The sequence below is a fragment of the Phoca vitulina genome, unplaced genomic scaffold, assembly GCF_004348235.1.
Source record: "Phoca vitulina isolate PV1807 unplaced genomic scaffold, GSC_HSeal_1.0 scaffold20, whole genome shotgun sequence".
NCBI lineage: Eukaryota > Metazoa > Chordata > Mammalia > Carnivora > Phocidae > Phoca > Phoca vitulina.
In genome coordinates this window covers 13,328,410-13,472,588 of record NW_022589723.1, presented here as the reverse complement: position 1 = coordinate 13,472,588, position 144,179 = coordinate 13,328,410, and the positions used below count along the sequence as shown (strand labels likewise).

The 144,179-nt window shown below is 43.1% G+C and overlaps 2 protein-coding genes and 2 pseudogenes across 2 annotated transcripts; 1 reads left to right on the top strand and 3 right to left on the bottom strand.

The window, feature by feature from the left end:
- Positions 1–35,655: 35,655 nt before the first annotated feature.
- Positions 35,656–85,570, bottom strand: SQOR (sulfide quinone oxidoreductase). Its single transcript, XM_032417951.1, has 10 exons — positions 85,487–85,570; positions 64,655–64,905; positions 61,756–61,926; positions 53,217–53,270; positions 50,749–50,943; positions 47,845–48,054; positions 42,527–42,710; positions 37,735–37,802; positions 37,263–37,441; positions 35,656–35,983 (listed from the first exon to the last, which is right to left on the bottom strand). Exons 2-10 carry the CDS (start codon positions 64,886–64,888, stop codon positions 35,926–35,928), a joined length of 1,353 nt encoding a protein of 450 aa, XP_032273842.1. The 5' UTR covers positions 64,889–64,905; positions 85,487–85,570; the 3' UTR covers positions 35,656–35,925.
- A 14,265-nt stretch (positions 85,571–99,835) lies between these two features.
- On the bottom strand, positions 99,836–117,559 carry BLOC1S6 (biogenesis of lysosomal organelles complex 1 subunit 6). The gene is made up of 5 exons (XM_032417656.1): positions 117,372–117,559; positions 112,415–112,556; positions 105,160–105,247; positions 103,252–103,338; positions 99,836–102,837 (listed from the first exon to the last, which is right to left on the bottom strand). The coding sequence occupies exons 1-5, from the start codon at positions 117,451–117,453 to the stop codon at positions 102,718–102,720; spliced, it is 519 nt and encodes a 172-aa protein (XP_032273547.1). The 5' UTR covers positions 117,454–117,559; the 3' UTR covers positions 99,836–102,717.
- Positions 117,560–119,959: 2,400 nt separating this feature from the next.
- LOC116640815 lies at positions 119,960–120,391 on the bottom strand (annotated as a pseudogene).
- A 17,160-nt stretch (positions 120,392–137,551) lies between these two features.
- On the top strand, positions 137,552–138,623 carry LOC116640514 (annotated as a pseudogene).
- The last annotated feature ends 5,556 nt before the right edge of the window (positions 138,624–144,179 follow it).

Here is a 144,179-nt window from a genome sequence, read left to right as displayed (position 1 = left end):
GTAGCCTTCCCCCCTTCCTTCAAACAAACACCCTCATGCACTGTGTGAGCATGACCTGCTTTATCTCCACAACATCAAGGTAAGTGCTGTTGCTCTGAAAGTTCCATCTGACTGCTACCTCTCCCCTAGGAGCCCGGTTCCCTCTCTCACTGAGCCTGCTCTTTGCCCTTATGCAAGCATTTCAGTCGAATCATCCACTCAACCAGCACCCCCTGGACTAGCCAGTCCCCAAGCTCAACCACTTCACTCTGGTTCTACTGATACCCCAGGATTTGACTGCTCTTGACCTTCCACCCACCTGCCTATTCACACACCTGGGGGACCCGCCATTGTAAGAGAATCAGTATGAAAGCGTGATGTTACCAGGCTGTTAACATTATGCAAAGTCAGACAGTTCAACCATACTGGGCACTGACGGGGTGAAGTGTTGAGTGGTTGGACTATTCCCCACCCCTCAGCTGCATCCAATTGTTTTCAACCTACTCATTCTTGGTCCCACCCTCTCATGCTCAGAAGATGATCTCAATTCCTATTTCACTGAATAGAGCTACTTTTTAAAAAATTGTTTCCAGGGGTGCCTGGGTGGCTCAATCAGTTAAGCATCTGCCTTCAGCTCAGGTCATGATCCCAGGGTCCTGGAATCGAGCCCCACATTAGGCTCCCTGCCCAGCGGGGAGTCTGCTTCTCCCTCTGCCCCCACCCTGCTCATTCTCTCTCTCACTTTCTCTGTCTCTCAAATAAATAAATAAAATCTTAAAAAAAAAAAGGTCTTTTTAAAAAATTAAAATAAAAAATTGTTTCCAATGAGATATAATTGACAGTTAACATTGTATTAGTTTTAGGTTCATGACATGATGATTTGATATGTGCCTATATTGCAAAAGGATCACCACATTAAGTTTAGTAAATATCCATCAACTCATATAGTTACAAATTTTTTTCGTGTGATTGGAAATTTTAAGATCTACTCTTAGCAACTTCCAAACGTACAATACAATGTTATTAACTATAGTGACCATGCTGTACATTACATCTCCAGAATATATTTATCTCATAACTGGAAGTTTGCACTCTTTGACCACCTTCACCCATTTCACCCACCAATCTGTTCCCTGTTTCTCTGAGTTTGGTACTTTATATTTGACATAAAAGTGAGCTCATGCAGTATTTGTCTTTCTCTATCTGACTTGTTTCACTTAGCCTAATGCCCTTAAGGTCCATCCATGTTGTCCCAAATGGCAAGATTTCATTCTTTTTTATGGTATGAAAGAATTCATCCTTTTTTATGTTGTGTGTATATATATATATATATATATATATACATATCTTCAGATATATATATATATCTTCTTTATCCATTAATCCATCAATGGACACTCAGGTTGTTTCCATATCTTAGAAAATGTGAATAATACTACAATAAATATTGGGGTGCATATATCCTTTCAAGATAGTAATTTCTTTTCCTTCAGATATATACTCAGAAGTAGAATTGATGGATAATATGGTATAACTATTTTTAATTATTTGAGGAACATCCAAACTATTTTCTTGGCTGCACCAATTCCCACCAACAGTACACAAAAGTTCCCTTCTCTCCACATCTTCAACAACACTTGTTGTTTCTTGTCTTTTTAATAATAGCTGTTCTAACAGGTGTGAGGTGGTATCTCATTGTGGTTTTGATTTGCATTTCCCTGATGATTAGTGATGTTGAGCACCTTTTGATGCACCTGTTGACCATCTAAGTAGAGCTAATTTAACTCCTCCTCCCACCCACCCTCATCTCTCTCCACCCCTACCACCTGTGGAATTACTTTCCCATATGGTTTTGGCCCAAGATGTTTGCATAGTTTGGACTGTTGCTTATGCCCTACCACAACCCCAGATGGTTGAGTTACAGAGCAACTGCCGTATCATTACTGCAAAAGAAAGTGTTAAAGGCAGGAAGTGCAACATGCTAGGCAAAAAGTCAAGGGCATCTCATACCTATCCTGCCTTTTTCATCTTGCCAAAAATGTCCCTGCTACTACAACAGGAGATACTCCAGCACAGGGACCCAGGCCTACCACAGGAATTTGTAATAGATAGATATTATTTTTGTGGTTGTTAGATATTTGTCTATCAGGCAAACATTCTGAGTCTATTACAAAGCTTTTTAGCTTTTTTCTTTGTTACTATTGCTAAGAATTTTGTTGTTGTCTTGATTTGTGCTAATTTAAATTTTCCTTTCCTTTACTCTTACTTTATTATCTAGGCCTTTCAGTTCAAGCTTCTTTTATTTTCTTTTCAAAATATTTTCTCTTGGGGGCCTGGGTGGTTCAGTCGGTTAAGCATCTGTTTTTGGCTCAGGTCATGATCCCAGGTCCTAGGATGGAGCCCCACATCGGGCTCCCTGCTCAGTGGGGAGTCTGCTTCTCCCTCTCCCTCTGCCCCTCCCCCGCGTTCTCGCTATATCTCAAATAAGTAAAACCTTTAAAAAAAAATATTTTCTCTTAATCCTCTCTGTTAAAGTATTAATACTCAAAAGAGCATTCTTAATTCCTTATCTTGTACTTAAGCTCCAAACCCATCGACTTTTATGTTTTTAACATTTTTATAGCATGTTTTCCCATTTTTAGTCTGTTATTCTCTCAATATTTTATCTTTTACTTTGATGTATTTACCCTTTCACCTTGACCTTGTTGATTTATGTTATTGTATCTTTTATCCTAAATCTTATTTATCTTATCATTATTTTTTAATTCTTAGTTTTTATTTTTTAAATATTATTCATAGCTTGCTAATTTTATTTTTTAACTTCAATCTAATTTTGGCTTTTTTTTTTGCTTCTCTCACTTTCTTTCAATGATTCTGTCTGTTCTTTTATTTCCTTTATCTTAAAACTTATTTAATTTATCTCTCATGACTATTTTAAATCTTAAGCTTTTATCCGTATTTGGCTTTTATTCTCTTCAAATATTTATTCTACTCTTTTTCTTTCAACTGTATCTTACCAAGCCTCAATGTTTTTATTTTCATATTCTCTTAGCCTTCTATTCTGCTTTTATTATTTCACTTAAATTTTCTCTCTTTTCTTTCTTTCTTCTCCTACATTTTTATTTATTTTATGACTTGGTTTAAAATCACCAGCAGGAGTAGTAGTGAGAGAAAAGCCCTACTTCCCTCAGGCAGGAATTGGAAAGCTTCTCCCCCAGGGAGTTCTCCCTGCCGCTGCCCCCAGACCCCGTATCTCATGGATCCCCCAGCCATTTTAAGGAGACTTGAGAAACCCTCCCTATAACTCTCTCCAAGGCTAACAGTCTCTGAATGGTTGGGGGTGGGGCAGTGGGCATGATGAGTTTACTCAAGGGCATTGCTTCCTGACATCGAATGTTCTCCCGCATATATATATTTTTTGAATCCGTGTTGAGCCTGCCTCAGCCTGTGACGAGGCATTTTGAAAGAAACAGCCCTATGAAAACAGACAATGGTGGTTGCTGAGTTGAGGGCCCATAAGAGGATCATTTTCCTGAGCTTGGCATCAAGAATAGGAATAGTGATACCAGTTCGCCTCTCTTGTATGAACTGCTCACCTTTCCCTCATTGTGTTGGCTACTAGAAGTTTTAATGCCAAATGTGTGGCCTACGCCAGGCAAGTTCCCAGAACCTGAGGGCGGGCCCTGTGCACACTAACCTCCCACCCATTTCATCCTCCCTTTCTCTCAGCTACAATTTTCTAACCTACTTATTTTACTCTATTTTGTGGCATTATATGTATTTTAAAACATCATACATAAATCCTTTCTAAAACCAAGCCAGTTTGAGTTACTACCTGAGTGACCTTAGGCAAGATGACTGTTCTTTCTGTACTTCATCTTCCTTCTGTGAAATGGAAATAACTCACAGCTGATTGTGAGAATTAAATGGAGATTATGCATAGGAGTACTGAGCACAGTGCCCAGCATACACTAAGTGTTTAACAAAATTGTAGCTAAAATCGAGAAAGCGGCCTGAGAAAGAACTGGAATAACAAGCTGAATAGAGGGCTATATGAATGAGTTACAACAGATCGTATTTTCTAAAATTGGCGACATTTTCCATTTTCCACTCCACCTGCTCTTCTGCAGTGTGAACTTGCTACTCCCCCATCACGAGGTGAGGCCTGTGAAGCCTGTGTCCCCAACACCTTGAATGTGGGCTGGCCCTGTGGCCACCATTAAAAAGTGCTACTACCCTCAGATCAACATACTCTGAGAATCCCAAGACATGTGGAAAAGCCCTGTAGGATGAAGCCATATAGAGAAAGAGAGGCCAAGGAACCCCCAAGACCCCAGATATGAGATGAAGAGTCCAGCTTGGGAATAGATCCTCTCAGCCCCCAGCCACCCAGCTGACACTCAGCTGAGTCCTTCTGGAATTCCTGACCCAAAAAATTGTGAGCAAAATGGAACAGTTGCTTTAAGTCACTAAGTTTTAGGGTGATTTGTTATATGGCAATAGATAACTGAAATGGAAATGGAAGTTCTTTGTGACATATATATAACCTCTTTGGATCCTCAAATCAACTCTTTACAGGTGAGCAGAATCAAATTAAGCATATTGTTGTAGTCATGCTAAAAGTCAACTTCCCAGTGGACAAAGGCAGTGTGTGACACTTCCATAGAAGGCCTCGATAATTCCTAAATTCTGAGTTGGGCATTTTGGTATAAAGGCCACATATCCAGTATGCAGGATATTTATCCATTCATTCAACAGATACATGTTGAGTACTTACTATGTGTCCAGCACCGTTCCAGATGTTGGAGATATGGTAATGAACATGTCAGATCAAGTCCCTGCTCTCATGGAGCTGGTGCAGATACTTCCCCAAGCTGATTACTCTTCATCCACCCGCCAGATCCATTCTCCTTCCTTCTCTGTACACTGGAGGCTGACCTCTATGGTCTGCATCACTTGAGCTCCTCAACCTCTGGCTTTCTCATTAAACTGCAGAGAATTTACTGACAGGTCTGTTCAGTAAATAGGGCTCAGACACTAGCAGGCACTGAAAGGTCAACGGGCAGAAGGAGAGAAGGGTGAGGATGTTTGCTCCTCCAGCTGCCTCTCTGCTCCATCTGCCCCAGTTGTGTCCCTCAGCCTAAGGCCCAGTTCCTATAGAAGGTCCCTCTTCCAGGTCTCCCTTTCTTCCCAGGATCCTCAAACACCGTTCCTTCTATTTGCATCAAGCCAGAAGACAAGAATTTATTTTCACTTGTACTAGTACCTGGATGCTTCACCATTCCTCTTAGTGTTCCTTGATCCTGCCCTGAACCCTGTCATAGCCCCGTCAGTAAATTCTCTACAGTTCACCACTTTGGGTGTGCTGTTTGTTACCAGCCAGGATCCTGACCCATTCTCATTTCAAATACTCAAACTCAACAGGACCTTTACAGAGAACACATTTCAAATTCAAATTTAAGTCAGCATGGCCATTGTGGGCTTCCAGACGTACCGACCACCAAGGTACTTTACTTTACTTTACTACAACTTTACTACAACTCTAAAACCCAGCATTCAAAGACACAGATAATGAATCCCAATCATTATCGACTACGCATAAAGATGATAAAAGAGGTCTCATTTCATGTGCGAACACAATTAGTTGGAAGAGGCTGCCTAGACCACTGTGTTGAGAACTGCAGGACCATATCTGGGCTCCGTAGCAATTAGTTCTGTGATCAATTATCAATGTCTGCTGTCAGTACAGGATGGGGAGGGACAGCATGTGAAACCCAGAATTCAGGCCTTGGTGCTAGTATCACTACTGCACCACTACATGCCATCGGTGTCTTCCATAAATATCTTTTTAAACATAAAATAATACATGAAGACCCTCATAAGTTCAACTTGGACCTTGCCTTTTGAAAACAAAAAGCTAAGCATCTGACCTTTTAGATCTACTTTGCACAAATCTATTTTGCACAATAAGTAAATCTACTTTGCACAAATCTATTTCCACGAGTCAGAGATTTTTTTTTTTTGTCACCTAGAGGATCAAGAAAGTGAGCAGAAATGAGCCCCATGACCTTGAACCCATCCATACAGTGCTCTTCCTGAATCAGACAGAACTTCAAGCTACAAAGGCTGTATATGCTCATGAAACCTGTATTTACTTGACTGTTTTCAACTATGACAGTGATTTTTTTTTTAATTTCTTTAGCAATAGAATCTTCATTTAAATGAAGTCTCACACAGAACCCTGAACAGATAAAAGTAGAGTTGCTCTCATTAAAGAGAGAAAAGCCAGAGGCTCACCTTGTCTGTAACACCCACCAGAAGCATCTTAGCAAAGTTCTGAGACCTGGAGGGCACAGCTTGAACATTAAGAGGAACCCTCTTAGGTCCGTTGAGAGCCTATGTAATTGTTGCAGTAGAATATTTTGATGTATTAACCAATTCTTTTCACCTCCAATTCCCAGTTACCCTGTGAGTCAGCCCCATTCATGCATTCAGACATGAAGCATCCCTTGCCTCAAGGAGGATTCCTCCCATGGAACCATAGATCTAAAAGGTCAGATGCTTAGCTTTTTGTTTTCAAAAGGCAAGGTCCAGGTTGAATCAGTCTACCTGATTCATATCAAGCTATCCTACAGCAAAAACCAAAGCAGAAACATCAGTGGCTTTAGCACAAGAAAACTTATTTGAATTGGGCCTTCCTCCTCAATCTTTAGCAACATCATCTAGAACACATGAAGGTCATCAGTACAGCAAAAGAAGAGAAAGAATGGGGAGCTCAATTTAAAATTTAAAATTCAGGGCACTTGGGTGGCTCAGTCAGTTGGGTGGCTGCCTTCGGCTCAGTTCATGATCCTGGAGTCCCGGGAGAGAGTCCCTAGTCAGGCTCCCTGCTCTGCCCGAAGTCTGCTTCTCCCTCTGTCCCTCCCCCCCTCATACGCTCCCTCTCTCTATCTCTCTCATTCTCTCTCTCTCTCAAATAAATAAATTTTTTAAAAATCTAAAAATAAGTAAATAAAATTTTAAATTCAATTTAAAATTCTTCAGCCTATGTATTAGTCTGCTCCAGCTGCCATAACAAAATACCACAGACTGGGTGGCTCAAACAATAGAAATTTATTTTTCACAGTTCTGGAGGCTAGAAATCCAAAATCAAGCTGTCAGCAGTTTGGCTTCTCCTGAGGCCTCTCTCTTTGGCTTGCAAATGGCCACCTTCTTGTTGTGTCCTCCTTGTGGTCTTTCCTCTCTACATGCACATCCCTGGTATCTCTTCCTCTTCTTAGAGGAAGCAGTCACTGGATTAGGCGCCTCCCCTCCATGATCTCATTTGACCATAATTATCTTTTTATTTTTTTTATTATTATGTTATGTTAATCACCTTACATTACATCATTAGTTTTTGATGTAGTGTTCCATGATTCATTGTTTGCGTATAACACCCAGTGCTCCATTCAGTACGTGCCCTCTTTAATACCCATCACCAGGATAACCCATCCCCCTACCCCCCTCCCCTCTAGAACCCTCAGTTCGTTTTTCAGAGTCCATAGTCTGTCATGGTTCGTCTCCCCCTCTGATTTCCCCCCCTTCATTCTTCCCCTCCTGCTATCTTCTTCTTTTTTTTTTTTTAACATATAATGTATTATTTGTTTCAGAGGTACAGGTCTGTGATTCAACAGTCTTACACAATTCACAGCGCTCACCATAGCACATACCCCCCCCAATGTCTATCACCCAGCCACCCCATCCCTCCCACTCCCCACCACTCCAGCAACCCTCAGTTTGTTGACCATAATTATCTTTTTAAAGGCCCCATCTCCAAATACAGTCACATTCTAAGGTATTGAGTGTTAAGGCTTCAACATATGAATAGGGGTGGGGGTAAGGGGGTGGGTACAGAGTTCAGTCCATACTGCCTTGAACCAGTTAAGTACCATTTCCATTCATATTTTGTTGGCTAGAACAAGTCACATGGCCCCACCTGACTATAAGAGCAGCTGGAAAGCTTCATCTTCACATGTGCCCAAGAAGGAAAGAAGAGCCAGATGTGAGTGAGCACTAGCAATCTCTACCTCACAAGAAGACAAAAAGATTAAGAAAAATGTGTGATTGGGCACAAACACCCCTAGGGTACATCTTCCCCACCCCTAGAGTGAGTGATGGGGAAGGAAGAGGGAAGGGTGAATAAGGGAAGTGATGTGGGGAATTGACAAAGGGCCTTCGTTTGGAGAGACAGGTGGACAGAAACATAGGCAACATCCAGAGATATGTCCCCACATACCCCTGCATTCAAGCAACGACCACCAGCACCAGAAAAGCAAATGGAAGCTGAGTTCATGCTCACAAATGACCCAGACTCCATTCTATTCAAGTAGGCACTCTATACCCCAGGTCAGAGCAGCTGTGCTAGTCATCCTTCCCTCTGCCATCTGGGGATGATCTGTTATTGACAGTAGCCAGCACACTGTCCCCTCACCATCCAGAAGGCCTGCTGCCCACATGCCCCGGACTTCGTATCCGACTGCTCCATCCTCTCATTACTGCATGGGACGACCCCTCTCCACACACACTCACTCACACACAACCTGAGGCCCTCAAAAATCCAGGCACAGGGGGCAGAGATGCTGATGGGGGCAAGGGGCAGGGGACCCTTCATCCACCATTCTCCTCACCTGGGGGACTGAATGACACAGCCCAAGATTTCCCCACTGGCCAGGGCAGAAGTGAATTAACCTCATGTATTTAGTAGCACCAAACAAACGTGTGTCAACTCAAGGAACGCCATAGAGCCATCTACTGGTCACAAGTAAGAAGAGACGTCCTCCGAAAACAATAAACAGGAAAAAATAAAAATAATCAGATTCAACTTTAATAACTTCATTACAGAAATGTGACGGGAGGTGTCGTCTCATTCCCTTCGATGCAAGAAAATATAAGAGACACTCCAAGTTAGACATGCCTTTAGTAGATGTGCCGAGGGAATTTGAATTATGGTATACTAGAAGGTCATCTAGCACACCATTCTGAGGGGCTTTCCAATTCTCCCAGTTCCACATGTTCATATTCTATAAAAATAAGACGTGGATTCATTTTCTGAAACCTGAAACCTGCAAGTTTAAATTAAGGAATTTGAGATCCCGCAGCCTGGCTGACAAATGACCCACCCGGCACCCCGCTATTAGGTGCGAGGCGGTACACAATCACAGAGCTCACACCACGTCCGAGCCGGAGTTTCCTGAATGGTCACGAAGGTTTTTAGCAACGACAACAAAAAGCTCCAAGACTTGGGAGCAGGGTAGGGGCAACAAAGACCTCATTCGAGTAGGTGCCCACTTTCAGGGGCAATACTGGATTCAGAAACTGAGCTACGCCTCCTCAAACACCAAGCAACCTTGCTGCTTAAAAGGAAGCTGATGAGTTGTGTTCAACCCAAGTCCTCCATCCTCATGGGATTAGAATGTGACTCTAATGTAGTCTCTGCTTCCCCGTACAAAGCCCAGAAAAGGCTGTGCTCCGAAGAAACACCTCAGGGTCATTTTCATAGCCTACGGGTGTAATTCCAAAGCCCAGTGTGGGACATGATCCAACCTGGGGTGAACGCTGCATTTGAGCACATAACAGCTGACCTTCCCTTTAGGGTCAGAAATCGGCTAATCTGTTTCTCAGACTTGCTCCACAGAAGCTGAGCAGATAGATCAAGTTTAACTAAAAAGTTGCCAGACGCCATCTCCAAAAAGAACCTCTTGGAGACACGAGGACCACCATGCATCGAGTACACAGCGCCACCTACAGCACTATCGGGGCAATTCATCGTAGCCCTCTTGAAAAGCAGCGTTGGAAAAGCAGAAACAATCTGGGAAATACTTCAGGGATTCAGAGCAGAAAATACCTAGCCGAAACTAAATTTGGCAGATACTATGTTTATTTAAGGGTAGAAAAAAATAGAAAACTCCAATAACGTGGAGGAGTTTGGGCTAATTGATTATAGGCTTGTCTGTTTGCTTTCTTGCTTGCTTTAGGCTAACACCAATGAATTCTGACATTGTGATTTTCCCCGCCTAAGGTCTGTTGCAAGAATTACCAGGAAGTAAAATCAATCAGAAATAACCATCAAGAGCAGCTGACATTGAAATCCGATGTGAAACATTCAGTCAATCATCTGCCATCTCTGAAATTTAGGAAATAAAACCCTAGTAGAAGAGACTGCGAGTCTTCAAATCTACAGAAGCTAGAACTGGATGCGATCACAGCTCAGCATTCTGGAAAGCACTGCTCCAGTAACCACCCCACTAACTCCTGAAAGTCTCACCATCCTTCCCCTCTTTTGAGTCCAACTTCACTGATTCTTTTATTTATATTTTAATTTAAACTGATGTACAGGGAGAGAGAAGATAGAAGAGGGAAAAACAAATATAAAGATGAGATTAGCTCTTAACCTCAAAAACTTGTGCCATTTATACTGCCGAGCCTAATTTTATCACTTTAATATAATGTGCTCTAATATACAGATCCATGTTTTCTACCAAGTTTTATTTGCTCAGAAAAGGAAAGGTCACCGTGTTTGGGAAATCAAGGAAAACTTCATGCAGAGGGAAAAAAATCTCTCCTTCAAATTCAAGCTCAAATGTCAACAGGAGACAGCATGTGAAACAGAGGAATGACACAAGCAAAGTCATGGAGATACGATGAACCCTACATAAAATAGCCCTCACGACTGCACACATACAGACAGAGAGACAGATACACCTTCACTCACACAAAATCCACTCTATAGCATTATCCTGCTTTGTTCTCTCACACAACATTTATTATCATCTGATTTACACATATTCCTGTGATTACTTTCGGTCTCCATGACAAGCTACACAACCGCAGGAACTTTGTTTCATTCACTTCTGTATTCTCAGGACCACATCTGGCACATTGTAGCTTCTGGATAAATATGGAAGGAAGGAAGGGAGGGAGGGAGGAAAGAAGGAAGGAAGGAACGGAGGAAAGGAGGAGGGAGAAGGAGGGAAAAATAGGAGGAGGGGAGGTGCTTAGGACACCACTAGAAGCAAATGAGGAAGATGATGGGAAATTAGATACCAGGATGATGACAGAGTATGGGGTGTCTTGAATGCCAGGTGAGAAACTTGGGTTTTTTCCTGCTTCTTCAAAGTTGCCAGTTTGTTCAAAACATAATGACAGTACACTAAGCTAAGATTTTAGAAGATTGATCTGGTGAAAATACAGGATGAATTTGAGGGGAGACAGATTAGAGGGGAAAGGAGCAGTTACTGTGAAATAAATAATGGTAGTGATGGGTTACAACCATTGAATAAAATGGGAATCTATAAGACCTTAAAGACATAAATAAATAAATGAGTACAAGTCCAAGATGAATCTGGAATATTTTGTTGTGTCAGAAAGTAAGGAAGTGCTCAGAGGTTAATGAAGATATGTCAAAAGGACTAAGGAGACAGCTTGAAGGGGGTCGCACTAGCCAAACTTGGACATTTTACACTTTAAAATAAATGATAGTGATGGTTTACAGCCCATTGAATAAAATGAGAGTCCATGAGAGCTTAAAGATAAAAATGGATAAATAAATAAATGGGGAAGAAGGGAAAGCTCTTTCTTATGGTAGAATGCCAACTAATAAATGTAGATGGAATGATGGAAATAGAAAATCACCATTTGGCAACCATCATGGGGAAAGTTATTAGTAATCGCTAAGGCAGGTGAGTAGAGATTTAATGAGGAATAGGATATTGGTGTAATTTCAGACTATCTTCCCACAAAATATTTACTAATCACAATGGGGGGAAATGGGCTTTATTGGTGGAGAAATCTGGCAGAAACCAACTTGACAAGGTGGCCAGGATTAATCCTACCAGATATTAACGGGAAGAGTTACCATCAGTCACCTGTTGGTCTGATGCACCAAGAGCACAGCATCCTGTCCATGCAATTCCTGCCAAGAACGTATGGTGCGAGTCTGCTCATGAGAACACAGCAGCCAGACCCAGACTGAAGGTCAGCCTCCGGAATGGAAAGGTCACTACTCTGTAAATCTTTCTAGGTCATGCTAGACAGGGAAATACTGAGCCACCATTCCGGACTGAAGGAGACTAAAGAGACACGACAACTAAATACAGTGTGAGCCTGGGCTGGATCCTAGACCAGAAAGGGAAAAAAAAAAAATAACATTGTTGGGACAGTTGGGAAAACTTGGATGGAAATGTATTAATGTTGATTTTTTTTTCACTTGGAGGATGGTAGGGTGGTTACTAAGGAAAGTACTATTTGGGGGAAAGATCCACTGTAGTATTTAGAGGTGTTGAGGTTTCATATCTGCAGCTTGCTCTTAAATACTTCAGGGAAAAAAAAGAGTAATAACAATGATTCTATATAATAACAAGGTTTTATTTTTAATTACAATAAGATGGTACATAGAAAGCACCTGGCACATGGTAGATTCTCATTACAAGTTAGTTGTGTTCCCCAAGAAAGAGGGAGAAAATGTTAAGTCTGTGTCTACAAACTCTGTCCAAAATAAAGATATCACATAAACTCTCTCTTCAACTTACGAGGGGGAGGCCCACCCAAAGACAGCAATGCTAATAACAGGTATTGAGCAGCACACAGTATAATGATAGTTCTTCTCGGATTACAAAACATTTTTTAGTTCATTATCTCATTTTTATCTTCACAGTACCCCAGGGAGACAGGCAATTATCATTATTGTTGCTGATTTTTTATACTATTATTACAGTTATTATTATGAAGAAATGGCAGTTCAGAGACCTCAGAGTCGGGCTAAATAAATAATAATTAAAATGATGGTTTACCCTTGCAGGGAGAGAAGCAAGATTATACTCATAACTTGCATGCACTCATATATACAATCACAACCTAATATTCTGTGGACCACAGAAGCGTCTCTCAAGATCCAAAGGAAAATGCTATGACTGTGTACTCACTCCGGAGCTGGTCCAGCCTGACCTTAACATGCCTGCAAATGGGCTCTACAACCCTCAATATATGGTTTCTACCTCTGCACCAGTTAGAAGATGAATAAGTTCTGGGGATCTACTGTGCAGCATAGTGATTATAGTTAATAATATTTTATCATATACTTGAAAGTGGCTAAGAGAGTAGATCTTAAATGTTCCTGCCACAAAAAAAGAAATGGTGATTATGGGACAGGAATGCAGGTGTTAGTTAACGCTAGGGTGGTCATCATTTTGCAGTCTATAAGTGTATCAGATCAACACTTTGTACATCGAAGACTTACACCACGTTACATGTCAATTATATCTCAATAAAGCTGGGGGGCAAAATGTCGATGTTATAAAAGATAAACAAAGGCTAGGGAAATGTTCCAGATTAAAGAAAGCTAAAGGGACATGACAACTACATGTAATCCCTGCCACGACACTGGATCCTATACTAGAGGGGAACGTGCTCTAGAGGGCATCATTACATCAGCTAATAAAATTGGAATATGAGCAGTAGATTAGGTAAAACATTGTATCAGTGAAACTTTGTGAGGTTGATAACTGCACTGTGAGGTAAGAGACTACCCCTATTGCAGGATTTAGTAGACCTAGTATTGTAGTATTGAGTATAATGCAGTATTTAGGGCTAAAGGCCATGATGCATGTAACTTACCATAAATTATTCAGAAAAAAAATGCACATACACATACATATATAATATGTATAAATATATGTATATGTATACATATTTAAATGTATGTACATATATATAAGTGTGTCCATACAAATATTCCACATATTTACAGAGAGAAGAAAGATCAAGAACACAAATGATAAACAGGAGCAAAATGTCCTGATAGGTGAATCTAAGTGAAGTGTTTATAGGTGTTACTTGCACTATTTTATGTTGGCAACATTTTGTAAGTTTGAAATTATTTCCAAATAAAAATTAGGGGGAAGAGAAAGAAAGTAAGGGCAGCCCTGGCCCCCACTGCTGGATTCTGGAAGAGCTAATAGGGAAAATTCAGTTCTGTCTTTGGCCCTCTTCAGTCCCTCTTCTGTGCACATTAAAATAGCTGGTGCTTTTTTTTTTTAAGATTTTATTTATTTATTTGAGAGAGAGAGAGAACAGAGGGAGAGTGAGAGGGAGAAGCAGACTCCCCTCTGAGCAGGGAGCCCGATGCGGGGCTCAATCCCACACCCTGAGATCATGACCCGAGCCGAAGGCAGACACTTAACCAACTGAGCCACCCAGGGGCCCCAATAGCTGATGCTTTAACAGCACTCTGGTGCTTCTCAGACACCGCTTTACGTGCCTTGTGTATACGAACTCACTTAATAATGGTTCACACACTGTTATCCCACTTGATATCAAAAGCCCAATTTTACAAATGAGAAAAGATTATATATGAGTAAGCCAGTACCTCTTTCTGAAGGGAGGTGACCTTGGGCAAGTGGTGAAGCCAGGACTCACATCTGCCTCTTTCTGCTCCACGTTCAATCCTCTTTCCACCTTTACGTGGTTCCCAAGCCTGGGCAAGCACCCAACTCACCTCAATAGGTTTTTAAAGTACACACTCCCACGTCCTCCCTCAGATTCATTGGTCAGAACCACCAGAGAGGGGATGTAGAGACCTATTTCTGGGTTTTATTTGGTTGTCTGCCACCCTCTTCTGCCCCCGTTAAGCTCTTCCATTGCCCCTGCTCCTAGATATCTGGTGCCCCACTGAACACACCCTCCCAGACCTGTGCTCCTACTCATCTGGCCTCTAGCCTATGGCCTCCTCTATGGAAACATAAGTGTCCAGAGTCCCTGGGTGCCTTAGAGGCCCTACCTCAATGTCAGAGCAGACATCTGTGGCCAGCTGATTCCAGCTGAGGGCTGAAAGGCACCAGAGGCCATTCCAGCCTTTTATTTGGCTCCTATGCAATATGGTATATGGCAGGCCCAGATGATTCTGTGCTCAAATGCTGATTATCACACCCCCTTCACTGTAAAAAGAGGCCTCTGGTATGAAAAGCTGTTACATGGGATGCGTTGTCAGAAGCAGACACCCGGTGAACCCTTGATGATACCAGCAGAGGCACAGATAGGAAAACAGATATCTGAGGGGATCAGTTCCATAAAGGATGGATCACTGTTCCCTGTAGGGTGATAAAGGTCTCATGGTGTCACTTGCCAGCAAATCTAGCTAGATTCCTTAAGAAGTGGTGCCATACTGAGAGCTCATTTTTGGCCTCAGCCCCCGATATACTGGATATTCAGCAGTGACAGTAACTGGACCAGCTTCGGTCAGAGGCAATCCCTGCAGAGCCTCTATCCCTGCTATTATAGCTCCACCACCCACGGACCCATCGTGTGAGCACTGGGGTGACCAAGGGCAGAAGCTGACAGACATCTACCAGATGAGTCATCTCGTCTACCTGGTTGTGGAGTGAGTCTTCTGCTGGCTATTGATGGTCAACATAAAGATCTACATGCTTTGTGCCCACTCCTGTGGTCCAATCATATGCTTCTCCAGAATCCTGGTCTTGGATCTTCCACACCCATTCCTTCCAGACTCCTAACCAAATTATTCGCTGCTGCCTAGGAGTCCGTGTAAACTACTTCAGGCCACCTATCCTTTCATACAGAAGGGACAAACAGGGTACTGCTCACAGATCTGCCCATTGGAAGGATTTCCCTCACCACAGTCCTTAAAGCCACCCCTGAGTGGAGCAGTAGTGTGATGGTAGTCCACTTTCAACCCCTACCAACAGACTCACGCTCTTCTCCCAGGGTCAGAGAGAAGTCCCCACCCCACACCACCTCATGAAGCCATGATCTGAGCGGGGGAGGCATCACTGCAGCAGGGGTGGATACCACAGGGATGGGGGCCACCTCTTCACGCAACACAGATTGCCAGGCTTGTGCTCCAAACTGATCTAAGCATAATCCCCAAGAAAAGGCTTTTAAAGAGAAAAAGTTGATTGTGAGGTACCACCAGGTTTGGGAACCACAGACATGCAGGTACCTAGCATCAAGACCCAACACAGCTACATGGCAAGGCTTCAATGCATAAAGTAGATAGGGTCTTTGCCCTCCAGAAGCCTAAAGTCTGGGGGTGGGGGGGGTGGGAAATCAGTGGCTACAAACTTCTTTAATGAAGGTTTTAAAACTATCACTTTAAATCATTTGATAATTAGAAACTAGATCATAGTACTTATCATCAGAAATGGCCTGTTGAAATGAGGCAATCAGAAATGGCCTCTCCCAATACCAATATTCCCCTCTGTAAAGAATAAGTAGAATTTCACAAAAATAAACTCAAAATGGACTAAAGACCTAAGTGTGAGACCTGAAACCATAAAACTCCTAGAAAAAACATAGGTAGTAATTTCTTTGACATCAGCCTCCACAACATTTTTTTAGATAAGTCTCCTCAGTCAAGAAAAACAAAAACAAAAATAAACTATTGGGGCAATATCAAAATAAAAAGCTCTTGCACAGCAAAGGAAACCATTGACAAAATGAAAAGGCAACCTACTGGATGAGAGAAGATATTTACAAATCACATATATGATGAAGGAATTAATATCCAAAATACATACATAACTTAGACAACTCAATACCAAAAAACCAAATAATCCAATTTAAAAATGGATAGAAGATGTAAATAGCCATTTTTCCAAAGATATATAGATTGTGGCCAACAAACACCTGAAAAGATGCTCAACATCACTAGTCATCAGGAAAATGCAAATCAAAACCACAATGAGATATCACCTCATACTTGTCAGAATGGCTAGTATCAAAAAGACAAGAAATAACAAGTGTTGGTGAGGATGTGGAGAAAAAGGAATCTTTGTGCACTGTTGGTGGGGATGTAAATTGGTGCGGGCATTATGGAAAATAGTATGGAGGAGCCTCAAAAAATAAAAAATGGAAATATCACATAATTTAGTAATTCTTCTACTGGGTATTTACCCCCAAAAAACAAAAACACCAATTCAAAAAATATGCTCCCTTATGTTTTTGCAACATTATTTACAGTAGCCAAGATATGGAAGCAACCCAAGTGTCCATCAGTAGATGAACGAATAAAGAAGATGTGGTGTATATATACCATGGAATATTACTCAGCCATAAAAAAGCATGAGAGCGTGCCATTTGCAAAAACATGGATGGACTTAGAGGGTATTATGCTAAGTGAAATAAGTCCAACAGAGAAAGAAAAATACCATGATTCCACTTATATGTGGAATCTAAAAAACAAAACAAATAAACAAATAAAGCAGAAATAGACCCATAAGTTCAGAAAACAAACAGGTAGTTGCCAGAGAAGAGAGTGCTGGGGGGATGGGCAAAGTGGGTGAAGGGCGGGTGCAAGGTACAGGTTTCCAGTTATGTAATGTCTAAATCACAGGGATAAAAGGTACAGCATAAAGAATATAGTCAGTGGTATTTTGATAATGTTTAATAATAATTTTAATAATGGAAATTTGATGAAACAGATGGTAGCTACACTTGCATAAGTGTATAGAGTTGTCAAATCACTCTGCTGTACACCTAAAACTAATGTAACACTGTCTCAAATATACCTCAATAAAAAAACTAAGAAATATTTTTAAGGGCAAATTGTATAGGTCTATATATTCCTTCGTGTTATTGATAAAAGCAGGGGGTATGCAAAATAAATATTTACATATTCAAAAAATTTTTTAAGAAAGGGTAAGTACAACTTAGACCTGCAGAACCCTCAGTCAGACCAAGACTTGAGAGCAAGGGGAAATTGCGTGGGGCGGGGGGGAGGGGGGGCAGAGTAAGACTGGAGGGGGGGCAGAGTAAGTCTGGTGCCTTTAGATTACCTTAGGCAGAGGAAAGCAGCTGCTCCAGACTTTAACCCTTAATGTTACCAATGCAAGGGAGAACCCAGGACTAACCTGACAGGAAGATCTAGAAAAGTGTGCAAGCTTGCATGCATACACACATGATGTGGCCTGCCAGCCATAACTCACAAAGGCCTCCAGTAACTTTACAGTTTCGCCCCGTATGGTACTGATGACCAACTTCCCAAATCGTACACGACGCCTAATTCAAAAATTCGGCCTCCTGTCACAACAGATGTAGCATAATTTCCAATTCCAGAAATGTGCTCATAGTACCTGCAGCCCGGTTCCCAATGCTGCCCAGTCCCTCCATACATATATACATACTGTGTTTACATACATACATACATACGTACCTACATACATACATACGTACCTACATACATACATACATACGTACGGTGTTTATGTGGGTTTTTATAGGAGTCAAAATACAATGTAGGTTTTCCCCAGGAAAAGCGAGACCCGTAGAACACAGAAAAATGAGGAGCGCCCTCTGGTGGCCCTGGCCTGACATTGTCGCTTCCTAACCACGAGAGCTGGGCCAGTTGCTTCTCTGTAAGCCTCAGTGGTCAGTTTAAAACACGGGTAAAACGCTCTCCCGTACGGTGATTGTGAAGATTAAACAAGAAACTGGATGCAAAGCGCCTAGCCGGGTGTCTACCTCAAAGTACTCAAAACTGTAGCAGTCGGTATTATTTCGATGAGGACTGGGACTATGGTTGCGGCCGAGCACACTCACCCGAGCAGGAAATGGTGAGGCGAGGGAGCGCGGCGCCGACCCTGCGCCGTGTGGGGTGGTGGGCCAGGTGGCTGGAGAGACGCGCAGCGCCTTCCCGCGACGCGGGGTTCGGGCTCCTTCGCTCGGCGCTTACGGAGCGGCCAGTTAATCAGGCGCAGGTGGTAAACAGACACTGCTTGCCATCGCTTCACGCCAAGTGTTCCTAGGCCCGGCTTGTTAAAAGATCGGGAGGGAAAGACGCGGGCGGAGACGCGCAGGTGTGCGCGGCGCGCAGGTGCTCCAGTCCTCCCGCAGGGGGCGCCACAGCCCGGGCCGAAGGAGACAGCGAGGCGCGCTCTCCCCTTTCCCGCTCGCTCTCCCCCGGCTGTTATGACTTCGTGGTTCTGTACAGAACCCACTGAGGAGCCCCGTGAAGCTGAAAGGGCCATTGTTGGCAGGTGCGGGCAGGAACCCCTGCAGTCAGCGACTTCCTGCAGGAGCTGCCATTCCCCCTTCCTAATCAGGAGGATGCTTTGCAAGTGACCGAGGGGACCCTTCCTGAGAACTCACGCTCCCTTAGACTCAAGCTCCTCCAAGGCCGGAACCCACCTCACTCACCTGAGGAGACCGGCGGCTGGCCGGGCCTTGTACATATGTATTAGCCGAATGAATGAGTAAACAGATTAATAATGATGATGGAATAGAAAACAGGATGTATCCACCTTGTTATCCTTGTAATAAAGCTAGGTTTTTAACCCTAGCATCTCATGGGAGAATCACTCCCCTTCCACACTCATTCTCAGTCCATGAGGCTCACATAGAGCTGACACAATCCTCTTCCCCAAGAGTGGACCCATGATTGGTTCAAGAAAATTCACAAACCCAGCTTGGACCATCAAATCCCTTCCCAGATTTTTCCCATTTCCACAGTCAGAGAAGAGGGACTGTTGCTTTAAGGACCAGGTAAGCCTGCACCTGCCTGGGGCCACTTTGTCCGCAGATGAGGTTGTGTACCTGAGAAAGTAACCAGCACAAAGAAAAGCAAACAAGAACAAGAGAGGAGGACTTTGAGCCTCTGGATCTGACCATGCCTGATCTCCTTCTCAGACTTCTAGATAGATAAGCCAAAAAATTGCTTTTTTGCTACTTGGAAAAGGAGAGGATTTGTACTAATGCTTTTCTCCTTTTTCTTTTACTCCTGAGCAGAAATATAAGGCTGAACCATAAGAAGCCTTCCAGTGTAATCCTGATACCAACAATTTTTCCAAGACACTGGAAACAGACTGAGGTTCAGATCCCTGTTCTGCTTCTCATTTGTTATGTGATCTTGAAAATCTTTCAGGCCTTTGGACAATGAACACATAGTTCCTAGTCACAGATGACAGCCCATTTCTAGATTTAAAAATTGGATTCACAACTTTCATCTTAACCATAACCATTCAAATTACTATGTTTTTACAATTATTGATGTTTAAGCAGTAAACCTATAGTATTGTATTTACACACAAAAACCATTAGAAGGCATTCCTCATTTAGAAGACAGCCACTAATTAGTCAGACCTAAGGTGAATTAGTAGGATGTAAGGATGTATTTACAAGCTGGACTGCTACCAATTTGGAGAAAGTAAGCTAATAAAATCAGCTTTGCTGGAGCGAAATGGCACACCATGAGGTCCCTGAGTCTAGTTGCTTCCATTTGCTCAGATAAGGAAGGAGTAGGGTAAGGAGAGTTTTCTACCACAATCTTGTTAAATTTCAGAGTATGGCCCCCAGTCAACAATAGGGCTTCACCTCTGGGAGGAAGGGCCCTGGGTGACCACTGAGATCATAAACAAGGTGGGGACAGAGGTGTAAGGCTGGTCAGCAGTTGTCCCAACACCCTCTCCTCACATCCTCCCATCATACCATGTGGGGACTGATGACTTCACCTTTTTAATGAGACCCATGCCCAGGTGTACCACTCTCTCTCCTCTACATCCTTGGCCTCACGACCTCTTCATCCAGTCTGCTCTTCTCACATCTTTGCTTTGCTTCAGGCCTCCCTCTGCCATTGGCAAGTACTCTGCAGGCCAACAGGGCCCTTGGGCCAAAGAGATCGCCAACATTTTCCAAGTCCTAGAAGGTCTCCCATAAATCTACTAAAAGTTAGAAGATTTATAACTGCTTTAGCCTTAAAAGCTGGATATTCATCAGCTGTGGAAAGATCCGTTAATCCCAGGCTTGGAATACCAATCTTTTTATGTCAAAAGTACTTTATGGTTTTATTCCATGAAAATCACTGAGTGAAGCGGTCTGAGTAAAATCCCACTAGGGCAGATGGCTGCAACTCCACAGTTGGCAGGGGTTTGGGAATCTAACCTCCTGGCAGTGTCTCCCTTCTGTCCAGAATCTTCTCTTCAGCTCTTCTCCCTCTCCATGATTGACATTACCACCCATTACAGTCACCCAAACCTGGGAGTCATCCCAGCCTCCATATCCCTCACCCCTTGATAGTCTTCCCAAAGCCGTGGGCTTGTGTGCCCTCTCCCTTTTATACTCACCCCTGTATTAAGGAAGAAACCTGGGAAAAGACAACTAGTTTCATTTAGAGTCTGCCAGTGAGGGAAGGGCACTTGCACCAGATTGAAAAGCAGATAGTGGGTCTCTATGTCTGCATAGATCTGCAAGCAACCACCTACTTCCATGCGCCAGACAGCTGAGAGCCATGGGGCCAGTATTTCCTGCCATTTCTCAGCCTCCTGATCTCCTGAAAGCCAGCAGCAGTTTTCCCTGACGTGTGTTTCCCAGTGTTCCAGGAGTCAGCAAACTTTCTGTAAAGAGCCAAATAGTAAATATTTTAGGTTTTGAGGGCCACATGCAGTCTCTGTCACAACTGCTCAGCTCTGCCATCGTAGTGCGAAAGCAGCCCTAAGCAATACATAAACAGAGGAACGTGACTGTGTTCCAATAAAACTTTATTTATAAAAACAAGCAGTGGACTGGATTTGGCTCACAGATCCTAGTTTGCCGACCTCGGCAGCCTTCAGTTTCTTTCTGCCTGAACTATTTATACAGTGGCTTCTGTTTGCCTGATACAATTTCCTAAATATCCATAAATTTTCTACTACCCTCCTTCCTTAGTGCCTTAATTCAAGCCATCATCATCTCTTACTAAAGCTAGTTGGCCCTGGCTTTGGTCACTCCATCTGGAGCCTTCTCAATCCACACATCACTCATGCTGCTACAATTCCCTGTCATTCCCGTGTAAACTTCAATGTCTCTGCCTCCCTTTTAGTTACCTTATGTCAGGGGCTCAGTCAGTTAAATGTCTGCCTTCGGCTCAGGTCATGATCCCAGGGTCCTGGGAGGCTCAGGTCATGGGATTGAGCCCCGTGTCCAGCTCCCTGCTCAAAACAGAGTCTGCTTCTCCCTCTCCCTCTGTCCCTTTCCCCACTCATGCTCTCTCGCTCTCTCTCAAATAAGTAAAATCTTAAAAAAAAAAAAAGTTACCTTGTGTTAGTCAGGGTCCTAATAGGGAGGAGATGACAAGGTCAAGTTAGGATCATTCAAGATAGGCTTATTTACACAGATGGCCTGGATTAGGGCAGCCACAGACACAGTACGGTCATTTGGGGTTTGTATCGTGGGGCTGTTTCCACCTTTAGGCCCATAAGGATCATGCAGGAATGGTCAGAACCCAAAAAGAATCATGCAGAAAGACCAGGTTTGGAGTTTTTGTTTTCATGTGTTTGATTTTTTTTTTTTAATCTAACTCTTCTCAGACTAGTACTTTTATAAAATACAGTCAAAATTTATTAGAAGAAAAAAATGATATTTGAAAACATAAAATACAAGCTCAATTTTTTATTATTAGATTCAACAGATATAAAATATATCTGTCAAATTGCTATAAAAGTTTATAAACTCTTACTCTCAATTGCTGTTATTACCTCATTGTGGGGCCAAGACATCCCTGCAGAGAGGGAGCCAGCCCCACCTGGAGCTCTCGTCCCTCTCTCATCCCTACCAACAACCTCCACTGGCCAAACCCAACCAAACACTAGACAGCAGGAGGCGCTCTCCACGCCACCCAGCCGGGCAGGCTGAGAAGGTAAGGGTGGAACTGGAGGGACAGAAAGCAACATAAATCCCAGCCCTTTCACAGCACTAGAACAAACAATCCTAAAATTTGTATGGAAACACAAAAAACACCCTGAATAACCAAAGCAATCTTGAGAAAAAAGAACAAAGATGGAGGCATCATGCTCACTGATTTCAAGCTGTATTACAAAAAAGCTATGGTAATCCAAACAGGATGCCATTGGCATAAAATGAGACACAGTGGAACAAAATAGCCCAGAGATAAACCCATACATATATGGCCAGTTAAATTACAACAAAGGAGCCAAGAATATACCATGGGGAAAGGACAGTCTCTTCAATAAATGGTGTTGGGAAAACTATACAGCCATATGCAAAAGAATGAAACTAGACCACTATCATGCACCACATACAAAAATGAACTCAAAACGGATGAAAGACTTCAGTGTTCAGACCTGAAACCATAAAACTAGAAGAAAACATGGGCAGTAAGCTCCTTGACATCAGTCTTGGTGGTGATTTTTTGGATTTGACACTAAAAGCAAAGGCAACAAAAGCAAAAATAACAAGTGGGACATCAAACTAAAAAGTTTCTGCACAGCAAAGGAAACCATGCACAAAATGAAAAGGCATCCTACTGAATGGGAGAAGATATTTGCAAATCATATATATGATAAGGAGTTAATATCCAAGATACATAAAGAACTCATACAACTCAAGAGCAACAAAAAGAGAAAAAAATCCAGTTTAAAAAATGGGGGCGGGGGGGTGGGGTTGGCAGTGCACCTCGCTGGCTCAGTCAGGGGAGCGTGCGCTCTTGATCTCGGGGTTGTGAGTTTTAGTCCCACATGGGGTGTAGAGATTAAATAAATAAAAGACTTAAATAAACAAATAATTAAATAAAAATGGACAGAGGGTCTGAATAAACATTCTTCTAAAGAAGACATACAAATATCCAACAGACACATGAAAAGATGCTCAACCTAGCTAATCATCAGGGAAATGCAAATTAAAACCACAATGTGGTATTACCTCACACTAGCCAGAATGTCTAGTATCAAAAGACAGTAACAGGGGCACCTGGGTGGCTCAGTCTGTTAAGCGTCTGCCTTCGGCTCAGATCATGATCTTGGGGTTCTGAGATTGAGCCCCACATCGGGCTCCCTGCTCAGTTGGGAGCCTGCTTCTCTCTCTCTGCCCCTCTCCCCTGCTCATGTTCTCTCTCTCTCTCTGTCTGAAATAAATAATTAAAAAAAAACAAAAACAAAAGACAATAACAAGTGTCAGCACGGATGTGGAGCAAAGGGAAGGCTTGTGCACTGTTGGTAGGAATGCAAGCTGGTGCAGCCACTGTGGAAAACGGTATGGAGGTTCCTCAAAAAATTGAAAATAGAGATGACAGGAGGGGAGGAAAGATGGCGGAGGAGTAGGGGACCCTATTCCAACCGGTCCCCGGAATTGAGCTGGATATCTACCAGACCACTCTGAGCGCCCACGAAACCAGCCTGAGATGTAAGAAGATCTGGATCTCTACAAACAGAATATCGCAGGCAGTTGGTTTTGAGGTACGAAGTGGGGAGCCTTGATTCCACGGGCAGATAGTGGAGGATAAACGGCAGCGGGACGGTGCCTGGACGTGGGGATCCTGCACCGCCGGTGAGTGACAGCCTCGCGCGCTGTGGACGGGCACAGACTCGCAGACCAGTAGCGTCGGGAAAGGACTTTAGGGCAGCCCCCGGGGCGGAAAACCAGACCAGCGGGGTCGCGCCTGCGAACTGCAGCCCCCGGGGTGGAAACCCGGAACGGCGGGGTCGCGCAGGTGAACTGCAGCCCCTGGACGGAAACCCAGAGTGGCAGGGTCACGCCTGCGAACTGCAGCCCCCGGGGTGGAAACCCAGAGTGGCAGGGTCACGCCTGTGAACTGCAGTCCCCGGACGGAAACCCGGAGCGGCAGGGTCGCGCCGGTGAACTGTAGCCCCCGGGGTGGAAACCAGGAGCGGCGGAGTCGTGCACGCGCGAACTGGGAGCGGCTGGTGGTTTTAGAAGCACAAAGGGCAGAGACGTGCCCCCACCTGGAGGCAGGACTGGGAGCGCTGCGGAGGGGCGCACAACCCAGGCCGCTGCAGTTTATAGCAGCACGGACAGAAACGGAGACGGTGTGGCCTGGAGAGCTCCCTGAAGAACAGACTGAGGTCTCTCTGCTCTGAGGCAGAGGGTTGGAAACGGTCTCTTCTGCTCTGACTCGCGGAAGAGACGCGGAAAGCCACCAGGGAAAGGCGCCAGAGAACAAAAGCCCCAAAAACTGATTCCTGCCGAGCCCATCCCCCGTCACAGGGGGGCAGGGCAACTCCGCCCAAACAGGGTTGCCTGAGTAACAGCGCGGCAGGCCCCTCCCGCAGAAGACAGGCTGGGAAAACAAGAGGCCAGCAACCCTAAGGTCCCAAGAAAACAGGTGCATCTTGCTTGGGTTCTGGTCAATAATATGGACTCTATACATTCCCTCAAACACCCATCAACAGAATGACTAGGAGGAGGAGCCCCCAAAACAGAAAAGACTCAGAGATTATGACTTTTGCTGCAGATTTACAAATGGATGCAGATATAACCAAGATGTCAGAGATGGAATTCAGGCTAGCAATTGTGAAGACAATGGCTAGAATGGAGAAATCACTTAATGGCAACATAGAGTCTCTAAGGGCAGAAATGAAAGCTGAATTGGCAGAACTTAAAAATGCTATCAGTGAGATCCAATCCAATCTAGATAACCTAACAGCTAGGGTAACTGAGGCAGAAGAGTGAATAAGCAACCTGGAAGACAATATAATAGATAAAAAGGGAAAAGAGGAGGCCAGAGAAAAACAACTCAGAATCCATGAAAATAGAATCAGAGAAATAAGTGACACCATGAAGCGTTCCAATGTCAGAATACTTGGAATCCCAGAGGGAGTGGAGAGAGAGAGAGGACTAAAAGATGTATTTGAGCAAATTGTAGCTGAGAACTTCCCTAATCTGGGGAATGAAACAAACATTCACGTCCTAGAGGCAGAGAGGACCCCTCCCAAGATCAAGGAAAACAGGCCAATAGCCCAGCATGTAATAGTAAAACTTGCAAATCTTAGAACCAAGGAAACCATCTTAAGGGCAGTTAGGGGGAAGAGATTCCTTACGTACAGAGGGAGGAACATCAGAATAACGTCAGACCTATCCACAGAGACCTGGCAACCCAGAAAGGCCTGGCAAGACATATTCAGGGTACTAAATGAGAAGAACATGCAGCCAAGAATACTTTAACCGGCAAGGCTTTCATTTAGAATGGATGGAGAGATGCAGAGCTTCCACGACCGGCAGAAGTTGAAAGAATATGTGACCACTAAGCTGGCCCTGCAAGAAATATTAAGGGGGGTTCTATAAAAGGAGAAAGACCCCAAGAGTGATCTACAACAGAAATTTACAGGGACAATCTATAAAAACAACGTCTTCACAGGCAACATGATGACAATTAATTCATATCTTTCAATAATCACTCTCAACGTGAATGGCCTAAATGCTCCCATAAAACGGCACTGGGTTGCAGATTGGTTAAAAAGACAGGACCCATCCATATGCTGTCTACAAGAGACTCATTTTGAACCTAAAGATACATCCAGACTGAAAGTGAAGGGATGGAGATCCATCTTCCATGCCAGCGGACCTCAAAAAAAAGCTGGGGTAGCAATTCTTATATCAGACAAATTAGATTTTAAACTAAAGTCTGTAATTAGAGACACAGAAGGACACTATATCATTCTTAAAGGGTCTATCCAACAAGAAGATCTAACAATTGTAAATATCTATGCCCCCAACATGGGAGCAGCCATCTACATAAGCCAACTGTTAACCAAAATAAAGAGTCATATTGATAACAATACGTTAATTGTAGGAGACCTCAATACTCCACTCTCAGCAATGGACAGATCATCTAAAGCAGAAAATCAACAAGGAAACAAGAGCTTTGAATGATACATTGGACTAGATGGACCTCATAGATATTTACAGAACATTCCACCCTAAAACAACAGAATACTCATTCTTCTCGAGCACACATGGAACGTTCTCCAGAATAGACCACATACTGGGTCACAAATCAGGTCTCCACTGATACCAAAAGACTGAGATTATTCCCTGCATATTCTCAGACCACAATGCTCTAAAACTGGAACTCAATCACAAGAAAAAATTTGGCAGAAATTCAAACACTTGGAAGCTAAAGACCACTCTGCTCAAGAATGTTTGGGTCAACCAAGAAATCAAAGAAGAACTTAAACAATTCATGGAAATCAATGAGAACGAAAACACATCGTTCCAAAACCTATGGGATACTGCAAAGGCGGTCCTAAGGGGGAAATACATAGCCATCCAAGCCTCACTCAAAAAAATAGAAAAATCCCGAATTCACCAACTAACTCTACACCTTAAAGAACTAGAGAAAAAGCAACAAACGATGCCTAAGCCACGCATTAGAAGAGAAATAATTAAAATTAGAGCAGAAATCAATGAATTAGAAAACAGAAACACAGTAGATCAGATCAACGAAACTAGAAGTTGGTTCTTTGAAAGAATTAGTAAGATCGATAAACCACTGGCCAGAATTATCCAAAAGAAAAGAGAAAGGACCCAAATTAATAAAATTATGAATGAAAGGGGAAAGATCACGACTAACACCAAGGAAATAGAAACAATTATTAGAAATTATTATCAACAACTATATGCCAATAAACTGAGCAATCTGGATGAAATGGAGGCCTTCCTGGAAACCTATAAGCTGCCAAGACTGAAACAGGAAGAAATGGACAACCTGAATAGGCCAATAACCAGTAATGAGATTGAAGCAGTGATCAAAAACCTCCCAAAAAACAAGAGTCCAGGGCCTGATGGATTCCCTGGGGAATTCTACCAAACATTCAAAGAAGAAATAATACCTATTCTACTGAAGCTGTTTCAAAAAATAGAAACAGAAAGAAAACTTCCAAACTCATTCTATGAGGCCAGCATTACCTTAATCCCCAAACCAGGCAAAGACCCCATCAAAAAGGAGAATTTCAGACCAATATCCCTGATGAATATGGATTCCCAAATCCTCAACAAAATCCTAGCTAATAGGATCCAACAATACATTAAAAGGATCATCTGCCACGACCAAGTGGGATTTATCCCCGGGATGCAAGGGTGGTTCAACATTTGCAAATCAATCAATGTGATAGAACACATTAATAAGAGGAGGGAGAAGAACCATATGGTCCTCTCAATTGATGCAGAAAAAGCATTTGACAAAATACAACATCCTTTCCTGATTAAAACTCTTCAGAGTATAGGGATAGAGGGAACATTCCTCAGGTTCATAAAATCCATCTATGAAAAACCCACAGCGAATACCATCCTCAATGGGGAAAAGCTAGAGCCTTTCCCTTAAGATCAGGAAAACATCAAACATGCCCACTCTCACTATTGTTCAACATAGTACTAGAAGTCCTAGCAACAGCAATCAGACAACAAAAAGAAATAAAAGGTATTCAAATTGGCAAAGAAGAAGTCAAACTCTCTCTTTTCGCAGATGACATGATACTTTATGTGGAAAACCCAAAAGACCCCACCCCCAAATTACTAGAACTCATACAGCAATTCAGTAATGTGGCAGGATACAAAATCAATGCACAGAAATCAGTTGCTTTCTTATACACTAACAACGCAACTGTAGAAAAAGAAATTAGAGAAACGATTCCATTTACAATAGCACCAAAAACCATAAGATACCTCGGAATAAACCTAACCAAAGAGGTAAAGGATCTATACTCTAGGAACTACAAAACACTCATGAAAGAAATTGAAGAAGACACAAAAAGATGGAAAAATATCCCATGCTCATGGATCGGAAGAATAAACATTGTTAAAATGTCTATGCTACCCAGAGCAATCTATACCTTCAATGCCATCCCAATCAAAATTCCAATGACATTTTTCAAAGTGCTGGAACAAACAATCTTAAAATTTTATGGAATCAGAAAAGACCCCGAATCGCCAAGGAAATGTTGAAAAAGAAAAACAAAGCTGGGGGCATCACGTTGCCCGATTTCAAGCTATATTACAAAGCAGTGATCACCAAAACAGCATGGTACTGGCACAAAAACAGACATACAGACCAATGGAACAGAATAGAGAACCCAGATATGGACCCTCAACTCTGTGGTCAAATAATCTTTGACAAAGCAGGAAAAAACATGCAATGGAAAAAAGACAGTCTCTTCAATAAATGGTGCTGGGAAAATTGGACAGCCACATGCAGAAGAATGAAACTCGACCATTCTCTAACACCATTCACAAAGATAAACTCAAAGTGGATGAAAGACCTCAATGTGAGACAAGAGTCTATCAAAATCCTAGAGAAGAACATAGGCAGTAACCTCTTTGACATCGCCCACAGCAACTTCTTGCAAGATACATCTCCAAAAGCTAGTGAAACAAAAGCAAAAATGAACTTTTGGGACTTCATCAAGATAAAAAGCTTCTGCACAGCAAAGGAAACAGTCAACAAAACAAAGAGGCAACCCACAGAATGGGAGAAGATATTTGCAAATGACACTACAGATAAAGGGCTGGTATCCAAGAGCTATAAAGAACTTCTCAAACTCAACACCCAAAAAGCAAATAATCAAGTCAAAAAGTGGGCAGAAGATATGAAAAGACACGTCTCTGAAGAAGACATACAAATGGCTAACAGACACATGAAAAAATGTTCATCATCATTAGCCATCAGGGAAATTCAAATCAAAACCACACTGAGATACCACCTTACACCAGTTAGAATGGCAAAAATGGACAGGGAAAGAAACAACAAATGTTGGAGAGGTTGTGGAGAAAGAGGAACCCTCTTACACTGTTGGTGGGAATGCAAGTTGGCATAGCCACTTTGGAAAACAGTGTGGAGATTCCTCAAAAATTTAAAAATAGAGCTACCCTATGACCCAGCAATTGCACTACTGGGTATTTACGCCAAAGACACAGATGTAGTGAAAAGAAGGGCCATATGCACCCCAATGTTCATAGCAGCAATGTCCGCAATAGCCAAACTGTGGAAAGAGCCGAGATGCCCTTCAACAGATGAATGGATAAAGAAGATGTGGTCCATATATACAATGGAATATTACTCAGCCATCAGAAAGGATGAATACCCAACTTTTACATCAACATGGATGGGACTGGAAGAGATTATGCTAAGTGAAATAAGTCAAGCAGAGAAAGTCAATTATCATATGGTTTCACTTATTTGTGGAACATAAGGAATAGCATGAAGGACACTAGGAAAAGGAAGGGAAAAATGGGGGGGGGGGAATTGGAGGGAGAGATGAACCATGAGAGACTACAGACTCTGAGAAACAAACAGGGTTTGCAGGGGGGGATTGGTTAGCCTGGTGATGGGTATTAAGGAGGGCACGTACTGCATGGAGCACTGAGTGTTATACGAAAACAATGGATCGTGGATCACCACATCAAAAACTAATGATGTATTGTATGGTGACTAACATAACATAATAAAATTTAAAAAATAAAAAAAATTTTTTAAAAATTGAAAATAGAAATACCACATGATCCATCAATTCTACTACGGAGTATCTGCCCCCAAGAAAACAAAAACACTAATTCCAAAAATATATATGCACACTTATGTTTATTGCAGCATTATTTACAATCGCCAAGATATGGAAGCCCCCTAATTGTCCACTGATAGATGAGTAGATAAAGATCACACACGCGCACGCACACACGATGGAATATTATTCAGCCACAAAAAAGAATAAAATCTTGCCATTTGCAACAACACAGATAGACTTTGAGGGCATTATGCTAGGTGAGAACAGACAGAGAAAGACAAATACCATATGATCTCACTTATATGTGGAATCTAAAATGAAAACAAAACAAAAAACAAAAAAGCTCATAGATACAAGGAACAGATTGATGGTCACCAGAGGTAGAGGGTGGCAAGTGGGTAAAATGGGTAAAGGGGGTCAAAAGGTACAAACTTCCAGTTATCAAATAAATAGGTCATGGGGATGTAATGTACAGCATGGTGACTGTAGTTAATAATACTGTGTTGTATATTTGAAAGTAAATCTTTAAAGTTCTCATCACAAGCAAAAAATTCTGTAACTATGCTTGTTGACAAGATACTAACTAGATCTATTGTGGTGATCATTTTGCAATATATACAAATATCAAATCATTACATTATACACCTGAACTAATATGATGTTATATGTCAATTATATCTCAATTTCAAAAAATAGCCCAAAAAAAGGAAAAAGAAAAAGAAAAAAAAGATCCCAGCCCAAGCTCCTCCATTAGCCCATTTTTTACCCTGTCTTCCTGTGGTCCAATATTCTGTCCATACCCAATTATCTATAGTTCCCTCATCCTCCCACCTCCATCCCTTTATACATATTGTTCCCTATGCCTGGGAAACTTCCACTCTTTTTCTCCTGGGAAAGTCTTGCCCATGTTTCAGGGCCATAGAGGTATTAATGGTTTGGGAGTGCTCAGAATATTTTTCTACCAATTTCCTTTTGGTAACAAACCCCACTCCTCTAGATGTGGAGTGAGCACACAGCCAAAATTCAGCTGGTTAGTTCGGTTACTTAGCAAATATTTACTAAGAACTTACTTTGTGCTGTTCTAGAACATACTCTTCTAAGTACTGTTAATATGGCACTGAACAGAAGAAGACAAATCCCTGCAGCCATTCAGATAGGGGAAACACATTTGTTTATTAGATGATAATCGTAATTTCCCCAGAACTGGCTAATGGACATTTAAAAAGCAAAGTTCCTCTTTTTCCTCTAGGGAAGCCAAGCTGGGAGTACATGCATTACAGTTCTCTTTCCTAGCCACACTGAGAAAGCTTGTCTGCCGTTGAAGATTGACTCAGAGGGAAAAAGAATTGGGAGATGGAAAGAGAGAGTTGCCTTGACTATATTATTTGACTCCTAGATCTAGCCAAGCCTGAAGTCTACCCATGGATTTCCTAGTTACATGAGCCATTAAGTTCCCTTTTTTTTTCTTAGACCTATTTGGGTTAGATTCCTGTCACTTGCAACCAAAGGAGTCTTAACTAATACAGGGACTCTGCCCAAACTTTACCTTCTTCTGGACATTTTCCCTGAATGACTAGTATAAGTCAGTGGCATGTTCTGAATTCTATGAGCACATACAAATGGGACATCTATCTTGGCACTTGACATAAGTAATTAAACAAAGCTCACTTAGGACAAAGATTTTCATCTCTGAGACCCCAGGGCCTTGTATATATTAGATACTTCCTAAATGTTTGTGGGAGTAATTAATAATGAGTTCTTGCAGTTACTAAATCCCTGGACAGAGAGATTGATTGAGATCAAGAGAGATTGAATACAACGGGCCTTCTATGATCTAAACTAACTGGAATCAACACATTACAACTTAGGTCAGACCAGCTGCCCACAGGACCCCTCCAGTGAAGGAACCCATCTGTTTCTATGGGATATCTCATTACAAATCACTAGGAAGCAGCCAGTCCACTTTTTTATTGACTTGAGGCAATTAACAACTTATACCCAGAGCAGTGCTTGCTATTTGGTGAGCACTACATAAGAGTCCTCACAATAACCCAGGAAGGTAAATACTATTACAATCCCCATTTTATAGGCAAGAAAACAGGGCCCAGTTTCCCCTAGATCACATAGCCAGTGAGACACTGGCTGGATCTAGATCTGTGCTCTTAGCTACTACTGCGCATTGGCTTATCTCTAACACTGGGAATCTTCCAACTCTGAAAGTCTGTTGAAATGAGGCAGAGAGATGTAGTATCGAGTAACAGAATCCACCGGGCTTCCGGTTAGGACAAGGATGTTGAGGACCCCTGTCGTGACCCCATTTCTCCCAGGCAGGCAGGAATTCCTAGTCGAAGGGGACGTTGTATTTCTGAGTGCTTGATTCAACTACCAGAGTTAACAACAACATAATCTTCAGTCTCTGTGCCAAACTGCTGAAAGCTACACCTTGATTCATTTAGTGCTCACATCAATTCTATGAAGTAGGTGTTACCACCCGCTCTTCCGGTGACAGGATGGTGTGGTGGTTAAAAACCTGGAGTTGAATGCTGAGACCCTAGTGAGTGGGAGAGCCAGGACCCGAATCCAGGTCTGTGGCTCCAAGTCCTGTGTTCCATCGGGCTGTCCTTCAGGAAGATCAGAAGCCAGCGGGTACAAGTGTAACAACCAGAGTTCCTGCCTTTCTGCAGCTTCTACCCCTCTGCTGGCCTCGATGGAGCCCCAGAGTGTACCTGAGGGATGACATCGCAGTTCTACTGCATGCAAATATGGGAAGCTATCACTTAATTTGGGTTTTCGAAGTGTGCTCTACTCCACGGAAGTTAATTTTAAAAATTCATATTGAGGGAGAAAACTGTCCAGTATTTCACCATCCATCTTTCTCAACTGTCTCTTGTGATCTTTCTACCTATCTGTTGCAAAGTATGAACCTTGACAAGCATTCTCCTTAGCTACTTGGCAGTTAACCTAACTAGAGAGACCTGGTTTTCATTAATCCATTCAAAAAGCTTCAGCTTGGGGCGCCTGGGTGGCTCAGTCCATTTAGCGTCTGCCTTAGGCTCAGGTCATGATCTTGGGGTCCTGGAATCGAGTCCCACATCGGGCTCCCTGCTCAGCAGGGAGTCTGCTTCTCCCTCTGCCCCCCTCCCCCCACTGCTGGCTCTCTCTCAAATAAATAAAATCTTTAAATAAATAAATAATTCCCCGATCCTTGGAGCTTTATTCAGAATGCATGATCATAAACATACCTAGGAGGCTCCGGTTCACCCTGCAAGGGATTTCAAAATGACTTGACCTGGAGCCTCTGCAGCCATTCCCAGAATCCCAGCCCATCCCTAAAAATGCAGAAACCGGCTTCACCAGCACTTTCGTCCACATCCAGAGAGAAAGTAATGGCTGGCTATTCCGAGGACCTCTTGGATCTTGCAGAGGAAGGTCATGTGAGGTGAATAGCACCTAGCTCTCCCTGATTTCGCACACCTGCCGGAATGGGCAGCCCACCAGGAGCCGGGCTGCAGCCACCTCAGGGAGGGACTCAGAGTACAGGGCAGAATAATACCACCCCTGCCTGCTTCACAAGCACCATGTGAATGCACATGAGGTGATGGGCTCCTTTTGTGGCTCTGCTCTCCCATTCTAGGACTGGGGTGGGGGGTGGGAGGTGGTGAGTGCACCCACAAGAGTGGTCAATATATTGTCCAAACAGGACATTTTGGAATGAAAGGGGGCACTATCAATAGCTATGCCAGGATAACAGAGGTTAAACAGGAATATTGCAGACAAGCCAGATATATGGTTACCACAGAAAACATCTTCCTTCTGCTCCTATTGCCAGGGGTCCGCTGCCGGAGCAGTGCCCTGTTCTCTCCCGGAACATGTGCCACCGAAGAAATTCTACTTCCCAAACCAACCAAGGCCTCATCCAGCAAGCCCCCTGCATCCCAGCAAAAGATGAGGAAACTATCACGTGAACCACAAAACTATGGGCAGAGCACTCTCTGTCTGGGTCACCACTGCATCTCCCGGCCCAAAATCATGCTTGGCAGGTAGTATGTGCTCAGTAAATATTTGTTGAATTAATGAATGAGTGCCTGATCAGTTTCTCAAGTCATCAGAACTCCAGGAAATCAGAAAGACTTGGCGGTAACATTATTACCTAAACTAGGTAACTGTTCAGGTTTGAACTCCGAACCGTTGTAAAAATCTAAGGCATTCATCAGAAAGGATGAATACCCAACTTTTGCCTCAACATGGATGGGACTGGAGGAGATTATGCTCAGTGAAATAAGTCACGCAGAAAAAGACAATTATTATATGGTTTCATTCATACGTGGAACACAAGGAATAGCATGGAGGACATTAGGAGAAGGAAGGGAAAAATGAAGGAGGAGAAATCAGAGGGGGAGACAAACCATGAGAGACTATGGACTCAGAAACAAACTGAGGGTTTTTTGGGGGGGATGGGTTAGCCAGGTGATGGGTATTAAGGAGGACACGGTGACATAATAAAATAAAATAAAATAAAGAAAAAAAAATCTAAGGCATTGCCTAGACTGCTATGCATTTCCCTTTGGTGGGGTTCAGTATATATGAAATGTACAAAGCTTTAAAATACCAGATGGAACTGAAACTGTAAGTTTCTACAAATAAACAGATTGGGAACAAATGATTTTGAAGCCACTGCTGAACTTCAAATAAATGAACGATTTCCTGCAATATTCCTAATGTGAACTCATTCAAAATATCACTGGCCAAAATCGGGACTGAATCAAACAGATGCTCACCACACACATCAGACTTCCTCTAACCTCATCCTCCGTGTGCCTAGGTGCCCTGAAAAGCGTGTGCCATGAGAGAGTAAGACTTGCAAGAGATTCAGCGGGGGGAATGTCTGCAAAGTCTAAAGGAGAAGGAACGGGACGAGCAGGAAGGGCTTTCAGACCACGATGCAGCTGGGACGCCTGGGACAGGAAGAGGGGAAGGTAGGAGGGTCCGGGAAAGAGAACCTCTGAGGACACAGTTCTAAGGCTGGTTCGGCCAGGTTGACGGGGCATCCTGGGGCCAGCTGCCCCGTGGAGTCCCACATCCTACAGCGATGGGCCAGCACCCCATCAGTCAGTAGCCAGGAGGAGGTGTGGCCTCAGCACAAACATGGTGGCGGAGCTAAGGGGGCTGCAGCCACCACGTCCCCACAGAGGACTTGTAAGCATCACGTGTTCGGGGCTGTCTCACACACACCGCCTGAAATAATATTTTCCCTGGAGTGACCTTCTGTGCATCCAAACAGGCTCTGGTGAAATCATGCCGGCTATCAGTGGAACGCTTACAGGAGGCAACAGGTAAGCTCCCGCCACCAACCCCTGCTCCCAAATGCTGTAACTTTTCATTCCACCGGTCAAGACAAAATTGTGTCACAGAATCTCAATCAATGGCAAGCTTTTATTTAAAAAATAGGAATCTATTCTTTCATTTGAATACTTCCAAAGAATCAAACTCATCCTGGGCAGACCACACAGTGGCTATCCAGAGGCACTGAAAAGGGATGCATTTGGTCACCATGATCCAGCAGTAAACTCTTTGCACAGGGTTAGGTTTTAAGTTCTTCGTGAGGCTCTTGGTCAATCAGCGACTGTGATTTGGGTTCAGAAGCCATCCAAGGAGAGCAAGGGTTGAGCCCTCCTTAACTCATACCCAGATGGAACACCTTCCTCAGAAAAGCTGGTCCTCCCCAATAACCCCTGGAAGAAATGACCAGAGAAGATTATTTGCATCAGAAAAGATGAGGGTGACTTCAGCAGCCGGAAGCTCAAAGGGAGGCCAGGTTGCTCACAGAGCATGCTTCTCGGCACATAAAACAACATTTGTCTAGTGAAGTAGAAAGATCCCATGACCGGGAGGGGACAACCTACTTTGGCTCCTGGCTTTGACACAGACTTGCTATGTGAGCCTGGACACGCAGACTCAAGTCAGCAAACAGGTAGGAAGCTTCTACTACATGCAAACTGCAATCCTCTCCACTCTCATTTGCTCATAAATTAAGTATAGGTCAGGGTTTCTCAACCTTGGCCCTACTGACATTTTGGACCAGGTATTTCTTTGCTGTGGGACTGTCTTGTGCATTTCAGGATGTTTAGCAACATCTCTGGCCTCTGCTCACTAGATGCTCCCAAACATCCCTTCCAGTTGTGACAATCAAATATGTCTCCCGATATTGCCAAATGTCCCCTAGGGGGCAAAATCCCCCCTGGCTGAAAACCACTGGTGTACATATCCTGACTTAACTATCTCTTAAGGGTTTGAACAAGTGAAATGAGATTGTCATTTTTTGGACAAAGAACTATTAATTTTAATTACTCTATTTACTTATTGAATTCCTACTATGTAGCTGTCTTTCTATGTGTCATCTCATCAATCCTCATCCTGTGAGGTAGGCAATGTTCATTTCATTTTGCAGATAAGAAACTTAAACATAAAGTGTTTAAGCAACTTGCCTTGTCAGCATTCTCATTCACAGCTAGTGAATGACAGAAGCAGGACTCAGACGCAAGTCTGACTCCAAAGCTCATGCTCTTCATCACTAGGTTTTATTTTTCTTGGAACACAATAAAAACAAAAGGTGGCAGACGAAAAGGTGGCTACTTGACACGTGAAAGTGATTTACTATTATTGTTGTTGTTGTTGTTGTTGTTGTTAATCCAGCAGCAAGAGAGAGCCAGGGCATGGAAGACAGAAGACTTGGTCACTGCCAATAATGAAGAGAAGAGGCTGCCTCCCCCTGTGGCGGGCAGATGTGGGATGGCTCCCTTCCTCACCCAGAGCAGCCTCTTCCCCAAGTATGGCTGAGGTCGCAGATCCTAGGCTGCCATCACTCAGCCATGAGAAAAGGCACAACAAAGCAGATCCCATCTGCCTGTTCCGCTTTGGGTCCTGATCTCTCCTATAGCTTGAAGCCCTCCTTGAAACAACCAGCCTGCACAAGTCAGTGAGGCGGGTCTCTACCCTAGACGAAGGCCTTACCTCAGCATCATATTCCAGTACAGGAAAGGCATCAGGTCGGCCTTCATGATGTACATGCTAAGTCGCTCTCTGCTCTGGTCAAAGGGGAAGGTTTCCAGTGGTTGACCGTCGTAGTCGAACTCCGCAAGAATCACACGGTTGTAGCCAGTCACCAGCGGACACGAGGTGTAGCCATCATACTAAATTTGCATGTGAGACCGAGTTGGAAAGTGGCTTTTTTCATGGTATTACAGAAATACTTTAGAATTTATTATTTACCATAAATAGTGCCAATTTTCTTTCTTTTTTGTATATTTTCATTTTTTGTACCGTGAAAAATGGAAATTATCTAACAAAAATATATGCTAAAGGCAAAAATTAAAGTGCCCATGTGAAAGAAACCAATTAAGAAAGTGGCAGAATTGTGGGAAAACACTGCTTTCACGCAGAGTAGATGATAATTGAGACAGGGCTTCTTACATGGCATACAAACCTTTTTCATTGGTTTTTGATTCTTCATAATTAGAGAAATTGTTCTGTCAAGTATTCCTGACTGGGCAGCTGGAAGAGAAATGGAAAAGTCCGAAAAATATAAGCATCTAGGTTTTCCAAGAAAACTAATTTGCAATTAAATGCAAACAAGTTAAGAAGCCTCTATTCCCTCTCCCTCTAGATTTTAACTAGAACATGACTCACCTTGCCACTCAAAGTTCTGGCTACCAGAAAGGGTTCTTTAACTCATCAAAGGCCCACACAGATGCCTCTGTAAGTTTGAAACTCTCCAAACAAGAGAAATGCAAGGATGGTCCTACCCCAAACCCACTCCCCCTACTCTTAGGGGTCAATGGTTGTCAACTTGGTCTGTGTGTCCAGAATCCCCTAGCCTATTCAGATGTCCCTTTGTCCTTGTCCAGACAGCCTCAGATATATTCAATTAGGCCAAACAGTGAGCTTTCCTTTGCACTAGAACGCCCTGGCTGAGGCTGACCAGATATAGACAGTCAGACAGGTAGACGGATGTTTTTGGTTTTTGATGGCAAGAGTGGGAGACTGTTATGAAAATATTCAAACTCTATCATTCTTGTTTCATCTATCCCATCATAGATGCCACTTTTTTTCTGGCGTATTTTCAGAGCAAACGTCACAACAATTCACCCATAAATATTTCTGTGTCTATCTCTGAAAAATAAGGAACTTTTTAAGTACAAACCCAATAGCATTTTTACACCTGAAATTCTAGCAATAATTCCGTAATATCACCTAATCCCAGGCTGTGTAAATTTTGAATAATCAAACTGCCCTTTTAAAAATACAGGCAGTTTGTGTCTCAAGAGGTGGAAAACTAGATTTACTTTTGAGGGGGGATGGGTTATGTTTATACTGTAAAATGCTCATTAAAGCAGTTGTTTTGTGATCCCCAAAGTCAGGAGTCAACAGACTTTTTCTGTAAAGGAAAATTTTACAGGGGCGCCTGGGTGGCTCAGTCAGTTGAGTGTCCAACTCTTGATTTTGACTCAGGTCATGATCTCAGGTTAGTGAGATGGAGCCCCCCCCCCCCCCGCCATCGGGCTCCGCGCTGGGCATGGAGCCTGCTTAGGATTCTCCCTCTCCCTCTCCCTCTGTCCCCTACTCCTTCTCTAAAAAAATAAATAAATAAATAAATAAATAAATAATAAATAAAAATTCTACACCTTGTGGGCACAGAGGCAAATATCAAAGACATTACATAACAAGAGAGAAAAAAAACTTATTAACAAAATCCAAAACATAAAAATAATTTTTTGTAATAGTGAGAAGAATGAAATTCTTTTCCTTACCACAGTGTTCCCTATCATCAAATTGATTATAAATGTTAACTGGTAAAAATCATTCCTACAAAAACAAGCTGTACAAAAACAGGCAGCAGGTTGCATTTGGCCAGCAGAGTATAGTTTGCTGATGCCCAAATCAAAAGAGCAATAAATGTTTTTCCAAAATGAGGAAGTTCAAACAAATGAGGAATAAATAATTCTGCTTAAAAATATAAACTGGCTGGGGTGCCTGGGTGGCTCAGTCAGTTAAACATCCAACTCTTGATTTCGGCAGGGGTCATGATCTCAGGGTCGTGAGATCGAGCCCCGTGTCGCGCTCTGTGCTCAGCGAGGAGTTTGCTTGACATTCTCTCTCCCCCTGCTTGCTCTCTCTTTCTCTCTCTCTCTTTCTCTCTCTCTCTCTCTAAAATAAGTGAATAAGTCTTTTAAATATATATAATTATTATATTATATAATATATATATATATATTTTGTATATAAAGTGGCTGTCCTCATTGTTTTAACATCTCTAAAGATCATATTTCCATTTTGGAAAACTTTGTTCCCCTTTCGGGCCACAGAGAGTTTGGAATCTTTACTGAGAAGACCCAAGGAGGCCTCTGCCGCAGGGCATCAAGGCCAACAGATGAGGAGAAACAATGGCCAGCAGGTGCCACCTGCCGAGAGGTTGGGACCCAGGAAGCAGTCACACTGTCCAGGTTTAAGGTGTGTGTGTGTGTGGGTGTGTGTGTGTGTATGAAAGTATATGTGAGCTGTGGATTTTCCCTGTATTATAATCCCCTTCTGTTATGCCCAAACCTTCGGTTAACTTTTGTTAAATGTCACATCCTGGTCTTGATGTGGTGTGGGTAATGAAGGGAGAACCTTGGGGCAGAGAAAGAGGCATGAGCCACGGGAACACTAGATTCAATGCGGCAAGATGGGGTCTCACTCACAGTAGCACAGTGGTCTGGAATGAGGTAAGACACCTGGTTGGGTGGCAAGTAAGCCAAGAAAACCTTGCTAGGGATATTCAGAACACCTGGAGAAGGGAATCTAGTGAGAAATGTAGATCCACTTGGGGAACACTGGCACTACTGTTATTTCATAGCTAAAATGTGAAATGACATACATATATGCATTTAACATGAATGCAATAAAAGCATTCATACTGTTTGAAATACAAATGGAATGGAAACAACATAAATATAAATTAAGAGTAGACCTATTAAATAAATTCTGGAGCAACCATATAATAGAATATAGACCGGGAAAAAAACAGATGTAAAAAACAATGGGGATACTCTCTACGTGCTCAGGGGGAACACAGAAGCAGCAAATGCAAGGCAGGGCTGGGGACAAGATTTTTCACTTATAACTTTTTGTGTAATCATATTTATCTCTTCAGAACAGTGAATGAAATGTGTTTGATGTAGGCCACACACTGGGTAATCTGGGCCCCACATGCATCCACAGGCATTTTCCACACATAAATTCAGCAGGTTACATTAAGAGAAATGTAAATTTAAAGCATCATCACGCAGTCTGCCTATAGATCACAAAGAGAAAAGATACCTTTACAGTGGAGAGAACCAGCGGGCACCCCTTCACTCAGCGATGAAATCTAACTTCACCAAGGACAAGACAAGCTAACATGGCAGGCTCCTAAGGTGAGGCAGCGGGAGGAACACAGCCTCACGTGTGGAGGGTCTTGCCAAAATGGATCACCTGAATCTAATTTTAAGAAAACCACCAGACAATTCTAAATTATGGGATGTTCTACAAGACAACCAACCTGGACTCTTCAAAAATGCCAGGGTCATGAAATTGAAAAAAAACAAATGTCAGAAGGCCTCTTCTAGATTAAAGGAAACCAAAGAGACATGACATCCAATGCAGTGTATAGCCCTTAACTGGCTCATGGATTTAAGGGGGGGTGGGGTAATAAAGGCCATTTTTATGAAAACTGGAGAAGCCTGAACTGGCTTGTATATGAGATAATTATATATGAGATAATACAGTGTTCAATTTCTTGGACATGATCATGGTCTTGTGGATATAGAGGAGAAAGTCCTTTTTTGTAAGAGATGCAGGTCGACGTACTTGAGGGTGAGGTATTACTATGTCAAAACTCACTTTCAAATGACTCGGCAAAAAATGTACATGGAGTAATAAAGCCAATGCTACAAAAGATGATAACTGGTTAATATCTGGAGGCTATCTGGATATTCATTGTACTTTGAATTTTTCACAGGTTTGAGATTTTTGAAATCAAGAGTTGGGGGGAAATGATTATTAATAATGAAAAAGACAATGGGGCGCCTGGGTGGCTCAGTCGGTTAAGCGGCTGCCTTCAGCTCAGGTCATGATCCTGGAGTCCCGGGATCGAGTCCCGCATCGGGCTCCCTGCTCAGTGGGGAGTCTGCTTCTCCCTCTGACCCTCCCCTCTCTCATGCTCTCTGTCTCATTCTCTCTCTCAAATAAATAAATAAAATCTTTAAAAAAAAAAAAAAGAAAAAAAGAAAAAGACATTGAGTGGGTTTCCTAGAAAGCCCTTCGTGGGTTGCAGCAGTGAAAGTAACACAATCTGTTCCACAGGTGTGCAATTCACACAAAACGTTCTCATCCCAGCAGCGGGAAGGTCTGTGTTTTACAGAATCTGGAGAAGACAGTTCTTGTCGAGAGAGGACAGCATCTAAAAGACAATTCTCCTCATCACTGCTAGTGCAGAACATGGAGGTAACGAATTTACTTTTCCAGGCTGAGGCCTTAATCGTATACCCATCAGGGCACGCTCCACTGTATTTGTCCTAACAGAACAATTTGATGGTCTGCAAGCTTTCATTGACTTGGATGCATTTTCTGTGGAAACAAACAGCTTCCCCAGCTTTATGGTGTTTCAAGCAGAAGAAAAATAGCCAACCTGCCTAGTGTCATGGGCAAAAAAGGCCAAGGAGAGGAGCATGGCAGTATGAGAAGTAACAGAATTCCAGAGAGCTGGAAAGGTGGTACCCTCTCCCTAATGTCCCCTCCCCTGCAAACAACTCCCCGGACCTAAACAAAGGCAAATGAGGTCAGGCTACTCTTTCTTCTTCTTTTTTTTTTTTTAAAGATTTTTTTATTTATTTACTTGACAGAGAGAGACACAGTGAGAGAGGGAACACAAGCAGGGGGAGTGGGAGAGGGAGAAGCAGGCTTCGCACTGAGCAGGGAGCCCGATGCGGGGCTCGATCCCAGGACCCCAGGATCATGACCCGAGCCGAAGGCAGACGCTTAACAACTGAGCCACCCAGGCGCCCCTACTCTTTCTTCTTTACACGATACTAAGTTCATGGACAACTTGCTTCTGTGTCAGGGAGGCTGAAGTCATTTTTAGGCCACAAAGGTTTCACTATTAATGGAATGCCGTTTGTGCCAAGCTTTGGTTTTTGTTATGATGGTGCTTCAGGGTGACATCATTCTGAGAGAGTAAGAAACCTAGCTCATTCTCTTACCTACTGCGGCAGCGGTCTTCGACGTGGGAAGGTTGGTGCAGTCCCCAATGCCGAAGACATTTGGGTATTTCTTGTGTTGAAGAGTTTCTTTATCTACATCCACCCAACCGGCAGCATCAGCCACAGGACTCGTCTTGAGGACATCTGGTGAGCTCATTGGTGGGGTCACATGAAGCATTTCATACTACAAAGAAGGAAAGCATCCAAATTTGTGGTTTTTTCCAGTATTTCTCCAGCCTCACAAGCTGTCCCCTGACCTCCCTTACCCGTACACTGCATGGTGCACCATCTGCTTCATGGTTGCACTACTCCACACCCTCTCCAAGATCTTACACACTCCCATGCAGCCTCATGGTAAAACAACTAACCATTCTCTTGCCTGCTGTGGTCTCCCTGCATAGACTCAACATGATCCTTCTGGTCAGGAGGCATGGGGGAATCACAAACACCAGAATGAACCTCACTAATGTTCTGAAAGAACCCCCTGATGTTTCTATTATTCCTAAAACAAAGGAGGAGGTGTTTCTCAGTTGCTCTCCCCTGATCCTCAGCTGTCTACTTGTAAAGTCTGGTACTTGGGTTTTATTCTGCAAAAAGGTGCTCAGAGTCCCTGAAAACTATAAAGTCTGTGTTCAGAGCTGGTAAGTGAGCACCATTCCCAAATACGGGTGGACTCTCAAAATCCATAAAGGAAACCATCAGAATGCCAATTTAAGGTGAAATAAAAGGTGGTGAGAATATTAGCTAGCATTTTGGAGGAGAGAGGGATCTGATTCAGGAAAGGGTTTACTGAACAGTGTAGGGGACAGGGTGGATTTTCTTTTTCCCAAAAAAAAACTGCAGCACTGCACTAACCCACTGTGATCAATTTGGAGAGCTCACTTAATTTTTTTATTTATTTATGTAATACTTTCATATTTGTTTATGTAATATTTTATAGTTTATCCTTTTTCGTCTTTTTATTATTATTTATAAACTCCATCTAGCAATTTCAAACTGATTTAAGGGTCGCAAAACATTTCACCTTAAGGTGAAAACCTTAGCATCTTAAGACAATCCCAACCTTGTGATGCTCAATAGCTCCCAGCTTCCACAAGGAGGTCCGCACCCTCGTCAGTGCTTGGTAATCATGGATGGTGGAAGGAGTTAAAGAGGTGGCTTGTCTTTATTCCCACTCTCAAACCATTATAAGTTTCATTAGCCGTAAGGTAGAACGGTGCTGTAAATGACCAGAGCTCTTCAGCAAGGGGATCTTGGGTGGTTCCTTACATGCACAGGTCCCTGAGCATGGCTCTGTTAATGACCATGGAAAAGGAACACCTGTCTGCAGGATAATGCAGAAAATGGCCAACAACCATCATCCACCAAATTACTAAGGCTAGGTCTATTTTTTAATAGTTAACCAGAACTACTTTTTTTTAGCTGAGGGAAAAATCTTACCAGAGACATCTATATTCATTGGCGTTAATGTGCTTAAATTTCACAAGTACACATGAATTCCATCCATCTCTGCTAGAAGGAAAGTTAGCTATTTCCATATAATCATCATAAAGGCATGAAGTTTTACTTGAGCTAACATCCTACAAAAGAGATGCTAAGGTCTGCTTTATAGATTTACTGAAAATTAACATTGGCATTTCGCTGTAGCTTGTCCTTTATATGTTATTTCCACAAACCGTGTATGATAAATAACTTGGTTTTCCTTCATTAACATAATCTCTTCAGAATAGCCCTTTTGAAACTTTCATGTTTAGAAGCAGCATTTAGGGAAATGCAGGTTCCTGGGCCCCACCACCCCGAGATCCCAATCCAGCGAGTCTGGGTGAGGCCCAGGACTCTGTACTTGAACAAAATCTCCTAGAGATTCTGACATGTGAAACCTGTAGTTGACAGTCTTGGAAGCTCTGGCTTGAAGGGACAGGTTCGTTTACCATGAAAAACAGAATGTCATTATATGGACAAGTCATTTCACCTTCCATTTGCTTATCTATAAAGAAATACATTACCGTTGGCCATTGAACAATGCAGGGGTTAGGCTATAGGCTTTCTTTTTCTTTTCTTTTTTTTTTTTTAATTCTTTACAGTGGTGGTCCTCAATCCTGCTTGTACATGAGAATTATCAGAGGAACTTTCGAAACTCCCAATCATCAGTCCACCCCCCAAACTAATTAATCAAAATCTGTGAGGGTTAGACTCAGACATCAGAACATTTAAAATCTCCCCAGGTGATTCCAGTGTGCGGTCAGGGCTGAGAGTCACTACTTCAACACCTTTTGGTAGATTTTTTGGAATTCCAATTTAAGAGTGGGGTTGGGTTTGGAAAGAAAATCTGACCTGAAATCCTATCACTCAAAGGGGATACAAATATCTTTCTTCTTTATAAACCCTTTAGAAGAATAATAACCATTTATTTATCCAAGTCCCCATCCACAACTTCAACTATGCAGAGCACAGCTGAGAACCAAAGTAAAAAAGACCAAATAACAAAATTAAGTTAATGCACTCAAGCGCATACACTTTGTTCAGAAAAGTATGCTGTGGGCCCTCATTGTAGCTCATTCACTTTTACTTAACATAGAATTGAACACATTCTCATTTTCCAGTCAATAAAGAATTAGCAGCAGCAGCTTAAAAGAGCTGAAGCTGGGGGGACCTTCTAGAGTCACTTACAACTGCCTGACAGCCAGGAAAGAAGAAAACTGGAAAGCTACAAAAGGGACACACACAAAATCAAATACAGAGTAGTCTGAGACCCTTTTATAAGGTGATAACTAGCCCTAGTAGGCCCTAGGAGCATAACTATATAAAAGCTATTCAAAATTATGACCCTGAGCTGCGGCAAGCAGATATTAGATGAGACTGGGACATCCTATGATACCAGAAAGCAGGAAAGTGCTCAAAAATATGATGGCGACAAGTCACAAGGGCATCGCCATCTTGAAAGGGCTCCTACTGACCAAATCTGGGACAATGTGAGCACCAAAATAATTATAGACAGTAATGAATTATAAACCATTGGGGGTAAAAACAAAATTCATGAGTTCATACCAATAACTAATGAATTAAGAGAGAAGGGAGGGCTCTTGCAGACTGAATGCTAACAGCCTACTATTAAAGGTAGAGAGAATGCTTGATTGGAAAAATCATCATTTTGCAACCGCCATAGTAAAGACTGGATTAGGCAAAAATCATCAGTGGATGGTAAAACCAGTGGGAAACTTAATGAGGAGGGAGTATGGTGTCTGCTTGGTCTTTTTTTTTTTGACGGGAATTTTAATTTTTATTGATGAACCAGGATTTCCTACTGAATTTTTTTTTTTTTTTTGACGGGAAGTGTCTGCTTGGTCTTAAAGCGTCTTCTCACAGACTTCTTATTAGTAGCAAGGGGGGAAAAGAATAATAATTAAACAGTGGAGAAATTGGGCCATCTCTTGACTGGTGATCCAAATAAACATCATCAATGAGGGGCAGGTGACCATTCTGTGCTCTCAAATGTGATACACTAGAAAGTCACGACATCGCTTATGCAATACTTCAGTCTAAAATGCACAGCCTGATACTGATCACAAGAAAACATAAACCCCAAATGAGGAATATTCTATTAAAAAATAAAGCAGCGGGAGGCGGGCTGTATTATTCCAAAATATCAACCAAGAAAGGCTGTGGAGGGCGCCTGGGTGGCTCAGTCGTTAAGCGTCTGCCTTCAGCTCAGGTCCTGATCCCAGGGTCCTGGGATCGAGCCCCGCATCGGGTTCCCTGCTCCGCGGGAAGCCTGCTTCTCCCTCTCCCACTCCCCCTGCTTGTGTTCCCTCTCTCGCTGTGTCTCTCTCTGTCAAATAAATAAATAAAACCTTTAAAAAAAAAAAAAAAGAAAGGCTGTGGAAATGTGTCAGATCAAAGGATGCTCAAGAGACATCACAATTAACAGGCAAGACCTGCCTGTTGACTGGGTTCTTGCCCTGGAGGGAGAAAAGCACTATAAATGCGATTGGGTCAATCAACAAAACCGGAATACAAACCGTGGATTAAAATATTGTGCCCATGCTAAATTTCCTGAATTGATAACTGTACTGTGGTTATGTAAAAGAATAGGGATCTCTTAAAGGATTTACACTAAAGTATTTAGGTAAAGGGCCATGATATATGAAGTATATAACTCACCTTTAGAGGCTTTGAGAATATATATTATATTACATTATTATATTATATTATATTATATTATATTAATTATATTATATCATATTAATTATATGTGGAGAGACAGAGAGACAGAGAGAGGTCAAATGATAAAGCCAATAGGGTAAAACTCTATAATAAATGAATCTAAATAAAGGCTACACAGCATATAGTTTTCTTTGTACTGGTTTTATGTTTGCAGCTTCTCTAAGTTTGAGATTATTCACAAATAAAAGTTTAAAATTATGAACTTGAGTCATCAGTAACATCTTAAATGAGAGTTAATACACACCACTTAAGAAAGGAAAGATGTGTGCAATACATTTTAGAAAAAAGCCTGCACTAAAAAGCTTAAAATGTGAAGTTTTGATGTTTAGAAGATTTGTCGTTGGCTCATTTCAAAATTCCTTTTTTTATGGAACCCTTCATTCCTCTAAAACCACGGAATGAATAAAATGTCACTGTGATCCGTTTTCTCGTTGCTAACAGCTCTTGCCAGAGTGCTATAAACAAATGATTCTCCCATGGATGCTTCTCCAGATGCCTTTACGTTTTGTTCTTAATCCTCATACACCTCTACAGAAGGACTATTCCCGCTACACAGAAGGAACACACACGCAGAATACAAGCCCACATACAGAGGCTCAATCTTTCCGAGTTAGGGTACGGCTCGCAAGAGCTTTCAAGGATTCTGAAGTGCCTCCTTTTGTGCACAGGTGGAAGATATTTAAAGACACCCCCCATCCCTCGTGAACAACCCACAGGCAGCGGTGTTTCTCCATAAATCAAGACAATCACCAAATCCTCCACTGACGGAAGCCCTTCCTGAACTCTAGGCAAGACCCGAAGTCATCAAATATTTTTGGCTACTTCAAGTGACTCGGGAAGAAAAATGGAGATACAAAATAGGATCAAAATTCACTTGATACCCGTAGATAAACACTCCTCAGCTCCCAGGGACACCGCCTCTTACCTCTTTCTCTTCCCCATCCATTTCGATCCACCTTCTCCCCTACTGCTGCCCTGGTATGCTCATTATAACCAGCCTCCCCCAGCACGATGATGGCAACTGGGAGGTGGGGGCCACAGTGTCACCAGCATCTACAGCCGTGTGTACCTGACAACTGAACCTCACCACTCACCGAAATCACTTGGGTCTCTCCAGGTTTGTCCAGATTCTCAAAAACAGCCTCTTGTCTATCAGCTCGGACTTCGATGAGGTTTTGCTTGTAGTTAACGGTGAGGTTCCTCTCCTGGATGATCTCCTGCAGGGCAGCTGCATACTTCTTAACCCCAAAAATGGTTCCAAGGGAAGTGTTGAAAATGATATTGGCCTTGGATCGCTTCCCTGTCTGGGAAAAACGGAAAGAACAGAAACAACCAACGTCAAAGCATTACTTCAGCCACCTTTTTTTTTTTTTTTTTTAACCTAGATGAGAATTAAAACCCTCAGAAGAGAGCTCACCAGCTTTCTCCATCACTATACACTGATGGGGCGAGGTGTGAACCAATTCACTCTCTCCTTATTTTCTCTCAGTGACACAGCAACTAAGTGCACTTTTGAGTCAGGGGTTAAAGAGGGCACCAATCATGTGAAGGCCAGAGATGGAGGTCAAGTCCAGAGAAAGACGAGCTGAATTGTTTATTCATATACTGATTTGTTCATCCACTCAGTCAGTATTTAATGAGGTCCTAGAGTTGGCCGGTACTGTTCTAGGTGCTGCGGGAACAGCAGTGAACAAAGTTCCCGTCCCATTGGCTCATACACAGTCGTATTGTTCATATGTTTCAGAGGCTGGTATTTTCCCTGATGCCTAAGATCTCATAGGGCCTGAAAGAGAAACTTCCTCTCGGCCATCTAAGACTTGGTAGAAAAGAGTTTTGCAAAGAGAATTCCAGATGGGAAGAAACAGCTAGTCTCCCTTTTCCTTTGTTCAGCTCCTTTCAGGATTTGCTCACCTGGATCACACTGTTTGTTTGTTTTGAGAGAGAGAGAGAGAGGTTGGGAGAGGCGCAGGGGAGACGGAGAGAGAGAGAGAGAATCTCAACCAGACTCCATGCCAAACACGGAGTCTGACGTGGAGCTCGGCATTGGGCTTGATCTCACGACCCTGAGATCATGACCTGAGCCAAAATCAAGAGTCAGACGCGGGCGCCTGGGTGGCTCGGATGGTTAAGCATCTGCCTTCAGCTCAGGTCATGATCCCAGAGTCCTGGGATCGAGCCCCACATCGGGCTCCTGGCTCAGCGAGGAGCCTGCTTCTCCCTCTCCCTCTGCCTCTCTCCCTGCTCATGCTTTCTCTCTCTGTCTCTCTGTATCTCTGTGTCTCAAATGAATGAATAAAATCTTTAAAAAAAAAAAAGAGTCAGACGCTTAATGGACTAAGCCACCCAGTGCCCCTGGATCACACTATTGGAAAGAAGTTAGGTGGGTAAAAACCTCAAAAGGCTGTGCCATCCGGTAATTCTCATAACCCAGAATGACATTTCTTAGAAACAGAAACGATGACTCAAACTGTTCCTTCATTCCCCAGGGTGGTTGGCACAGGTCTGCACAATTCAGGTGAAGGCTTCCCGGGGTGGGTTCCAAGCACACATTCAGGTGGCTCTTCAGTCCCACCTGCCCCTCCCCTTCTCTCACTTGTCCCTTTACAGAACCACAGGCTGCTTTGAATCCCGCCACTGCCTCAGGTCAAACCACACTATGATAAACTAAATGTGACATCCCCCACGAGGGCAGGAGGGCGGGAGCAGCTTCCCCGCAGCCTCACGCCGGGTGTACTCGAGCTGCAGACACCGGCTCTGACATGCAGGAGGAATGCGGAGCGTCCCCACCCAAATAGCTCTTTCCACCAAGGTCTAAAGTTCTATGTCAACATTTATTTTTGCCTTTAGAATTGGCATTTTGCCTACTGTATTTTCGTTTATCAAGAGCCAGAAAATATTCATAACCTTGAACTAGAGTGGGAGCAATTGAGGATATTGTTATGTTTAAGAACAAACAATGTGGGGCGCCCGGGTGGCTCAGTCGTTAGGCGTCTGCCTTCAGCTCAGGTCATGATCCCAGGGTCCTGGGATCGAGCCCCACACTGGGCTCCCCCTGCTTCTCCCTCTCCCACTCCCCCTGCTTGTGTTCCCTCTCTCGCACTGTGTCTCTCTCTGTCAAATAAATAAATAAAATCTTAAAAAAAAAAACAAAACAATGTACAACCGATTGTCCAACTATATGGAAATACTTAAACAATCTCTAACACATCTTCCCACTAGATTTCTATGTACACATTAAAAGTATTTTACAAGGACTATTTAATAAAAAGTAGTACATCTAGGGGCGCCTGGGTGGCTCAGTCGTTAAGCGTCTGCCTTCGGCTCAGGTCGTGATCCCAGAGCCCTGGGATCGAGCCCTGCATCGGGCTCCCTGCTCGGCGGGAAGCCTGCTTCTCCCTCTCCCACTCCCCCTGCTCGTGTTCCCCTCTCTCGCTGTGTCTCTCTCTGTCAAATAAATAAATAAAATCTATAAAAAAAAAAAAAAAAAGTAGTACATCTAAATTCGTATGGTATGATTGTAACCATTAAAAAAAAAAACAAAAACAGGGGCACCTGGGTGGCTTGGTTGGTTAAGCATCCAACTCTTGATTTCGACTCAGGTCACGATCTCAGGGTCGTGAGATCAAGCCCGGCAGCGGGCTCCACTCTGGGTGTGGAGCCTGCTTAAGACTCTCTCTCTTTCCTTCTCCACCTGCCCCTCCCCACCACATACTCTAAAACAAAACAAAACAAAACAAACAAACAAATAAAAAACACATGTATAGGAAACAAAATAGAAGGACATGTCAAATTGATAACAGCAGCTATATTAAAGTAAATGGAATATAGCGACTTCATTTTTTTTCTATTTTATAAACTTCCAATTATATAATTTTGTACATATGTAATAAAAATTTATAAATAAAAAAGGTATTTTGACATGGATAAAATGGATTTCTGGCATCACTGGATTAGCACCGTCTGCTCTCCTTGTCTCTATCCCTGGGAAGGAAGCATACCTTCCTGAAGTAGGCTTCTGACAAATACATGATCTTCTGGGGTGCTCCGGCACACTTTACAGGGGTATTTGGGAAGGTAAAGATGGCATTGCCCTCCTTAAAGTCCTGCAGAGCTTTCCATGTCTTCTCCACCGTTTTCACTGAATAATTGGACCCTATTTTGGGATGGTCAAAACCTTCAGGTAAGCCTTTAATCTGCAAGAAAGCACACAAGGAAATTATTCTTTAACAAAAGTGCAAATTCACGAGTGTAAATTTTCTAAGAAAAGTGCAAAAACTCTTGTCGTGAGCCTTCATTCTCTGCCATTTCGATAGCCTCTCAAGTATTTCAGTCTAGTCATTAGCCCGCAGGACTCACACCCATTGGAGCAGGCAGGAAGGTGAGGGATCTGCTAAGATCAGGACTGTGGTGCCTGGAGTCAAATGCCGAACTGCAGAATGGACTCGGCCCATGGGAACACCTTTGCCTCCCTGGCCTTGAGACCATGATTTGAACATATCTCTTCCCACCATCAAGGTGAGGACAAGAAGCCAGCCATGCTTCCTTTTTGGAGAATCAGTTGCCTTACTGGGGAGAAGGACAGGCAGAACCAAGAGCCATATTGTCAATAATCACAAACTTAAACAACCCTTTATCAGGTTGCACCAAATCAAACTCTTGGTAAAGGCAGGTAATTAAAAACATGGACTTGGGAACCCCACAGATCTGGCTCGAGTCCCAGCTTTTCCACTTATAAGGGTTATGACCCTGGGTAAATTACCGAATATCCCTAAGCCAGTGGGTCTCAAATGCAGTTCCTGGGAACTTGCTAGAAATGCAAATTATCAGGCCCCACCCAGACCTACTGATTCAGAAACTCAGGGGCAAGCCCAGAAATCTGTCTGGCTCTCTAGGTGGTTCTAATGTACACCGAGTTTATGTTCATCATCTGTAAAATGAATATAAAAGTAACTGTTTCAGAAGGTCGTTGGTGGGAGGAGATGAGACCACACACATAAAGTGCTTAGAAAAATGGCACCCACACGGTGAGTGCCCCACAAAGTCTGTGTAGTCCTGCCAGGAAGATTAACTGGACACTTGTCTTCGGTGTTAGAAGGTTCATAGACTGCAGTGAAGATGGCATAGATTGAGTTGAGACTCAAGCACCAGTTCTTCCAGCAAGAGCAGAGAACCATCAAAAACCAGTCATGAAGATGGGCTGGTCCTTCGGAACCTCCCAGGCTGTTCTCCAGACTGTAGGGCAACCTCGCGACACCCACCCCTCAGCTGTCAAGGAAACAGAGTGCTAGGATATCCTCCACAATGCTCAGAGTAAAAAGCAACTGTTCCTCTGATTACTGACCATTATCTCCTGCTACAGTTTAAGTAGTTGTAATATCAGCAGTTTCAACAGCAATAATTATCATTATTATTATTTTTATAAAATCTCCTTGTATTTTAATGTTTCTGAAGTCTCAGCCCATGCTAACAGTGGATAATTCGTGGCACGACTCTGAGGTAGGTGAGGAACTAGTCCTGGCTCCCAGACACAGATGAGGGAACTGAAGGAGAGCGAGGCTGAGAGACCCACCTAGAATCTTACAGAACCGGATGCTGAGACTCCTGACCACTGCCTCGGGTTCTCCTCACACGACCTCCCTGCTCCTGGTTCCTAAAGCAAAACTCACTATCCAAGAGATAAACAAACAGCTGATCTCTTATCTCTTTCATTACTAGTCTCTAGTTTGAAGAGGTTCTTGTTAAGGAAAAAGGTGCCATAAAGTGGTAACCAAGTTCCTTTTAGGAAGACTGGTCACAAAGGGCAGGTTATGACCCCCCCATCCAATTCGAGTTGCTTCCCTAGGAACTCTGGAGAGGCAGGGAGAGTCAGAGAAAGAGAGATCTGATTCCCCCTTTGGCTGACCAGGCCAGGGAGCAGGACATCACCATGCAGACACCCCGTGGAACTGAGGGGAGAAAGAGGCAACTCAGTCCTACATAACAAAGTAGTTTTCTCGTGACTCTGGAAGAGCCTGCTCTTTTGCAAGAATTGCCATTAGGGCATGGATATGCTAAACTCGGATTAAAGCTTAAAGCTAAAACATATCATCATCGTTGACATCGTTGACAAAATCTTAAAGATTTTTTAAAAACCATATAAAAAGACCGCTAAGAAAAGAAAAACTAAAAGAGGATCCCTTAGAACTCTTTCATGCCAAAATGAATACAAAGCAACTAAATGCAGCATTTGATCTTAGCATAAACAGGCCAGTGTCACACAGAAGTAGTTTAAAATAGGGGCACCTGGGTGGCTCAAATGGTTAAGTGTCTGCCTTTCGCTCAGGTCATGATCTCAGGGTTCTGGGATCGAGTCCCGCATCGGGTTCCCTGCTCAGTGCAGAGCCCGCTTCTCCCTCTCCCTCTGCCACTCCCTCTGCTTGTGCTCTTAAAAAAAAAAAAAAAAAAAAGAAGTAGTTTAAAATAGTACCTTCTCATAGTCCAGCTGGATTCCGAGAGCAATAATAAGATATTTGTAGGAGATCTGCAACACAAAACAATGGTATTTTAGACCAGGATCCCAGAAATGGCAGCCCAAGGGCTAACTCAGCTCTAGCCCCATGTGGCCACCCCCATGCCTCCATTTTCTACTGTGGATGCCTTGAGGCTGTGGGTGGCAGGCAGGGGACAGGGAGGGAGCCACACTCCTGTCTGCCATCACGTCAGCCACTCTCTGTTTCTCATGCCTCAGTGCTTCACAAGTATTGAATAACCTGCCTGGCTCCCGAGGGTTTGAGACTCCCGTGTTTTCACACAGTGAAGAAGGATACAAAGAAGCCACAACTATTTGTGTGGTGCTTCTGTTAACACTTCCTCATGCTGAGGGGTGGGAGAAGCACTTCCTAATCTTAAAAGACAACAATAGCCAAACTTTGGAAAGAACCAAGGTGTCCATCAACCGATGAATAGATAAAGAAGAGGTGGTATACACACACACACACACACACACACACACACACACACACACACACTGGCATATTATGCAGCCATCAAAAGGAATGAAATCTTGCCATTTGCAATGACGTGGATAGAACTGGAGGGTATTATGCTGAGCGAAATAAGTCAATCAGAGAAAGACAAGTATCATATGACCTCACTGATATGAGGAATTCTTAATCTCAGGAAACAAACTGAGGGTTGCTGGAGTGGTGGGGGGTGGGAGGGATGGGGTGGCTGGGTGACAGACACTGGGGAGGGTATGTGCTATGGTGAGTGCTGTGAATTGTGTAAGACTGTTGAATCACAGACCTGTACCTCTGGAACAAATAATACATTATATGTTAAAAAAAAAAAAAAAAAAAAAAAAGATAGTAGGAAGGGAAAAATGAAGGGGGCGAAATTGGAGGGGGAGATGAACCATGAGAGACTATGGACTGAGAAACAAACTGAGGGTTTTAGAGGGGTGGGGGGTGGGGGGAGGGGTTAGCCCAGTGATGGGTATTAAGGAGGGCACGTATTGAATGATGCATTGGGTGTTATTCTCATTGGGAGTTATTCGCAAACAATGAATCATGGAACACTACATCAAAAACTAATGATGTACTGTATGGTGACTAACATAACATAATAAAATAAAATTAAAAAAAAATAAAAAATAAATAAAAAATAATAAAAAAAGAGACCATTAACTTTAAAATGTATAGAGTCATGTGTGAATCCCAGACAAATCTGATCTGCCATATGGATTGGATCAATATTATAAGTTAGAAACTGCCTTTTTGAGGGTCATGGAAAAGGATGTGATATAATCTATATGATCTTACTTATGGTCTATTTAAAACTTAGAAGTCCCCTCTTTAAATATGTATATTGTGGGGCATCTAGGTGGCTCAGTCAGTTAAGCCTCTGCCTTCAGCTCAGGTCATGATCCCAGGGTCCTGGGATCGAGTCCCATGTCGGGCTCCCTGCTCGGTGGGGAGTCTGCTTCTCCCTCTCCTTCCCTCGGAGCAGGGAGCCCCATGCAGGGCTCGATCCCAGGACCCTGGGATCATGACCCGAGCCAAAGGCAGACGCTTAACGACTGAGCCACCCAGGCACCCCAGAAATGTGGGTTTAAGATGAGAAGGAAGAAAGCTGAGGCCAGAAAGTGTAAGCCAGAGGGATATAAAGAAACAGGACTTGCCTAGAAAACTGGAGGTGGAGAATGATCATAATGAAAGTCAGGAGCCCAGCAAAGGAGTAATGGGTTGTAATGAATTATCACAATCTTGTACTAAAAGGAGAAGCAGAGCAGCAAAATGAGTAGGTCACAGCTGAAGAGAGAGGACTCCAAGACCAGAGAGTGCTTGGTCCAGGTTGAGGAGCCAAGGGCAGTAAGTCTCTGCAGAGGTCCTGCCCTGGTATCCAGGAGGCTCAGCTCCAAGGTCACCTCCACAGTGAGGCCTTCCGATGATTCAAATCCCCTCCGCACTGGCCCCTTCTGGGAGCTTCCTCAGCACAGTGTACATGACGCGTTATAGCACTGGTTGCGTTATTTAGGAATAATATCTTCCCTTACTACATCGAATACTCCAGAGGCTAAAGGTTATGTTTCATTCTTTATATTCCTGGAATCTAGCATAGTCACGAAATTAAAGTGAGGAACTCAGTAATGTTTGTTGGATGGATGGATGATTTCAGTTGTTTGTGAAATACATAATTTATCAAAGTGGACAGATAATATACACATCTTCCTCTGTATGATTTGCCTATCCACAGAGAGCTGTGCCCTGAAATTCCTTGTTCCTTAGGAAAGTGTACCAGGCCCATTAACTACCTGACTGAGCTATGTTGAGTCTTCAAGGTAAATGAGGTCAGATGGGACATGGGGTCTGGGGGTGATGATCTACAGGCAAAACATGAACACAGTCAACAAGAAAAACCTTTGGTTTGTGTGTGCCCAGATTGTTTAATTAGAGTATAATATTGATTATTTTTAAGGACTAGTAACAGACAAGCTTAATATCATGAAAAAAAAAAATCATTGAGGGAGAATAAACCCTAAGAGAACAAAGAACAAAAAGAAAGCCTCAAGCCTTCTGAATAAATTCAAGTTTCCAGGCCAGATGATCTAAATTCTAAGGAATTGCAAAAACTTGTAGACAAGACTTTTGAGCAATTACAGGGAACAGGGCAGACAGACATTGCCGGAAGGCTAAATATGGGCACGTATTCTAATTTTCTACAGGGAAGTGGGGGCGGTAAACTCTGATACTAACAACCTAGTAAATAGGATGTTCCTCCATTGTAAAATTCCAGACTCATCTACTAAATAAATGTCTCTTGGTGATTTAGGAAAAGAGCACCAACATATGTTCACAGATTGCAAACTGCTTTCAGTTAGTCAAGGGTCAGGAAATATGCTGACACACAGCGGATACTTAATAAGTATTTCTTTTTCCCTTTTTTCATGTGTCCTTTTAAAAGTAGTAACAGTAACATCTCTTGGGCATTCACTCTGCAGGATACTGTTCTAAGTCTTTCACATGTTTTAATTCATTTAATCTTCAAAACAACCCAATGAGGTAGGTGGTATTATTATCTTTTTTTTTTTTTTTTTAGATTTTATTTATTCATTTTAGTGGGAGAGAGCAGGAGGAAGAGCAGAGGGAGAGGGACAAGCAGACTCTGCACTCAGCGCAAAGCCCAAAGGATCTCACAACCCTGAGATTATGATCTGAGCTAAAATCAAAAGTCAGATGCTTAACCACTGAGGCACCCAAGCACTCCTTATTAGTCCCATTTTATACAGATAAAGAAACTGAGACACAATTTGCTCACAAATATTTACTGAGCACCTCCTATGTGACATACTGTGCTAGGTCCTGGACATACAACATCGAACAAGAAAGATACTGTTCCCACCCCTCCAAGAACTCAGTCTAGTGGGTGAGAAAGGTATTATCAGATAATCACACAAATAATTACTAAATCATAGACTGCTATGATAGCATGTCAAGGGGGAACCTGACCTAGCTTAGTAGGTCAGGGAAGGCTTTCCTGAAAGGGTATATCTAAAGTAAAGATGAATCGGAGTTAGCTAGGAAAAGAGGTAAGCTCAGCATGTGCAAATGTCTCAGGGAAGAAGGAGGCCAAGGCATTTGAGGAAATGAGAGGAAAATGTGCTGGAGCAGAAACAACAAGAGAGAGAGAATGGAACCAGAACCAGGTTAAGTCTGGAGAAGGATAAGGGCCAGTCCACACAGAGCCTATGGGACACATTCCAGACAAACAGACCCCTGCATCAGGGAAGAGTCAGAGACACACTGAGTCTGGATTTCAGGAAAAGCCTTCAACTCAGTCTTGAAGAAATACTAATGTATAAACCATGAATGGAATGATTTTGGTAAATTTTTAGCATAAAATATTTGCTAAACAATGTTCATTAATTTATGCAAGGTAGAAAAAGCTCCCTAGGGACATGTTATCAAATTAAAACCTTGAACTTAAATGAAGCCATCATGGATAATGGCTAGGAAAAAAAAAAATGCTAACTGGATGACAGAATCATAAATCCACAAGATCCAGGCAAGTTGGTAAGATGAACTAAAGCCAACAAGATGACATCTCCCATGAGTTGGTATAAGCAGATTTCTGAGATCTGGCTATAGCAGACTTTTGCTTAATAAAATCTTGGAAGAAAGTCCTGCCAGTTTACACCAACTTCTTCCCCAGCCCTAAAACAAGACACTGCAACTTTCCTAAGAGTCTGAGCCCTAGACGTCTAAGCAAGCTCAGGAGTGAGAACACCTACTAGTGCCTCTCATTCTCAAGAGATGAGACAAGTTACGATTCTTGAGATGCACACGGACCCAACCGCAGAGGGCTCTAAACTATACGTATAATATGAAGGGGTCTAATCAGGAGGCAGGCACTGCTATACCAAAGAGGTGATATATATTGTCAGAGACAGGTGTCCTGGCCCCAGGAACAGTGGACTGGCAAGGGAAATGAGCCCCAGAGCTCAATCTTCCATTCAATACTGTCTGCTCTCTTGGAGATGCTGGAGAAAATAAGTTCATCAACAGGGATAAATAATTTTTAAGTATTTTATATATATATATCCTAATTTATTATATATATTCTAATCCATTACATATGTCCATATATTAGATATGGATGGAGAAAGCCTGACTTGACACTGGGTCATGTGAAAAAAGACCCAGAAATTTGAACTGACCTCAAGCCCAGCATGTATCAGCATTGTGCTAATGGTTGCTAAAAAAAGGCAAATGCTAACTTAGGCTATATCCAGTTGTGGGAGAGAATAGCATCACTCTATTCTGGGCCATTCTGTAAAATTGCCTACTCTCCTGGGCAACCTCTTTCATGGGGGCACCAACAGGGCAGATGATGTCCACAGCAGGGCAGAGAGAATGGCGAGGGCACTGGAGACCATGCTGGAGAACAGGAGAAAGCGCTGAGGAAAGTGAAGACAGGGCACAAGTCTACCTGAAGACTAGATTTACACAGACTATAAGAGCCATCTTCAAATAGCTGAAGGGTTCCTCCACAGAAACGAAAAGATACTCTTGGCCATGCTACAGGACAAAACAAGGAACAAAAAAGGCATTAAGGCCAAAAACACCCTGGGGGCCCAAGAAAGAATGAAAGGGGCTACAGAAAAGTGGATTCTGACTCAGCAGAGGCAGAACTTTCATATGACCCATCTGTCTAAAACCTGGAGTGCGATTGCTTGCTGTCAGAGAACTCCTTGACCCTGGGACCATCCCATTTTAAATTCAATCCCTGTCCCCACATGGCCCAATTCCAATTACTCTGCTCTATTTATTTTCATTAATACTCATCACCTTCTGGGGTGCCTGGGTGGCTCAGCTGTTAAGCATCTGCCTTTGGCTCAGGTCATGATCCCAGGGTCTTGGCCCGGCATCGGGCTCCCTGCTCCGCGGGAAGCCTGCTTCTCCCTCTCCCACTCCCCCTGCTTGTGTTCCCTCTCTCGCTGTGTCTCTCTCTGTCAAATAAATAAAATCTTTAAAAATAAATAAATAAATAAAATTAAAAAAAAAAACTCATCGCCTTCTAACACACTATATAATTTACTTATTATGTCTATTAGTTATTGTATGCCCTCCCCTGCTTGAAATAAAAATCCAGAAAAGTAAGGATTTTTGTTTCTTTTTGTTCACTCATATATTCCTAAAACTGTATCTAGTTTATAGAAGACACTTAATAGGGGCACCAGGCTGCCTCAGTCAGTAGAGCATGCAACTCTTGATCTCTGGGTCATGAGTTTGACCCACGTGGGCATAGAGCTTACTTTAAATTTTCTTTTTTTTCTTGAGAGAGAGAGAGAGAGAGAGAGAGCATGTGTTGGGGGGGGCAGCAGAGGGAGAGGGAGAGAGAATCTCAAGCAGGCTCCACACTCAGCTCAGAGCCCGACCTGGAGCTCTGAAATCAAGACTGGGAGGCTCAACCAACTGAGCCACCCAGGCGCCCCTAGAGCTTACTTTAAAAAAGAAAAAAGGAGGGGCATCTGGGTGGCTCAGTCGGTTCAGCATCTGCCTTTGGCTCAGGTCATGATCTCAGGGTCCTCAGATGGAGCCCCACATCAGGTTCCCTGCTCAGCTGGGAGCCTCCTTCTCCCTCTGCTGTTCCCCCTGCTTGTTGTGCACGCACTCTCTCTCTCTTTCAAATAAAAATATTTTATTTATGTATTTAAGAGAGAGAGACAGAAGAGAGCATGAGCAGAGAGGAGAGGGAGAGGCAGGCTCCCGCTGAGCAGGGAGCCCGACATGGGGTTCAATTCCAGGATCCTGGGATCATGACCTGAACCAAAGGCAGATGCTTAACCAACTGAGCCACCCAGGTGCCCCAATAAATAAAATCTTTAAAAAAAAAAAAAAAAAGGAAAGAAAGAAGGAGGGGTGCCTGAGTGGCTCAGTTGGTTGAGCGTCTGCCTTCAGCTTGGGTCATGATCCTGGGGTCCTGGGATCAAGCCCCGCATCAGGCTCCCTGCTCATCAGGGGAGCCTGCTTCTTCCTCTCCCTCTGCCCCTGCTCGTGTGCTCTCTCTCTCGCTCACTCTATCTCTCAAATAAAAAAAAAAAAATCTTTAAAATAAATAAATAAATAAAAAGGGAAGGAAGGAAAGAAGGGAGGGAGGGAAGGAAAGAAGAAGAAAGGGAGAAAGAGAAAGGAAGGGAGGGAGGATGGATGGAAGGAAGAAAGGAAGAAGAAAGAAGGAAAGAAAGGAAAGAGGATGCTTAATAAATATTTGTGAGGAGAAGAAGAAAGGCAGGCAGACAGGCAAGCCAGCTAGAGAGCCAAGGATCATGAATGCTGTAAGGCAGGTACTCCTGATCAAGGTTTAGAAAAAGGCTACAAAGAACCCCTAAATTTGGGTGCCTGGGTGGCTCAGCGTGTTAAGCATCTGCCTTCCGCTCAGGTTATGATCTCAGGGTCTGGGATTGAGCCCCAGGTGGGGCTCTCTGCTCAGCAGAAGGTCTGCTTCTCCCTCTCTTTGCCCCTCCCCACCGACTGTACTCTCTCTCTCTCAAATAAATAGAACCTTTTTTTAAAAAAAAGAAGCTCTAAACTCAATGAAATTAAATGCAAAATGTAATCATCTCAGGGTCCTGAGATGGAGCCCCAAATGGGCTCCGTGCTCAGCAGGGAGTCTGCTTGGGACTCTCTCCTTCTTCCTCTGCCCCTCCCCCTGTGTGTGTGCACATGCTCTCTCTCTCTAAAATAAATAAAATATTTTATTTTAAAAAAATGCTGTGTATATGCATTTTCTAGATAAGGCTTTTATCAGGTGCTCAGAAAGATCCACGACCCAAGGAAGAGTTACAAATGCTTGTAGCCAATGAGTCCCTGTTTAGAGGAAGGGGTTGGACTTGAAAACCTTTCAGATCCCCCACCAACTCCCAGATTCTACAGTTCTGTGAAAATGCCTGCCACATGCGGCGCCTGGGTGGCTCAGTCATTAAGCGTCTGCCTTCGGCTCAGGTCATGATCCCAGAGTCCTGGGATCAAGCCCCGCATCGGGCTCCCTGCTCAGCGGGAAGCCTGCTTCTCCCTCTCCCACTCCCCCTGCTTGTGTTCCCTCTCTTGCTGTGTCTCTCTCTGTCAAATAAATAAATAAAGTCTTTAAAAAAAAAAAAAAAGAAAAAAGAAAATGCCTGCCACAGTGCTGGGCTCAGCGGCAGACAAGAGGACATGACACTGCAGATGGCTTCTGAGCCTGTCATCTCCCCCTCCTGCTCTCATCCCTACAGGGGCTTTGATCTCTGGGTGATAGGAGCAGACTTCTAAATGGTACTGAGCACTTGAGAGTCTCAAGCTCCAGGAACAGAAATTCTCCTTAGCCCTCGTACAATGGGGACTCACACTGTCCCTTACAACTCTGGCATATTGCCCCCTGGCATAACTGGAATGGATATTTTCCAATGTCTTCCTCTGGGAGGTCAACTGTCCGGGAGAGAAGCCAGCTGTTTCAAAGGTAAAAGGAGGGAAGTGCTGCTATTTTAACATATAGTGGTAGTGCTTGTTGAATAAACCATTCAGATGCAAGATACCATACCAAGCGATTGAGCAACAGTTCAATAAATACATGTCTTCGTTGTTCATTTATTCATCACTCACTCCTTCCATCTATCCCATCCTCCATCCACCACACACTTTCTTTTTTTTTTTTTTTTAAAGATTTTATTTATTTATTCATGAGAGACAGAGAGAGAGAGAGGCAGAGGCAGAGGGAGAAGCAGGCTCCCCACAGAGCAGGGAGCCCGATGCGGGACTCGATCCCAGGACCCTGGGATCATGACCCGAGCCGAAGGCAGACGCTTAACCGACTGAGCCACCCAGGCGTCCCCACCACACACTTTCTACCTCATGCAATATCAACACACACACACCCATGCACACACATGCATATATGTTGCTCTCTCTCCGTGCAGCTATCCAGTTTGATAATGGCTGTGCATTAACACGAGCCCTGACTAACTAAGGCCGAAGGACCCCGATGCTTACCTCCTTGCCATTGTCTGTGTGGATGCAGTTCTTGTCTGGGTTCAGCTCAACCACTCTAGCTTTGATCCATTCTACACCAGATGGTACCACACTCGCCGTGGGACGGCCAGATGAGGATAACTGCTTGGCACCAGCACCCACCAGCGTCCAGATTGGCTGGTAGAAATGTCTCTGAGAAACAAAGTATTTGGAGATCCATTTCAATTTGAGACAGATCAAAAGAGTCATAGTTAAAGGTACAGGAGCTAGACTCTCAGTTATCCCGCCCAACCCTTGAAGCATCATGTAGAAAAGCCTTAGAAGGTTAGTCTCCCCCTCACCCACACCTATTGGTGTCTCCCATTATGTTAAGCTCTGAAGGGCAGTCACCTAACACAAGAATTCTGCCAAGATCACCCCAAAAAAGCCATCAACTACCTTTCGTGAGCATTATATTATTTGTTCCTCAAAGTTGATTTGATGCTTAACATGTACATGTTATGTGTGTGTGTGTGTATATATATATATATATATACACACACACACACATTATGGATATATTTATGTGCACAGACATAAAGAAAAATTAAGCCTGGCAGCCTAAATATGGTTCCTTAGAACCATCTGGAGACTACGGTAAGTCTGGAAAGTTTACAACCACTTTTGAAGAGTCTCAAAACTTCTTGAATTTCCAACGGTGCTTCCCAAACCCACGGAGGACTGCAGACATTCCCTATTGGCCCTAGTACCCTCTCCTTTCCTTTCTCAGAGGTTTTATACCTGAAGCCTGTAGGCACCAGATCCTACCCCATGATGCCAAATATCCACTATTTTCTAGAATTATCTTGCTTCAGATGGTCCTCACTTGAACTAAGTTAGTTTTGAAAGTTCTAGACTCATGGGCAAAGGGCAGATTGATCTAACAGCCTCCGAGAATCCCAATACACTCATGGAATGGCCTGGGGGATCAAGAATTTCTCAACACTGCCAAAATGCCTCAAACTGGCTGGACAGAATTGCCAGCCACAGAGATGTTAAAGAGGATACGAAAAATGGCTTTACAATGTCTGTAAAGCCAATAATGGAGGTGATCAAAGAGAAGGAAGGCAGAGGTCTCCAGTGGTGAGAACTCATTGATTTCAAATCCATCTTGAACAGAAAAAGGAATAAAAATACAACCTCAGATTCTCTTTTAGACTACAAACAAGCATCAGCTCCACCAATCACTAAACCAGACACAGTACCAAATACCTGAGCCCCTAGCAGCACCTTTGAAAGACTTCCATCCTGCACTTCCTCACGGGGGAGGACAGCCATAACTCTGGCCTCCCAAATTGTGCCCAGTGCCTCAGAAGAGCCCTTCTCATTACCAAGACTACCCCAGTGGGAGACCTGCCCATGGGTTAGCTACAACACACCATAGGCCCCTGATGGAGCTCTCAGACCAGTGTCATTTAAAACACTGAGGCACCTGGGTGGCTCAGTGAGTTAAGCGTCTGCCTTGGGCCTGGGTCATGATCCCGGGGTCCTGGGATGGAGCCCCATGTCTGGCTCCCTGCTCTGACTCCCTGCTCAACAGGGAGCCTGCTTCTCCCTCTCCCTCAATCCCTCCCCACTGCTGGTGCTCTCTCTCTCTCTCTCTCTTTCCCTCTCTCTCTCTCAAATAAATAAATAAAATCTTTTTAAAAAAATTAAAAATTAAAAAAAATAAAATGCTGACCCTGAATTAGTCACTTTAAAAAGGAAAATGATCGAGAACATACCGTCTCAGATCATAGCATATCAGTCTGAGACTGCAGCTAAGCCCCGGGCAACCTCATGGGGGGCTGGGTAGACTTCTTGAAAAGGAATGTGCTTTTCTTGACCTGCCCTCCCCACCAAACAGGCACTGGATCCATTTTGCTTCCCTCCCAAGGACACAGTTTCCAACTGGTACACACCTAGTTAGTTCCTCAGGAAACATCAGTCAAACCACCAAAAATCTGGAATATTTTTTCTGAAGCTACTGGATCATCTTAAAATGTTTGCATGAAATAGTGTCTTACACACACTTCCCAGCTTCCTCCCTGGTGTCTCTACCTTTTTCTGCTTTATAATCTGTTTACAATCCCTTGTACTTCAATTTCTCAATCCCACTAACACCTTTCCCAGAGGCCTCCCTGCCCCTCAACTCATCACCCATTCTCCAGACTAGAAGAGAGAAAGGAAAATATAATGGCCATTGATCTTCCTGTGGACACTAGGTTGGAATTGGGAGGTCTTTTGGGGCTGAACTGTCTCTCCCCAAAAGATATGCTGAAGTTTTCACCCCAGTACCTGTGAATATGATCTTATTTGGAAATAGGGTCTTCACAGATGTAATCAAGTTAAGATGAAGTCATGCTGGATTAGAGTGGGCCCTAAATCCAATGACTGGTGTCCTTATAAGGAGGTCATATGAAACCACTAGAGACACACAGAAAGAAGGCCATGTGAAGACAGAGGCAGAGATTGGACTGATGCCAGCTGTAAGCCTAGGAACACCGAAGATTGTCCACAACCACCAAAGCTAGGAGAGAGGCATGGGACAGATTCCTTCTCCTCTCCACAGCCTTCAGAGGGAGCATGACCCTGCTAACACCTTGGCTTTGGACTTCTAGCCTCCACAACTGTGAAAGAATAAACCTACTGTTTTAAGCCACACAGTTGGTGATAATTTGTTATGGCAGCCCTAAGAAACTAACACAGAGAACATAAAAGCCTGAGATCTGTCCTCTCCCCCTCTCTCTCTCCCTACCTTCTCCCAATCCTTTTTGTGCCCAGGAGAAGCACTAACCTGGAAACACGACAGCAACAGGGCCTGACAGCCATCCACACTCTACCCCCTAACACACATGCGCACCTGCACACAGACGCAAGCACTCAAAAGGGGGAGACTTACCTCACTGGGCTCAACAACGGCCACATTTTCCGCACCCACTCTCCTCTTCATGCGGGCGGCCATGGTGATCCCACCGCTGCCCCCACCCAGCACCAGCACTTCATAGTGGTGTTTGGCTGCAAGGCTGGCCCCCGTGTGCAGCTGAAGGGGGCTAGCCTGCTGAGTGCCCAGTCTGAGGAAGCAGGCAAAGAGCCGGGCTCGAGGGCCAGACACCACAGTGGCCAGTGGGGTCATCTTCAGGCTGGATCAGGCTAGAAAGGAACAGACAAGGCTATGAGTAAGTAGGGATCACTGTGGGGCCAAAGAATTTTCTTTCAGGGAGGAAGGGGAGGCTGCTATCTGACCAGCTCTAGTTGGTTCCCACCATCTGCTCTCAAGACCATCTTCCCATCTGGCTGTGGTCAAAAGTCTCCTGGGAACACCACTGATAGCTAAAATGGCCTAAGCTTTCCATTTCTCTCATCCTCCCTCTTTCAGGACGCATCAGACTCTGTTTGAACTAGGTAGGCCTCACCTTTTAAGTTCTAATTATTTGCCCATACTTATCCTTGTCCATCCATAAATCTAGGGCATCCTGTGCTTTATCCAGCTGCCATCCATTCTCCCCTCAGGCACAATCTCTGTTTCTTTGACTTTTTAGTCCATCAAAGATGTAGGAGTGCACAGAGACACCCGTACAATTCCTTGCCATAAAGGGCACCTAAGACCTTGATCAAACAGAAACATTCCTAAGAAACCCACCTTCTGCAACTCAAAGCTCAGACCAAAGTAACTGGGGCCTTGGCCGCACTTAGAGCCTCCTGGCTCTGCTCACCCACAGACGTGCAATGTAATCACATCAGCGAAAGCCCTCCACACCCTTGGTAATCTCAACCAGAAGATAAAAAGGCCATAAAAGGAGCCCTGCCCGGTATCATAAAGTTATGTTTTATGTAAAGAATCTGCACATGCTGCTGGCCGGTCTTTTATTATGTCCAATTCAGTAAACAATCTCCCCTTCACAGTGCCTCCCAGAGACGTACTTTACCTTTAGGAAAACGTGTTTCTGTGCCGAGCAGTTAGTGCTTTGCCAGTGAGAAAGTGAGGGCTTCTCGGGACTTGGCCCTGGCTTCACCCCATCTACAGAACGGGACTCACACCTTGCATACCATCTACATGCATAACTTGAAGGGCCCAGACTCAAAATATCACCCTCTCTGGGTATTGCACTGTCCCAAATTCCACTAGCAAGTTCAGTCCTTTGGGTTCAACAGTGCTCCAGGGAACCCTTTACTAAAATGTGGGTACCCAGCTGGGGCATAACACTTCTAGCTGCTAAGATCACGAACTTCTTCATGGGAACACTTTAATTATATGATTTTCTCCCCAACTAAAGAAGAGGAAGGCTACATGAGGGGATTAAACAAAGCCAAGAGGGGAAAAGGATGTGGAAGGAAGCAAGAAAGGCCCTGGAGGAGGAAGGAATGACCTAGTGGGAAGGAGGAGGAGCTGAAGGCTGATTTTGATTAGAATTAACTATTCCAGGGTTTTGGCACCCCCAACAACTTCCTCAATATCTCAGCTCAGAGGAGCGAGGGTGGGAGGGCCGGGGGGGGGGGGGGGGGGGAGTGTGGATTTGGGCGCCTACAGTAAGTAGGGCAGGCTCATAAATTGTAGCCACAAGTTTAAAATCAGTGCAACCCTTCTAGAAAATAACATTTCTCATCTGTTGACCCTGTGTTTCCATTTCTGGGATTCCAGGCTAAGGAAATAATTTCTAAAGCTAAAGAAAAAAATCCTTTACAAAGATATTTCTCACATATTCATTCCTAATATGGTGAACCTTCAGTTAACTGGTTTGTGGATTGGATCTGATTAAATCCTGGTTACAGAAAAAAAACCACAGGCTCCACACTGGCCAGGGAAAGCTCAGGTCCCAGACTGTTTTAACCAACACTATTTCATGACAGATTCAATTTAACATGGTGCAGAGGGGCAGGAATAGCAGTCTAAATGTCAAAACATCGGGGGAAAGGTTAAGTATGGTTATACATGATAATGGGTGATTTTGATTTCTTCTGCTTTTCTATGTTTCATAAAATGTCACCTATATACATATATTAATGTTGTGATAAAATCTTTATTTTGATAAGTAACATGTATTAAGTCCTTTACATAAGCATTCAATTTGTGAGTTGGATGCCATTATCATCCCCATTTTACAGATGATAAAATCGAGCCAGGGAGCAGTTAAGTGACTTAAAGACCATATAGCCCGTAAGTGGTGGGCTATGAATTGAATCCCAGGCACTTTGGTGGAAGAGCCTCTACTCTAAACCACCGTACTCTACTATCTCTGTGATCTTTATCAACAACAGCAAAACACTGCCTATGTGATAATGTTAAATGAAAAAAATCCAGATATATTTTCTACACTTCCCAGAAAAGGGAAAACTATTTTTTTTATGGTACTGACACCTAACTGTTAATGTTTTGATATAACTATAATTGATTTTTCCTCTTCTTTGCGTGTGCTTTTCTCAAGTTTTCTTTAATGAACTCTAGATTTTACATTTTGAAAATCACTCAATTTGATTTTTTTTTAAATGATTGAGGAGTGGAGAAAAAGCACCAAGTAGGATGTTGCTGTTTCGTGGGGAGAGAAGATTTTTTTCTTTTTAAGATTTATTTATTTATTTGAGAGAGAGAGAGTGAGCATGTGAGTGGGGAGAGGGGGAGGGAGACTCTCAAGCAGACTTCCCGCTGAGCATGGAGACCGATGTGGGGCTTGATCCCAAGACCATGAGATCGTGACCCGAGCTGAAATCAAGAGTCAGAAGATTGGGGCGCCTGGGTGGCTCAATTGGTTAGGCGGCTACCTTCAGCTCAGGTCATGATCCCAGGGTCCTAGGATTGAGCCCCGCATCGGGCTCCCTACTCCGTGGGAAGTCTGCTTCTCCCTCTCCCTCTGCCCCTCCCCCCACTCGTGTGCTTGCTCTCTCTCTCTCAAATAAATAAATAAAATCTTTAAAAAAAAAGAAAAAAGTCAGAAGCTTAACCAACTGAGCCACCCAGGCGCCCCAGGAAAGAAGATATTTTATGGTGAACAGATAGCTATCATATCCTGCCTTTTCATATTATTCACAAAATGACAGAATCACCACAAAACTCTTCACTTCCCAGAAAAGGGGTCTTGACGCTACATCTTAAACCTCCCTGGAGAGGGTTAAACAATAATGATCTAGAAGGAGGCCTGGCTAAGTTTCTGGTTTCTAGCCACTCCATCTAAGGTTATTTAACCTCCTAGTTCCCTTCCAGCCTAACACACCATGGTTTTTCTTTTGAAAGAGGAAGAGTTTACACAAATATTTCCCTCATTCAGCCAAGACGGCTAGCTCTGTTCTATTTCAGCAGCTACCCGTAGCCTGTTTCTGGATTCAGTATTTATAAACACAAAGTCCTCTCAACTTCATTAATAACAGTCATCAAACAGAATGTCCTGAGGATTGAATTCAATAAAAATTCCTGAAGGAGATGCTGAGAGCTTCTGAGTTCATCCCACATGTTAGGAGGGTGAAGCTCTGTATCCCCCACCCCGACCCATACCTATGCTCTCTTCATAGAGAGAGTGGCTGTTTCTGAGTTGTAATAAACTTTATAACAAACTGGTAAGCATAAGTAAAGTGTTTCCTGAGTTCTGTGCGTCATTCTAGTGAATTATCAAACCTAAAGGGGGGGATCATGAGAACCCCCAAATACGTAGTCAGCCAGGTAAAAGTCTGGGCCCCCTGGGACAGCATTTACAGATGACATCTGAAGTGGGGGCAGTCTTGTGGGGCTGAGCCCTTAACCTGTGGGGTCTGATTTAACTCTGGGAGTTAACTTTGGAATTTAATTGTTGGACCCCCACTTGGTGTCAGAGAACTAGTTGATGTTGGAAAAACCATATATTTGCTGTTAGGATGTTAGAAGTGGTGTCAGAAAATATTACTCAGGAACCAGTAAGAATTTCTGAAATTGACCTAAACCAAGTCTATAGCAACAACCAAAAAAAAAAACCACAACAACAATGAAAGGAAGCAGCAGTCTCACAATCTTAACCAGAAGGCAAACAGAAAAGAAAGGCCAAACTGAACCCTGAAGTCGGCAGAAAAGAAACAGAATATTTCTGCCAACCAAATAACGAGGAAGCATAAATCTAATATGACTTCTTAGTCTCTCAAGAAGATAGCCTAGGGGCGCCTGAGTGGCTCAGTCGGTTAAGCGTCTGCCTTCGGCTCAGGTCATGATCCCGGGGTCCTGGGATGGAGTCCCACATCGGGCTCCCTGCTCTGCGGGAAGCCTGCTTCTCCCTCTCCCACTCCCCCTGCTTGTGTTCCCTCTCTCACTGTGTCTCTGTCAAAAAAATAAATAAAATCTTAAAAAAAAAAAAAAAAGATAGCCTAAAACATATTTACTTATCAGGTTAAGAAAGAAGAATTAACTACCAATGAGGGGCACCTGGGTGGCTCAGTCGGTTAAGCACCCGATTCTTGATTTCGGCTCAGATCATGATCTCAGGGTCGTGAGATCGAGCCCTGTGATCTCCGTGCTAGGTGTGGAACCTGCACTCCATCTCTCTCTCCTTCTCTCTCTGCCCCTCCCACCCCTAGGGGAAAAACAAGAATTAACTACCAATGATACATAAGAACGCAGCCACTTTATATTCTTAGAAGGTGAAACATACACACTTTTAAAAAATAAATAAGGCAAATTTAACTTTAACAGGTGCATGTAATACATTTTATAATTAAACAATTTTATGATTCTAGGGGCGCCTGGGTGGCTCAGTTGGTTAAGCGACTGCCTTCGGCTCAGGTCATGATCTCAGGGTCCTGGATCAAGCCCCGCATCGGGCTCCCTGCTCGGCGGGAAGCCTGCTTCTCCCTCTCCCACTCCCCAAAATCTCCCCAATCTCATGCCACGTGACATGCCACTCACTGGGTGTCAGCTAGGACACCTAGCTGAGTTCAAACACAGCTGGCCTCTAAGTAAGGATTATTCGGAGCATTCTTTTTTTAAAGATTTTATTTGAGAGACAGAACACAAATGGGGATTAGGGTCAGAGGCAGAGGGAGAAGCAGACATCCCCCCTCCCCCCAGATGAGCAGGGAGCCCGATGCGGGGACGCGGGGCTCAATCCCAGGACCCTGGGATCATGACCTGAGCCGAAGGCAGACACTGAACCGACTGAGCCACCCAGATGCCCCTATTGAGAGCATTCTTAATGAAAGATCCATTAGACCAGCAAGACTTGTAGTTAACTTCTCAACTACTTCTGCTCTTTCGGAAACAGTGGGTCTTTGTATGGTTCACAATTGTTTTACCTCAAGCCAACACCGGGCAGGGTCCTTCTTGCTTCAGGTTTCAGTAACCCTAAAGCCAACTTTTAACTTGTCAGCTTTGTAGAACACTTCCAAAATCAAAGCGAAAAACAGATAAAGAACAGCCTCCAGCTCTGGCCACCCGCTCTGTTCCTCCCACCCGGGCTCTCGGCCCCGGCTTCCCTGGGCCAAGCTTACTCTGAGCTGCTTTGTCCTGATGGTCTGAATGCCTGTGGGTCCCAGTCTCTGAGACGCAAGTGAGCCTTGTCCACACAGTACAGGTGGGGCTTTCCCCCGGTACCCAGGTGGTGAGACTCCTGAAAGGCTCCTCCTCCTCCACATGCTCCTCCCCCTTGGGCTTTCCAGGCTTATTTACTTAAATCGGCCCTATAGCTGTCATCAGTTACATCTCAACCAGATTACTTCCAGAAGACAAGATTTGATAGGAAAAAGTAGGGAGAAACCGTCATAATGTTAACAGCTACATTTACTGAGCATTTACTAGTTGTACTTTACTTACTCTCTCTCAGAGACTCCTGACAATAGCTTTGTAAAAGGGATGTTAGTATCCCCATTTTGCAGATGAGAAAAGTGACGTTTGGTATAAGGTTAGAGAACTTTCCTAAGGTTACATCACTAATTTAAGCAGCAGAGTTGAATTCAAACTGACTCCTCAGTTGAGTTCTCACAGTGTTAGACCTAAGAGATAATTGAGGGAAAATGCCTACTGGCTGAATTTTATTGACATTCAAATTTAAAGTAACTTCTGCCCCATGGAGTGGAGTGGGAGGGAATCTACAAATTGAAAGAAAAAAATAAAAAACATTACGTTTCTTGGGGAAGGGTGAGATACAATAATAGCATTGATATAATTTTTGAAGAGCCCTTATCTTTTAGAAATACATATTGAGATTCTTACAACTGAAATGATTTGGAATTTGCTTGAAAATACAACAGGGAAGTAGAGTAGGTAGTTTAGAAGACACAAGATTGACCATGAGTTGATATAAGGGCATTCCCCGTGGTAGTGTGCTTTTATATAAACTGAAAAGTTTCCACAACAAAAAAAATGAATGAAACAACAAAAAACAAAAATCAAACACCAGTGAGTCGGTGTGGGCAGTGGCTTTGCTCTTTAGTCACTGAAGTGGTAAGTTGTGGGCATATTTCAAGTAATAGCAAGATAATAGAGATACAAGGAATAGCACCACAATTATGATCATACTTCCCTCCCGTGTGCACAGATCTGTGCAACTCACAGGGCCCACACCTGAGCCCCCACTGGAGGTAGTGATACCGCTTTACAAGTGGGCAAACCGAGGCTCAGAGAGGCAAGGTGATCTTCCAAAGGTCACACAATGAGTCAGCAGCAAGACTGGAGCCACAGCGAGTCCTCTATGTGAACAGCAACTTTTCCTGAATGCCCCCTGGGGCAGCGATGCAGGCACTCACAGGAGCTTGCAAGTCAGAGAGGAACCTGCACCCAGCTCCAGATCTTGGGACAGCCTCTGCTGGGCTGGGCGGGGCAGGGCAGAAGAGTCCTACAACCCCAAGTGGCCCAATGTGCCACCTCCCAGAGAGGCAGGACTCAAGGCAAGGACAGATCCAGGTTTTGTGGTCATCAAAGCCTAAACACAATTTAGGGACCGAAACTACAAATACAAAATTAGATATGATAGGGGCGCCTGGGTGGCTCAGTCGTTAAGCGTCTGCCTTCGGCTCAGGTCATGGTCCCGGGGTCCTGGGATCGAGTCCCACATCGGGCTCCCTGCTCCGCGGGAAGCCTGCTTCTCCCTCTCCCACTCCCCCTGCTTGTGTTCCCTCTCTCGCTGTGTCTCTGTCAAATAAATAAATAAAATCTTTAAAAAAAAATTTAGATATGATAGTTAATATTAACTTTGAATGAGAAAAGAAATCACAATAACTGAATTCTTGGTGATTCACGACTCTTCTGGTATCTCCTTTAGGCAATTTATCAGAAATACAAGCATAGACATACTTCCTGGTTGCAACCTGGCTGCCCCTCCCCTCCTGGAACCTCCTGCATCCAAGAGGACCTGGACAAGAGACTGGTCCTGAAGCTTAAACTTCATGTGCTTCTGGAGAAATCCACCTCTAGTGTCCACAGCACTCCTTTAGGGCACTCTGCCCACAACCCCCTCTGGGACTCTCATGTCTCTCCTTCTACCAGTCCTGAGTTTTGCCAATCCCCCTCCCACTCCTTCCCGACATAATATGGCTTCTTTGGACGATTGGAAGCCAGATCCTGTGAAACTGGGTCCTCACTGTCCTACGGCAGATTTCTATGTGCCAGGCCCTGTGCCGGGCACTGGAGGTGGACGCGTTATCTTCATTTTACAACCGAAAAAAGTAAGGCTGCAGGAGACTGGTTATATTCTCAAGGGCACACTGCCAATAAAAAAAAAAAGAAAGAAATTAAATAAATAAATAATAAAGAAATAATAATAATAAATAAAATAAAATACAATAAAAACAGGATTCAACCAGAGGAGATGGAAAAGAGTGAAGGAGAAAAGGAAAGCGAACATCATCACTTTCCCTGGTACATGGAGAATACTCCTGGAAATTGGCTCACACAATTATGGAGGCTGACAAGTCCGGAGATCTGCAGTCAGCAAGCTGGAGACCTAGGATAGCCAATGGTGTGTGGTTTTCATCCAATGGTCAGCAGGCTCGAGACCCAGGAAGAGCTCATGTTGCAGTTCGAGTGTGTAGGCAGGAGAAAACTACTGTCCCAGCTCAAGGCAGTCAGGAAGGAAGGATTCTCTCTTACCAGGAGGGTCAGCTTTTTTGTTCTCTTCAGACCCTCAACTGATTGGATGAGGCTACCCACATTGGAAGGGCAATCTGCCTTACTGATTCCTCCAGAGACACCTTGGTAGACCCACCCAGAATACTGTTTGACCAAATGTCTGGGCACCCTGTGGCCCAGTCATGTGGACACATAAAATTAACTATCATACCCTCTGACATAACCTATAAAACGGCAAGTCCAAATCTGGAAAAATCTCAGGAAGGAAATTGTTACTATGACTGGACTAGTATCATTCTGGGTTCTCAAGAAAATGCCAAACACTGTCTCATAAATATTATGGTTCCTTAATATGATCTCATCTTAATCTGAAATACATGCAAATAAAGGGATGCAGTCATATTCGTGGGACTTATTAATGGCACTGGATTAGACACTTTATAAAGCCTTCCTGGAGATGTTTTGAATCCTACTATATTAATAATGTTTTTAATTGCATTTTATGATTGTTTGATATTTGGGAGCCTTGCTAATCCTAGCGAGACTGCCCCTCCGGTGCTAGCTAACCCCTGGAGAGAGTAAATAACTTGTCTGGAAGCACACCTCTGTTATGCAAACCAAACCATCCAGAGCCCATATTTTGAACCACTTCCTCCATCTGGCTTTCACACTCCAGAAGGCAATACTCTGATGCCCTAATTATCCCAGGGCCAGACATCAGACAACTGGGGTAGCCCCTATGCCCCAAAGCCCACTCAAATTTGTTCAAATTAGCCAACCCCAAACCTGGTCAGCCCTTTCCCCCTGCCTCACAATAACTACAATATAGGCTTCGCCCATGTCTTCCCCTCAAGTTTCCTGCCAGGTGCTTCCCCATGTGGCCCAACGTGGTGTATCGTGCTCCTGTCCCTGAGGAGCTCTGAGTAAAAACTTCCTAGTAGTCATCTCCCAACAAGTTGGAAGATTTTATATGTTTAACCGATACTTTTCTCTGCTCCTCTCCTTACAGATCCACTCAACTGTCAGGTGGCGGGCATTTAAAAGGCAATCTAATTATATATGACTGTGGAATGTTATAATTATGTGGGTGGTTGGGCCAAAGCTTTACAACTAAATAACATAGATACAGTGTGATTTTTTTAATGCAATCATTACTCTAGAAGACTAGAGCGCTGGACCTTCCTTTCCTTTGTCATACTCTTATTACCTGCTCTACCTAAATGAGCTTACCTTCTCCACCAAGGAAAATTTTTTCACCTCCTTTTTATCCATTTAACCTTGGTAAATGGGAAGTGTCATCAGCCAGAGGTGCTCAGAAAGGTGTTTAAGGAATGAGTTTTCTATAGGATATAAATACATGTGCATATTCATACCTATACTAAACTTGTCTCAATCATACAGTGGCTAAATTTGCAGAACCCAAAATCAGGAAACATAATCTAAGCTACTTTTTATTTATACATTTATTTCCTGCACAAAAGATCTGCAAATTAAATTATATTTAGCTATGCTCAATGTGTAAGTGTATCTTTATGGAAAGAATAGAGTTACATGAAATCCACATGCTGCTAAGACTATTTCTACCAGTATTCACTGAGTCTCTGCTACACACAAGGACCTGTGCTGATGGACAGAAATTTCCCCATCCCATTCCTGTGCCCATTCCCAGTCTATTAGCTTTAGGTGCTAAGGGAAGAAGAGCAAATTTGCCAACAAATGCTAATGTAGGCCAAGAATAAGGCAAGTCAAATTTCAGGGGAAAGTCTTTTTTAAATATTATAAGGTCTAATTTGAATATTGGAATGTTTAAAATAAGCCATAAAAAAGCTAGAAATTTTAAGTGGACATTTACATCATCGGTGAGTAAGATTAAAAAAAAAAAAAACTTTCTTAGCATAACACCTTAGCATAACAAAAATCAGGTCAATGGTTTGAATACTCAAACATTTTTTGAAACTTTTTTTTAAAGATTTTTTATTTATTTGAAATAGAGAGCAGGAGCAAAGAGGAGGAGAGGAGTAAAGGGAAGGGGAGGAGAGGCGTACAGGGGAGGAGAAGGGAGGGGTAGAGGGGAGGGGAGGAGCAAAGTGAGAGAGAGAAGCCAACTCCCACTGAGCAGGCAGTCTGACACAGGGCTCAATCCCAGGACCCCCAGGACCTGAGCTGAAGGCATATGCTTAACCCAGGTGCCTCTTCTTTGAAACTTTTGTTTGAGTCTTCATTTCCCCCCCTCCCCCTCCATCCACTCCACACCCATTTCTGCCCACCTCAGGCCCTGAGCTGCTGACATCACCTGGACTCCCTTGCCCTCTGTCTTCTGGTTGGTTTAGTTGGGTATAAGTGTTAGCAAAGAGAGCACAAAGAGTAGTTGGGGTATATCCTCCCGATTTTCTGTCTACTTTGGGCCATGCCTGAGTTGGACAATGGATGGAGGCTGAAAGAACATTGAAGAACATAATAGAAAAGTCTAGATTGTCTTGAACACACTATAAAAGTATGACAACTATCAACAACCATGTTGGGGAAGGTTCAGGAGGAAGTGAGGAGTACAGTGGGGAAAAAAATAAATCACCTTAGAGAACACCTAAATCATCATGAACAGACAATCAGTAGATGTACAATAAAAAAAGCTCTGCTGGTAAGGGTTTAAAATGAAATGAGAAACATGTTATTGAACACTGGAGAAAAGGGATCCTTGTGAAAGAGGAGCAGAAGCTTAAGATAATTGTGTCCTACAGTTAGGTGGAAAGTAGAATTATGAAGAAAAGTAGAAATTGAACCTTTAGCTGAGGATATGTCCAAGCAAAGTGTTGAAGGTGCAGCCAGATTTCTTCTTGCTGCTTTTACGGAAATGTGAAAGAAAAGAGATAAACTGAGGTAAGAGGTGTTCAACCAAAATGAACTAGGACTACCAAGTGGCAAATACTTGCTACATTTCATGACAAGCAAGGATGGCCCAGAGGCTGGAGCCGAGAGCATAGAGGATTACTCCCAGACCTTGAAACCTAATGGAATTGGTCCAACTGGATTTTAAAATTTCTTGGGACCAGTGACTCCTTTCTTTCCTTCCATTTTTTTCCCTTTTTCAATCAGAACCTATGTAACTTTCATCCTATGCCTATGCTACCAGTGTATTTTGGGAGCAGATAACTTGTTTCTTTATTTTCACAGGCTCACAGATCAACAGGAACTGTGCCGTAGGATGCATCATACCTACAGCCCCACTCAGAATAATTTAGATTAATCAGAAGATGAAATGGAGACTTCGGAGCTAATGAGACTCAAATTTGATTTTGTACCTTAGTTAATACTCTGATAGGGGACCGCTTTGGGGACCTTGGAGTGAATATATTTTGTATATGGGATAAGCATGAATCTTTGGGAGCCAGAGTATGAATGGTGTGGCAGGTAAAATAATCCTCCCTCCTGAAGATGTCCTAACCCCGGGAACCTACGAATATTGCAAGCTAAGGGGACTTTGCTGATGTGATTAAGTTAAGGACCTTGAGATGGGGAAAAGTAGCCTGCATGATGTGATTAAGTTAAGGACCTTGAGATGGGAAAAGTAGCCTACGTGATGAATATGTTACATTGCAAGCTAAGGGGACTTTGCTGATGTGATTAAGTTCAGGACCTTGAGATGGGAAAAGTAGCCAGCATGAGGCCCACGTACAGATGGGATGGATCCTCAAAAGTGAAGAACCTTTCCCAGCTGTGGCCAGAGGGAAGGCGTGACTCTGGAAGAAAGTCAGAGAGATTCAAAGCTGCTGGCTATGAAGATGGAGGAAGGGGTTCATGAACCAAAGATGTGGGCAACATCTAGAAGCTTGACAAGAAAAAGGAAAAACAAAACCAAAAAAACCCACCAGATTCTCCCTTGGAGGTTCCGAAAAGAATGTGGCTCTGCTAGTGCTTTGATTTTCTAGTGAGACCCATGCTGGACTTCTGAACTACCGTACTGTAGGAACAGAAATCTGTATTGTTTAGGTCACCAAGTCCATGGTAATTTGTTAGGGCAGCAGTCGGAAACTGGTGAATTGTCTTACTCAAGCTTCACAACAACCCCATGAGGTAGGTATTGTTATTCCCATTTACCACTGCTGAAACTGAGGTTCAGAGAAGTTAAATGACATTCTAGTTAAATCTAAGAGCTTGAATATAAACCCGTATTTTTGAAAGTCGACCCTAACACTCCTTCCACTAACCCAGAGATGGTGGAGGTGTAGAAAATAAAGGTAGCCCATTTTTTGGCAACTGTTCCTACAGAGGTGGCCAGAGAGTTCGGTGCTACACTCTTGGTAGACCTCAGAGGATTTCTGCCTGATACTACCCACTATCTTGACCATCCCAGGAGATGACAGGAACAGTCCAGTGGGGATAGACATGATCAGAGTCTAGAACCAGAGTCCAAAACCACCAAGACGTTTCAATCTCTCTGGGAAAAGAGATGCATCGAAATGCCAACAAATAACTGAGTGACCACAAGAAAGTTCCAAGAAGGGCAAGGAAGGTAACACAACTTCTAGAATCATCTTGACCTGGAGGGACTAGAGTAGCTGCAACCTGGACTGGATGTTGGGCCATGGCTGAGATCAGCGTATTTCAGGACGGTATAGTCATGGGGGGACAAGGGAGCACCATGTACTCCATTCCCCTGGAAAGTAAGTTCTGTCCATACAAGGACCCCATGTGACATGCTAACTGTGTTAGTCTCAGCACCTAGCGAAATGAGGGAGCTCGGTAATTGTCTTAGTCCGTCCAGCCTACTCTAAAATACCACAGACACTGTAGCCTATAAATAGAAATTTATTTCTCAAAGTTCTGACAGCTGGGAAGTCCAGGATCAAGGCACCAGCATGGTCAGGTAAGGGCCTTTTTCCTGTGTCCTTACCTGTTAGAATTGGCTCTGGATCTCTCTGGACCCTCTTTTGTAAGGCAATAATCCCATTCATGAAGGCTATGATTTCATCACCTCCCAAAGACCCCACCAACTAATAACAATACCATCACCTTTGGGGGGTAGGAGTTCCACAGATGAATTTTGGAGGGAGCACAAACATTCAGACCACAGCAGTTATATTTGCTTTAAAACATGAATTAAAAGATGAACAGATTTATGGGACTTAAATCATTCCAAAAAAGTTCTAGGATGTGCCCCTTCCCAAGCTAGTAAGAGAATGATGTGCACACTTCTAAGTTCACCCGTTAGGGACAGAGTAAAGTGCAATGTAATCAATACGAGCCAAACACCTTAGGTGTTTTGATGAGAGAAAGAGTAATCAATGAAAGCTTGGTGAAACAGACAGAATCTGAGCAGGAGGAGACTGGCAGCAGTTGACAAGTGGAGATGCTATGGATGCACCAAGAGGAGGGAAGAGCGTAAGTAAATGAATCAAAGAGCGCATCTGACTCCAGCCTTCTCTGCCCTGCTCTGAGGCCCACGAGCGGACCTGGGAGGTTGGCATCAACTCGCCTGCTCAACTGAAAGCCTTAAGTCCTAGAGGGTGGCCCTCAGCTACAGCTCTTTCTTCAGGGTTCTTTTTTTTTCTTTTTAAGATTTTATTTATTTGAGGGGCACCTGGGTGGCTCAGATGGTTAAGCGTCTGCCTTCAGCTCGGGTCATGATCCCAGGATCCTGGGACCGAGTCCCGCATTGGGCTCCCTGCTCCGCGGAAGGCCTGCTTCTCCCTCTGCCTCTCTCTCCCCCTGCTTATGCTCTCTCTCTCAAATAAATAAACATAATCTTCAAAAAAATTTTTTTAGTTATTTGAGAGAGAGACAGGGAGAGAGAGAGCATGATCAGGGGGCAGAGGGAGAAGTAGACTCCTCGCTGAGCAGGGAGCCTGATGTGGGGCTCCATCCCAGGACCCTGAGATCATAGCCTGAGCCAAAGGCAGACGCTTAACTGACTGAGCCACCCAGGTGCTCCTCTCAGGGTAATCACGCCCTCTGTTTGCTTTTTCAGGCCTCGAATCAATATAATTGCTTCACCACTCTTGTTGGTTTCTCTTAACCTTGCCCACACCTTTGTAAATAGTTATTGTATTAAACCCTTCTTAATAACATGTTTGAATGTGCCGACTGTTTCCCAGAGATCCTGGCTGATAAGGTGGAGAGGCCCAGAAAGTGTTTGGGCAATGGAAGGCCAATCAGATTTGGCTGTTATTCAGAGGAGTAGAAGGGTGGAAAGAAATATTACAGCCCAATTCTGAAGGGAACTGAGGCTTTCTACTGAAAATCAGCTTTGAGAAGTGACAGAACAGAGGGAATAGTTTTGAGAAAACGAATCTGGTATCAGGGAGCAATTTTTTTTAAGATTGATTTTATTTATTTATTTAAGAAAGAGAGAGAGTGCAAGCAGGGGGGAGCAGAGTGAGAGGGACAAGCTGACTCCATGCCCAGCACAGAGCCTGACACAGGGCTCGATCCCACAACCCTGAGATCATGACCTGAGCCAAAATCAAGAGTTGGATGCTCAACTGATGAACCACCCAGGCACCCTCAGGGAGCAACTTAAATAGGAGGAGAGTCAAATCGGTTCTGGAAATCAGTTTGGAGACCAGCGCAGTGGTCTAGGTGTGAGTGATAAGAGCCTGATCAGATGCTGGCATTAGAAATGCAAATAAAGGGGCACCTGGGTGGCTCAGTCGTTAAGCATCTGCCTTCCACTCAGGTCATGACCCCAGGGTCCTGGGATCGAGCCCCGCATCGGGCTCCCTGCTCAGCGGGAAGCCTGCTTCTCCCTCTCCCACTCCCCCTGCTTGTGTTCCCTGGGCTCCCTGCTCAGCGGGAAGCCTGCTTCTCCCTCTCCCACTCCCCCTGCTTGTGTTCCCTCTCTCGCTGTCTCTCTCTCTGTCAAATAAATAAATAAATTCTAAAAAAAATTTTAAAAATAAAAAATAAAAAAATAAATGCAAATAAAGATTCAGATAAGAATGAGGTAGAGGAAAGAGAATGATTGAATAAGAGGTGGGAAGGGCTCCCTGGGAGAAAAGTCAAAGTTGACACGGAAGTAGCTGAAGAGAGAGGAAGTCTATGAAACAGGAAACAGGGCAACAGGGCAGGCAAGGTAAGGGCCTGTGTGGGTTAGTTTTGGGGAGTTAGGTTTGAGGTTTGGGAAGTAGAATCACCTAGAATGAATATCACATAACTGTGGACAAGGAGGAGGGCAGCCTACGGCAGATAGGTGTCCACTGGGAAGAGAGAAATGATTGGAGAAGAATATGTAACTGAAGCTTAGGCTGGGAGCTTAACCCCAGACGACTGCAATCCTATCTAAAGGTCCCAGGTCACAGAGCAGCAATCTGCAGGCCAAATGCAGACCAGAGCTGTGTTTTGGCTCACAGTGTTTTCTTAAATTTTTCATAAGCATTAAAAATTTCATAACATTTTTAATGTAATGAAACAAGTTTCAAAACATTTCATAACATTTCATAACATTAAAAATTTTGGATATCTAACCCCCGAAAAATTCCAGATTCTTGGCCTGATAACACCAGGCCCACATTCTCACATGCCAACCCTCAGCTGGAGCTGAGCCGTCATGGGTTCCAGTTCACCCCAGCCCCACCCAGTCTATGTTGCTCCATTGTCTCACCTGCCCAGCCCTAGCGTGCATTTGAACTCATGGTCCCTGCTAATGGCAGTGAGAGTCCTTGGAAGTTCTCGATGCCTTAGATCCCCTGCGGAAAGCACAGAGGATGAATTGGAGCAATTCAGTTGAGTTCAGCATTTCCAACTGTTTGCTCTGTGCCAAGCATCATGCTAGATGCTGTGGGGGCCGCCATGAAAAAGAATGGTCTGCCTGTTTTCCCAGGAAGACCAGGAATACAAGCCCCCATTGAGGGGCTGTTTCAGAAACTCAGGCACCAGGGAGGGCCTGGAATAGACAACGTGAACAGAGATGAAGGCATGAATACGAAACATATGCTGAACGGAATTTGTGTGACACGTGAGCTATAGGGGACCAAGAAGGAAGAACGTGAACGATGACCTTGCTCAGGTGGATATAATGAAGAGAGGCTGTACGTTAACAGTGTTGGAATACTCAGAGTACAATCCAGGTCCAAAGCAGAGTGGGAGAGAAGGAAACCACACCCCCTACAAGTCCGGGGAGTGGTGTTCTGAGAAAACAAATGTCGGCTCCGCCCTTCCTCTTGGCACCCCTCCTCTTGAGTAATGACAGCGCTGTCACCACCTGGGTATTCAGGAACTGGATTACTATATTGTTAGCAAATAAACAAAATTGAGCAATCTTCATTTAGGCCTGCAGGGCCATGGTGGAACTCTACAGAGCTGTTATAAAAGTAAATATTTTAACATTAAGTATTATGCTGTGGAGCAAATGCCCTGGTAGTGGACCGAGAGAAAATCATCCAGGAAACAAATATCATGTACTGCTCCCTGATAATTCAGGGGTTAGAGCCACAGTGGGGTTCGTTAGTTCCCTAATTCTTTAGGAACAAAGCATAAGAAATGTCTTTGAAGAGTTACTGATAAAGAGTTATCAGTGAGGACTTGGCAACGAAACAGCAGTCCCCTTTGCTGCTAAGAAATTTCCTACCAGTTTCCCCAGCCTACACTCATTTTACAATCAAGAAAGCCTTATAATGAGGGATGGACTGACAATTTCACCAAGCCACGTATTTGCTAAGCAGAAAACAAAAATTCTACTTACAAAAGGAAAATGCATGCACTCTGACTTCAGAAAAGGAAGAAATAAGTCAGTCAATTGGATTATTTCAACTGAAAGTTTGAGGTTTTGATTCAGTTATATGGGAGGGGGGAAATGCCTTGCTTTTCTGCTTGCGTTAGCCGATGGGAGTGTGGCCATTCAGGTTCTGGAGTATGAATAATCCCAATTTAGCTCTCCTTCAAGTCCATCGTTCACAGTTGGCCTCTAGTCAAGTATTCTGCAATCTTCCTTTCAACGTCTGCATGTGCCTATGTGTGCCCATCCCAGACTATAGAACAGGACACACTGGAGAAGGAGGCCTGATACGGGATTAATTTGCTCCCAGTCACGCAGGAGGGATCAGCTTAGGCTGAATCTGTTAAATGATCACAATGAAATTACTCATCAGGCTCAGGAGTGCTGGGCTTCCTGCTCAGTCTCCCATACAAGAAGGCTCCGAAGGGTAGAATTTCATTATAAACAAGGACTGGCCAATTAATCACACATATTATTCCCTGGAATCCAGTATGTGAGGTCTTAACACAATGAGAAAAGACTCTTTAATTACAGGTTATATATCTGTTGTTTGAACATGATTGAAGAGACGCCAAACGCAATCCTTTAATGGTCAGAACAGAATGAGGGGTAGGTTAGGTACCAGGCATGCCAGGTCGCCTAAGCTCTGTCTGTCCTGTGTCTAACCAAATGATGCAGTTCCCCATCCTGGTGAAGCTTTGTCTGAGGGTGTGTCAGGGGCCAGGGAGTCAGAAGACTAGGTCCACATTCCAGGCAGTGCCAGGCAGGGCTCGTCCTTAACCATTCTGGGCCATGCTTTCTTCAGCAATGGATAAAGGGGGGGGCGCCTGGGTAGCTCAGTCGTTGAGCGTCTGCCTTCAACTCAGGTCATGGTCCCAGGGTCCTGGGATCGAGCCCCGCATCGGGCTCCCTGCTCAGCGGGAAGCCTGCTTCTCCCTCTCCCCACTCCCCCTGCTTGTGTTCCTTCTCTCGCTGTGTCTCTCTCTGTCAAATAAATAAATAAAATCTTAAAAAAAAAAAAGCAATGGATAAAGGATTGGGTTGCAAGTCTTCAAAGGTCCCTTCCTTTTCAAAAACACTGTGATCTTCAAAATGAGGGGGAAAGGGAAATGGAGGTTCACAAGCAGGTACTCAAATGGAAATACTTGTTCTCCTAACTCCTTAGATTGATCTAAGCTATGAATTATTGCAGCACAGAATGACAAAGGTATAACCAGGCCTGCCCCTGGTGTTTCTTCCTCGTATAAGAACATCAGTCATATTGGATTAGGCCCTACCCTATGATCTCATTTAATCTTAATTACCTTTTTAAGGGCCCTATTTCCAAATACAGTCACATTCCAAGGCACGGGGGTTAGGGCTTCAACATACGAATTTTGAGGGGACACAATTCAGTCCATAACATCAAAGTTAGCCCCAGTGTGTTCTAAATTTCCTACTCCTTTCAAAGTTCTCTTCCCCATCCTCCCGCCCCCAATTTAGCACTATTACAAAGTAAACCTCAGGGCTGGCTGGCTGGCTGGACCTACTTTTCTTCTTCCTGTTACCATCCAAATTTGTTGGATTACATAGACTTTTAAGGCTGGGAATTAAGAAGCAACTAGTTAGGGGGCGCCTGGGTGGCTCAGTGAGTTGGCTCAGGTCATGATCTTGGGGTCCCGCGATAGAGCCCCACATCGGGCTCCCCACTGCATGGGGAATCTGCTTGTCCCTCTCCCTCTACCCCTCCCCTGCTCATGGGCTCTCTCTCTTAAGTAGATAAATAAAATCTTAAAAAAAAAAAAAGCAACTAGTTGGCTTCAGGCCTAGTCTGTGCAGCTTCTAGCAACTTCCCCCCACTGCTGCTATTTACCAAGTCTTCAGGGTCAGAGAGGAGTTATGTAGAGGGTGGTGGGGCAGGAAAAGGTAAGAAAAAAAGAGAAAAAGAAATGTGCATCTATGCCTAGAAATGCCCCATCATGGTTCTGTCTCCATTCCCTATTAGACATTTCCTGTGTTACAACATATCGGATTAACAAGCCTAGGCACAGGAAAGATGGAAGAGAAACCGTTCTGCAGAGGAATCCTGGTTTCCCAACAACATTCAATATCATTTTCTCTGGCAGAACACCAGCCACACAGACCCACTCACACAACCTATCAGCCCTGACTGACATCTCAAGCACGCCAGCCCCATATGTATTTATATATTTGTTTAGCCCCTAAAAAAAAAAAAAAAAAGGAAGCCTAAATTTTAAATAGTTATATCTCAAACCACCAGCTGTCTTCTTAATGAATTTTGTTTTTTTAGATGTAATTATAAGCAACCCTCTCCAACCTGCTTATGCATTCAATAAATATTTATTGAATACCTTCCATATACCAGGACTGAGGATACCAACGGTGATGGCCGTAAGCTTGTAGTCCAGTGAGGGAGACACACAGGTTCTAATAAATGGTATTTATTTCACATCTCTGTGCCAGGTGTGGTGCTAGGTACTTAAACAGATGGGAAGACACAATTATCTCCACAGTGCAGTGAAAAAGCTAAGGCGGAAAGAAGTTCAAAAGCCAAGGTCATGCTGCTAGTCCATGGAAGTGTCAAGACCACAGCCATGTCACCTGACCTTTGGGAGTGCCCTTTGCACTCTGCAGGGATCTTAACCTGAGGCCTGTGAACTTCAGTGGAAAAAAAAAATCACATCTTTATTTTCACTAATCTCTAACTGAAATTTAACATTTTCTTCAATTATACATGCAGGCAAAAACCACAGCAGTATTAGCAGTACCTATAATTGCCACCAATAGAAATCGCAGGTGCTGGGGCCCCTGGGCGGCTCAGTCCGTTAAGCATCTGCCTTTGGCTCAGGTCATGATCCTGGGCCTCAAGCCCTGCCTGGGGCTCCCCGCTCAGTGGGAAGTCTGCTTCTCCCTCTGCCCCTCCACCCTGCTTGTGCTCTCGTGCGCGCTCTCTCTCTCTCTCTCTCTCTCGTATTCGCTCTCTCTCAAATAAATAAATAAAATCTTTAAAAAATCACAGGTGTTTTCTTGTATCACAGGTGTTGCCTATACCTTGAAATACTGTTTATGCTCATTACTACTTCAAAATTATGGTAGCTATTAGATCTGCTGCTAGATCTTTAATGCGTTAGGTTTTCTTTAAAGCACATATATTACATTATAAATTCTTTTGATATTTTGATAAGTGCTTTAGCAATAGTTTCCTTTACAATACTCTGCCTTTTATTTTATAGCTTTAAAAGTACTGCTCTGAGAAGGCATCCCTTAGTCTCCCCAGAACTGCCTGCCTAAGGGGTACATGGCACAGAAACATTATAGCAATGAGAAGCCCAGGCAGATGCAGAGGCTCTTCTCACTATGTGTTTGAGCAAGAAGCTAGGTCGGAATTTTCATAATTAAGAGAGATGAAGAGCAAATGATAAGAGCCCCAATTCCACCAGAGAACTCTTTCTCTCCTTTCCACCAATTCCCGTTCAGCACGTGACCTAAATGCTCTCCTCTGCTAGTTCCAGCTGAAGCTGATTCCTTTAATGTCCCCCTCTGTGTGTCCCCCTCTGTCCAACGCGCGGCGTCAGTGGATAAATGGGTCCCCGCTGCGGGCAGATGGGCTGATGTCAACCTCCGATCCCTGAGACTGAGCACTTACTCGCGTCCCGGGACGGCGCTAAGTGACATATTCAACAAGTGGAAGGCGTCAGAAATTCCCACACACCAAGACCACGGATCCTTCGGTTTTCAACCGGCCCTCGCAGGTTGGCCTCTCCGCGCCCCCGAAACCCGACACTCCGGGAAGGAATCCCGAGTCCCCAGAGCCAAGTTCCAGACAAGGGCAGCAAGAGCGGCGGGAGTCGCGGGTGGGGAAGGAGCCTGAAGCGCCATGGGACGCGCACAGTCCCAGCTGCGTGGGCAGAGCTGGGCCAGAAACCAGCCCCTGGGGCGATCTCTGTCCCCGCCCGGTCCCCCTCCCCTGGCCGAGGGCCCGAGATCGGCCGCCGGAGGCCTCTTACCCAGGGGCGAGCGGAGCTTCCGGCCACAGTGTTCGCGCAGCAAAAGCTGCGGCTCCCTGCCCGGGCTCACTGCCTCGGCTGGGGCCCCGCCCGCCCGCCCGCCTGCCCGGCCCCCGGGCGGATGCTAGAGGCGGGGAGAGCTGCCCGCCACCCCCCAAGAAAGGTCCGGAAAGGTCCTGCCGCTGCCCCGCCCGGCGCCCCAGCCGGACACCGAGGCCAAGTGCAGACGGCACCAGAGGACGGAGCCAGGGACGCGGGTCCAGCCGGCCCCGGGCGCTGCTCGCGGGGGCACGCCGGCCCCTACTCCGAGCGCACTCTGGAAGGGCACGGAGGCCACCTGTTAGTCCCGCCTCCCCTCCCCCCACGCCCTCCGGCCCCACCCCCTCTCCCGGCCGGCGCGGCGCTACTGGGAGGGGCGAAGTGGAGGCCGGGCTCTGGGTGAAGGCCCGGCAGTTTGGGTTGGGTCCTCCCGGGCGTGCTTCCGCCTGGCTCCCAGCACGGCCCAGGAAGACAGCTACTCCTGCGCACACTTAACAGAGAAGGCCACCGTGGCGCAGAGCAGCCCAACGACTCCCTTTGGTAAACGCTGGAGCGGCTCTCTGAGCTCAGGGAGCAGACTGGGGTCAGCCGGCTTCAGCCACTGGCCTTCACACCGTCTTCCATCCTACTTTCATGACTGGACATTTTCAGGTGGCTGCTCTTTCAAGGGGGTTGCAAAGTGTGGATGAGCGGTCCTCCACCAAAACAGATCAAGCAGCATCTTTTTATAATAAACATAGGGTGTCCCAAAAGTCTTACCACAATTTTAAGCTGTTTAAGACGTTGAAAACTGTAAGATACTGATGAAAGAAATCGAAGAAGACACAAACGCAAAGATAGTTCATGCTCGTGGGTTGAAAGAATTAATGTCGTTAAAATGTCCCTACTACCCAAAGCAATCTATAGGTTCGATGCAGTCTTTATAAAAATTTCAATGACAGTTTTTTTCACAGAAATAAAACAAATCATCCTAAAATTTGTATGGAACCCTAAGACCCAGAATATCTAAAGCAATCTTGAGAAAAAAGAACAAAGCTGGAGGCATCATGCCTCACCTAAGATCCCTCCTTCTCCTTCCGAGAAGAGCAGTGACTGTAACATCAGACAGCCAGGAAGGGGGCGAAGAGTTTACGCACTCACTCATGCAATCATTCTTGCATATGATGGATACTCCGCAGTCCCTGCGTGCTATGTGTCAGGCAAGTCCCGTGCCTGCTCCCTGGTCACACGCTGTTGACAAAACCAGACTTAGTTCCTACCCCTGTGGGGCTTGCAAAGTAGTAAAAGTGCGCTTCCGCGGATGGGGGTCTAGGAAAAGCATCACTGAAGGGTGGGAAGAAGAAGGACTTGCACGGAGAAGAACATAACCCGACTCGAGAATATTTAAGAGAAGGAAAAGCAAACCGACAGGGCTCTGGGAAGACAGTGCAGGCTCCCGAGCAGGAAGAGCCAGCACAGGAATGGGCGAGAATAGGGACTGGAACAGAGAAAGGGACCCTCTGGCGAACAAGAAAGGGAAGGTGGGAAGGAAGGGCACGTATAGAGGCTGTTCCTGCAAACGAACAGCTTTCAATAGTACTCTCTGCTTGGCTCCTCAGCATGCCCCCCCCTTGTCCCTTCCGTTCTTCCCTGGGTGGATGGGTATAGCTAGAGAAAAGGCTCAGTCCCTGGCCCCAGCACACCTACCCTAGCTGAGAGCGCAGCCCCAGGCCCAGATAACGTCAGCTTCTGAGGAACTGCAGTGAGACCTCTAGGGGGGCTGGGGATGGACCGGTTCCTCCCGCATCTGCCCTGCAGGTACTGAGCCAGCTGCACACACAGTGCTCATCCGGCCAGACCACGGGCAGTCTCGGCAGAACCGCAGCAGGGAGGGCAAACAGGGCATAATGATTGTGTAACTATGCCCGGTTTTTAAAAGGCAGCCCCAACATCTCCCAAATGTGCTGTTTCCCTCAGAGCCATCCTGCATACCAAATAATAACCAAAATTGCTATCAGGCTCCAGGGTAGCTAGAGTTTCCCCATCTGTTACACAAAAGATGAAGTTGTTTTTCTGACCAGAAGCACTACTGTATATGGAGGGACCTCACCAACTACAGAGGGCTCTATCTCAATCAGCATTCTTGGTCGCAAGCAGGAAACAGGCTCTGGATACCGTATGTAGAAAAGGGTTATTAAAGGCTCTCAGGGGTTCACGGAACCACCAAAATGATGCAGGAATGATAGCAGGAAAAGTGGACAGGAATCAAGATAGCTCTGCAGAACCAAAAACCAGAAAGCGGAATACCATCTGGCGGCACCAAGAATGTTCCCACTGTCCTCGCAAATGACACCAATATAAAGGAAATGAGAATTCAAGTCCTCGGTGGGAGTGTCCACTGACCAAATCTATGTCAAAGGCCAGCACCGTAGCTATTGAATCGGAGCGAGAGCACATTCTGTCCCTCAGACTTCCACCAGCGTTCTTATGATGGGCGTCCTGCCCGAGTGGGGAAAGCGGTGGGATACTGGGCAGGAAAAAAAAAGAAAAAGAAAAAGACGCTGTCTGCTATACGCTCTATAAATATAAGATCTTATTAGTATAGATTGTCTTCTACATTCATAAGCAAGGTGGTACGATAGTGAAAACTCTCAGTCCTAGAGCAACAGTGGGTTCTGCGAAATCTTTCAATGTTAGAACGCCGTAGAGTGAGGGTGTGGCTCAGGGCAGCTCAGACTCTCCATCCACAGGAATCTCCTAGGATGTAAGAAAACTACTGGATCTGGAATCAAGGCTTTCTCAGAAACATAGTCTCAAGCTCAGTTTGGGGCAGTTCTTTTTTTACCCAAACTTCCTCGTCTATATAATAGAGATAAGATCTGTCCTCCTATCTCAAGGATATACTAGAAGAATAAATACTGTGTCTCTTGGGCCATGGATACTTCAGAGTGTATGGAACTAGGAGGACCCATATACTTTGGGTTTGTGCACCACCAGACTCAAAGAGAATGTATTAATATGCCTGTTAACTGTATCAGTAAAATGGGTATTTTTTAAAGTGCCTACCTCAAAGTATCCCTATGAAAATTTAAATGAGTTAAGACATATAAATTGATTGGGACCATAAGGGGCACACAAACGCCCCTTAGACGCAAAATTGAACCTGCGAGTGGGAGTGATAATCCCAAGAGATGAAGCAAAAAGTGGGGGAGGGCCCCAGTCCCTCCTCCAGCGCGGGTACCTGCTGTGGGTGTTCCTTCTGCCTCAAGAACAAGCCCTGGGGGGTGGAGGGCTTTCTTTGGAGTTGATGGTTGGCTCCTTGTCTGCGTTGGCTCCTTGCCAAAGATACTTTTCTTCCCAGACCTGCCCTCATGCCAGCAGGGAGCCCCATCATTCCCGGTCTCTGTTCTTCTGATACTTTATGTCATAGTTACTTACCAATCCCTCTAATGCAGTTATGTACAAGGTGACAAATTGTGTCTCTCCAAGAAAAAGAAAAACCCACTGAAGACAGGAACTGTGTCTTCCTCTTCTTGTGCCCAGGGCTTAGCACTAGGGCTTTTATCCAATAAAAGTGTGTTGGGTTCAACAGAATGGTTTCTCGGTAAGAGTATAAGCACCAAAAGGGGGTTCAAACAGGCTGCTTCAAAGGTGTGTTAAAAATCCAGTAAACTTGGGGCGCCTGGGTGGCTCAGATGGTTAAGCATCTGCCTTCAGCTCAGGTCATGATCCCAGGGCCCTGGGATCGAGCCCCGCATCGGGCTCCCTGCTCAGCGGGAAGCCTGCTTCTCCCTCCCCCACTCCCCTTGCTTGTGTTCCCTCTCTCGCTGCGTCTCTCTCTGTGTCAAAAAAATAAATAAATTCTTAAAAAAAAATCCAGTTTATAAACTTATAATTCACATGTGATAAGCACCGTGAGGGCTAGTAATTCAAGGAAAAACTTGGGATTTGGAGAGAGTATGGTGATCTAAGGCCTTTGAGGCCCCTGGAGCAGGTAGCAATTTTCGTACTTGTCCATTTACCACTTTTCTACATGTTTTGAACACAGGAAAAGTCCACCTAGGAGGGAGCTCTCGGGGCTATGAAGCTGCAGCAAGCATTGCCCTGGCGGGCCTGGGGACGCCCATGGTTCCAGACGCAGCATGAAGAATGGAGGGAATTTGGGCCTGGTTTGTGGTAACTCTATTAAATTTAGTTGGGCACACAACCCTGAAAAAGTTGCTGGGTGCCTGAAGAGAGCAGTGAAGAGTGCAGTGAGTGAGTGAAAGCAAGCAGCCTTTTTCCCAACAGCCAATGGCTTTGGCCCTCGGGCGGCCAACATCCAAGATCCGAAGGGGGCCCTGAGCAGGGTCTTTCTCCAGGAAATGCCACTTTTAGGCTTCCTTGTTTTCTCTCTCAGCTATGCTCTACTGTTGTCCTTTCTTAAGTACATTCTCTCTCCCGTTACTGATTTCTCACTTTTCTATCTGGTGTCTCTTTCTCCCCCAGGAGTTTTAACCTCTACTACCACCTCGTGCCCAAAATATAGCCTTGTCAAACAGGAGAGAAGTCATGATGAAAATGGAATAAAAAGGCTTAGTCTCTGTATGACCCGTGTTGCCCATTTGAAATCAGGTCGTTTTGTGGATAAGCAGTATCATCCAGCTGGGACCCAGGAGACAGAGGGCCTAAATTTTTCTTATTGTTGGGAAGAAAACCTTCAAAGTCATGTTGAAGGGTTTGTTACATACATATGTGACAGGATAGCAGGATTAAGGGGCTGTGTGAGAAGCAGATGCCAATACAGAATTAAACATGCAGTGATTTTATTGGGAAACTCTTGGGGGAGAAAATGAGGAGGGAGATGGAGAAAGTTGGGATAACCATCAGAGTACGATGCAAGTCTGACCCTAAAAGAAGAAGAGAGGAAAGAAAGGTTGAATGGAAGCTTTCTAGACAGCTGTGTAGTCTAAAGAAGGTCCAGCAAGGCTGTCAGGCCAAAGTCGGCTATTAGAGGAGACCCGTATCTCCCAGACAGAGCCAGCTTGATGAGCTTGCAACCTGTAGTCACGCAGAGCCCACACCTGGTTTACCGCTCTGCTGTTGCCATCTTGAAATTCTTAATAAAATTTGAACAAGGGACCCTGGGCTTGCCTTAATCTCCCTGCTGAGCTCAGTCATTGGCTAGGAGCAGCCCATGGGAAGCATACTTTAGCAAAAATGTGGCGGTGGAATTCAGGGTGAAGTAGCTGAGGCCTTTGTTCAGTTATGTTCCTATAGCTGGAGAGCTGTGAGGCATGGTCTCCTGCCTCCACAGCCCACTTCCTGTGCCACAGAGATCTTCTCCACAAAGGTGCAGAAAGCAGCTCCTCCATGGGCCTCCTGGCCTCCCTCTTGAGGAGCAACTGAGAAGAGGGAGTTCACTGGATGAATTAGAGATCATCACAGTTGATCCCAAGGCCACAGTGAATACTGACCTTCTCCCTTCTCCAACATCCATTCTAAACCCCTTTCAGCCTCTGCTCTCACCTTGGCAGGTCTTGGGACTTACCTGGTGGTGTGACCCAAACCTTTATTCCTGAGGGGTTTGAACACTTGATAGTCAAAGCCTGGGGTGGCTGCATGTGTTCTAGGCACAGTTATAGTGGGATAAGGGAGTAGAGGAGATGCCCACATAAATCACTGGAGTCCCACCTGTATTCCTCCTGGCCCCCACGGTGTTAAAGCAGCACCCCCCTCCTGATGATCAGGTTCAGTTACTCCTGCTAGTGTGGCAACTCCCCTCTTGCCTGCTTGTCCCTGACACAAAACCCCAAAGTGCCCTCTCAGCAGCCATAACTTCTCATTCAATGCGGCCTTCATTGTGCCTCTGGTGGGCCTGGACCCTCAACCACACAAGAGTCTAGGGTTGCAAGGAAAGGAAGCACAAATTCCCTGGGGGTCATCAAGAATGATGGCAAGTTAGGCCATGCCTGCTTCCACCCCTTGGTTTTCAGAGCCTTGTATCCTTCTTAACTGAGGACACAGCACCATATAGAGGGCTCTGATTTAATAAATGCACCATGTCCTGAAGAACAGCGCTGCACCGTTCCAGGGTGACTCTAGAAGGCCACTCCAGCAGTCTGTGAGACCAGTCATTTCTAGGTGGTGCAGTACATGACAGAACCAGAGGATCTCATGGTTATGACCCACTCCTACCCCTCCTCCACTTGAAGTAGACCTCCTGGTTGGATGCTCTGCTAAATGGGATTCCATACCTGTGGATGAGACACTTAGGCCTCCAGAGAGAAGTGTTGGCTGAGACGGTGGGCAGGGAAAACGGACGACATTCAACTGACAGTTTGTTTCAGGGTTATGTTAACTCTCTCCCACCTCCTGTCATAATACAGTCTGAGAGATCTGGGCCTCTCTGATATCTAAGAGAGTATCATACTGATCCATCTCACTGATGACATCCAGTGACTGGACAGGATGAGCAGGAGAGGCTAGAATGCTCCTACAGGCCTCGATAAGACACATGCACTTGAGGATGGGAGAAAACTCTATGAAGAGTCAGGAATAGACCATTTCCGTGACATTTTTTAAGAGTTCTAATCGTCAGGGGGTATTCTGGGATATCCCCTTCCAAAATCACAAACTGCTGCGTCGTACCATCCTGTCACAAAGAAGGAAGTACAGCGCCTTGCAGACCTCTTTGTGTTCTAAAGGCAACATATCCCACCCCGGGGATATTTTCTGGCCCATATACTGGGTGACACAGAAGGCTGCCAGCTTCAAGCTGAGCTGAAGCAGGAAAAGGTGTTGCAAAAGGTTCAAGCCAGCGCCGTCAGCCCTGCCGGCTGCCCTCCATGGGGTTAGATGGGTCAGTGGTGGGAAAAGATGCAGTATGGCCACTGCATGGAGCTGGGGCTCCGGCAGACCCATCGTAACCTGGACTCGATGCACGACCTCATTTTTCACCTGGTCCTCGTAGGACCTCCTCCATTCCAACAGGAGGCCATGATGCTCCTTTGGGTCTCTCTGAATCAGGGTCAACTCAGAACCTTTTGTCCAACAGTCCTACTGTACAGTCACCCAAGTAAATGGCCATCGGTTCCTTTGAGGAAGGACTGGAGGGACTGTCAAGGTCTGTCCGTGCCAGTGTTGCAGGGTCCTTCCTCCGGCTGCCTCTTTAGTCAGTGGGTTCCAGATCTCAAAATTGCCTCAAGTCTGGGAACTGAGCAAGAGATCATGACTTGAAGTGACGGCCCTCAGCTTCTTGCTCTTCCAATTCTGAATTTTTTTTAATAAACAATGGCCCATGGACCACATCAAACCAACCACCAGTTTTTGTAAAGGAAGTTTTGTTGAAACACAGCTACACTCATTTTCGACATAGCGTCTGTGGCTGCTTTCGTACTACAACAGCTGATGGGACCTACAAAACCTAAAATATTTACTATCTAGCCCTTTACCAGAAGTCTGCTGACTCCTGTTATAGAGGCTAAGCAGCACCCTTGTTGACTATCTGCTTATTTTGCCCCCAGACGCAAAACCGACACCATGCTCTGCTAACCATCATCCCAACCCCCTGCTGCCAAAGCCCACTGCCTGCCCTCCAACCCTGCCTTCTGGTGAGTAGGCTAGGTCTGGCCTTGGGGCTTGCGACAGTTAAGTGCCCCTCCTGGCCTCGATCTTCACATATGCTAACATGCTCAGTTTACGGTCACTTCTCAGAACTTCCATCATCCCCAGCCTGCAAAACTTCTTAGTGACATTGGTGCCCCTCTTGATGGCATGTCCCGTGCTCTCTCATGGGCCATATTCTCTGTGGGTCTTCTGGCCTTACATAATATACCCTTCCCGCATGCCCACTTCCATCGACCTCTTCATTCCTTCTTGTGCAGCCTGCCGGGATGAAGAAGAAAAGGAAGGAAGTTTGGCGGGGGAAGCATCTTAAACTGCTGAGCAGAGCTTCAGTGATGCCAAGGGGGAGTCTTGCAGCCAACAGTGACCATCGGGGAAGGCCCATCTGCCCTAGGAGCAGACCACTGGCTAGGCGCAAGCTGTGCGGAGCCTGCCTCAGTGCCAACGCAGGGGCCTGCGGGCACCGCAGCTGGGACCCTAGGTCCGTTATGGTCCCCGTCGGGAGAGCTGTGGGAGGTGCAGGCGCATGGCCACGATGGGAAGAGAAAGAAGATTAGGGGGGAGGTGACAGCCTGCTTTAAATGCCAGTCTGCATCCTTAATATCAGGTCTGACTCGGAAGGTGGCACAAGCCACTGCTCAGTTTGTCACCTCTCCTGGGGAGCCGAGGGCGGGTCAGTAGAGTAAGAGGACGCCAGGAGGGACTCAGAGACGGAAGGTGACTCAGTGTGCCTCCTCTCCTTACCATTGTACTTTCTACCCAGACGGGAAAGGGGCATCTGCCCTCCTTCGGGAGCTGTCTCTTCTGCGCTCCCCTAGTCTGACAGGTACGGTACATTTGTGGACCTCAGTCGAGGCCGAGACTGTGAGGCGGTCAACAGCCAGGAACATCTCATCCGAGATGAATTCGTTTGCCCGGATGCGGCCACTGCACTGAGCGGAGAGACTGGTACCATTATTAAGTGAAAACAACAGTCCAGAAGCCAGTGCTCGACAGCCACAAATTACAAGGTGTCTTATGTTAAGTAATGCTGGGCTACTGTTAGGGCTCACCTCAGGTCTGCATGCTGACCCCCAAGGGAGACCGAATTACGCTGCGCCCTCCAGTGAGAAAACCTGGCTTCCAACTCTAGCTGTGCTCTTCCCCCACAGCCATTAAGGTACAGAAGAGATGGAGCTGAGTGGTAGGCTCAAGATCCAGAAACGCAGGCTCAGCCAGGCAACATCGAAGGTAGCTTTCTTGAGGTTGTGGTGGTGGTGGTGAAATGTCTCAGAACAGCCGTGATGGGAATGTCCTGGCCACGCTGGAGTGTTTGTTTCTCCTAGCGGCTTGGCTTACTTCGCTTCTGTCAACTCCAGCATCATTATCATCTCAAGGCAAGGCCCCTGAGCCACTTCTCACCCAGTTCCAGTCTCTCCATTGTTTGTTTCTATCAGAGAGGTGTGGAGCTTCATGGTCAGCTTAGAATTAAAACAGCCTTGCAGGAGAATCATAGAGTTCTGTGCAGTCTTCCCACTCGCCTCTCTCCTGATGGAGAAACTCAGGCCTCCTCCACTTCTGTTCTTCCAATATTATCAGAATGGATTAAGAGAATTAGGAGATGAAATGGTGTACCCATGTAACTTCCTATCATTAGTAGTTTTATCAAATGAGTTAAGGTAAAACTCTTACGTTCTATTATTTATTTTTTTTAAGTTTTATTTATTTGAGAGAGAGAGAGCATGAGCAGGGGAGAGGGACAGAGGGAGAAAGAGAAGCAGGCTCCCCACTGAGCAGGGAGCCCAATGCGTGACTCGATCCCAGCACCCTGGGATCATGATCTGAGCCAAAGGCAGACACTTAACCAACTGAGCCACCCAGACGCCCTGAAGTTCTATTATTTAATCTCTGTTTCTAGTGTCTCCAGCCCAAAAAAATTCCCCTGCAATGCTTTGGGTTTTTTCTTGAACCAAATCCCAGCTCCACCCCTTGTCCTCAACTGTAAAATGGTGATAAGAATCCGGTGTTATGGTGATAACCTCCTAGCACCGCTATTAACAAGATAACGCATGTAAAACAGCACCTGGCATATGACAGATGTTCCACAGAACTGGGGCTCTGATTGTTAGGGTTGAGAATAAGCTGCAAGTGTACTGGGATTAGAAATCCAGGCAGAGATGAGAATACTCTAAGAAACTGAACAAAACAAGAGGAAAAAACCCAATAAGCAGTCACAGATGTGTGGCTGACAGTAGGACTGCACCTGGGTGCTGGTCATTGTCATCTTCTTCCTTGAATTCCCAGGTGAACAGGCATGGGGATATATACACTCCTAAGTAGCATCCTCATTATTAAATTAGATCACATGCATATTAAAACACTTTGAGGGACGCCTGGGTGGCTCAGTCGGGTAAGCGTCAAACTCTTGATATCGGCTCAGGTCATGATCTCAGGGTTGTGAGATCGAGCCCCACGTCGGGCTCCACGCTCAGCCGGAGGTCTGCTTGTCCCTCTCTTTCTACCTTTACTCCTCTCTCTCAAATAAATAAATAAATAAAATCTAAACAAAAAAGCAACATTTCGAAAAACACAACATGTTAGAGCCACCTGAAAGACGATGACAATGTTAGGTGCTTCTCGCTGCAATAAACAGAGGTTTGTTCAGGTTACTTCAGAAATGGGAAAGGCAGGAGATGGGAGGGAGGCATTATAAAACACCTGTGGAAAGTAGTAAACTTAGCAATCAAATCCCACAGGAACCTAAGAAAAGAGCTTCTACAGGAAAATTGCTCAGAATCCATGGCATTTTGAGGGGTCTGATCACCTTGTCCCCTTTTTAGAAGTGGAAGTTCATGGTTCCCTACTTAACACTTAACACTCAGCTATTCTCTGTCTGCTTCTGTGTCTTATTTCTCCTTCAATGACTAAAAAGGGCTGATTCAGAGTGAGTATTCTAATACATATTCCCAAGACAGTAATCAACGAAACCAGTGAGATTCTCTGAGGTTCCCATTTAGGCAGAGTTTTTCCTGCCAGGCTAATTTTTCACCAACTGGCCTACAGGTTGGCTGCCATTGGGTCAGGTGCCCACCCCAGATTCTATCAGCTGAGGCCCAATGTGGAGGTTCAGGGAAATAAAAAACAGAACTTGCCCACAGTGAGATCTTTGGCCTGGAATGTTTTTCTTAGAAGAGGATGCTGAGTGTGGTTGATGATAGATTACACAATTGGAAAAGAAGGAGAAAATAAATAAATAAATAAAGCCCTCAAGCCCAACATCAAACTAAGACTCAGGGTCCCTGGCTGGCTCAGTTGGTAGAGCATATGACTCTTGATCTTGGGGTTGTCAGTTTGAGCCCCATGTCGGGAGGTAGACTGTACTTAAAATAATAATAATTTTTTTAAAATCTTTAAAAAAAAACTCAAAGACTGAAAAAGTTAGAAAAGTGTAGTTGTAAATTTTATCAGACGTTCCACACAGATTACCTTCAAACACCTCACTGTTTAAACAAAAGTTCATACCATACAGAAAATCATGACTTACTTAAAACTACAGTTGAAAACACTTGGGCCAAATTTCATCAAACCGAGACACTAGAACTTGTAGAACTAGGGGAGCAAAGAGAACCACAAGATGGCAGCATTACCCCATCTGTGCTCTCTCCGGTTACAAATCTAAGAATGTGTTCATCTGTTGAGCCTGCTCTAGAATGACCCACCTCCTTCCTTGAAGCTATCTTTAAGAGACTGGAACAGCCCGCAGTTGACAGAGAAAGTATAAATCTAAACAGCACATTCATTATCTCTGTGCTCATTTGATGCCCAAGATCTGGCTATCATGTTTTTAGTCCAATTGAATTAATGGAAGCAGTGACTTGGATTATCCAAGGATTACAGTCTTCTGAGGCATGTTTGCATTGCAGAATTTAATCTTTTTATTGTAATATTCCTTATTTGACACTTATGGAATCCAGTTTTTTATTACAGCTGTTTTTAATGTATATCTGTCTCCTACCAGATTCTGTATATCTGTCTCCTACCAGATTCAATTCAAGCTCTTGACCGAGGTTAATTTTCTGTGGCAACTTGGCCGGACCGTAGTACCTAGGTATTTGGTCAAATGGCAGTCGAGATGTTGCTGTGCAGGTATTTTTTTAGGCTTAAAGAGTCCCCTCCACAATGCGGGTGGACCTTAATCAGGTGAAAGCCCCTAGACAAAAAGACTAAGGTCCCCTGAGGAAGAGAGAATTCCCTCCAGACTGCCTTTGAACTCAAGCTGCAACATCAGCTTTTCCCTGGGTCTCTGGCCTGTCAGTCTGTCCTGCAGATTTTGGAACTACCAGCCCCCACAATCATGGGAGCCAATTCCTTAAAATAAATCTTTCTCCTCTCTCTCTCTCTAAACACACACACACATACATACACACACACCCTGCTGGTTCTGTTTCTCTGGAGAACCCTAAGACACCAACTATAGACCAGGCACAAACTGCACCATGGAACAAAAAGATGATTACGAAGTACCCTTGATCTTGAGAGACACGTGAGCACATAACTGTTAATGAGAAGGCAAATGTATTAAGTACTATATAGAACACAAGAAAAAAGAAACCCTTTAGGAAGTGGTTTGGAAAACCATAAATGACATTTGAGCTGCAAAGAACGAACAGGTGTCTCAATAGGCAGACATTACAGGATGAAGGATCCTAGGCAGCGGGAACCCAGTGAGCCAAAATCAACATGTAAAAAGTGGCAAAATAAGCACCACCGCCCCCGTGGGATTATGTGTGACTTTAAGATACTCTAACATCCACCATTTCCCGAGCTCTATTTTGTTTTTATGTCGATATCATAAAACCTTGTAACTTAAAAAGCCAGAAACACTTATCCCAACCTTACAGTTTAGAAAAACTGAGGTACATGGGGATCAAGCAAGTCCAAGGCCCGAAACCAATCAGGAGTAGAAACCACAGCAGTCTGACTTCAGAGGCCGCAATTCCAACCACTATATTCCTAAAGCCCTACACACTGTAGTTTTACGATCAAAGCAGAGGCCAGAACATTCCGGTCTATATACACATTTTTATTGCTTAGGATTCCCATATTCCCTTGCAGTGTTCAATATACTTTTTGACTGTCTTTCCAAAGTTCTAATAAAAGTCAAGACTAGAATAGGGGTGAGCCGCACCCATACATGCTCAGAAATTTTCAGCCCCATCCTTATCCAGACTGGAGCACTGCAAGCCTCCCAAAGCATATTAGAAATATATTTATGATCTAAACCAGAATGAACAGCTAGCTACAACCTTCTCTCCCAATTTATGATGAAGTGACAGTAGGGGGCGACCTACTAAACCTATCCTAAATAGGTGGGTTTTATTAATTTATTATTCTGTACATGCATATCAGTTTCCCCTTCTTTTCAGGCTACACAGGTCTGCCAAAGACCATTACCTTCCCTTCTACTTCATACTTGGCCTTCCCTTGTCTCTTTCTCGATTATCATTCCCACACTGCCCCAAATATTACCTATCTTCTCTTTGACCACCCTTCCTTCACACTGTGTTTCTATGGAATTTTTGCTCTAAGCGCTTTTTAAACTAGTCATTAGAATTGTCTCCCTGACTACTCTCTTCACTCTCTTAATGGCTTTGAAATAAACCTAGTCTCACCCAAATGCTAACCAAAAGACTGGATGGCCCTCTGGCCTCATACATGCAAACAGAGCTAAAACAGTATGAACATGCAAGAGAACAAATCTTAAATATCTGATTAATCTGTATAAACACAGTCTTTGAACAAATACACAATATAGGAACTATCTGGGTGCCTGACTGGCTCAATGGGTAGAGCATGCAACTCATTTTTTAAGATTTTATTTATTTATTTGAGAGAGAGAGAGAGAAGGCATGAGCAGGGGGAGGGGCAGAGGGACAAGCTGACTCCCCAGGGAGCATAGAGCCCAACGCAGGGCTTTATCCCAGGACCCTGAGATCATGACCTGAGCTGAAGTCTTAACCAACTGAGCCACCCAGATGCCCTGAGCACGTAACTCTTGATCTCCAGGTTGTGAGTGAGTTTAAACCCCAAGTGTGGTGTTGAGTTTACTTAAAAAAAAACCAAACAAAAAATAAATAAATAAATAAATAAAACTTCATCCAAAAGGAAAACCTAGAAACTAACTTTTTTAAATATATGCACAGTGAGGTTTGGAGGTTTAATAATTAAAAATCATTGCTTTGAAAGAAATTTTATACATACATAAAAGAACCTAATGAAATCTATAGATCCAATCTTGGGAAACACCTATATACAAAATTCTAGGAGAGATTTATGAGAGTTCATGTTCCCCCCAAAGGCTATCCACATAAGTCCACGGACTCCCAGATTAAAAAAATTAAAAACCTGACCTAAAATATCCTATTAGTTGGAAATCTCCATTATTTACAGGTGATTCATGCAGGGATCCTCTACCAAATCACTAAAAGTTGTAGTTATTAAATAAATAAATAAATAAATAAATAAGTTATAGTTATCATTTCTATTCTCAAATAACTTCATGAAGTTGGGTGATTTCAACCAGAATCCTTTCACAAGACTTTCTATCAATCTTTTTTTTTTTTTTTAAGATTTTATTTATCCATTTGACAGAGAGAGAAAGAGCACACAAGCAGGGAAAGCAGCAGAGGGAGGGGGAGCAGACTCCCCGCTGAGCAGGGAGCCCGACATGGGGCTCGATCCCAGGACCCTGGGATCATGACTCGAGCTAAAGGCAGGTGGTTAACTGACTGAGCCACCCAGGCGCCCCTCTATCATCTTTCTGAAAAGGATTTCATGAGTAGCCCAGCCATTTTGTGATACAATCTACAGGAAACATTAAGTAGATGACAGGAGAGGAAAGCAAAGGAATGAAATGTTTGAAATAATAATACATAAAGGGAAATATACAGTGCTACATACAAAACAGAGCTTCATAAAGGACCTGGGATAATTCAGAGACCTTTTTTTTTTTATTAAATGTGTAAAAAGTAGTCCACATTGTACAAGCTCAAAATCAGACAAATGTACAAGGGTGTGTAACTGGCATATTATGAACTGTATACACCCAAACACCCACTGCAGACACAATCCATATTACATTCAATGTCTGCATATTTACATAATACCGACTGTAAAGTAAATACAAAATTAACTGTCATCATTTTAGTTCAGTATATATGTGATATAGTTCAAAACAAAGGCAATTTTTTTTCCACCAAAAAACCAAAGGTAATTATTTTCAAAGCAAGTACCAATTCACCATATTGTGCAAAAATATTTCAAGGCTAATATAAAGGGTTCCATTTAGGTTTAGTCAGTAAGATATATTTCTATGTTACTGAAATACAGCTAAAGTTTTAGATTGTAATTACCAATGTAACAGTACTTCTGATTTACAACTGACCTAAAAATAGTGGTTGCTAATATATATTCTTGACATTTTAAAAAATCTTCAAAACTTAAATACAATTCTAAAAGTATATGTGCCTTGCCACTCACTCAATAAACATGATTTATTTTAATACAGATCACAAAAGTTCAATTAATTAACCAGAATTCTGTATCTATTTCCTGCCTGCTATCTATTTCAGTCTTAAATCTAACTTTATATCAAAAGCAGCAGTTCAGAATTTCATAAGATTAATCCCAAGAGTTACTGGGTAGCTTTTAAACTATTTCATTCCTTATAAATATAAATCACAATCTAGGTGAGTGGTCCCCTGTATTAGAATTATGTGGGGAGCTCTTAAAATGTGCATGGGCCCCACCTCAGAACTAATGATCAAGAATCTTCCAGAATGTCTGTTTTGTTTTGTTTTGAAGTTCTCAGGTGATAATGGCATGCAGCCTAGTGTGAACCTCTGACCTAGACCACTAGACCAGTGGGTCTCAACTTTTAAGGTACATCAGGAACCACTTGGGGGGGACAAAAAAAAAAAAAAAAAGACAAAACAAACAAATAAGTAGATCTACTTCAGTTAGATTGAAAGTGGTGTCCAGGAACCAGCATTTTAAATAATCATTGTAGCTAGCCCACAAACCACTCTGAAAAACAACGCATAGCCTTATATAAATGAGTACATTCAGCAATTTAGGTGACATTGTCCTGCAAGTGCTAATGAATCCTGCCCCAGGCAAGTTTTAGCTAGTGTTTGAGGGCAAATGTAGCCTTTTAAGATAAAATATATTTATATTTTTAAATATCCAGTAAAGTGAAGTAAATTGTGAGATCATAATTCATTCATTAAAGGGACCGGCTTTCCAATAAACTGTTTAAACCTTTAAATAGACCAGTTTTTAGCAGTCAACTTAACTCTAATGCCCTCTCCATGGTTAATCAGCCTGATATGAGATCAGAGGTAGTGCTTCCAGCTTACCAAAAATGTAATGTAGACTATAAAAGATACCCAATTCTAAGCATACACCTTTATAGGTTCTGTACAGTCTCTATGTAATAGAGATCGAAGACCAGTTGGATATTAAATAATACTAAAACAATGAATAATCTCAATCTTAAAAAATGAAACTTCATGTGCTATTTCCCTCGAATAAGTTCCTACTAAAAATATTGAGGGGAACAATCCAGAAAACACTCAAGGTATCATGCTGCCTCTTTTGTGAAGAAGCTATTTGCTCATTTTCCACCATTCTTATCATTATCTATAAAATGGGTAGTTGGTATAGATATCATTCTACTTTATGAATTTTTTTAAAAGCACAGAAAAAGTAACCACATATAAGGCCACACAGCAAATCAGACGATAGACAGAACTAGCGATTAGACCTTCCATTTGGAAAGCTGGAGTCTTATCAATTTGGCAACTGTATCTCAGTGTGTGACAACTCTGACTAAGTATTATAAATACTGAAGCATATTTGAGCATGTGACAGCTCTATCACCCCTGCCAAACGTTAGGAGTAGGGATCATCTATTTTCAGCGCAGAGAGTACATGAGAACGAGAGAGCAACAACATAAGGAAGCAGAGGGGATGGTTAGCAGGGTCTATCTGGAATCTTGCCCACCTGTCCCATGTCTAAGATGCTATTTCCTGTGTACACGTGTCTCCATCGTGTTCTTCACAAAGGCTTATACCACCTCTTTTCCGATGGCATATGTGATGGAACAGTTAGCATTTCTTCTGAACCAAGCAATGAAACGGCAATTACCAAAAACCAGCACTGTGTTGCCAGAAAGGCAAGTCATTCCATAAATAAGAAACTGAATCTTTTAAATCCATGCTTACCAAGATGCTACAAAACTCATCCTAGTTTTTAATCACTTAGAGTCTAGCCCACTTTCCAGTTTATAAACCATTCAAGGCCAAAATAATGAATTTGAAAATTATGCAGAACAGAAGCTGGAAAATTACATGTAAATCCTCAAACTGAGTGACATATGTCTTCTACTTGGGCGGGGGTAAGCTTCCTGAATGCAGAAATGAAGATATGGAGACAGCCGTCCTGGGGAAAGGACTGCGAGATGGGAGACGCGGCATAAGGCACTACCCTCACCCCAGCCTACCCTGAGGTCACCCTGGATGCCGGCCACACGGCAGGGGAGGGTGAACACACATGCGCACTCGGCTTCTCACGTCCTCTTAGCTGGTTTGGCAGTTAACTGCTTTTCTCTTTCAAATTCCTTCTCGCGTTGCTGCTCCCTTTCCAACTCCTCTTTCTGCCTCTTCTGCTGTAGCTTAAGTGCTCTTTTCTGTGTCAAAAAAATTTAAAACCAAGAGAACATCAAGGCTTATCGATTGTGGCCTCATTTCAAAGCAGCAGTGCTCTGACTTGAGGTAATCCACATGCATTTATAAATTTCATATTTAACTTTTAAATTTGCTCTGGATAATTTAAGGTCCCCCTTAATATAAAAAAATTTTTTTAATTTCTTACTCCAAGCTCTTACTGAATGAGAACAGCCGGGACAATGAAAACACAAGCTCCTTAGCCCAGCTATGAGTAGAAAAGCCCAGAGTAGTATGTATTTTAAAAGAAAACAGTGAACCATTAATTAAGTATGTTATTGAATATGGATATCTAAGAAGTCAGAAAACGAATACTGAAAAAAACAAACAATTAAACCTCTGCTTCTATAAAGAATGTGAAAGAATTGTCAACTCACTTTTAACTTCGACGTCTTTTCATGAAGCATCAACATCTCTTTTCTTATATTCACCAACTTGGCATGATAGTGTTTAGCTTCAGTGAACTAAACATGGAAAAGGAAATGAAAAGTCAAGTTAAAATAGGCTGAAATTAAAAAAAAAAAAAAGGGAAAAAAACAGACATTTTGAAATAGTAAAATGGACAAGTTATAAATTACAGGTCATTCTGCCTCAACCGGTCACTTCTTTTAAAGCCTTAATTATCTCATTTTAATGCCAAAATTCAAATTTCATTTAAACCACTAATAGGTATTTGAAAACATTTGACTCAGTTCAAATTGAAAAAAAGAGTTACTAAACATAAAATAGACATTTATATTGTGTACAGGTAACATTTTGCTTTAAAAACATGCAATATAATCCTAAAATTTTACTAAGACTATCCAGTAATGCTATCAGTTTCATGTAAGTGAAAGGAGAACACTCCACTGTCTTTACAGGGGAGAGCCTGAGCTGGGTACACAGGACAATTTCAGTGAAGTGGCCGCCCATCAGGAAAACCCAAGCTATGGCCAGCGAAGCCTGAGAGGGCTGTGGACAAATCTGGTCATGTTCCTTGGGCTTCTAAAGTGAGACCACGCAGAACCACCTCTGTAAGGACACTTTTCTTCCCAAGTCATGGTAGGTATGGACATTCCATCTCAGCCAGAGATGGGAGCAAAAGAAAAAAGCACCTCATTCTCAGGAGCCAAGGTTAACAGAAAGAGAAGACCAAGTAACAAGAATAAGAGACGCGTCGTAAAGAAATTAGCAACCTACATGTATCTACAAGTAAAGTCTTAGTCTGATGAACTCTAGAGCTTACAGACCCTCTCCCCCCACCCCCACCCCACCCCAGGCCTTACAGTTCTCAGTTCCTGAATGATAATCAAACCACTCTTGGGCTGAGAGAGGAAAAAACAGGAAGATCCCTGCAAACTGAAGCAACACTATTACATCTGCTTGGTTCATTCATTTATCACTCATTCACTCAGCAAATGTTTGTTCTGCTGCAATATGAATTCAGTGGGGAAGACAAAAGTAGGTCAGCGTAGCCTTGTCCACCTCCTTCAGAACAAGTCAGAAAACCATTAAGTGGAAGACTTTGTATTTACTACCCCAGGCCTCTGCCTAACGCTACAGAAGATAAACTCTGTTTTTGATCATTATAAAGGAAAAACATTAATGAGCCACATTTGTTCAACAAAAAGTTCATTTTTTGACATAGGTATGAAAGTCCACAAAATCATACAAACCAAGCTACTGCTTAATGTTGAGGTGAAAAGAAAGGTAGCCAAAAGTTCCTTATTTTTGTTAATTCCCTGTTTCTTAAAATAGAGTATCAGTTCCTCTCATCAAAAAGCTATAAAGCTTCTGATGGAATTCACTACTGTCACATACACTGAAAGATATAAAGGATCTATAAAGGACCCCCCAAAGGGTCCATTTCAGCATTAATATGTTATGACACTATGAATAGGCCATACAATTAAATAAAATGTTGATTTTTAAGAAGTCTTGTAATTGATTAGGAGAGATGCACTCTCCTTAAGGGGAAACACAGTACCCCAAAAGTTCGTTACTTTTAGTTCTTCTAGTTCTCTTAGTTCTCTTTTAGAAGTCTTTAATTATTATGAGCAAATCTATTCCAGACTTTAACAAAAAAATTCCATTTTCTATTACAAGTTCAACATTTGAAAGATAATAATTCAAGACAATGGAAGTTCTAGTGAAGTAAATAAAGGTTTCCTGTTAAAAGACAAATCCTAAACATTAAAATTAGAGGAAAAGATCCTAAATATACCTAAGTACAAAGTTGCACGGGATAAACCTAGTTATTTCTAAGCCAAGCTCTCATTACACTGTGTCAACTAAATCATACTTACCAAAGCATTAATGTCCAACATAGAATGACATTCTTTAAATTTTGAAATCTCCTGTTCCAGTGTGTCTAGTAATACAACTTGGTTCTGTCTGAAACAAAAGCACACAGCCAAAATAAACCATACATACTGTAAGTGCTGGAATCACATTTCATCTTAGTTAATGTCAAAGGTAAAAATTAAGTTGAAAATGTATTACCTCTCCAAGGCTTACTTGGTTTAACAAAATCTTTTTCAAAATAATATTCCAGGGGCTCCTGGGTGACTCAGTCGGTTAAGCGTCTGACTCTTGATCTCAGCTCAGGTCTTGATCTCAGGGTCATGAGTTCAAGCCCCCGCATTGGGCTCCACACTGGGAATGTGGAGCCTACTTTAAAAAATATAATCATAATCATAATATTCCAAAGCCACATTCTGGTAACTGTATCTTTTATTCTTGCCTAAATGAGTAGTAATTCTAATAACTGAATCTAACTGTAATAACTGAAATCATCAAATCATTTAAAATCATTTTGTTACTTGTTATTTCTAGCAACTCTCTGTATTATCCAAAAAAAAAGTTTTTTTATACTATCTTGCCCAAAAACTTGATTTTATGTATATTAAAACGGCAAAATTACCATAAAGGAAATGGGAAGCAATGACTTTTTAGATTAGAGTTGGGGAAAATGCACTACCAATGGATACCTCAAAAGAGGTAAATAAGAAGATGAAAAAACAGGACTAGGAAACACAAGATTCCCCACCAATAACAAGCTGTATGATCTTGGAAATTTAGTTTATCTCTCTGGGCCTAAATTTCTTTATTTATAAAGTGAGAAGGTCAGACCACGTAACTTCTAAGGGTCCTCATTAAAATTCTGATTCAAAACCTTCTATTAAAGAACAGAAGCCAACTTCCCTGATACTCCTCTCCAGATCAACCAGTGCTAGGATCACAGGAATAAGTAACACTGAGGGGGCCACTGAATTAAACATTTTAAAGAATACTACAGGGAAAGCAAAATATGACATGATTTACTTGCAAAACTATGCTAAACAGAGAATGATGAAAAAAAGAAACAGCAATGAAGAGAATGAAGAACAGTTACAAAATCTCCACCATCCAGCAAGGAGTTTGGCATACCCCCCAGGTCACAAGTTTGTCCCTTCGGCTCTTGAGTAGAGACCACAAAAAGTGAAATACACAACGAATAAGAAGAGAATCCAGCAAGTCAATGACCCGACATAAGCAGGATGGCAATGACAGACTGTTACAACTAGAAAACAGTAAAGAGAAATCAATAAAGCCAAAAGTTGTTCTTCAAAAGATCAATAAAATTGACAAACCTCTGGCCAGACTCACAAGAAAAAAAAAAAAGAGAAGACACAAATTACTAACATTACTTATAGAAGAGAAATCATCACTGATTCCCTGGATATTAAAAGGATCAGAAGAGAATATTTTCAACAATTCTGTCCACAAAATTGATTACTTAGATAGAAACGACTAATCCCTTGAAAGACACAAACTTCCAAAACTCATACAAGGAGACACAGATAATCTATGTAGGCCTATATTTGTTAAAGGAATTCAATCAGTAAGTAATAACTTTCCAGAAATGAAAATACCAGGACCAGATGCCTTCACGCATAATTTCTACCAAACATTTAAGGAAGGAATTATAACACTTCTCCATAATAGCGTCCAGAAAACAGAAGCAGAGGGAGCGCCTCCTAACTCATTCTATGAAGCTAACATTACGCTAAAACCCAAACTAGATAAAAATATTACAATAAAGGAAAACTATAGACCAATATCTTTCATGAACAGAAATGCAAAAAAATCCTCCACAAAATATTAACAAAACAAATCCAACAATATAGAAAAAGAATTATACACCACAACCAAATGAGATTTATTCCAAGTATGCAAAGCTGGTTCAACATTTGAAAATCAATCAGTGAAATCCAAGACATCAATAGAGTAAAGAAAAATCATTTGGTCCTATTACGTGATGCAGAAAAGGTATTTGATAAAGTCCAACACCATTCGTGATTAAAAACTCTCAACAAACTAGAAAGAGAGAGGAATTTCCTCAACTTGATAAAAAAACATTTAAAAAAAAAAAAGCCGGGCGCCTGGGTGGCTCAGTTGGTTAAGCGACTGCCTTCGGCTCAGGTCATGATCCTGGAGTCCCTGGATCGAGTCCCGCATCGGGCTCCCTGCTCGGCAGGGAGCCTGCTTCTCCCTCTGACCCTCCCCCTTCTCATGTGCTCTCTCTCTCATTCTCTCTGTCTCAAATAAATAAATAAAATCTTTAAAAAATAAATAAATAAATAAATAAATAAATAAAAAAAAAAAAAAAAAAAAAAGCCTATAGCTAACATCACACTTGTGAGAAACTAGATGCTTTCCCCTTATGATAAGGAGTAAAAAAGACTGTCTGCTTTTATTATTCCTATTCAACATCATACGGCAAGTTCCAGCTAATGTAATGAGACAAGAAAAAGAAATAAAGGGTATACAGGTTGGAAAGGGAGAAATAAAACAAATAAAACTGTCTTTGTTCACAGATGACATGACTGCCTATGTGGAAAATCCCCAAAAATCCACAAAGTATATAAGTTTCAGCATACCAGGTTAATGTATAAAAGTCAGGAGTGAATAATTAGAAAAATCAATACCACTTACAATAACCCCCTTCATATAACTACTTTGATATAAATCTAACAAAATATACACAGGCGTTATATGCAAAAACTATAAAACTCTAATGAAAGAAATAAAAAAAATCTAAGTAATGGATATTCCAACCAAATGGAATAAAAAACTCAATACTGTTAAGATATCAATTCCTCCCAACCTGATCTAAGGATTCTATGCAATCTCAATTTAAGTCCCACCAAGTTATTTTGTAGATATCAACAAACAGATTCTAAAATTCACACAGAAAGGCAAAGACAGAATAGCCAACACACAATGAAGAACAAAGTTGGAACACTTAACACTACCCAGTTTCAAGATTCACTATAAAACTACAGAAGTCAAAACAGCATGATAATGGTGAAAGAACGCACTGATCAATGGAACAGTACAGAAAGCTCTTAAATAGACCCACACAAATATAGTCAACGATTCTTTGACAAAATAACAAAGGCAATGCAGTGGAGAAAGGATAATCAAAGGTGAGGGAACAACTGGACAGTGATGTACAAAGAAATTAACCTAAACACAGACCTTATAATTTCACAAGAATTAACTCAAAATGGACCACAGATCTAAATATAAAATGTAAAACTCTAAAAAGTCTAGAAGGAAACACAGGAGGAAATCTAGGTGACCTTGGTTTAGAGATGAATCTTTACATGAAATATCATAAGCACGATCCATGAAAAGAAAATGTTGGTAAGTCAGACTTTTAAAATTAAAAACTTCTAAAATAAATAAATTAATTAAATTAAATTAAAAACTTCTGCTCCGGTACCTGGGTGGCACAGCTGGCTAAGTGTCTACCTTCAGCTCAGGTCATGATCCCAGGGTCCTGGGGTCGAGCCCCAACATCAGGCTCCCTGCTCAGCCCGGAGCCTGCTTCTCCCTCTGCCCCTCCCTGCCCACTCATGCACGCGTGCACTCTCTCTCTCTCCTCCGTCGGAAATCAATAAATAAAATCTTTTTAAAAGATAAATAAATAACTTCTGCTCAAAAACAAAACAAAATAAAACAAAAAAAAAAAACTTCAGCTCCGTAAAAGACACTATTATGGGAACAAAAAGACAAACCACACACTTGGAGAAAATTCTTGCAAGACACATAAAGGACTTGTATCAAAAGTATACAAGGAACACTTAAACCTCAAGAATAAGAAAATAAATAACCCAGATCAAAAGATCTGAATAGACAGTGTATAATCATGAATTTGTCTGATCTTTGTCCCAGGTTCCTGGCATGCCTACTCTAAGACGCTTGTAATTTCCCAAATGACAGGAGTATCTTCATTACTCACAAACCCCTCTTGGAGCATGCCAGAGTTTATGCTAATGAGGTGATGCGGGATGGACATGCGAGAAAGATCAATCATGTGGTTACAGAGTTGGGGCTTTGAACCTTGTGATATCAGTCCACGTGATACCATTACTGCTATCAGTCTTCTCTCCACAGAAAGGAGGTGGGGGGAGGGTGCTGGAGAGTGAGTTCAATTACATGGCCAATGATCCAATCAATTATAATTAGAGAGTAAAGCCCCAGTACAAACTTTAAACACTGAAGCTCAGCAGAGATTCCTGGTTGGTAAACACATCGATGTGCCAGGAGGGTAACGTGCCCTAATTTCACTAGGAGAGGGGCGCCTGGGTGGTTCAGTCGGTTGGGTGTCTGCCTTCAGCTCAGGTCATGATCCCAGGGTCCTGGGATAGAGCCCCGCGGCTTCCTGCTCTGCAGGGAGCCTGCTTCTCCCTCTCCCTCTGCCTGTAGCTCCCCCTGCTTGTGCTCTCTCTCTGTCAAATAAATAAATAAAATCTTTAAAAAATAATAATAATAATGTCAATAGAAGGCATAGCAGCTCTGTGATGGAGATACTCCCAAACCCTGCCCCTATGTGTCCCTTCATTTGGCTGGTCCTGATGTGCATCCTTTATAATAAAACGGTAATTATAAGCGTGTTTTCAGGGTGCCTGGGTGGCTCAGTCTGTTAAGCACCTGCCTTTGGCTCAGGTCCCGGATCGAGCCCTGCGTGAGGCTCCCTGCAGTGGGGAGTTTGCTTCTCCCTCTCCCTCTGCTCCTTCCCCTACTCATGCTCTCTCTCACTCTCTCTCTCTCAAATAAATAAATAAAACCTTAAAAAAAAAAAAAAAGTAGTGTTTTCATGATCCATAAGTCTAGACACTCTAGAAAAAGATTCCACAGAATACTTAGCTACAGTATCAGGCAGAAATGACTGGCTTTCCTTTCCCTTTAAGTTCTGTATCATCTGTGGCACATATGCTGGGAGTGACTGGGAAGCCCTGACGCAGTATCTGGGAACGATCCTCTGAGAAAAAAACTATTTCCCTGGAAGGTCCAAGCATGAATTATCTCAAAGGGAACCCCACTAAGGCTACTTACAAGTACCTTGCCAGAGACTTTTAGGACCTAGATCCCAGAACCTCTTTTTTCTTTCTTTCCAATGTTCTTAAAATGATGAACACATGTACAAGAATATTCATAACCTTTCTTATATATAGAGTCAAGTTTTGTTCTTGGTCTTCCCTCCCCGTGGTTAGCTACAAGGTAAACCTGATTTATGTCCACCACTACCTTCTCCTTCACCTCTGTAGGCCTATTTCTATAATGTAAAGTGGCTTAATGAAAATTAAACTGTTTGATAACGCAGCCAGGACTGGATCCCAGGAGCCTCTCAGTGCAGTACTCTTTCCCCTAAATCTTTATCAGCGGTGGGATTTGTGGAGAGAGGGATGAAAGAGGCAGCTACTAGAAAACATCTTTTTCCTTTCACTGAAGTTTGCTTATCTTTCCTTAACACTACAGAGGTATAATAACTGCTTATTCATCATATTTAATTATTAATTCTACCACTAACCACTGCCTGTGTAATCCTTTTCAATTTACTTAAACTTTCTGGACCTCAGTTTCCTCAACTATAAACAGGAATAATATTAATACTTCATAAGGTGTCAGGATTGAGATACAGTATATAAAGTGCTGGGCAAGTAGTCTATATAGTAATAGTAATAAACAGCAGCTGAGTTTACTATCATCATCGTCATCATCGTCACCATCGTCATTTAGGTGCCTTGGAAGATAAGTGGGATTATTTAAAACACTAAATTTTAGCCAATGTCATCAATTAAACTCTGCAATTAAACTGTGCTTCCCAGCTCCTGGGGAATGATCCTCTGAGAAAAAAACTATTTCCCTATCCAGATATGTTTTGCTTGCAGTTTCTTACCTTCCTTCAGTCTAACATACTTCATCCAAACTCCCCTATGAAATTTTTATGACTTTTTGCCACGAGAATTGACTGGCTTTAAAATACAAGGAATACCACACACTAGGGAAAAAAAAATGTCATTGGAACTAGCAGAAAATTGCTAGTTGCAGGACTGCTGGCAACTCCCTAACCCCAGGAGTGTACCACAGAGTAGAACACAGTACCACTTTCATACTCATTTACCGCCTTCAAATCCAAGGATTATAACATTCCTTACGAATATGTACAAAATGGACACAGTTGTTGATTGTTACTCTCCTTTTGCCCTAATACGGGCTTTTTTGTTTTTTAAGATTTTAATTATTTATTTGTCAGAGAGAGAGAGCACAAGCGCACAAACAGTGGGAGCGGCAGGCAGAGGAAGAGGGAGAAGCAGGCTCCCCACGGAGCAGGGAGCCCGATGCGGGGCTCGATCCCAGGACCCCGGGATCATGACCTGAGCTGAAGGCAGACGCTTAACCAACTGAGCCACCCGGGCGCCCCGAATACAGGCTTTTCAGGTAAGTTTTCAAAGGGTAGGTCTTAGAGCAGCAACAGCTCGTAGCCAGTTCATAGCTGACAAGCACGAAAAGCAATGATAGGCCAGCATGGGCAACTAAGCGAGGTCCTACCCAAAAGGAAGTAGAAGTTCAGTCTGCTTTTCTGGGTGGGAGCTGATAAACTTAGTATATATTTTGCATACTGATCCTACTTCATGAAATCCCGTTCTTCTCTTGGTGTATCCTCCAATCCTTTAGTTAGATAGACTTATCTACTAGAAATGAAATGGGTCCTCTCAAAAAAAGATAAAAGATTTTTGGCAACTCATGTGAACCAGCGACTGAAAATGAATGTGGCTCTTATGGAGGCAATTTTGCAACACTACTCAGAAACGGGTGTGTGCCCATCCTGCAACACTCCCAGTAGGCAATATTTTCATAAAATAATGGCAAATCACCAAAACTAATCAAATAGTCCAGATCAGATTTAGGGGTACCTCTTATAAAAGACCAAACACTCCAGGAGTACTTTTTACATTTAAAGTTTTATTCACTTAAGTAATCTCTATGCCCAATGTGGGGCTTGAACTCAGGATCCCAAGATCCAGAGTCACATGCTCCTGCTTCTGGGACTGAGCCAGCTGGGCGCCTCTCACTTTTTACATTTAGATTACTAAGTACTCCCTCACTCCCAACTGCTACCACTAAAGACAGAAATACTCAACTGTATTAAATGTTACAAAATGTTATGCCTTAATACAGTTTATATACAAGGGGAAACGAGTGCATGGAAGGTTTTTGTTAGCTCACGTGAGTTCCTGAAGAGCTTGTTTTGATCTCTGCAGATCCGGCAGGTAGTGAGAAAGCAATCCTTCTGCCAGCTGCTCCACAGCTTTGTCCTCTACAGTCAAGTCCTCTAGTAACCCTTCATCTGGAGAAGCGTCCCTTAAACCTGTCCCCAAGAAAAAATCCAATGTAGGAGTCGTGTAAATGGACATGGGGTAAGAGAGTAGTGGGGCAGGCGGGGGCTGGCTCTGGGGTTCAGAGCACACACAGGACACTACGGGCAGCCTTCCTTTGCTTTTTTTAGCTTTACCTTCCGAGCGTCGTCTAAAAAACAAGATACGAGCACTCAAAAAATGTTTTTAAGCTACTGGTATAAGGAAAAGTCTGGATTAAAAGAACATTAACACATGCAAAACATATTCTGTATGTTTACGTATTTTCCAGGGCAGAGGATTTACAGTTTTCAATGGATTATTAAGAGTCCGAGGCCTAAAAATGGGAAACAGTCACTGAATGAAAGCAATAAATTCTTCTTTTCATAAGCATGCAGAAATGCAATGCCTAAAAAAATTTTTTTTCAATTGAATGTAATTCAATTGATGTAGGTCAACATTTACTTTGCAAATAGCTTGATATATTATTTCCACGTAAAAGGAAGGTTGTTTTATCATTTGTTAGAAGGAGAAAGATTTCCAAAGGATTTCTCTTGAGACTCAGCACCTTAATTTACCATAGAAAATAGTGTATAATAATTGCATGTAAATCTCGACGTGATGCCAGGAACTATGCTTCATACTTCTCCTTTGAATAACAGTGTAAGCACTGTCAGCCATTCAAAAACATCTAAAATTAATACCCATCAATCACTACTCCTACCAAGAAAAGTACAAAACAATTTCTAAACAGGGTTCGATGAATGGTTTGTAAGATTTTAGAATCATTGGTTTAGAATGAGAAAAAAAAGTGACATGGTCATATTACTAAAATTGTACTCTAAAAGCATTTTTATATATTAAACTCTGAAACATCTCCATTTAATCATAATCTGGTAATAATCAGTGACATCAAATTAGATCATTATATAAAATATATTTATTATGGCACACTATTTACAGCTCATTTCCAAATACAGTTTTTACCACAGATGTAAATTTTGGCAAGACTGAGAAAAACAACATGTCGTCATACCCAAAGTAAGTTTTCATAGATAAAAAAAAAAAAGTATGATTTTTATTTTGATTCTGAGAAATATATGAACAAACTTCGGAATTCTCTAAGTAGCAAGGCAATATTCAAACAGGTAAGAACTAACTAGAAACTGAAGCAGTCCACAAATGAAATAAAAATCTAACGGGAAAGGGGTACCTGGGTGGTGCAGCTGCTTGGGCACTGGGCTCAGGTCATGGTCTCAGGGTCTTGCGATCAAGCCCCGAGTTGGGCTCTGGTCAGCGCGGAGTCACTTGGGATTCTCTCTCCCCCTCTCCCTCTGCCCTTCCCCACCATGTGCATGCACTCTCTCTCTCAAATAAATAAATAAATCTTTAAAAAATACATGTAATGGGAAAAAGTGGAGTTTTACAGATATTGCCACTGATGTGCCATCAGATGGGAAGTGAATAAAGTGTATCTGAAAATTAATGCCATTGCTTAAGGCTTAATTATAGTAACAGGGCAAACAGCAACTCTCTTTAAGGATATACAGAAAACAAGTATTACAGATAAACAACAGAAACACCCAAATAAGGATATGTCAACTTTAAGGATTCACAACTAATATACTTCCCTTACATTATTTAAACATTTTAACTCACAGACCTCCCCCTACTCTACCCCAATCTTCTGGTTAATTATGGAGGAGTCCAACTTATATTTCTAAATACATCAAGTTACTAAATTCAAGGTACTTTACTGTGGGAGATTAAAGAAAAAGAAAAAGAAAGGGTCCTTACCCTCCTCATACAAGAAATATTAGCTACACACTTGTATTAATACTAGTACTAGTGTACTAGTTTCCAAGGTTACAAGAATAAACTAAGCAAGTCCCCTTCTCTGAAAGGGCTCGATACAGGGGAATCATAATATATGAGAAGTGCCATTAGAGAAAAAGAAACTGTTATGGGAATTCAGAGGAGAGAAAGATCATGTTTATCAGGGAAGTCTGAGGAACAACTTCTAAAGGAAGTGTGGGAGCTGGGGCTTAAGCTTGCAGAATGGATAGAAATTTCTTTTTAAGTATTACTCATTGTAAAAACTTGAAATGCAAAAGAGGGAAGTATAAGCTGAAAAGTAAAAATACTCTTTCTTGGGGCACCTAGTCTGGCTCATTTGGTACAGCATGCAACTCTTGATCTTGGGATTATGATTTTGAGCCCCACATTGGGTGTACAGATTACTTAAAAAATAAAATCTTAGGGGCACCTGGGTGGCTCAGTCGGTTGGGCATCTGCCTTCGGCTCAGGTCACGAACCCGGGATCGAGCCCCGCATCAGGCTCTCTGCTCAGTGGAAAGCCTGCTTCTCTTTCTCCCTCTTCCTCTGCCTGCCACTCCCCCTGCTTGTGTGCTCTCTCTCTCTCTGTCAAATAAAGAAATAAAATCTAAAATAAATAAATAAATCTTAAAAAAAAATACTCTTTCTCATTCCCTTACTCCACTCTGTAGTTTCACACAGAGCCTTCAAAAAAATTGTCTCTGTATACCCATGCATAAACCCTGTTTTTAGGGGCACCTGGGTGGCTCAGCTGGTTGGGCAACTGCCTTTGGCTCCAGTCATGATCCCAGGGTCCTGGGATCCAGCCCCATGTCGGGCTCCCTGCTCAGGGGGGAGCCTGCTTCTCCCTCTCCCTCTGCGGCTCCCCCTGCCTGTGCTCTCCTGCTCTCTCTCTGACAAATAAATACATAAAATCTTTAAAAAAAAAACAAAAAAAACCCAAAACTATTTTAATCGTAAATGAAATATTATGCATATTGTTCTCTTAAATATACATCTTAGATATCTTTCCATATGCATATATATGCATCTACTACATTTCTAACAGAATAGAATTCTACCATATTTTGTTTACCAATTCTCTGTTATGGACTGAATGTTTGTGTCCCCCACCACAAAATTCTTTTGTTTAAGCCCTAACTTCCAACACAAAGGTATTTGGAGGTGAAGCCTTTGGAAAGTAATTAGGTTTAGATGAGGTCATGAAGGTGGGGCCCCATGATGGGGTTATTATTCTTAAAAGATAAAGAGAATCCAGAACTCTCTCCCTCCACTATGTGAGGACACAATGAGAAGGCAGCTGTCTGCAACATCAGAAGAGGGATCTTACCAGGAACCTGATTGGCCAGCACACAGATCCTGGACTTTGTAGAACTCCAGAACTTCAAGGAATAAAAGTCTGTTGTTTAAGCCACCCAGCCTATGGTACTTTGTTGTAGCTGCCCACGTAGACTGAGATACCTAAGGATAGGTATTCAAGTTATTTTCACTTTTTGCTATTTCAAACAATGTTGCCATGAGTTTCCTTGCTTGTCTTTGCATATCCATGTCAATGTTTCTGTAGGATAAATTCTTAGAATGATGGGACAAAGGGTTCTTAAACAGACATTGCAAAACTGCCTTCCTCAGATAGGGCACCAATTTATACTCCTACCAACAATCTTTGAAGGTCACTATTTCCAAATGGGTAAGAATTCTAAAGGAGTGGAAGGAATTCCATATGGTTAAAAAAAAAAAGGCAGCAGAAGAAAGGTGGGAATATGGTATTGCTCTGGAAAGAGAAGGTAGTTTGGAGTGTCTAAAACATAGGACATATGCAATAGTGAGCTTATAAAACCATGGGGCCAGCCCATGAGGATCCCTGAGTGTCAAGTTAAGAGGTTTGGCCCTTTGGTTAGTAAATAGTAAGGAGCCATTTTAAGGTTTCCAAGCAAGAAAATGACATGACTGGAGCTTCATCTTGGAGCAGTGATATGACAACAGTGGGACAGATGCAGTGGAAGAATAAGAGGCTGGAGGTGGATAGCCTTACAACTGGCCTTGAAGGTGAAACTACAGAGAGGAGACAGAAATTGCATAGTAGAATCCCCTAGACTAAATAGAGGTAGGAGGCAAGTGAAAGGAAAGTCAAGAGTAACGTCAAAGTTTGAACTGAGAGGGACTTGGCACCATTAACAGAATCAGACATCTACTTTTATTTATGCACAGGCTGTACGCGAGGTTAGAGCAAAACAACCATGTCAAAGTACCCAGCAAGCAGATGGAGAGGCAAGAGGAGAGGGACCCAAGCTGCACATACATACAAGGAAGTCCTATTAATAGAAGCAGCTTATGAAACTGTAAAGAGGGGGCGATCACTGAGGAAAAGCATGACCAAGAAAGGGCAGAAAGCACTATTTTTAAGTAGCCTCTATACTCCTAGAACCGGAGGTAAAAGAAACACATCTAAAGCCCTGCAGCCTTCCTCATTTGGGGTTCCTCATCTGAACAGAAACTGTTTTGACTATTTTCTCAATTCTCCCAAGGATGGTACATAAATAGTACCATTCAGGATGCCTGGCAAGTCAATTTATTACATTCAACGGATGTCTTAGGGTATTAGGGCTTAAATCTCTCCTGGACCTCAGGTTGAGAAAGCTGCTGGAGAAACGTCAACAAGCAAGACAGCATTTCATGAGTAAGTGGTCAATAATACCTGGATACATCAATTCTCTGAATGACAAACCGATCACCTTTCTGACAAATTCATCCTTGACCATTAACAGCCAACAGTGTGCTGGAGTCAACACACAAACGCAGAGTGACCTCACCATCAACCGCCCCCCAGACTTCGCTTCCCACTCATGCAGCTCGGCCCCGGGGCCGACGCGATGCCCCACTTCCGCGCTGGAGCCAGAGCCTCGGAGACTAGCAGCTCTCTCCCGCCCAGCAGCCCCGGAGACCCACCCACTCGGGTCCCGGCCGCCCGCCCCGCCCCGCCCCATTGCACGTACCCGGCGTCGGCTCCCCTGCCCCCCGGCCGTGGGGTGGCCCTGGCAGGACCCCGTCCGGGGACGTCGGCCCAGGAACACTCATGTCCTTCCCGCTGGGAACAGGGAAGGGGCAGTTAGTGCAGACGGTCAGATGCAGTAAGAGCAGACCCAACGCGTCCAGCGCCCAGCCGGACAGAAGCGGGGGTCGCACCCGGAAATGACGGAAGCGGAAGACTGTGTGACCGCGGGTCCGCCCCCCTTTTCTTGCCGCCACCTCCACCTCCACCTGCCGGACAACTACCCGCCGCGCTCCTGGGACTCCGCGCTGACGTCGTAGTCGGATGGAGGGCGCGGCGTCAGTAGAGTCCGCTGTGGCGGGGTCGTGTTTTTGCGACCGGTTGTCGGGGAGGGGGTGGAGAAGAGCGCGCTCCCTGGTGGGTCGCGAATGTGGGAAGAGGTTTAGTGTTGAACGTGATGGTGCAGTCGGGCTTTGTTCACCGGAGCCAGGCACAGCTTTTCAGTTTCTTGTCCGTGTTAAGGAAACACCTTAAGAACAAGGACTGCGTGGTTTTCCTGCGATTTGGACCATTTCTTAAAAATAAGTGTTTAGCTCTTTGAGCTTCAGCTTTGCTTATTGGGGATTTGCTAGGATTCCGGTCTCCCTTTGTTGATCGTAGGTGAATGATTTTAAGGCCTGGGTTGCAGTATCAGCTGGACGAATTAAGCCAAATTACCGGAAACTGCCCATGTAGAGATCCTGCGGGATGATGTCATGATTTTAATGAAAAACTCAGAAATGGCCAGAGGCAGCCTCAGGCCACATAAAAAGATCAGCTATTCCCTCCCTGCCTTAGACCCTCTCACCTTGAGTGTAATAATGGCTTTCTGATGTTACACCCCAAAATTGCCCGTTCAGTGTTTTATGGGGCAGCCAAAATTGTTTTCAAAAAATGTGGATTTATGTCGAGCCTCAGAAACATGCACCTGCTCCCCATTGCCCTTCTCAGTGCATTCACCTCTTTTGGCCTCCTTTCCCCTCAAGATTAGCTCCTTACTACCTGTGGTAAGCAGAATAATGCCCCCCACCAAAGATGTCCACGATCTTAATCCCCAGAACCTGTGAATATGTTAAATTTCACCCACAAAGAGTAGTTAAGGTTGCTAATCATTTGACTCTAAAACAGATTATTCTGGATTACTAAGTGGACCAAATGCAATCACAAGGGACTTCAAAATGAAGAGGGAGGCAGAGGACTATGTGACTATGAAGAATGATTAAAAAGACTTTGAAAATAGAGAACAAGAACAACCGGCCACGTTTGTGGTAACCTCTAGAAGCTGGAAAAGACAAGGAAGTGGATTCACCCCTAGAGCCTCTAGAATGGAACTCAGCCCTGCTGACACCTTACTTTTACCAGTGAGACCTGTGTTAGACTTCTGACCTACAGAACTATAAAAAATAAATTTCTGTTGTTTTAAGTTTGTGGTAATTTGTTACCATGGCAATAAAGTAATGCACTATCCTTCAAGCATCCTTTGTTCCTTCCCAACATCCAACTAAAACTATGCCTTTTGATGTCTTCAGTGTTCTTGCTCATGCTTCAGCCTGGAATAGTCTATTCAAAGTCCTACTCATCTTTCAAGGCTTGGTCTAAATAATACCTTTAAAATAATTCACAATCCCACCTCCCCTTTCAACTTTCAGAAATTATAGTAATAACCTTTTCTCAACTACAAAGCATCCTGCTATTTAGCACTTAATCCATTCTTAATATGAGTTATTTCCTTTGCCTTCCTTTATTAGATTTTAAACTCCAAACAGAAAGTCTTATTCAAAGAGAACCATAATGGGTTTTCAATAAATGTGTGCTGAATGAATGAAGTATTGATTCTCCAGAGCCAAATTCCGAATACCTATAATCTCCAAAGTCTAAATCACGCAAGACGGCAATAAGCTGCCTGGTAACCCTAGTTGATTATTAATATTATACCAACAAGATATTAAGGTCCTTTAGAAGAGGCCCATGTCCTATGGGTTGTCTGTAACCTCTTTTATCTCTTGGCACAGTATTAAGCATATTACCTGGATTTTAAAAGACTGGTTGTTTTAATTTAATAGGATGAAATTAAACTGTCACAACCTGCCTATTTTTATCATCTTGTCCTCTCTTCTATTTTGCTTTCAGGAAAGATTCATGTTAGAAATTTTGATGAATGTTCTTTTTCAACATTTTACTTTAATGTAACAAAAAATGCATCAGCTAAAGAGACAAGAAGTACTTTCTGCCAGATCCATCTTGCTTTTCTCTTTCTCCTTTTCCTTCTTTCCCCTGCAGATTTTAGCTCAATACATCAAGTGCTTGTTGAAGATCCACTGTGTTCCACCCTCCATTATGCAGGTACTGTGCACCTAACACTGCGTGTGACAGCTCAAAACACAAGGTTGGAATCTGATGCCAAAGAAGTAAACACAGTTCGTTGAGTCATACATGTCTTTCAAAATACCTTTCATTTCCCCAATGGTAGGGGCCTTCTTCTCTTTCTCTCTCTGGTTCCCAGGTTTTATTCAAGAACTCATACAAAATATTCAATATACAAATAAATGAGTTTTAATCCTCATCTCCCTCCTTTTCTTTCTCCTGGTTAATGTGGAAGTAATGCAATTCATAACTCTCTCTGCTGTTAGCAACTACGCATAACCAATCACCTAGATTATTCTTCAAATATTTTTTGGTGAGATATTTCAAATACCTTTTGGAAAAAGGCACCTCAGAAGTTACAGGAATCTTGCCCTTGCTCCTTTCAATGCTTACAACCCCTTCACCAAGATTCCCAGCTTTTCCATTCACTTCGATTCTTTTTTTTTTTTTTAAGTCCAAGCCTGTTTATTTGGTCACCTTGATTCTCTCTTGAAGAAACTGCTCAAAATTGGCAGCATCCATGATTCCATCTTCTAGAGGGTGAGTGCAGTCAAGGGTAAACTTCAGAACTTGCTTCTTTTTTTGCCCCCCCTTCATGAAAAGCTTTTTCAGGGGCACCATGGCAGCAGTGGAGACAGAAAGGAGGCCATTCTCTTTTATGCATCAATCCATTCCAAATGCCTCTGTTCCTAAGATTGGACGAGACACTGTAGGGTATAAAAAAGAGAGGTAGAAATTCCGGTTCCTGTCCACCAAGAATTTATATTCTACCATTTATATGTAGTAGGATTGGAGAACATGACAAAAAGTGCTAAATTATGTGGAACAGACCTAGAGGATTGTAAAGAGTATAATGACGTCATATTAGTTTCCTACTGCTGCTATAACAATTTACCACAAACTTGGTAGCTTAAAACAACACAGATTCATCATCTGATAGTTCTGGAGGTCAAAAGTCCAAAATCAGCCTCAGTGGGCTAAAATCAAGGTGTTGGCAGGGCTGGTTACTCTGGAGGCTCTGAAGAAGAATCTGCTTCCTTGTCTTTTCCAGCTTCTAGAGACTGCCTGCATTCCTTGACTCCTGGCCCCGTGTCCCATTGCCTTTTCTCCCTCTACTACCGTTGTAGCATCACCTCTTCTCTCACTCTGATCCTCTGGCCTCCCTCTTAGAAGGACCCTTAGGATGACATTCAGCCCCTCTGCATAACCCAAGATAACTTCTCCATCTCAAGGTCCTTAATTTAACCACATCTGCAAGGTACTTTTTGCCACGTTAGATAACATTCACAGATTCTGGGGAATTGAAAGTGGACACCTTTGGGGGCGGGAGCCATTATTCGGCCAACCACAAATGCACAGTCGTATGGTGCACAATTGGGAAGTAACTAGAGAAATTTTTAAAATTTAAAAGAAGAAATGAACTTAAGCCAAACCTTGAAGGTCAGGTCAAATGTAATATGCAGAGAAAAAATAGTAAAGCCTTCCAACAGGAAAAAAACACCACAAGTGGCAAAACAATACTTCAGACTCAAGGACATCAAGATGCTATTTTTTGGGAAAACAAAACTAACACAGATTCAACAGTTAATAGAAGAACTTAACAGGAAAAAGGTGTTGTATAGTCTTTTAGACCAAAATAGCTTAGGAAGACAAAAGATAACACAAAGTGTAATCATATAGCTCTGAAGAAGTTAGTCTAAAGAATGTCCAGAAAGAGTTAAATACTGTATATATTCATAGCAAAAGGAAAACAAGCCCATTGGTCCTTGAAATCCAAAAGAGAAGGAGCAAATATAATGTAATAAATCCATCAAAACCATTTATTCACCTCAATTTTGTGTTTTCCTTAAATTTTCCTATATCCTTTATTTTTGCTAACTGAAAATGAGTAGGTAGATAGGGGATTCAAATAAAGAAAAAAATGTTAATACATGAAGATTTTCTATTCCTATATTTAGAATGTGCTAAGATTGATAAATCTACTCCCAGTTTGACCTACTTCTCTCACAGGATTTTCTTCATCTTCCCCTTTATTTTTCTCCAGTCTTTTCCAAAAACAAAAGAAAAATGGAGGAGAGGGACAAAAAGATTTGAGTGAGGGGGCGCCTGGGTGGCTCAGTTGGTTAAATGTATTGCCTTTTCTGTCCTCGGCTCAGGTCATGATCCCAGGGTCCTGAGCCCCATAATGGGCTCCCTGCTCAATGGGATGTCTGCTGCTCCCTCCCCTCTGCACCTCCCCCATGCTCTCTCCATCTCTCTCTCGCAAATAAATAAATAAAATCTTTAAAAAAAAAAAAAAGAAGATTTGAGTGAAAAAGATGTAGGAACCCAGGGCCTGCAGAGAAAAGGGATGATAAAGGGAAAGATAAACAGGAAAAAGACATTACAGCCCATGACCTTATGCTTCTAGTGGATTAAAGTGTTGCACATTTGAACACACTCACACAAGGTATGTGCTCACAAAATAATAAAAAAGGAAAGAAGGAGGGGTGCCTGGTGGGTTCAGTTGGTAGAGCATGTGATTCTTGATCTCAGGGTTGTGAGTTCGAACCCCACAGTAGGTGTAGAGATTACTTTGAAATAAAATCTTTAAAAAAAAAACAAAAGAAAGGAAAGAAGGAACTGAAGATAGCAAATCAGAGAAGCTGAGGTACTGAGGAAAAATAGTTTACCATCTTAGCTATGGTTAACCAATCTAAAAGTGTTGCTCAAGCAATTTTAACCACTTTTCTCTTATATATTTACACGAGAAATATTCTTTTACATTCACAAAGTGCTAAAATATTTCCACTCAATGCAACTCTGGGGCACTTTCCATCATTCTGCGAAAATTAATAAAGGAAAACCTCAGTAAAGTAAAAAAAAAAAAAAAAAAAGGAAAACCTCAGTAAAAGTAGAGTCAGGAGGCTAGAAGGGAGGAACAGTACTACTCAATTACAGGAAGAATTGTCAATTACAGACCCCAACAGAAGAATCTTCAACAAGAAGAATCATCAATTACATGCCCCAACAGAGAAAAATGTACATTGCATCTCCAAAAGAAATCAACTACCTGGGTGTTATACGCAAACAATGAATCATGGAACACTACATCAAAAACTAATGATGTAATGTATGGTGATTAACATAACATAGTAAAATAAAATAAAATAAAATAAAAAGAAATCAACTACCCCTGCAATTCAGCCAATGGGAAACTCATCACACTGAACTTTTGCTTTCCTCCAAGGGACTTTTATTCAAAACAATTCCTCCCAATTCCCTCCTCCTTCCCCATAAAGTAACATTCTTCTTTGTTGGATTTGCCTGTGGTTTTTGCTGTAGTGTGTATGCCTCCATTTGCAATTCTTTGTTATTCCTGCATAAACCCATTTTTGCTGGTAAAATAACTGACAAGTTTTCTTTTTAAGGTTAACAATTCCTTCCTTGCACTATGCAAAAAAAAAAAAAAAACAACATATTTTTACATGGATTATTTCACCAACACATTCTCTTAACCTTGCCACAAAAGCAATGGCTTTTGAAATGTTTTATTTTTTTTATTTCTTTTAAGACTTTATTTATTTATTTGACAGAGAGAGACACAGCAAGAGAGGGAACACAAGCAGGGGGAGTGGGAGAGGGAGAAGCAGGCTTCCCCGTGTAGCAGGGAGCCCGATGCGGGGCTCGATCCCAGGACCCTGGGACGATGACCTGAGCTGAAGGCAGATGCTTAACAACTAAGCCACCCAGGCGCCCCTTTTGAAATGTTTTGAATAGACTATATTTTTTTTTTATTTATTTATTTTTAAAGATTTTATTTTTAAGTAATCTCCATACCCAACATGGGGCTCGGACTCACAACCCTAAGATCAAGAGTCACACACTCCACCAACTGAGCCAGCCAGGCACCCCCAGACTAATTTTTAGAGTGATTTTAGGCTCGCAGCAAAATTGAGAGTAAAGTATAGAGATTTCCTCTATACCTCCTACCCACCCACCCCCCAATAGTTTTCATTAAGGTTCACTGTGTTGTATATTCTATTGAACTGCACAAATGTATGACTTGTATTCACCACTATTAGAATCATACAGAGGAGTTTAACTGCCCTAAAAATCCTCTGTGCACTGCGTATTCATCCGTCCCTCCCCCAAACCCTGGCAATCACTAATCTTTTTACTCTACAGTTTGTCTTTTTCAGAATGTCATATATTTGGAATCATACAGTATGTAGCATTTTCAGATTGGCTTCTTTCACTCAGTCATATGCATTTAAGTTTCCTCCACGTCTTTTTGTGGCTTGGTGACTCATTTCTTTTTGGCAGAGAGTGATATTCTATTGTCTAGATGTGTTGTCAAAAACCGACCTCCGTGCTTCAGAGCCAAAATATAAGACGAAGTCAGAGTTTGGGATAAAGAGAAAAAATAGCTTTATTGCTCTGGCTGGCCAAGAAGGCTGCGACAGGCTATGGCCTTCAAAAACTGCGAGCCCACCTGGAGGCAGGGGCTGAGGTTTTTATAGGGAAATACAGAGACTAGCCGGGTTTTGACAGGAAGTGCGTACTTGCTACTAGCCTCCTTCCGCATGTCTTTGGGGTTTTACTGGCTTCCTTCCCTAAGAAGGGAGGGGGAGGTTTGCAGAAGGGAGGAAAAAGATTACTTTAAAATCGAGCTTTGCTGAAGCATTAGTGCAGCCATTTTGATTTTGTTCAACTTTATAACCAGTTTCAGATGTATCACAGTTTATCCATTCACCTACGGAAGGACATCTTGGTTACCTCCAAGTTTTGGCAATTATGAATAAAGCTGGTATCTGTGTACAGATTTTTGTGTAGACATAAGTCATCAACTCCTTTGGGTAAATACCAAGGAGCAAGATTACTGGATTGTAGGGTAAGAGTGTGTTTAGTTTTTTAAGAAACTGCCAAACTGTCTTCCAAAGTGGCTGTACCATTTTGCATTCCCACTGGTAAGAGTTTCTATTCTCCACATCCTCACAAGCATTTGGCGATGTCAGTGTTCTGGATTTTGGCCTTCTAATTCTTGTGTAGAGGTATCTCATAGTTGGGTTTTTTTTTTTTTTAAGATTTTATTTATTTATTTGACAGAGAGAGCACAAGCGGGGTGGAGGGCAGGGGGAGAGGGAAAAGCAGACTCCCCGCCGAGCAGGGAGCCCTACTGGGGGCTCGATCCCAGGACCCTGGGATCAGGACCGGAGCCAAAGGCAGACGCTTAACCGACTGAGCCACCCAGGTGCCCCATCTCATAGTTGTTTTAATTTGTATTTCCTGATAACATATGATGTGGATCTTTTCATATGCTTATTTGCTTCTGTTTATCTTCTTTGGTGAAAGGCCTATTCAGATCTTTTGCCCATTTTTGAATCAGGTTGTTTGTCTTGTTGAGTTTTAAGAGTTCTTTGTATATTTTGGATAACAGTCCTTTATCAGATATGTCTTTTGCAAATACCTTCTCCCCTCCAGTCTGTAGCTTGTCTTCTCATCCTCTTGATACTATTTTAAAAATGAAAACTTGAGGGGCACCTGGGTGGCTTAGTTGGTTAAAGGTTAAGTGTCTGATTTCAGCTCAGCTTATGATCTCCAAGTCCTGGGATCTAGCTCCTTGCTCAGTGGGCAGTCTGCTTGCCCCTTCCCCACTCATTCTCTCTCTCTCTCTCTCTCTCAAATAAATAAATAAAATCTTTTTTAAAAAATGAAAACTTGGGTGCCTGGGTGGCTCAGTTGGTTAAGCGTCTGCCTTCAGCTCAGGTCCTGGTCTGGGACCGAGTCCTGTACCTGATTTCTCCCTCTGCCTCTCTCTCTCTCTCTGTCTCTCATGAATAAATAAATAAAATCTTTAAAAAAAAAAAATGAAAACTTGAACAGGACCTAGAACAGAAGGCAGGTTGTCTCCTTGAAAAAAGGGCAGTTCTCAAGTCTCCCACAATAGCACCAGATCCTTTTTGACATTTATGGGTATATGTTTGATGTCAAAAGATGTGTTTCAATCATAACTAAGACTTTTATTAGCTGTATTAGGGTTTTTTTTTTTTTTTATTGCAAGTGAATTAGTCCAAACTTGTCTAAGCCAAACAAGGAATTTATTAACTCACTGAACTTGAAAATCCAGGAGTTGATCTGGCTTCAGGGATAGCTATATCCACTTCCTCAAATGAAATCAGGAATATCTTTTTCTATCTCATTCTCTCTCTCTCTCTCTCCACCCCCCCGCCATTCTCCACTGGACTTTCCTCCATATTGGCTTCACTCCAACAGCTTTCTCTGGAAAGCAGCTCTCCAGGTTTTCATAGTTCTTACAGTTCTCAAGTGAAGCCAACTCACTCCTAGAATTCATTTATTTCACTCTCTTAAAAACAAAAACAAAAACACGTTAAATTACTTGGATCACAATACCTACCTATATACCAGTCTCTGCATCCAGAGGCTATACAAGATCCTGATGGGCCCACGTGGGTCACATGTAATGGAGAGAGGCAGAGCCCCTTGATTGACAGTCCTGTTAGGAGTTCTACAAAACGCACAGCAGTAGTTCCTTAAAGGAAAATCACAGTCCTGTTACCAAAAGGAGGAAGGAAATTGGCCCAACCAAAGCAACAGATGTCAACTGTATCAGTTATGAGATTTGAATTAAGGCACTTAATCTCTCTGTGCCTCTGGTTGTTTTGTCTTGTTTTGTTTTGTTTTGTTTTGTTTTCCATCAGGAAAAGAAGTAGGAAGATGACAATACTGGACCCACTACTTGATATAATTCTTGTGAGAATCAAACAATCAATAAAACATATGAAAAGGATCTGTAAGCTGTAAAGCACTATGGGAAATAATAGCAGCCCCTAACTAGGTACTTATGTGCCAGAAGAAATAGTATTTTTGTTATTAGTGCCTTGGTTACATATATATATTCACCAACCTTAACTTGGTTTCTTAAATAGACTTCCATGGTGACTTGGAATAAATATGACTTAAATAAATATCAGAGGGCTTGACAATTTTATGTTTCATTACAAACTTAGGTCTTTTGTACAAATCAATGTCATACAATAAGGTAGTTTTTGGGGGTGGGGGTAAATATCCACTGGCGAAGCTGGCAACCGAAGTTCCAGACCTGCAGAGTTAGAAGATCAAGTCTTGAAGTATAGAGATACCACCAACACCAAGGCTTTCTTAGCATCAGTACCTCTTTGAATATTCTCATTTTATTGTGTACGGGGGGGGGGGGGGGGGAGGGTGAGGGATCTTATTGTCTTCCATTTTTGTCAGCATTCTGATGTCTGACTCATGATATTATTCATGGGTAAATGAATATTCATAATATTGAATAGTAATCATTTTGCTTTTGGACTATTAGTAAAACTAGTGGCAAAAATTTTACTCATTCAAAGAATTTTACATCTTAAAACTCTTTTTTTCACATGCTGATAATGGTTCAAAAGACAATAATTCTTCCACTTTAGGGTTTTCACAAAATTCATTTGTTAATCTTAGTGTGTAGATATCAAAGTGGACACCAACCATTACTGCTGTATTCTCTTTCTATGTGATGCAAAAAGTGGGATTTTAATGACTATAGACAGCATACTCCGCTTTCCTTTTAGGATAGATTTATTTAAATTAGCTAGGGTATGCTTAGCTTACCCTTCAAATTGCTTCATTCAAATTACTACAAGTAGTACATGCATTAGCTTTCCATAATAGTCCTTATTTCTTACTTACAATGTTCTCTTCAAAATGTTTATGAATAGAGGCTACTGGGTGGCTCAGTCGTTAAGCATCTGCCTTCGGCTCAGGTCATGATCCCAGGGTCCTGGGATCGAGCCCCGCATCAGGCTCCCTGCTTGTCGGGAAGCCTGCTTCTCCCTCTTCCGCTCTCCCTGCTTGTGTTCCCTCTCTCTGTGTCTCTCTCTGTCAAATAAAATCTTTAAAAAAAAAAAAAAAACTTTTTTTTTTTTTTTAAAGATTTTATTTATTTATTTGAGAGAGAGAATGAGAGAGAGCACATGAGAGGGGGGAGGGTCAGAGGGAGAAGCAGACTCCCTGCCGAGCAGGGAGCCCGATGTGGGACTCGATCCAGGGACTCCAGGATCATGACCTGAGCCGAAGGCAGTCGCTTAACCAACTGAGCCACCCAGGCGCCCAAAAAAAACACTTTTAAAAAAAAGTTTATGAATAATTTCCAAAGATTCTCCAGACCAGGTGGTGAGATATATAAAAATTCAATTTATTTGTAATGTGATGAGGTCAATAATAGAGTTCAGAGTTCTCCAATTCCTTTTTTCAATTTAGAATTTCCAGGGAGGGATACCTGGGTGGCTCAGTCGGTTAAGCATCTGATTCTTGGTTTTGGCTCAGGTCATGATCTTAGAGTGGTGGGATCAAGCCCCATGTCAAGCCATGCTTAACACAGAGTTTGCTTGTCCCTCTCCCTCTGCTCCTCCCTGCACTTGCACGCTCCCTCTCTCTCTCAAATAAATAAGTAAATAAATAAATAAATAAATAAATAAAAATCTTTTTAAAAAATTCCAGTGGGGGGCGCCTGGGTGGCTCAGTCATTAAGCGTCTGCCTTCGGCTCAGGTCATGGTCCCGGGGTCCTGGGATGGAGCCCCACATCGGGCTCCCTGCTCTGTGGGAAGCCTGCTTCTCCCTCTCCCACTCCCCCTGCTTGTGTTCCCTCTCTTGCTGTGTCTTTCTCTGTCAAATAAATAAATTTTTAAAAATAAAATAAAAAAATAAAAAAATTCCAGTGAATCAAGTTATTTTAAAATTATTGCCCTAGTTTTTGGCCTTCTTATAAATTTCTAATCAACATGTTTTGAATTATCTTATGAAAGTGACATCTTTAAATTTATTCCCTTACCTTCATCTTTAAGTACTTTTTCTAAACTGCTCATTTAATGTACTAGATGAAAAAGCATATTTAAAAACATTAATTTTAATTAACAGCTGTTAAAAACAAGACAACAGTCCCCAAAGTCATTTAAGCCCCAGGTCACCAAACCAGACACAAATACATTTTTGACTCTCCCAAAAATGGAATCTTAAACCAGTTCAATCAGAAATCACCTGATGAACACTGGTTAGGTCATCTGCCTGGGAGACTTCTGCCATCTCCTAAAGGAAAGTCACTTTGCAATAAGCAATACACTTTCTCACCAATATAAATTCCTAGTTCCTGCTCCTTTCTGCCTATGAAAGTCTTTCATTTTGTACAGGTCCTTGGTGTTCCTTTCTATCTGCTAGACTGGATGCTGCCCAATTCAAATTGATTTCTGCTCAAATAAACTCTGAAAATGTTTAATATGCCTCAGTTTAACTTTTAACAGAGCTAAAGACTTCAAAGTGTCATTTTCCTTTATTAAGGTTTTGGAAAGGTCTCTATTATATGTTCTCAGGGGGAACAATGAACTCTAATTTAATTTACATAAAGAGATAAATATAATCTATCTGTATTTCATCATAAACCTGGCAGAACTAATTCCTTAAAGTCTGACTATAGCAGGATTTTGCCAGTTCTGGTTGTCCTCAGACCTGTTAAATAACACAATTCAACCAAGTGAATTTGAAGATCTAATTGGCTTTATTAAACAATTCATGGGTCTGATAGCACCCCATCTAGGAAGCAGACAGATGCTCTGAGGAGGTGTCCAAAATGGAAGGTCTTTATAGACAGAGGATGGGGACAAGGAAGTTACTAGCAAAACAAAAGGATTGTTCCAGAGGAAGCTGTTTGCTAGGGGAAAAGCAGGGGTCTTCTCATGCAGATTACCTCATCTTTCTTTGGGGGATAGAGAGAAGCAGGTAACAGACTCCTTAGCACCGATGAAAGGAAACATTTCCTGACTGACCGGTGAAGGCCACATTTCTTGGGGAGGTTGAAACTGCAATTAGATTGGGTATTAAACTCTGCTTTGGGAACTCTAAGTGACACCATTTGGGGCCTGCAATTTTCTCTTTTTTTTTTTTTTTTAACAATTTTCCCCTCTTGATCACATCTCAGTTTGCAATGTGATCAGATTTGCAAGCATTAGCACCACTCTCGGCTACTGCTCTGCAGTTCCCAGGATTTGTTGCTCCTTTGTGTGGTATCCATAGCTCCTCAATTTTGTATTTAGCCTTTATGATATAGGTCATGTTTTCTGTTCATGTTCTTTAAGTTGGGTATTTTCCTCTCTCCTCAGATGTTCCAGTCTTAGGGAGAGCATTTGCTTGGAGGTTAGCAGCTATAAACCTATCTAAGGCTTTTGAGAGAATACAATGCACCAGTGAGACTATTAGGATTCTTATAAGCAGGGTAATTCCCAATATTTGGAGTGTACTTTATTTATTTTTTTTTTTTAAAGGTTTTTATTTATTTATTTATTTGAGAGAGAGAGAGAGAGAGAAACAGCATGAGAGGGGATAGGGTCAGAGGGAGAAGCAGGCTCCCCGCTGAGCCGGGAGCCCGATGTGGGACTCGATCCCAGGACTCTGGGATCATGACCTGAGCCGAAGGCAGTGGCTTAACCAACTGAGCCACCCAGGCGCCCTGGAGTGTACTTTAAAGCCACGGCCCCCAGGACCTAAGCCAATCAAAATCAAATAAGCCAAAGAAAGACCCCCATGGAAAGAGTTCCCTTTTTTGAGCCAAACAGTTTTAACTTCCCCAGGAGGGTAAACCCAGGCCCAGCAGGTGGTCCTGGACACTGCACAGATACCTCCTTGCTCAGCTAAAAGACAATCAAGAGCTATTCTATTATTAAGGACAATTTTAACCGGAGAGTCTAAGGATTTTTATTGGGTGGCTATTGCTTTAGCAGCAGACTTTGTAATGATTTTAAGAATTAAGGAGAAGTTTTTGATCAAAGCTTCAATTTGCATTCATCCCGAACTGGGGAAATGGGGACCTGCCAAAAGAAGAGTTCTTTTTAACTTAACAATGTCAGTTTAGAAGAGTGACCAATGAGATTGTCACCAGCTAGACCCCAAGACCTGTCTTATACTGCCCACCTGCTTATACCCACCAACCTTTGTCCCACATTTTTCCTTAAGTTCTTCTTTCCAGCTTATCTCTCTTTTTTTTTTTAAGATTTTATTTTTATTTATTTGACAGAGAGACAGCGAGAGAGGGAACACAAGCAGGGGGAGTGGGAGAGGGAGAAGCAGGCTTCCCGCAGAGCGGGGGAGCGGGGAGCCTGATGCAGGGCTCGATCCCAGACCATGGGATCATGACCTGAGCCAAAGGCAGACGCTTAACAGCTGAACCACCCAGGCGCCCCTCCAGCTTATCTCTTAACTAGGGCAAGAGACCTGAAGGGCATAGCGTCCCATGCTGGAAACTGAAACTGCCCTTTAAGCAATAATGACGGCCCTGACAGACCTCCACCTGGCTCAGACCACCCAGAGCAGTCAAGCTCAACCCCCAGCTCACACCTGTGCAGAGGGACCATGGAGTGACCCATGGAGTAATGACCGTTACCTTCACCTCATTATAATGCCAAAATCTCTGCCCAAGGAGAGCATAAGCCTCATTGACATAACATACAATGTTATGTCGTGTTTCATACGTACAAAGTAGGCATGTTTCCTTCAGGCGCACGTGCAACTTTATGCCCACCCTCTACATACAAGGATCCCCGTGATCTCCTTATTTGCTGCAAATAAAGTGTATATATGTGACCACTCCACCTGGTATAGTTTCTCTCCGTGACTCACCAGAAGAGCGAACTCAGGTTTGTTCGGTTACAAGAGGTCTTATTTTGTTTGTGAAAACTTAGAGGGACAGTTAGAGTTTTTCCTAGCCTGAAATAAAAGAGGTTACCGTCCCTCCTTAGCAATGACCTGGGAGATGCAGCTGAGGGTGCCATCCTCTGGGGCCAGTGCCAGAAAAGAACAGGAGAAGAAAGAGAAAGGGTTTTATGCTTCGAGTGTCATGTCTCAATCCGGCGACTTGGGTGGGAGTAGTCTGCACGTGGGTGTCAGCTACTTTTCTTCCTGGTCAGTTTGAGTTAGAGGTCTCTAGCATCTTTTTTTTTTTTTTAAAGATTTTATTTATTTGACAGAGAAAGACATAGCGAGAGAGGGAACACAAGCAGGGGGAGTGGGAGAGGGAGCAGCAGGCTCCCCGCTGAGCAGGGAGCCCGATGCAGGGCTCGATCCCAGGCCCTGGGACCATGACCCGAGCCGAAGGCAGACGCTTAACTGACTGAGCCACCCAGGCGCCCCAGGTCTCTAGCATCTTTTCATTTTGCAACAGTCTGTGGTCAGGAGCACTGGGGAGAATCCCTTTAATGGCCTGAGGGCGGTTTTCCTCTGACTATGTTTTACAATACCAAATTATTAGGCTCTAGACTATAACAGACAGGTTTCTTTTCATTAGGATCCAAGAAGGCTTCTTAACCTGTTGATGACAGCCTTGAGCATAAAACATTACAGATTTATAGCAGCTGGTCATATTAGCATAAACCGGCAGGGATCCAAAAAAAAAAAAAATTAAAAAAAAAAACAACAGCAGGGATCCGTATTAGGTTGTATACTGATAGAATTTCTAGAATTTTTTAAGGCTTTGTTAAGGCTCCTGTGATTTGTCCAGTGAAGTGGGTGCCTTGATTCCTAGAGATGATGGAAAGTATAACCCAAGTAGGAAATATTTTTTTTAACAGTTTTTTTGTTTTGTTTTGTTTTGTTTTACTGTGAGGGCATCAGCCTTGTAGCAAGGAAAGGTTTTAACCCATCCAGAAAAACACATATACAACAACAAGTACATACGGGTAACTCCTACTAAGTAGCAGCTTAATGAAGTCCAGTTGCAGGTGTTAAAATTCTATAGAAGTCTCTACACTAATGTCTATTCATCATCTGAGTCATATACTATGGTGGGTAAAGGAATGTAAAAACTGAAAAATGGGGTTTTGTCAAGGAGCCAGAAAGAAGCAAGCAGCTGTCTTGGGCTTCTCATAGTCTTGACTGTGTATTGAATTTATAACCACTATGTATGTGTCTATTTTAGTACTAATTTTTTTTCAGATGCAGACTGTTGCCATGTCACAAGGACGTTATGATGGCAAAAGTGTGGCAATAAAGGGCCATTTGTGCAGCAGGATGGACTTTATGTACATGTGCACAATCTTACAAACATAAAGAAGGCTTAGTACTATTTATTTGACAATATTTTCTATGTAATTTACGTAGTAAATAAGCCTAATTAGTTTTATAACTCTTTTGGAATATTTCAGGTCAAAAAGACTTTTTTTTTTTTATTTGATTTGGGGGGTGCCTGGGTGGCTCGGTCAGTTAAGCAACTGCCTTGGGCTCAGATCATGATCCCAGAGTCCCTGGATCAAGTCCCCCCATTGCATAGGGTTCCCTGCTCAGTGTGGAGTCTGCTTCTCCCTCCGACCCTCCCCCCTCTGTGCGCTCTCTCTCTCTCTCTCTCTCTCAAATAAATAAATAAATAAATCCTTAAAAAAAAATTTGATCTGAGGAAGTTTGTCAAAAATGTCAAAAAAAAAAAAAAGGGTTTTCAAGCACTTATCTAAATTGGATCATTATGAAACTTGATACTTAGAGGGTAAAGAAACTTATAAAACCTTATCAAAAGCAGACTAAAAGTCCAAGAAAACTTTGTTATTTTAACAGAGAGAAGACCATATTTAAACTTTGCACCAGCTTAATTTTGATATTAAAACTTATTATTTTTTATTAAATTTATTTTAATCTTAGCCAGCTTAGCCATACATTAAAATTTTTTTAAGATTTTTTTTTTATAAACCTCTGATTTTTGTTTTCTATATTCTGATTTTGTCCTATTGTTAGTAAAACCCAAGGTCGGCTGCTCAACCCTTGAAAGCCAATAGTTGAGAGACAAGTGTTGGTCAGAAAGGAGAGGTTGCTGGGGGCACCTGGGTAGCTCAGTCAGTTAAGCAACTGACTCGGTTTTGGCTCAGGTCATGGTCTCAGGGTCCTAAGATCGAGCCCTTTGTGGGGCTCCACACTGAGTACAGAGTCTGCCTGGGATTCTCTCTCCCTTTGCCCCTCCCCCTGCTTGTGTGGTCACGCGCTCGCTCTCTAAAAAATAAATAAATAAATCTTTAAAAAAAAGAGGGGCGCCTGGGGGGCTCAGTCGTTAAGCATCTGCCTTCGGCTCAGGTCACGATCCCTGCATTGGGCTCCCTGCTACACGGGGAAGCCTGCTTCTCCCTCTCCCACTCCCCCTGCTTGTGTTCCCTCTCTCGCTGTGTCTGTCTCTGTCAAATAAATAAATAAATTCTTAAAAAAAAAAAAAAAAAAGAAAGACATAAAGAAGGAAAGGTTGCTTTATTCATGAGGCCAGGCAACCTCGGGAGATGGTGGACTAATGTCCAAAGACAGCCTCCAAGGCCCCGACCAAACGGGGTTTTTAGGGAAAGGCACTGCAAAGTGGTAGGGTTGACGTGCTGGGGAAGCATTCTCAGTGTGATCTTGAGTGAACTTGCTGGCATTAGGAAAGGCTGTTTACTAATGTGGTCAAGCTTGATCTTCTAGGAATATCTTGTTCCTTGTTTCCCCAGGGTCAGTGTTCTGTTGAAATCTCAAAGAAGCTATAATTAGTCAAGCTATAGGCTAGAGGGCCCAGGTCAGTGAGTTAGAAATATGTAGCCTTTAAGCTGCTGGGAGCACAGTTACGCTGTGTTTTCATTTCCAACCAACCTCATTTTAGGACAAAATTATTATTATTATTATTATTGTTATTGTTGTTATTATTATTACTACTATTTGTGGGGCATCCCAATTAGGTGGGGCCTGGTGGCACAGGTGGTGAAAGGGTTCACCCAAGGCGGAACAAAAGAGATGGAAGTTTATTGAATACACCGCAAGGGGGTGGTGGGCAGGACAGCAAAGGAGAGACTGTGACAAGGCAGTGGTGAGGGGCCCCCGTTATAGGGCAGAGTGAGTAGGTATGAGAACGTATGGAGTTTTCCCTTTTTGGTAATCTTAGGAACTGTGTCTGGTCACTGATTAGGGCCTCTGGTAATTTTTAGTTGGGTCACCTATGGAGCCTGTTGGCATCGCATGTGTGCGTTCAGCTCAGCAGTCCTTGTGGGCCCTTTGCCTTACTCAGGTTTTCACTATTGAAGCTTGTTGCCTAAAAGCGGCCTCAAATTATCGTTATTTTTATTATTACTGAAAATATATCTCATTTTCCTGGCATAGGGAGATGTTTCTCTTATTATTTTTAGTAGGTTTTTTTTTTTTTTAAGATTATTTATTTATTTATTTGACAGAGAGAGGGAACACAAGCAGGGGGAGTGGGAGAGGGAGGAGCAGGCTTCCCGCAGAGCAGGGAGCCCGATGCGGGGCTCGATCCCAGCACCCTGGGATCATGACCTGAGCTGAAGGCAGACGCTTAACAACTGAGCCACCCAGGCGCCCCTATTTTTAGTAGTTTTAATTACATATTAATTAGAATTTTTAAACCTTAGAAACCTTGGTTTCTTTTTTTTTAAGCCCCAATTTTTCAATTTTATTTATTTATTTTATTTTTTATTATTAACATATAATGTATTATTTGTTTCAGGGGTATAGGTCTGTGATTCATCAGTCTTACACAATTCACAGCACTCACCATAGCACACACCCTCCCCAATGTCCATCACCCAGCCACCCCATCCCTCCCACCCCCCTCCACTCCAGCAACCCTCAGTTTGTTTCCTGAGATTAAGAGTCTCTTATGGTTTGTCTCCCACTCTGGTTTCATCTTGTTTCATTTTTTCCTCTCTTCCCCTATGATCTTCTGCCTTGTTTCTCAAACTCGTATCAGTGAGATCATATGATAATTGTCTTTCTCTGATTGACTTATTTCGCTTAGCATAAGACCCTCCAGTTCCATCTCGTTGCAAATGACAAGATTTCATTTTTTGATGGCTGCATAATATTCCATTGTGTGTGTGTGTGTGTACACACACACACACACACCACATCTTCTTTATCCAATCATCTGTTGATGAACATCTTGGCTCTTTCCATAGTTTGGCTATTGTGGACATTGCTGCTATAAACATTGGGGTGCAGGTGCCCCTTCGGATTACTACATTTGTATCTTTGGGGTAAATACCCAGTAGTGCAATTGCTGGGTTGTAGGGTAGCTCTATTTTCAAGTTTTTGAGGAACCTCCATACTGTTTTCCAGAGTGCCTGCACCAGCTTGCATTCCCACCAACAATGTAGGAGGGCTTCCCTTTCTCCGTATCCCCGCCAACATCAGTGGTTTCCTGACTTGTTCATTTTAGCTGTTCTGACTGGTGTGAGGTGGTATCTCATTGTGGTTTTGATTTGTATTTCCCTGATGCCAAGTGATGATGGTTGAATTTGATAAGTTCTTTATAGATGGTTTCTAATTGTAGGGGCTAAAGGCAGGTCACCCTAAGATAGGCCACTTTGGCATGAACATTATTTTGAGTTAAAAGCAATTAAAACCCAGAAGATTCAGGAAAAGCTCTTTAGGTCCCCCTCAACTGCCTGCTTGTACTAGGAAGAGAGCTATTAACAGATTCTCTTTACCTAAGTAACTTACCTACATCACAGGGCAACCTTTGTTTTCCAAACATCTCCTCTCACCTTCCTGCTAATGGTCTTTCTCCCCTTTGTATCCTCAGACCCTACCCCTCTCCTTAGCTTACATAAACATCATGCTGCCTGTCTTTGGAATTTCCATGTCTGTGTGGATTGCCTGTACATACACCATTAAATTAGATTTTCTCCTATTTTTGTGTCACATGTCAATTTGGTTCTTAGTCCAGCTAGAAGGACCTTGAAGGGTAAATGAAATTCTTCCTCCCTGACATATTGAAAACTAAGTAAGCAATTGTGATCAGTCTGTCATACAATTTTTTACATTTGTAAATTAATGAATGTTTAAAATTTTTAGAAGCATATGTCTTTTTCATTTATCTTAAAGTAACATTAACATATCCAAATAATTTTAATTTCTCTTAAATAGAAAGGCAAAAGCCCTACGTTTAGTAATTAGTGTTCTAGTATTTTGTCTTATTTGGACATAATCTAGATGTTTAATGAATTTAGCTTAACTCTTATTTAACTTAGCAAAACTTGTAAGATTTTAAGTTGCCCAAAAAATTCGGGGAAACTATTGTTGGAGAGAGCCCTGACCACTTACCTGAATCTTCTTATTTAATCCACTTGTTTTTAACAATTATATTTAAATTACTTACAAAAACTTTATGAAACATTAAAGTCAGTCATTATTTTAAGCCATTATTTTTTTGTTAATAGATCTTACAAGCGATAACAAAATTATTTGGCTAGTAAACTCATATAGATAAAAGTTTTATATTTAATGTTGATATAAGGACCCTGAGATCATGATCCCAGCGGAAGGCAGACACTTAACCCGAAGACAGACTCTTAACCAACTGAGCCACCCAGGCACCCTGGCTAAAGCTTTTTAGAAATATACTTATGACCTTTCTTGGGTGGGGGCAAGAGCGGAGAGTGCATCATGAAGGCCTCAGGCACATTTCAAGGGTACAAGGTGGAGGGGCACTGCCTCCCCACCCCCAAATGCAGCCCTCTGCCCCTCTATCGCATGCACAGTTTTTTTTAAATATTTTATTTATTCATTTGAGACACAGAGATACAGAGAGAGAGAGAGAGAGAAAGCATGAGCAGGGAGAGAGGCAGAGGGAGAGGGAGAAGCAGGCTCCTCGCTGAGCCAGGAACCCGATGTGGGGCTCGATCCCAGGACCCTGGGATCATGACCTTGAGCCGAAGGCAGACGCTCAACCATCTGAGCCACCCAGGCGCCCCTATCGCATGCACATTTTTGCACCTAATCACATTGTTGCCCAGTCCACTTCTGGTACTTTTGTTGTGGGATTGTTGAGTGTGACGGTCAAGAAAGCATTCTTGAGATGTTTTATGTTAACAACTTAGTGAGTTTATTTAAGTAGCGCGGGGACAGGACCCGTGGGCAGAAAACAGCTGCACTGTGGCTGTGTGAAGCTGGGGGTTACATGCTTAGTGTTCAAGGGGGAGGGGACGTGCAGGGAGTGTTAGATCAGAAATGTCTTCTTTGAATTTCTACTCTTAAAACTTGCCCAAGGGCGCCTGGGTGGCTCAGTCGTTAAGCGTCTGCCTTCGGCTCAGGTCATGATCTCAGAGTCCTGGGATCGAGTCCCACATCGGGCTCCCTGCTCGGCGGGAGGCCTGCTTCTCCCTCTCCCACCCCTCCTGCTTATATTCCATCTCTCACTGTGTCTCTCTCTGTCAAATAAATAAAATCTTTAAAAAATAAATAAATAAATAAAACTTGCCCAAGATTTCTTTGGTGCTTATCGTTCAGCTGGATATTCACTAGCGAAGAGATGTACAGGCAGTCATGAGACCCTTTAGAAGGTAGCAGCCAGCACCTATTTGATCCTTGTCAAGACTATGCAGGCTATAGGTCAGCCTTCTGGGCTCAGAGTGAACATTTTTCTTCTTCTATCCTTCATCACTTTGTGTCTCAGCTGAAGAAGAGGAAGAAGTCTTCAGGGGAAATTGTCCACTGTGGACAGGTGTTGGAGAAATCCCCCTTGCGGGGGAAGAACTTTGGCCTCGGGCTGTGCTGTGACTCCCACAGCGGCACCCGCAACACGTACCGGCAGTACCGGGACCTGACCACTGTGGGCGCTGTCACCCCGTCCTACCGAGACATGGGTGTCCGGCACCGAGCCCACGTGCCCTTGATCCAGATCACTAAGGTAAAGGAGATTGCAGCTAGCAAGCACCACCCAACAGCAAACACTTCCAGGACTCCAAGATCAAATTCCCGCTACCCCACGGTGTCCTACCTTGCCAGCACAAGCCACGCTTCACCACCAAGAAACCCAACGACTTCCTTTAGATGCAGAGCCTCCCTGTCCCCAGGTCGGCCCAGATACACTCCTTGAAAAAACAAAAAAATAGGGGCGCCTGGGTGGCTCAGTCGTTAAGCATCTGCCTTCGGCTCAGGTCATGATCCCAGGATCCTGGAATGGAACCTCGCGCCCGGCTTAGGGCTTCCGGCTCAGCGGGAAGCCTGCTTCTCCTCCCACTCCCCCTGCTTGTGTTCCCTCTCTCGGTGTCTCCTCTTCGAATAAATAAATAAAATCTTAAAAAAAAAAAAAAAGAAAGAAAAACCAAAAAAATAATAATGTATAGATAGATAGATAGATAGATAGATAGATAGATAGATAGATGATAGATTTGTGGAGAAGACCCTTAAGATTTGTATTTGTCCTTGGCAAGTCAAGTTTTAAGTGGACTTTCCTCCTTGTTTTTACTTGGTAAGTATTACCTCCCTGGAATTTGCATTTTAAGGAGATGGATTAGATTTAGAATTCCTAGAAAAGACCAGGCAGAACACTGTGTATTGAGTGTGAAGGTACAGAAGGAAAATGCAAACACTTTCAAGAAGGACTTTCCTTCTCTTAATGCCAGAAGTTTTACAATACTTATAAGCCTTTTGAGATAAATAAAGGAAGTTTTGGGATTGGTAAAAAGGATTGGTCTTTGAATTGTTTTTGGAACCACACCTCTGGTCCTGTACCGACTAGATTTGTAAAACACAGAGAGCCATTTTTCATTTCTTAAAGAACTGGATTGTTGCCTAAATAATATCAAAGGACTGACATATCTACCTATAAGAAAGTCTTCTTTTCCTCTGGGTACATTTAACTTAGGGGAGAAGGCCTTAAAAAAATTTTTTTTTTTTTAATCAGGGGGCACCTGGGTGGCTCAGTCGGTTAAGCGTCTGCCTTCAGCTCAGGTCATGATCCCAGGGTCCTGGGATCGAGCCCCACATTGGGCTCCCTGCTCTGCGGGGAGCCTGCTTCTCTCTCTCTGTCTAGCTTCTCCCTCCCCCGCTCGTGCTCTCTCTCTCTCTTAAGTGAATAAATAAAATTTTTAAAAAATAAAAAAATAGGCATCCCATTCTGTTTAATTTGGGAATCCTTGCTTTCAAGTGCACTTCTTAAATGAATAAGTTTGTCTAATTGAACGTTCCCTATAGTGGCCTCTGTAATTCTAGGTTATTTTTAATAAATTGTTTTATCTTGCTAGATATCTACAACTTCTGGGACTATGGTTCTTAGTCATAAAATAAACAGGCGTGCCAGAAGGTAGTGTGCTTGACTCTTCAGAATTTAAGGATTTCATTAGCTAAACCTTTGGGTTTCTCGGAGCCAAACTAGTACCTAAAAGGGGTGTGTGGCAGGGTTGTGGATTGTGTGTGCTTTACAGCGTACCTCGTGGCATGGAAGTTTTCCTGCAGATGGTGGTGTCAATCTAACCCATTCTGTGACCAACTTATTCTATCACAAGAATCTTCTTCAGGGGATCAATTCTCTAACAGCCTTTAAAGATTTTTTTTTTTTTTAATTCATGAGAGACAGAGAGAAAGGCAGAGGCAGAGGGAGAAGCAGACTCCCCGCTGAGCAGGGAGCCTGATGCGGGACTCAATCCCAGGACCCTGGGATCATGACCTAAGCCAAAGGCAGACGCTTAACCAAATGAGCCACCCAGGTGCCCCTCTAATAGCCTTTGAGTGCTCAACACGTGCCCACCAATTTTTACAGCTTTATAGCCTCTGAGATCCTGCTATCAATAGCCTTTACTTACACAAAATAAGACAGACAAATCTTCACTTTAATATAATAGTAGTACCGGGTCCTGGCCAAAAGAAGGCCTTGTGCACACACACCACCACCAGTTTCCATGGAATCTTGCTGGGGTTTTCAACCTGGGGAATTGCGGTCTGAGAGTCTAGAGGCTTAGCTCTGAGCAGACTCTTCTGCCACCTCAGTAGGGTTCCAGGCAAACATGCCAGCTCAATTGGACCTGGGCATAACTGTCTGCCAGCTCAAGCTGACCCACCCTGCAAAGAAAAGCCAATTAGACAAAGAGCTCAAACACAAAACAGAGCAAAACTGAGACCAAGAGGAGCTTACCCTTGGAAAACGCAAGAAAGACAGTGAACTCAAAGGGATTTGCAGACACCACACTTGTGATTCTCACTGTCTCCAAATGCTGCTAGAAATGTGCTTTGGATCCCACCACTGCCACCAAATCTATTAAATAACACAATTCAACCAAGTGAATTTGAAGATCTAATTGGCTTTTATTAAACAATTCATGGGTCGGAGAGCACCCCATCTAGCAAGCAGAGAGGCACTCTGAGGAGCTGTACAAAATGGAAGGTCTTTATAGACAGAGGGCGGGGACAAGAAAATTACTAACAAAACAAAAGGATTGTTCCAGAGGAAGCTGTTTGCTAGGAGAAAAGCAAGGGGTCTTCTCATGCAGATTACCTCATCTTTCTTTGGGGGAATGGAGAGGGCCCAGTTGACAGACTCCTTGGCACTGATGAAAGGAAACATTTCCTGACTGACCAGGGAAGGCCACATTTCTTGGGGAGATTGAAAATGCAATTAGATTGGGTCTTATGCTCTGGTTTGGGAACTCTAAGTGACACCATTTGGGGCCTGCGATTTTCTTTTTTTTAATAGACCCATTCCTTACCTTTCCCTTCTCTGCTCTGTATCAAAGTGGTCTGTGTTCCCTGGTCCCTGTGTCATATGGCTTCCAGCTGGGTTTGGCCAGTAGGGGGCACTGGTAGGGACTGGAGGCTGGGAGATTGGAAGGCGAGAGTAAAAGAGAAATCGGGTCTTTGTCCCTCCTTCCTCTCAGCCTCAGGAAGTAACTCAACTGGAGCAGTGACTGGCTCCCTTGGCTGGCCCTGGCTTCCAACCGGAGAGTCCTACCACGGATTCCAGCTTTGTCAGGAATTCCAGCATTGTCACTGCCACCAAATCTGTTAAATAACACAATTCAACTAAGGGTCCAATCACAGGAGAGAGAACCCATCCAGTAATGTGAATGGGGAAAGTTTAGTATAAAGAATTATTCACGGGGTGCCTGGGTGGCTCAGTCGGTTGAGCGGCTGCCTTCGGCTCAGGTCATGATCCCAGGGCCCTGGGATTGAGCCCCGCGTCGGGCTTCCTGCTCGGCGGAGAGCCTGCTTCTCCCTCTCCCTCTGCCTGCCACTCTGCCTACTTGTGCTCTCTCTCTATCTCTCTGTCAAATAAATAAATAAAATCTTTAAAAAAAAAAAAAAAAAGAATTATTCACTATAACAGACACTGGAGTAATGCAGGAGTAGCCAGTAAGAAATAAAGAGAACTCTAAAGAATTTTAAAATAGCAGATATATTGGGGCACCTGGGTGGCTCAGTTGGTTAAGTGTATGCCTTCGGCTCAGGTCATGATCCCAGAGTCCTGGGATCAAGCCCCACATCGGGCTTCAGAGACCCGCTTCTCCCTCTCCCACTCTCCCTGCTTGTGTTCCCTCTCTAGCTGTCTCTCTCCCTATCAAATAAATAAATTAAAAACATAAAAATAAAAAAAAAAAAGTAGCAGATATAAAGAACAGTCACAACCTGGTGCTAACATAGCAAATCCAAGTACAATCCTTCCCAACCTCACCAAACTAAGATCTAGATCTTCCTGGAGACAGAATTGCCATGGCTCACTGGATGGCGGTGAAGTTTCCTAAAGTACCATACCAGCAGAACTTGCTGAAGTACTGAGGACCCCCAGGTGCAGGCAGATGCTTCACCTTGCAACTCACTGCAAAGCCACTCTAGGGAATGCTGAGAGAAGCTGCCTGCAGGGAGGTACCATGTGCTACTGGCTGGGGGAACCTGAAGAAGCTGGGCATTGCAGAAACCGTGCATGCAGCAAAAGCTGGGCATTGCAGAGGCAGAACAGACTATGGGAGCACACGTAAGAGAAGCACAGGGAAATCAGGAAGAGGGAGGAAAAAAAAACCAAAATTCCCCCTGAAATGTTTCTCCAGCGCCTCCTACTGACAAAGCTTAATATTATGCCAGTTGACAAAGGAGAAGTACTTGGAGTAATATTTACAGGACCTGTATTAGTTTACTACTGCTGCATCATATATTACCACAAACTCAGTAACTTAAACAAGACAGATTTATCATCTCACTCTTTCTGTGGATTAGGAGTCTGGCACATTTTGTCTGGGTCCTCTGCTTAGGATCTCACAAGCCTGAAATTAAGGTGTTCACTGCTACAACCTCATCTAGAGGCTCAGTGAGGAAACGATCCACTCCAAGTGCATTCCGGTTGCTAAGAATCCAGTTCCTGACAGGTGTAGGACTAAAGTCTCTGTTTTCTTGTTGGCTGTTGCCTGGGGACCACTCTCAACTACTGGAAGCCTCTCTTGCCATGTGGCCGCCTCTATAGGCCCTCTTAAACTTTGAATCTCTTCTCTTAGGAAGAGTACAGTCCCTTTTTAGGGATCACCCGAGTGCCATGCCCACCCAGGAAAATCGCCTTTTTAATTAACTCATTTAAGACATCAACTACATTTGCAAAAGTCCTTCACCTTTGTCATCTGGTGTAATTCAATCATGCGTGTGAAAATCCATCCTAATCACAGTCTCACCCACACTTAAGAGGAAGGGATTACACAACATGTATACCAGAGAGGTAGGGATCTCGAGGGCCATCTTAGAATGAAGGGTAGATTTGGGGTGGAATAACCCTAAATCCTGGGTTCCAGAAACATCACCTCCTCTCCAGCCAAGAACAAAGCAACTGTCTGCCATTGCTAATCTCTAGATTGCTTCCTTCACCATGCCCTGTTGTTTTTTCTGGTTGTTCCATCACCCATATATTATGACTTCCTATACAAAATTCTTTGTGTCAAAGACTCAGAATAGTTCTTTTTCTCTAGTTAGACCCCTATTAAGACAAAGTTTTGCTGGTGTCTTTCCACTCAGGCAACTTTGGGTAAAACCCTAAAAGTGCCAAGGTTTATAAATGGAACTGGGGTCTGGATTACCTGCTTATGCAGTTTACTTGTGCCCTCGTGCCCTCTGACCTAATTCAGATGGACCACTTCCACATTACAATGGCTTGCTGGTAGACCCATTTGGCTTTATGACTTGGTGGGTCTTACAGAACCCAGCTCATAGCAGTTCTGGCCACATGGATACATGATGTTGCATAATCAGATGCTCCATTGCTATCAAAGCCCAGTAGCACAATAGGGGCTGATTTTCAAAAGAGTTTTAGGTTCTGTGCAGATCATGGACCTTGTTCCAGAACCTAGAGTCTACATGGTGATTTTTCTATGGAGGTTTGTTATAAACTGCACAAGGCAGCTTTTCCCACCATTAATACTTCCAGCATCACAAAGTCTTCTAGATCTTAAGTTCCAAGCAACAGTGCTGCTTATTCCATTGGCTCCAGGAAGCCTTCCATGTTACTGAGTAAACGGGTTGGAATGTGGAATATGCTGTTTCCAGAACACAAAGAAATCTACGAGGTGTTGTGCTTCCTTCTTAGTGGTGGGAGGTACAATCGTCGGGGGTGAGAGAGTGTCTGCGTTGTGTAAG

Coding starts and splice junctions, on each gene's coding strand:
- BLOC1S6 (XM_032417656.1), bottom strand. CDS start 117,453: ATGAGTGTTCCTGGGCCGACGTCCCCGGACGGGGTCCTGCCAGGGCCA. Junction 112,557..117,371: donor GGCAGGGGAGCCGACGCCGG/GTACGTGCAATG, acceptor TCTTGGGGACAG/GTTTAAGGGACGCTTCTCCA. Junction 103,339..105,159: donor TGTTGGACATTAATGCTTTG/GTAAGTATGATT, acceptor TTCCATGTTTAG/TTCACTGAAGCTAAACACTA.
- SQOR (XM_032417951.1), bottom strand. CDS start 64,888: ATGACCCCACTGGCCACTGTGGTGTCTGGCCCTCGAGCCCGGCTCTTT. Junction 53,271..61,755: donor ACACAGACAATGGCAAGGAG/GTAAGCATCGGG, acceptor TTTGTGTTGCAG/ATCTCCTACAAATATCTTAT. Junction 37,803..42,526: donor GAAGACCGCTGCCGCAGTAG/GTAAGAGAATGA, acceptor TTTCTCTTCCAG/CTGCCCAGTCAGGAATACTT.